The 139,215-nt window shown below is 42.1% G+C and overlaps 13 protein-coding genes across 23 annotated transcripts in view; 4 read left to right on the forward strand and 9 right to left on the reverse strand.

The window, feature by feature from the left end:
* Positions 1–525: 525 nt before the first annotated feature.
* On the forward strand, positions 526–7,676 carry LOC133954975 (kelch domain-containing protein 10-like). The gene is made up of 10 exons (XM_062389598.1): positions 526–885; positions 2,284–2,376; positions 2,619–2,840; positions 3,960–4,114; positions 4,220–4,368; positions 4,456–4,540; positions 4,629–4,695; positions 4,795–4,842; positions 4,935–5,074; positions 5,441–7,676. Exons 1-10 carry the CDS (start codon positions 801–803, stop codon positions 5,648–5,650), a joined length of 1,254 nt encoding a protein of 417 aa, XP_062245582.1. The 5' UTR covers positions 526–800; the 3' UTR covers positions 5,651–7,676.
* On the reverse strand, positions 7,661–17,302 carry LOC133954962 (uncharacterized). 2 transcript variants are annotated; one of them, XM_062389576.1, is made up of 20 exons: positions 17,144–17,302; positions 14,333–14,488; positions 14,135–14,241; positions 13,932–14,040; positions 13,114–13,230; positions 12,962–13,023; positions 12,544–12,696; positions 12,253–12,444; positions 12,063–12,162; positions 11,813–11,954; positions 11,510–11,693; positions 11,194–11,293; positions 10,201–10,328; positions 10,057–10,088; positions 9,651–9,763; positions 9,408–9,553; positions 9,224–9,318; positions 9,064–9,142; positions 8,857–8,965; positions 7,661–8,358 (listed from the first exon to the last, which is right to left on the reverse strand). In XM_062389576.1, exons 1-20 carry the CDS (start codon positions 17,211–17,213, stop codon positions 8,285–8,287), a joined length of 2,268 nt encoding a protein of 755 aa, XP_062245560.1. In that variant the 5' UTR covers positions 17,214–17,302; the 3' UTR covers positions 7,661–8,284. The 2 variants fall into 2 exon arrangements, with proteins under 2 accessions (XP_062245560.1, XP_062245559.1); XM_062389575.1 differs by having other exon boundaries at positions 13,926–14,040.
* A 295-nt stretch (positions 17,303–17,597) lies between these two features.
* Positions 17,598–24,219, forward strand: LOC133955046 (zona pellucida sperm-binding protein 4-like). Its single transcript, XM_062389688.1, has 7 exons — positions 17,598–17,691; positions 18,490–18,493; positions 22,993–23,153; positions 23,235–23,427; positions 23,601–23,748; positions 23,831–23,906; positions 23,986–24,219. Exons 1-7 carry the CDS (start codon positions 17,598–17,600, stop codon positions 24,087–24,089), a joined length of 780 nt encoding a protein of 259 aa, XP_062245672.1. The 3' UTR covers positions 24,090–24,219.
* A 117-nt stretch (positions 24,220–24,336) lies between these two features.
* LOC133954963 (uncharacterized protein K02A2.6-like) lies at positions 24,337–32,505 on the forward strand. Its single transcript, XM_062389577.1, has 2 exons — positions 24,337–24,830; positions 25,520–32,505. The coding sequence occupies exon 2, from the start codon at positions 29,221–29,223 to the stop codon at positions 31,135–31,137; it is 1,917 nt and encodes a 638-aa protein (XP_062245561.1). The 5' UTR covers positions 24,337–24,830; positions 25,520–29,220; the 3' UTR covers positions 31,138–32,505.
* Positions 32,506–32,755: 250 nt separating this feature from the next.
* tmem263 (transmembrane protein 263) lies at positions 32,756–37,313 on the reverse strand. Of its 3 annotated transcripts, none has more exons than XM_062389612.1 (3): positions 37,154–37,313; positions 34,793–34,863; positions 32,756–33,919 (listed from the first exon to the last, which is right to left on the reverse strand). In XM_062389612.1, exons 2-3 carry the CDS (start codon positions 34,857–34,859, stop codon positions 33,621–33,623), a joined length of 366 nt encoding a protein of 121 aa, XP_062245596.1. In that variant the 5' UTR covers positions 34,860–34,863; positions 37,154–37,313; the 3' UTR covers positions 32,756–33,620. The 3 variants fall into 3 exon arrangements, with proteins under 3 accessions (XP_062245596.1, XP_062245598.1, XP_062245597.1); XM_062389614.1 differs by lacking the exon at positions 37,154–37,313 and adding an exon at positions 37,036–37,146; XM_062389613.1 differs by lacking the exon at positions 37,154–37,313 and adding an exon at positions 36,996–37,143.
* Positions 37,314–38,985: 1,672 nt separating this feature from the next.
* si:dkey-103i16.6 (uncharacterized protein LOC557125 homolog) lies at positions 38,986–48,269 on the forward strand. The gene is made up of 8 exons (XM_062389593.1): positions 38,986–39,237; positions 44,941–45,172; positions 45,957–46,166; positions 46,670–46,902; positions 47,035–47,135; positions 47,224–47,385; positions 47,477–47,689; positions 47,776–48,269. Exons 2-8 carry the CDS (start codon positions 44,949–44,951, stop codon positions 47,929–47,931), a joined length of 1,299 nt encoding a protein of 432 aa, XP_062245577.1. The 5' UTR covers positions 38,986–39,237; positions 44,941–44,948; the 3' UTR covers positions 47,932–48,269.
* A 44-nt stretch (positions 48,270–48,313) lies between these two features.
* Positions 48,314–58,582, reverse strand: ric8b (RIC8 guanine nucleotide exchange factor B). Of its 2 annotated transcripts, none has more exons than XM_062389585.1 (10): positions 58,393–58,582; positions 57,877–57,924; positions 57,166–57,789; positions 55,731–55,825; positions 54,209–54,359; positions 53,538–53,633; positions 53,151–53,295; positions 52,865–53,009; positions 52,649–52,768; positions 48,314–50,612 (listed from the first exon to the last, which is right to left on the reverse strand). In XM_062389585.1, exons 1-10 carry the CDS (start codon positions 58,474–58,476, stop codon positions 50,504–50,506), a joined length of 1,617 nt encoding a protein of 538 aa, XP_062245569.1. In that variant the 5' UTR covers positions 58,477–58,582; the 3' UTR covers positions 48,314–50,503. The 2 variants fall into 2 exon arrangements, with proteins under 2 accessions (XP_062245569.1, XP_062245568.1); XM_062389584.1 differs by having other exon boundaries at positions 53,538–53,636.
* A 2,126-nt stretch (positions 58,583–60,708) lies between these two features.
* rfx4 (regulatory factor X, 4) lies at positions 60,709–76,093 on the reverse strand. Its single transcript, XM_062389615.1, has 18 exons — positions 75,927–76,093; positions 73,666–73,752; positions 73,463–73,523; positions 71,124–71,247; positions 69,882–69,943; positions 69,337–69,550; positions 68,792–68,869; positions 68,508–68,671; positions 67,924–68,024; positions 67,747–67,805; positions 67,478–67,622; positions 67,071–67,165; positions 66,441–66,558; positions 65,162–65,281; positions 64,345–64,506; positions 64,061–64,226; positions 63,806–63,944; positions 60,709–62,276 (listed from the first exon to the last, which is right to left on the reverse strand). The coding sequence occupies exons 1-18, from the start codon at positions 75,967–75,969 to the stop codon at positions 62,004–62,006; spliced, it is 2,211 nt and encodes a 736-aa protein (XP_062245599.1). The 5' UTR covers positions 75,970–76,093; the 3' UTR covers positions 60,709–62,003.
* Positions 76,094–78,778: 2,685 nt separating this feature from the next.
* polr3b (polymerase (RNA) III (DNA directed) polypeptide B) lies at positions 78,779–100,102 on the reverse strand. Its single transcript, XM_062389564.1, has 28 exons — positions 99,951–100,102; positions 99,678–99,710; positions 99,046–99,102; positions 98,884–98,948; positions 98,682–98,757; positions 98,326–98,426; positions 98,023–98,114; positions 97,771–97,888; positions 96,951–97,059; positions 96,018–96,140; positions 93,300–93,416; positions 93,078–93,215; positions 91,700–91,861; positions 91,072–91,272; positions 90,073–90,235; positions 88,896–89,049; positions 88,680–88,754; positions 88,469–88,567; positions 88,235–88,362; positions 86,944–87,153; positions 86,670–86,828; positions 86,033–86,150; positions 85,257–85,399; positions 82,805–82,908; positions 80,578–80,744; positions 79,911–80,024; positions 79,606–79,779; positions 78,779–79,133 (listed from the first exon to the last, which is right to left on the reverse strand). Exons 1-28 carry the CDS (start codon positions 100,020–100,022, stop codon positions 79,004–79,006), a joined length of 3,402 nt encoding a protein of 1,133 aa, XP_062245548.1. The 5' UTR covers positions 100,023–100,102; the 3' UTR covers positions 78,779–79,003.
* A 620-nt stretch (positions 100,103–100,722) lies between these two features.
* On the reverse strand, positions 100,723–103,525 carry endouc (endonuclease, polyU-specific C). Its single transcript, XM_062389605.1, has 8 exons — positions 103,400–103,525; positions 103,190–103,243; positions 102,995–103,094; positions 102,803–102,914; positions 102,601–102,722; positions 101,653–101,765; positions 101,387–101,537; positions 100,723–101,303 (listed from the first exon to the last, which is right to left on the reverse strand). The coding sequence occupies exons 1-8, from the start codon at positions 103,408–103,410 to the stop codon at positions 101,040–101,042; spliced, it is 927 nt and encodes a 308-aa protein (XP_062245589.1). The 5' UTR covers positions 103,411–103,525; the 3' UTR covers positions 100,723–101,039.
* Positions 103,526–107,097: 3,572 nt separating this feature from the next.
* ppfibp1b (PPFIA binding protein 1b) lies at positions 107,098–128,075 on the reverse strand. 7 transcript variants are annotated; one of them, XM_062389565.1, is made up of 27 exons: positions 127,627–128,075; positions 121,630–121,711; positions 120,860–121,065; positions 119,820–119,909; positions 119,578–119,691; positions 118,989–119,129; positions 118,364–118,456; positions 116,787–116,904; positions 116,565–116,597; positions 115,104–115,165; positions 114,917–115,001; positions 113,680–113,807; positions 113,079–113,176; positions 112,567–112,636; positions 112,192–112,366; positions 111,753–111,785; positions 111,037–111,178; positions 110,659–110,790; positions 110,366–110,516; positions 110,121–110,232; positions 109,826–109,914; positions 109,511–109,633; positions 109,295–109,420; positions 109,020–109,208; positions 108,539–108,703; positions 108,296–108,361; positions 107,098–108,198 (listed from the first exon to the last, which is right to left on the reverse strand). In XM_062389565.1, the coding sequence occupies exons 2-27, from the start codon at positions 121,691–121,693 to the stop codon at positions 108,115–108,117; spliced, it is 2,889 nt and encodes a 962-aa protein (XP_062245549.1). In that variant the 5' UTR covers positions 121,694–121,711; positions 127,627–128,075; the 3' UTR covers positions 107,098–108,114. The 7 variants fall into 7 exon arrangements, with proteins under 7 accessions (XP_062245549.1, XP_062245551.1, XP_062245550.1 ...); XM_062389567.1 differs by having other exon boundaries at positions 118,998–119,129; positions 127,627–128,072; XM_062389566.1 differs by lacking the exon at positions 127,627–128,075 and adding an exon at positions 124,226–124,331.
* A 726-nt stretch (positions 128,076–128,801) lies between these two features.
* Positions 128,802–131,692, reverse strand: si:ch211-245j22.3 (uncharacterized protein LOC563798 homolog). Its single transcript, XM_062389608.1, has 5 exons — positions 131,425–131,692; positions 130,733–130,865; positions 130,190–130,339; positions 129,978–130,083; positions 128,802–129,227 (listed from the first exon to the last, which is right to left on the reverse strand). The coding sequence occupies exons 1-5, from the start codon at positions 131,493–131,495 to the stop codon at positions 129,091–129,093; spliced, it is 597 nt and encodes a 198-aa protein (XP_062245592.1). The 5' UTR covers positions 131,496–131,692; the 3' UTR covers positions 128,802–129,090.
* Positions 131,693–131,789: 97 nt separating this feature from the next.
* Positions 131,790–139,215, reverse strand: part of bmal2 (basic helix-loop-helix ARNT like 2) — a 14,623-nt gene continuing 7,197 nt past the window's right edge. Inside the window, exons 9-17 of the mRNA XM_062389578.1 lie at positions 137,421–137,570; positions 137,005–137,248; positions 136,678–136,784; positions 136,212–136,362; positions 136,043–136,095; positions 135,824–135,935; positions 135,645–135,735; positions 135,140–135,239; positions 131,790–135,029 (exon numbers count right to left, since the gene is read on the reverse strand). Of these exons, the coding sequence (XP_062245562.1) occupies positions 134,872–135,029; positions 135,140–135,239; positions 135,645–135,735; positions 135,824–135,935; positions 136,043–136,095; positions 136,212–136,362; positions 136,678–136,784; positions 137,005–137,248; positions 137,421–137,570 (1,166 nt within the window). The 3' untranslated portion in view covers positions 131,790–134,871. The remainder of the gene's footprint in view (positions 135,030–135,139; positions 135,240–135,644; positions 135,736–135,823; positions 135,936–136,042; positions 136,096–136,211; positions 136,363–136,677; positions 136,785–137,004; positions 137,249–137,420; positions 137,571–139,215) is intronic.

A 139,215-nucleotide genomic window follows, 5' to 3' on the forward strand; every position in this document is an offset into this window, starting at 1 on the left:
ACCAAACTCTAAAGAAGTCATGAAGTCACTGATGAACTTCAGTAGTAATCAATCAGTCAATCAAATCTTATTTGTGTAGCCCATATTAACAAATCACAGTTTGTCTCCCTCATCAGGAAAATATCACATTTTCCCCAAATAATGAAAATTCCTGAAAAATATAATCCATAATAAACCTACAGAGGTCCTTCCAGAGTTTCCTGTTGTGATAGCAATGCCAAAAAAGGTGCAGGATGGTTTCTTGATGCTCACGACTCGGCTGTTCTCGTTTATGACCAACAGCACATTCCTGTATAGAAGTAATTGGATATGCTGCACTTAGCCAAAGCTAATCAGCCTTTTATTTTATTTCCTCTCTACTAAACTCTTTTTAACTCAATATTTGTAATTGCCTTTTCACATTATCTTTGGTTGCTTCTACATTGAGCCTTTAACATTCTGTGTGAAGCACTTCGAATGACCCTGTTGTGGAAGTGGACTTTATGAATAGTAACTTGTCTTGTATTACTGCTGAACTTTAGGTGGATGGAATTAAAAACCTGTATAAACTATAAACAACACCACGTGACTCGTTGACGGGACGTGCAGGCTCCCCCCCTCCCGCGATTGGTCGGTAAAGGCCAGCTGTCTGTGACGTGGCAGCAGGTGTGGGAGGAAGCTGTGTGTGTTTTCTTCTTCTTCTCCTCGCTCTGCTTGTCGGAGCCTGAGATCGGATGTGGCGGCGCTCGGTTCCTGATCAGCTGTGACCCTCCCCTCTCTCTGCCTCTCTCTCTCCGTGTGTGTGTGGAGCTGCTGAGAAGATGTCGTCGGCCCAACACAACGGGACCTGCAGTCAGCTCAATAAGTTTGAGAAGCTGTCGTGGAGGCCCCCCTCCCGAGACTCTGGTCAGTATACACAGCGGCTCCACTCCGCTGCCTCCTCGGCCGCAGTCTCTGCAGAGTAAACAGGGACTCTGTTTGTATCGCCGGCTCCAGGATGCTCTTCACGCTGCGAGTTAGCAACGCTAGCTGCCGAGCATCCAGCCGCCACAGCACACAGGCCAGAGCTAGCTTCAGCTGCTACGGAAGCTAGCAGAAACGAGAACGTCCTCCAGGAGGCACCTGCTAGGGCTTTGTTATTGTTCGTGTCTTTAAATGGGGATTTAACACGTGAGAGTGAAAGCAGTGATGAGGGTCAGTTTGCAGGAGGAGGAGTTGGTGGAGGAGACGCAGCAGGGCACACATGGCCTTAGCTTGACTGAGACTGAGGAGAAAACATCTCTGTTCACCTGCAAAGCTGAGTTTGATAAGTCAAACTATATGTTTTAATGAGCATCAACACCACTAGATGCTAGATTTAAAAAAAAAAAAAAACTATTTGCCTGATTGACCTGGTTCCCTGTTACATTCCGCATTGAGTTAAAGATTCAACTTGCCCTGAAATGCTCTCAACTCAAACTACATCAAGGATTTAACCTGATTGTGCCTGGGTGCTCACATAGATCAATGGAGCTCTACTGGTTATTCCTTGACTCAAGACCAGTGAGTCTGGGTGACAGGGCCTTTGCTGTTAAAGCCCCAAACAGTTCTCAATCCATCTGTATCAGACAGGAAACATGTGTCTTTTAAAACGTGAACGGTTTAATGAATATTTACCATATGTAGTGGTTTAGTTTTCTTGTCTCACTCTGTTTTCCCCACGGATATATGAGCTGCTTCTCTTTCTCATGTTTTTTTTTTTGTTAATTATTTCTCATTCTGTCTCAGTTAAGCGCCTTGTAACTTTTTAGGGAAAATGGTGTATGAATAAAGCTTGTTTTATTATTATCCTTAGCAATATGCAAACTGACTTTGCCATGGTTTTTCTCAATGTTATCACCCAATTTTGGTGATAAACCTTAAAACCAGTTCTTAAAGAAAAGGTAAAATCCGACAGTTTTTAGTAGTTGGGAGTTGGGAGTAGAACCTGAAATACCCATAGTACACAGCCATTATTAACTAAATTGCTGCACAATCCTACAAATACAAGAAGACTACAAGTAAAGGCAAAGTAAGAAAAGAAAGAAAATTGATATGAATTCTTACAGATCAACCACAGCTAAAGTTCAGTCCTGCTTCACATCCAAGGTGTCATGTATACAAGACTAGGCTTCTCACACCGCTCCTCACACACTGCAGAATGTGTTGTGTCCTCACCTCCGTTCAGCGAGCTGAGGAGAGAAAGACACGGTTCATAAACTTAACATGTTTCATTCGGCTTCTATGTCACTCTTCTTTCTTTTTTTTTTGATGAATGATTAACAGGCTCTAAGAAGCGGGCTCGATGGCTCCAGGCTCGGCGCATCTTCTCCCCTTCCTGCCCCAACCTGCGGATCCCCAACAGGTTTCTGAGAGAAGGTGAAGCTGACACTGTATGATCTCCCTCTCCTATTTTTACTTTCACATCGAAGAAGGATAACAAACGTGGATGTAAACTGACTGGGATCCCCTTCTTGTAAAATATAAACTGTAACTAATGTTGTAAAAACTCATCATTCACCTTGTCTTTTATGCCTTGTGTTTTTGTAAAATAAATAAACTACAGGTCTTTTCCATTCACATCAGTGACTCAAAAAGTCTTCACCTTATTCCTCCCACAGGACACTGTATACCTCCCGCCCGCAGCGGTCACCGCTGTGTGGCCGACAGCACAAACCTTTACGTGTTCGGAGGCTACAACCCAGACTTTGATGAGGCCGGTGGGTCAGAGAATGAAGACTACCCGCTTTTCAGGGAGCTTTGGCGGTTTCATTTTGCCACAGCCACATGGCAACAAGTCCGCACAGAGGGCTTCATGCCCACAGAGCTGGCCTCTATGTCAGGTAAGGACAGTTGGGTTGTCCTTATTTCATTAGAAGACATGCACTGAACGTCCAAACATTGTCCTGAAATTGTCCAGAGTGTCTGGATGTGAGAGGGCAAATGTCTGAGTCAGCTGTTACAATATCCTGCTGCGTTCTTTATACTCAAAAGGCAATTTTCCATTCACTTCATGTCTGAATAGCTTTAGAGGAAACTCATGGACTCTACGATGATCTGTACTTGATTGTTTCACAAAGGAATCATTGTGCACACAGGTGACAAAGCTACAGCTAGCTGTGCAACACCAAGAAATGCAACATTGGGGCCATGAGGTCTGCAATCAAATAGACTTGGATGTAAACAACCTAGCTGTTAAAGTATTAACGAATAAAATGTCAACGCATATGTGAGGAAGAACGTGTTTGTCAGACCTCAGGAGTGAGTTAGTGAGTAATGTTGAATGTAAACAGTAACTTTGTTTTCAACGAAACTCCTCAGGACACTCGGTCGACTGTGTAAACTGACACTGTAAACAATCAGTGCAGTGACTTCACCTGGAGTAACCAGATTACAGTTTACTGTAGTGGATCAGAGGACGTCCCAGGATGCATCTGTGATCACAATGCTGAAAGAATGTGTCGCAGACCACCTCTCCCCTCTCACACAGAGACACACACTCTCATCCACTACGGACCGATCTTTATCATCACACTGCTTTAAAAAAAAAACATAATTTGGAGTTTGTAAACAGAAATGACGTAAATGATTATTTGCATGTAGAGACGTCAGATCAGATCAAAAGCGGTCATCAGTGCCAGGTGTACACTGACTGTTTGTTCTGATGGGTGTGACTGATAAAAGGAAAACACCTCATATTGTTTTGAATGGACCAGTCTGAAGAATTAATCTAAATAATAATGAACTTGCATTACCGCTTTGTGAAGTATCCAATTCACTGGAGCTGATATTCTTGGATAAAGATAAAATGTGTCACAACAAACCAGTATGAACAAAGCTTTTAGACCTACAAATTGTAATCTGTAGACTTAATGGAACATGCTTGTTTGGTACCGACACCAGTAAAAATCTGTTATTAGAAATATATAACCAGATACTAAACTGAGGCTTGAACCTTTCAGCTGTTTTACATGGCAACAACCTGCTTGTGTTCGGTGGCACTGGGATTCCATTTGGTGAAAACAATGGCAACGACATCCATGTCTGCAACGTTCAGTACAGGCGCTGGAACCTGCTCAGCTGCAGTGGGAGGAAGCCCAACAAGATCTATGGGCAGGTAATGGTTCCTCTGTCAAGCTGTTGAGTGTAAAGTCAAAAACGTTCTCGTATGTACCAGATTATTCCCCCGGAAAAAATACCTGATATATTTCCCACTCTCCAGGCCATGGCCATCATAAATGGCTACCTCTATGTGTTTGGAGGGACAACGGGCTACCTCTACAGCACCGACCTTCACAGGCTGGACCTGACCACCAGAGATTGGACCCACCTCAAGCCCAACAACACGCCGTCGGATCTGCCTGAGGAGAGGTCGGTTAGCAGAGCTCATGTCTGTGCTGTTGTCCGTTCCCATCGTGGTCATTACAGCGTTCAGAAAGTCAAGGCTTTGTTTTTCAGGTACAGACACGAGCTTGCTCATGACGGACAGAGAATATACATTTTAGGGGGTGGAACTTCCTGGACGTCGTATCCCCTGGACAAGGTGAGAGGAACCAGCACTGACCAAAACTGTAGATAAACAAAGCTTTGGTTGTTTATTTCATTTATAAATAACTGTTTGCCTTCATCAGATTCACGCATACAACCTGGAGACAAATTACTGGGAGGAAATCATCACCAAACCTCATGAAAAACTAGGTTTGTGATCAAGTTGTTTTTTTATGAAATTGTTTTTTTGTGCTGAATGGAAAACTTCACAATAATTTCCTTTTGTTTTGTTTGTAATTTTCCCGACAGGTTATCCTGCTGCCCGCCGCTGTCACAGCTGTGTGCAGGTCAAACAGGGTGAGGAGTTTTCTACACAGCATCACCGTGAACACACTTATCATGACACAATATTGTGTTTTAACCACGTCTCACTCTGTTCTATACCACAGAGGTGTTTATATGTGGGGGTTATAATGGAGAGCTGATACTGGCGGACCTGTGGAAGATCAACCTGCAGACTTTTCAGTGGACCAAGCTGCCCGCTATAATGCCAGAACCAGCCTACTTCCACTGTGCTGCAGTCACTCCGGTGAGTACAACTATATATGGCACAGGATCTCATTGTCTAACCTGGTCTGTGATTATTTGCTGAGGGGCTGCAAATAATATAATGAAAAAAATTAAGGCGGTATTGAGAATCACATGCAGATTAGGCACCCTATGTATTTAGGCAATTAAAGGCTTGATGCCCAAAATATCTAACAAAAGAAGGAAAGAATGCATCACAACTTAAGATGAACAAAGATTTTTTTTAAACAGAATTGCAGCAAACCCAACCCGAGATAAAACAGAAAGCAGAGAATTTGAGTTAAAATGATGAATTGACTGTCAGTTGCTGATTTAATGAACTAAATGTTGCAGCGTCTCATCCTTCTGATCCGTTCCTCTCCTCCAGGCCGGCTGCATGTACATCCACGGCGGTGTCGTCAACATGTCTGGGAACCGGAGGACGGGCTCTTTGTACAAAGTGTGGTTGGTGGTGCCCAGCCTGCTGGAACTGACCTGGGAAAAGCTGTTGAAATCCTCCCCGCACTTGGCCAAGCTGTCCACCCTCCAGCTGCTCGGCCTCGGACTGACACACGCGCTAATCCAGCGGCTCAAGTAGAGCGAGCACAAAGACTGACGGAAGCGGCCGGCATTGGGTGAACGCTGATGACTTGACAAAAACAATTCTTGAAACAAAGTCTGATGTCAGATGGTGGGAGAAAAATACTCTGAATGCCTTCTTTTTTTAACTGAAGTCTTATCTGAATGTGTGTTTTTTTTTTAATTCAAAGTGCAATGATTTATTTTTCTCTTTATGTGAACGTGTCAGATTTGAGTTTGCAGGTGTCCGTAAGAAGCCGCATGCCAGTGTGGAAACCAAGTTCACTGTCGATGACTGCTTGTTGCTCAGAGGTATCTTGTGCTATGCTCATAACTTGCGTTGTGCACCTTTTTTCTTTTACCACTCATCACTGTTGCAGACACTTGTGGAGTGTGAGCAGGAATAGTTGAATGTTCCTAAGACCACTTCCTGAAAGGCTCAATGAATGTTGCTATTGCTCAGAGGCTGAGATACTGTCTGCTTGTTTTCTCTGTCGCGACACGTTGCCTCCGATCAGCTGCGGCTGGGTCCACTGTGATGTAGTGAAGCTTTAGAAACTGACCGAGGTTTCAAACAGGAGAAAACTGCGACCGGTTTCCTGAGAGACGGGAACGTGTGAGATGCGTGTGAGATTCCCTGAAAAGTGTCACACAGCTGGTGATGCATAACCATGATACCTCTTTAACAGTCAATATTTTTCAAAGCATCATGTTTTAGCCTGGAGGACTTTCTGACTGCATGCTGATTTCGAGCTGGGATTATAACTCCACTCTTCCGATTTGAAAGCATTCACGTCACTGGTCACATTTCTGAGAGCTTGTGATCAGACAAACAAAACACCCAAAGACTCTTTTAAACATCTGGGATGTTGCATCACTGTGAAGCTTCTTGTGCCTCTTGGATATTTCCTGTTTTGTGGAAATTGAAGTTAAAGTTTAAAGTTAGAGATGAATTTTACACACTTGTAGCTCCACAGCGATTCTCAAGCCTTTTTTGATTTCTCCATTCGGTGCCTTCTGAATTTCCAAAATGTCACACATGCTTTGTCTTTTATAACATTGTAAATGAGTTTTTTAAAGGCTGGTTTCTTTACAATCCTGCACTGTTTCTTTCCCCATGTAATTGACCTGGTGCTCTCCACATGAGGCTTTTGTTGCTGAACTTTTCTGCTCATGATTAATCAGACATGACGGCAGCTAAAGGTTTCATCATCAACTCATCTCCACACAGACATAAGATCTATTTATTTTTATCGCTGTGATGTTTTAACCTTTTTATTTACAAACTTCAAACTGAACCAGGTCATGTAGCTGCACTTTCTCTTTTCACCCGATTGGCTGTCATTTCAGTTCTCTCTTCAAAACAAAACTCCATTTTGATTTTGAACTTTTTTTGATACCGTAACATTTACTCTATTATTGTTTTTTTTTTAATTTTGGTCTGTTCTCCCTTGACGATGTTCGGCTGTAGTGTTGTGATACAAACTGTAATATGGGACCATTCTTTTTTCTTTTTTTTAAAACAAGGACCAAGATCAGAGTGGTATGTGAAGAGTATGTCGGTCGTACTCAGGATGTAAAATACTGTGATCAGACTCTCACTCTGTTAAATGTCAGCAGGCTCGGTAATTTCCTGTGAAATCAGATGTCGTCACACTCCCGATGGTTTCACAAACAGATCTTTAGCTGTGACTGTAAATGTTGAATACTGTAGAAATACTCAGTCACTCGCGTTCACTTTCAAAATCCCCGTTTTTCCCCTGAGCTCTGGTTTTATTTATATCTGCCTCACTGCACGTTGACACCTGGTAAATGTCCCACGTTGCTTAAAGAGTGATGTGTTTATACTTGCATCGTTTTGGATGTTGATGTAAGTTAAATGATCTTATGCATGTCTGTATGGTGTGCATGTCACTTCTCGTAAACTCCTGGGAGAAAAAGGGGTGAATCCCTCCTCGCGTGCAGTTATGGTTGTAATGTACATTTGTTTTGTAATTTCTGTCTGTTACAACAATAAAGACACAGGCAGTCGGTTTTTCATAATATTATGTTGTCAGATGTTATTTCTTTACACTGTGCAGCCATGACACACTGCAGTGCTGACAGAGCACACACGGAGAAGTGGGCAGGGATCTTATCACTGTGAACTCATTGTCACTTTAGCAGAGACCTGCCTGGGTGAGCGTCCTGCCATTTCAGCCATATTAAAATTGATGGATAAAAAGTCACTTCATAGACATATTCCATATTTACATTTTGGAGTTAAAAAGTATACAAAGTTATTACAGTAACCTAACAACAAAATAACATTAGTGCAGATTCTTTTCATCATAATATCCATTTGTGTTTAAAATAAAAACTCCTCTCCTTCACCACAGTTCACTAAGAGGTCTGTCAGCTTACAAATTTACAGTAGTAGGAGTTCCATGTTTGAGCAGGGCAAAAAAAAAAAGTAACATGCTCACATTAAAACGTTCAGTTTCATCACCTTCGTAACTGAGGAAAGCATTAAAAAAAAACAACGCAAAAAAACATATTAAAAGTCCCAAACGATCAGTAAATATAAACCAACATGGAGTGGTGCTGAATTTGTACTTTGAGTTTCTTTCAGGCTTAAAAAGTGAAACTTTGGGTGAAAATCAAAGATCTACACTCAGCATGCAGCTGGAGACGGAGCAAAGTAATACAGAGCCAGAAGAATAAGGTAGACAACCACCAGAGCTGCGCCTGAGAAAAACAAGATGGCAAACAAAAGGGAAAATTTAGACCCTATTGTTCTTACATGTCATTCTATTAAAACACCAAATTATATAAACCATCCTTAAGTATTGTATAGAAAATCAACCGGCAGCGATTAAAATCATTTTTTGGATGGAACTGTGCTTAGGCCCTTGCCTATCCTTTCATCAAGTTAGGTGGAAATCTATCAAGTAGTTTTTGCATGATCTTTGTGACAAACCAGGAGAGAGGTAATAACGTTCAGATAGACACCACGAGACCAGTGTCACTTCTCCTACTGAGGCATGATGGGAAGATCTGCTGAGTTATCAACATGACCTGATCATATCCTCTGGATCATTGACTGGTGAAAACAGTGTGTTCATGACTAGAAACAATTGGGAGACCAACTTAAGAATCTTCGATTCATCAGTGGAATGAAAAGTCAGGTGATCAATTGTTTATATTTTATCGCAATGTTGACACTTTTAAACACTCGAAACTCACCCTGAAAATAATCCGACTTTCCGTCCATGAAGATGTAGTTGACGACGATCACACTGAACATGCTGGCCCACAAGTGCAGGTCACTGAATAACAGCACAAAGCCCACGTCCTACAAGAAGCAGAGATGGTGTTTTTATCATTACTATAAAAAGATTGCAGACTTGGGATATTTATATGAATGAATCAATAAAGCGAAGAGTGTCTTACATAGAAAGCATTAAAAAAGACCAGTATTGGAATCTGCAGCATGCAGACCTGCACAGCAATACAGCTTCCCACCTCCAAACTGAAACACAAACATCATTTTTAGACAGGTAACACTGTAAAGAAGCTGTGTGGGTACTTGATTCAGTGAGACATGATTTACCTGAGACTGATGTTGTTTTGGAGAGCAAACTGGATCCCGTTAACAATCTCAGGGATCTCTGGAACCATAGCGAGAACCGTCACCCCGATGAAATACTTGAGAAAGAAAGAAAGAAAGAGAGGAAATGTCAGTACAGAGAGTCGACAAGCCCGTCTCCGAGTATGATCTGATCTCTCGTTCCCACCTGAGAGATGTTGGGCTGGTTTAAAATCGGCTGGATGTGCTCGGTGGCAAGATCGGCACAGGCAGACGTGAGCACGGTGGCCATGATGAGTATGATCAGAGACCTCCAGCGAGACCAGTGGACCACTGCTCCATGTTGGCGGGTCACTGAACAGACAAACACAGAGATATGATGGTGTGTGAGCGGGAGATGAATAAAACCCTCACTGATCACTGCACTGTGCACACTGAGATCGGTTCGTACCCTGTCCCTCTCCAACCTGGATGTTGTAAATGTGAGAGTGAGTCTTCAGTGTGAAGATCAGACCAATGATGTAGGCGATCGGCAGGAGGGTACACACAGTGAACACCAGCGGTCTGCAGATAAAAACACACCATTAATGAGATGGAGGAAATATAGAGAGGGTTTTACAGCTCACTGAATTATTTTAAAACCCATAGGACCATAATTGAACAGGTTTTAGCTCATTTACTTTTATTTCACTTTACATCTTTGCAAACCACTGGGAAAACCACTGACTTTTGAGAAAACTTGGGATTTTTGTCCACATTACCAATTGATGGTAAAACACAGCTAAAACACACAAAACTACCATTATGCTCCTATACTATCCATACGTAATAAAACAAAATTAAATGTAATTTCTTACTCAACGTGGTTGTGGAACAGTGTACCGTTGCTCTGTTGAATAGAAAAATAAAAGCACATTATACACAGAACAGTGCCTGTAAGTCTGTGTATGATAAGTTGTGTTACGAAGCTTTGTGAGCTCTTCCTGGCTCCTGATGCTGACCAGATCGTAGTGACAGTTGTGGCAGACGAACGGTGCGCTGCTGTTGGGGTTTGGTCCACTGGAGTTGGTGCAGCCTTCGCACACCAGGTTCCCATAAGCCTTGGAGAACAACGTGGGGGCAAATACACCTGCCATCCACAGGAGGGATGATTATGTGTAAGACACTGTGGTAAAATGATTACACTGCAGTTGATTCTAGACCTGCTCAGCTGGTTCTGTCGCTGCTGTCAACCCGTGAACAACATTCAGTTATTTTGTGTGCGAATGGATTTATGTTTGAACTCCTGCTGATTGTGTGATCTTATGATCTCATGACACGCACTATGACAAGTTTTTTCAAAAAGGAAAGGAACATTAATTGTTAATTTAATTAGCAAATTCTTGGGATCGGTGCCCCGGACCCAGGGGACAGGTGATTTGTTTTTCTTTAAATTTATTTATTTTATCATTTGTATATTTTGTGAATGTATATTTGTTTGTATTTATGTGTTTCTTTGGTAAATCATGAATAAAATTTGATCAGAAAAAGTATTTACATCCCATTACCATCTATTCTATATATCGATTATCTAATATTCACTGTAGTTCAGTGCGATTCAATTATTTCGGTTAAAAAAAAATTATCCAAAAGTTGGTGCAAGAGATAAATGTAAACAAACAAACAAGGTCAGTACGGCAGCTCAAAAAAGGAAAAATGTAACATGAAATGCCTGTAGGTGGCGCAATTGTTCAACATTTTGGCATACTTGTTATTTTTTTAGGAGGCAGAACCATGTTGACATAGGGAGGAAGAGACTGCTGCTGTTTACTTTCCTGTAGATCATGGGAAGTACCAGTGAGTGTGATGAGATGATTGGCATAAAAAAAACACCCGGCTGCAGAAGAAAATCTGCCCCTCCCTCATAAAATGTTTTATACAGTGACCTTTAATATTATGACCTTCTGCGTCCGACCTTTCCAAAAATGTGAGCTTGAGTATTCTTGGAAACTTACCACCGACAGAGATGAAAAGCAAAGCAGAGCTCACTCCTGTGGAGCGACTGTTGAATCTTTGTTCGCTGTGTCTGAGTCCACCGATTATCATGCAGATGCCCTGAGGACAAAGCATGGAGGATAAGAGTGTGTGTGCGTGGGAACATGATTTGTGTGACTTTTTGTGTTAATACCGATTTAGTCGTCTCTGTATTCGAGTCTACAGGTTGAAATTATCCTCGTAAGTGAACTAACATGCAACCTAAAAAATAATCTAAATCCATGACCTTGTTTTATTTTGAAATGTAAACAGTGAGGTGAATGTGGCTGGGCTTACAGGAATGAAGAGGATGCATCCGAGCAGCGTCCCAGTCAGCGCCGCTTTAACAACCTCCTGCAGACACGGGTTGGCGGCCTGGTGACCTCTGATCAGGGCGGTGATGTAGAAGGTCAACTCTGTGATGGAGCCGAAGCTGGCGTTCACCACTGCACCCACAGCAAAGTTACTCTGAGCCGAGATGCTGCAAATGCAAAAAACGATCTTCAATCTACACCTACATTTACGTGTTTCATACACTTAAGGTGACGTCAAAACTCAATTTCTCTCATTGGGTGTTTGGAGGTGATGGGAACAGCTCACCTGGCGATGCCCATTCCAATGTAATACGACAGAGGTATCATGGAGCCAAGCGCTATGGCGAACTTGACGTCAGAGCTGGCGTAATCGTTTTGTTTGTCGATGTATCCAATTACAATAGCAACGATTACCAGAGGGAGGAGGTCTGAGGTGGGGTCAAAGATGATAACAGCTCCTCATGTGACAAAAACTGTCACTCACACACACACACACACACTGGCATACACACAAACACACATAAGTGTAAGGATACTGACAGCGAACACATTGATCCCATCAACAGTGTACTTGTAGTAGTACCAGTTTGTAGCATGGTAGCAGCACAGAAGCGCTCTGGTCTCGTAGCATTGATGCTGCAGGTCAGGTAGAGCAAAAATTAAGAAACATGTGCATTTGTATGATTTATGTGCTTTGGCTGATGTGTTCCAATCCTCTACCCTTACCTTTCTTTGTGAGGTGGAGGAAAAAGAAACATCCTCAGGAGGCAGGAGGAGAATGACGGCCAGCGTCCGTGCATTCATCTTGGACACGGGGATGGTGAAGATCAGGATCCAGGAGAAGAAGCAGGCCAGGGAGTGGACGACCACCAGTGGCGGGTATCCCAGCAGCAGCCACACGTAGGTGGAGAAACGACGCTAGAGGCGAGAGCAGAGTAACTATAGGGTATACTTGATCTCTATGTGGCGGAATGTGCACAGTGGTTTTCATACATTTCTTTAAGTGTGTAAATTTACCCAGAAGGGAGTGCAATGAGGTCGTCTCGGGCTCTCTGGGACCGTCACCTCTGTGGTTGAGGGCAGCAGGACAGGGGAGTTCTCGTCCACCCCGTCTGTGTTGCACTCACAGTCTGGGGCTTGCTCACAACATCTCCTCAGTGTATTTCCAATCTGGAGAAACACAACCGCAGGACAGTGATTTATGACTCATATAAGAGCTATTTAACTTGATATGGGGTAATCACAATCATTTGTACGGGTGTTTGTTCAACTGTGTTCAACTGTCACAAATGTGTTGCAATGACAAGTTGCTGCAAATGGCACGTGTTGCGGTCTTGTGGCGTGTGTCAGAAACACAAAGGTTCTGCTTTCATGACCAAGGTGAGGAAACCGCAGGTGGAAAAGAGGCAGGAGGAACGTCAGATCCAAACCGTACCTCGTGGATTGACTTGCCGAAAGGCCACAAGAAGAAACAGGACAACTTCAAGCAAAGCTTCCCTGAAGACAGAGAGAGAAAAAAGACTGAGAGGAATGGTTGATGATCGATAATGAACCCCATCACTATTCTTTATTGGTAAGATCACCTACCATATGGTACACCAATGATAGTGATGAACATCAATATGCTGACCAGGAAATATGCCAGGGAGACCCACCAGCCAAAGAGAAACACATACAGTATATTTCCACATGTGATGAAGTGACCTGACACCAGGAAGAAAAAAAACAATAAAACATGAAAACATTTCTTCCATGTCAATTTAATTAAGTGCACACGAGAACTCTCTTCTAGTTTAGCCACCTTTTCTATCAGTTATAATAAAATATTATAACTGGTCTGGTGAATTGTTGAGATCCTGGAACATAGTGTTGTGGTTTGATGATCAGACCGATTTTAAACAAACACACTTCTCTCCTGGAGAGGGATCTCAGTCACGAGACTGACCCAGAGCTCTACGGCCTGGAGGCAGCATGTGTTTGCTTGAACTAGAGCACAAGGGGACGAGTCAGTGGTCCAGAAATGTATTTTCTGATTTAAGACAAATCTCAAATGTGTCCATGCCTTTGTTAAGTCCAGATTATTATCAGGCTCCACCAGAAAGTGTTTAAAGACTCTGCAGCTCACTTGTCCTTTGCAGAACTTTTACAATTGTAAAAAACATATAATACATCAGGGGAAAGAAAAACTGAAAAGCCGTAGTGTATCACCTTTAAGGATTTACCACCAATGACTTGTTTACAACCTGTACGATCGTCTCACCACTCTGATCCCAGCAGTTCTTTTGGTGAGTTCAATGTTAGCATAACAAAAGCAAACACAATGACCACGAAAAACAATCACATATAATAATGTTATAAACTGTAATTATTCATCAGCATAAAGGACAATAACCCTATACCTGAACCTGAATAGGGTTTGATGGCGTTCAGTTCGGAGTAGAGCTCTTTCACGACCTCCGACCTGTCTTCAAAAGGACGCTCTGTCACATGGCTCTTCCACTTCCGAAAACCAAACTGACACACACACACGCACACACACAGATTGAGGATTAATTTACAATCTCTGCTGAACTCAATCCACGTTCATTAGCAGTAGAAAACTTCTCACCCTGTAGTTGTTGACCAGTTTGTTGGCTTCCACTTCGTTCTCTGCCCTGATTGTTCTCGTGCTTTGAATTTCCTCCCAACTGTCGTCACATGTGTTGTGGTTTGAACCTGAAATGACGAGCGACAACATGACAACTCAACATCTGTAAAATCGAGAGAGAGAGAAACAAATACAAATCAGGTGGCGCTCATTACTCACGTGTGTGTGCAGATATGCACTTTGTGGTGCATATTCGTTGTTGTGGACAAACGGACGGATGTGTGGGTGGAGTGCCTGCTAGAAGTAGGGGTTGACCTGGGTCGTGGATCTGTTCATGATTGTAACTTGCCTGGAGATCATGATCCCACGAAGGATCTGCAGTAACAAACAAGAGACTGATTACCATCCATCCATCATACCCCTTACCTTTAAAGGTTGCGGAGAGAGCTGGAGTCAATACCAGCTGACAGTGAGCGAGAACACCTAGCGGATCACGCAGCCAACATCCAGAGACACACAACCCTTCATACTCCGATCACACCTAGAGTCACCTAACACCTAACCCCGATTTGCATGTTTCTGTACTGTAGGAGGAAGCAGTGAACCCCAAGAGAATACAGACAGACTTTTGTCTTTGTGTGGACAACAATGTCCTCATGCTCTGACTTGTCGCAGCTCCATCATCAGTTACCCAATTCATTTAGATTTATCTCCATTGTCTACAGTGCAGAGTCGGACGGGCTGAGTCAAATAACTGGAACGGCACAACCCAGAGCCCCTCCTCCTGTCGCTCATGTGGTGACACAGCTCGCACGAATGTTCAGACGTCTTGGAGTCACACTGGAATCAAACTCAAATCACACACACTGGTTTAAAAATAACCCAAAACCTCTGAGAGCTCAAACAGAGACATGCATGACCCTTATTGTGGAACATCACCTCAATCGACTCTTAGTATTTAAATCAAATCAAATCAAATATGATTTATTGTCCCCATGGGGACATTTGTCTGGGCCCAGAGTGCTACAGCAACTGCAGAAGAGTACAACAAACAAACAGTGCACAAGGACACGTCATGTAAGACCCAGAATAATAATCCAGAATACAAGTGAGTTGACCATTATACCTGCCCTAAAATCACATAAAATGATAAAACACTAAAAGGATATAACTCATAAAAGATGAAAGACAAAAACTGTCATTTAAGCTTAAAAACCAAAGTTCAAAGGTTATTGATATCCATGGCCAAAGCAAGATGTCTCCTTGTTGAGAAGTGTGATAGACGATGGGATAGACGTCTTTCACTTATAGGCTCTGTAACGTCTCCCTGAAGGTAACCGGTCAAATTCAGAAGACGTTATGTGTGATCCTGTGAGCCCTGAATGCATCACCCCACTGACGGCATGAACAGTATTTATGTCTACACACATTCATCACATATCACTGTAGATGCATCTACATGTGTCTTCCACCAGTTGCACTGTGCACATGTGTGTCTGTCCTGTCGTGTCTCTATATCAACTAGCTTCGCTTCAGGGCAGCTACATATTTGAGCATATTATTGCCTTTGACAATCCGACAATAGCTGCATCTGTTCTGCAGGCAAACCAATGGCATGACTGTAATTAAATCAAAGGGTAAAACATTTTGCTTGGCTCTTACAGTCAGTCATTCATTCATTACCAGGATTTGATCTTTCTCAGATGCAGCCTTGGCAAATGCTGACAAACCACTGGCATCATGAGACAAGCGACCACCAAAGTCAGGACTTCTCCTTTTTGTTTCAGTGAAGAGCAGTTTGCACAGCTTTAGGTAGAGTCTGATTTTGTTTCCTCTTTTTGTTTCTGTGTTTGTCTCCTGAAATAAACTGGGGTACAAAAGATGGCCCAGAGAGACAGACAGACAGAGAGAGAGAGAGAGAGAGAGAGAGAGAGAGAGAGAAAGTGGTGGTGATTGTGTTAGTGACTGTGCAAAGATAGAGGATCAAGCAGTATTTTGTTGATTCACTCAGCTTCACCCCTCCGTGCAAAAGGGGAGGAAGACCTTCAGCTTCATTTAAAAATATAAAAGCTTACAACGGACAGTCCTTGTTTATGTGACGAACATGTGAATACATTTAAGTCAAGTTGATTCAATTCAATTTGGCTACTTACCTACATAATGTTGACTCTTCCTCATTTGGCATTTTTTTAAACTTCAAAACCAGAAATGTGCACACACATAGTGAAGGGGAAAATATGAGCAAGGACTTTGTCATTCATTACATTAATTGATCAATTAAACAATGAACTATTCTGATACTTGATAATTCATTTATGTAATCTATCAAGCAAAAATATCTTTCAAAAACATTCCCGATAGTTTCAGCTTCTCCAGTCAGAGCAGTTGCTGTTTTTCTTTGTTTTATATGACAATAAATTTGATAGACCTCTGCGATTTGGCCAAATATTATAAAAAGATACAAATTCTTATGTCAGTTGATATGGTAATTAGCATTATAAATGTCCCATTGTTATTTTTATCAAGTTTAAACTCTGTATTATGGGCTGAGAACGGCAAAGAATGAATAAACAACAAAACATTTTACGAATCTGAAGTAGATAAATTATTAGATATCCAGTTATACCTCCTCATTGTCATATTACAATAACTACTGCATCTATATTCTATAACAAAGCCCTATAATCCAATATATTTTGGATGTTTGGAAACCACTGGAATAGATCACTATTTTGTAGCATAATGACATACAAACACACTCCCACGCGCGCACACGCACGCACCCGCACACACACACACACGTGCACACACTCGTAATGAGCACAACGTGACAGCACCATATGTGACAGCTCTCTGAATAACAACCGTCCTGACTCTTTCTATCCGCGCAATGAAATCCCGCTTAACAGCAGCCGCTGACACATAAACATGGAGACCGGTACCCACGCAGCTGTTAAAGACGCTTCTCGTGTGGCTGCACATAAAGTTTTTCTTTCCAGAGAATCCGGATTTCTAGCCACAGCCTCTCACCTGCTGGGAGCTCCGCCGGCCTCCTCCTCCGGCTGCCGGTGTCCGGACTGTGAGCGTCGGGCATAGACATGTCTGTCTCCGCTTGAACTCTAATATTAAGCCACTTCAGTGCGATCCTCAGTGGAACGTACGCCGCGGACGCACTGAATAACAGAGGCTGTCGCAGTGGCTTCTGGGGAATGTAGGCCCCTGCGGTTGAGCCCCTTAAAGGGATAGTTCACCAAAATAATGAAAATTCACTCGTTATCTAATCACCGTTATGCTGACTGAGGGGTGGGAAAACACGTATGGAGTTTCAGGGGGTAAAAACATGGTTGCAGACGAATCCAATACAATTGCAATGGTGGCCACTTCTTCTAACATAAAAGAAGTGGCCACTAGCAAAAAACTAACAGTTCCCACATGCTACCAGATCACATCATTCTAATCTTGTAATGCTTATTTTACTATCAAAATGTCCCTCAATGGCTTCAATACCTCCACCAACGCTCAACAATCCCCTATGAAACACATTTTAATCTGCATTTGTATTAGCCTGGATGCCAGACGTACTTAGCCTCTCCCACAACATTTGAGGTCGTGAAGTTCGGTCTGGAGTCGCTCCGTTGGGGAGAAATTATGCCCGACCGGGCCAATCAGATTGTCAGGGCGGGCTTTATACGATGATGGACAGATGATCAACGGTAACGTAATCAACCACGTCATCAAAGTGCCCTTGGGTTGAATTTGTTTACAACAAACATGCCTGGGGCTGGAGAGCTGAGATGTGTAGATGCTGCCATTGAGTCTGTTTCAGAAGACATCGACAGCGCATTCATTTTGAAAGAGGAACAGAGAACCTGGAGGATACGCCAAAGCACCGCGCTAATCCCTATCGCGCCAGCTCTTGGCTGTTCACACCGGACACTGAAACGACGCTGAACCGCCGGGCAGCGCTAATAATATCACCCGTTGATCCAGTAGTATTCAAGCATATACTTACTTGTTGCTCCTACATTAACCAACAGCGTCCCAACATTTGTCTTTCTTGGTGTTGTCTTTATACAACATGTTCCGAGGATTCTACAACTCACTGTACTTCTCCACTTCAATTATTAATTTAATGTCATCCATGTTGAAGAACTTCGCTGTTTGCTCCGTTAAATGTCGGGTGTCGGGGGTTAATTACGTATTCTCCACTCAAGCCTATGTGGAGAATACGTAGCCCCCCCCCCTCTCTCTCTTTTTATCTGTATCACTGCTTGTGTGGCTGTAGTGGATGGGCAGAGGGGGACATTTAATAATGTCATTGGTCAAATTAAAACTCCAGGACAACAGAAGGGGACTTCAAAGTATGGGATGCATATTTGATCATTTATATCATACAAAATATGTCATCAATATAGTTTAAGATCGTTTTTCAGTGTGTTTCCTGGTGCGATACACTCGCGTCAAGCGCAAAAAATAGACTCAACGCCGAAACGATCTCCGCACGGCGCGAGGCAACCTTGGCGCAGCGCGCGTTTCAGCCTGCGGTGTGACCCGCACAAAGTTTTAACATGGGAGTGGATGGGAGCCAGCTGTTATTTAAGGCTTGGCGCTGACCTGAAGCGTCGCTTCGGCATCGCTTCAGCGTCCGGTGTGAACCCGGCGTTAGTAAATAACTCACAATGCGTTGCTTAACATACGTCACATACTACGTTGCTCTGATTGGTTGTAGGTCTATCCAATTGAGCGAAGAGGAATTTTATTTCCTGGTCAGTTGAAACACGCCCCATAATCACAGCCCAATGGAGATCTCAGACTCACATTCTGACTAGAATTGTGAGTCTGACAACGTCAGGCTACATTTGTATTTGAATCTGCATTAAATTGCACACAACGTTATTATGACAGATCTTTTCTTTTAAGTTCCCTGAATTATCACCTTTAAATAAACCAAAAATTCTAATAATAATTCACAAAATAATAAAAGTGAAGTAGTTTTGGCATGAGGCCTCGTTTGTGGTTTCCCACCATGGTGTTGTTGCTGTTTCCTGTACATAAGCCATCAAGGAATTTAAGGAGGCTCTCCAAAAATTGTGATTGCTGTGGAGTAATGTAATCAGAGGTTGTACATTGATTTAATTTAAACAACTTTCCAGAGCAGCAAATGGTCAACACTTTTACTTGACATAATTTAACATAAGTTGATCAAGTTAAATGTATATAAAATCCAAATAACCAATCCACTGGCTTTCAAATACATGTATTGGCATACAAATTACATTTCCTTCTGTAATGAATTAAAATGGAAATACTCAACTAATGTAAGAGGTGACAAATAAAGCTCGAAGCCACAAAGACCTTTGATAAGGTTTCTGTGACCCGAATGGTGGACTTGCAAATAAATACTGTGATGTCAAACTGTCCGTGACCTGATTTGTGAGATCAACACGTTTCAGTAGCAATGTGTTTGCTCCACATTGCAAATATATTCCAGATAACAGCTAAACTAAATTAGAAAATGTAACTGTAAGAACTGCATCAGTGATGTCTTCTCTTCCGAAAAAAGTCAAAACATGATTTTCATGTACCCTAACAACTAGATTGAATGCCAGTTATCTGAAACAGTTGAAATTTCTTTGCTAATTTTGGATGTAAGATAATATATCCAAAATTATAACTATAATAATAATAACAATAATCAATATCTGCGATTTCATCCAATTTTGGGATCCGTTTAGAATTTTTTGGTTTTCGGGCATCTGATGACTAGCTAGGGTTAATATTAAAGCCCACGGAGCTAGGAATTTGAAAAAGGGCATATGAGTTAAACTTAGTAGGTGAAATTATTATTCGGAACATGTAAAATATTAACTAAATAATAAAATAACATCCCCTCTATCGTCACTTTCACAACTTACTACTGTACAATTCTTAGCTCTTAGAACAGATAGAAAGATAACTTCTATAACATTTTTTATCTGTTACCTTAACAGCTAAAATTACTATCCGATACTGTACAGAGTCCTGTTTAGCAGCACGTTTTTCCTCAGTTAGTCAGTTTTTTTAAGAATAAACAGCTTATGATTAGATAAAAGCATTGTGAGTGAATATGTTACAAACTGGTAACACAGCAGTAACATAAAAACTCATTTGGACTGAAGAGCAAACAATGACACAGGTTTTACAGTTTTGAAGAAAATATAAAGGCCACAAAGACCTTAAAAAAGGTTTTTGTGACCCAAAATTAGGATTTGTCAATAGATAGTGCACACACACTGATAGGACACGCTTTATCTCCTTATTTCAGCCATACAAACTGTAAAGTTGCCCAACCGCTTATCAAACATTACATAATGCACCCCCCACATGCTTTTAGGTGACTTTAGAAAGCGCAGAAGACTTGATTGGTGGTAGTTTGGACTTGGAGGTGGGGTTTAAACACAAATCTGATCACTTATAAATGTGGCAGCACACATAAGTAGTGCATTTGAGGACTGTCCTTGAGCTGCGGTGAAACAATGGCAAAGCGTTGGAGTGCCAACTCTTTGGTGGGACAAGTATTGCTAATCTGCTTAGTTGGGACAAATGTAGAGGTTTTGGGCCAGATGGCAAAGAATGCTCAATCCTCTCACGGAACACCACCAATCAGACGTCCGTCCCAACCAGGTTTGCAACCAACCTATACTCAACAGAATCCCCAGATCCAACCGGCTGTCCAGGAAGGCTATCCTGGACAGAATCCACAGACAAATGTCCAACCAGGATCACAGCAAACCTCACCTAATTACGAACCAAAGGTCCAACCAGGTGGATGGCCAAGCTATACTCAACAGAATCCACAGACAAATGTCCAACCAGATTTCAAGCCAAGCTATCCTGGACAGAATCCACAGACAAATGTCCAACCAGGTTCACAGCAAACCTCAACTAATTACGCACCAAAGGTCCAACCGGGTGGAAGGCCAAGCTATACTCAACAGAATCCACAGACACATTTCCAACCGGCTGCCAAGCCAAGCTATCCTGGACAGAATCCACAGACAAATTTTCAACCAGGTTCACAGCAAACCTCAATTAATTACGTACCAAAGGTCCAACCGGGTGGGTGGCCAAGCAATACTCAACAGAATCCACAGACACATTTCCAACCAGCTGTCCAGCCAAGCTATCCTGGACAGAATCCACAGACAAATGTCCAACCAGGTTCACAGCAAACCTCAACTAATTACGCACCAAAGGTCCAACCGGGCGGGTGGCCAAGCAATACTCAACAGAATCCACAGACAAATTTCCAACCAGCTGTCCAGCCAAGCTATCCTGGACAGAATCCACAGACAAATGTCCAACCAGGTTCACAGCAAACCTCAACTAATTACGCACCAAAGGTCCAACCGGGCGGGTGGCCAAGCAATACTCAACAGAATCCACAGACAAATTTCCAACCGTCTGTCCAGCCAAGCTATCCTGGACAGAATCCACAGACAAATGTCCAACCAGGTTCACAGCAAACCTCAACTAATTACGGACCAAAGGTCCAACCGGCTGTCCAGCCAAGCTATCCTGGACAGAGTCCACAGACAAATGTCCAACCAGGTTCACAGCAAACCTCAACTAATAACGCACCAAAGTTCCAACCGGGTGGATGGCCAAGCTCTACTCAACAGAAGCCACAGACAAATGTCCAACCAGGCTCACAACAGACCTCAACTTATTACGCACCAAATGTCCAACCGGGTGGAAGACCAAGCAATACTCAACAGAATCCACAGACAAATGTCCAACCAGGTTCACAGTCAAGCTATACTCAGAATCGTCGACCAACAACCTTCCAACCGCCTTCAATGCAAAAATTATATCAGGATAGCCCTCCCCAGAATCCAGGACCACATAAACCTCAACAACCACATCCACAGCCTCCACAGATACCAAAGTATCCAATGCAGCCACAGCCTCCACAGGTACCAAAGTATCCAATGCATCCACAAACTCCACAGGAACCACAGAATCCACAGCCTCAGGAACCACTTAAACAAAAGCTCACTAAGGTGCCAGACGCACCTGGGGTGCAGTTTTGTGAAGTGGAACACCATGTGAGAATCCAATGTGGCGGTCATGATATCTCTGCTGCTGAATGTGAAGCAATAGACTGTTGCTTTGTTGACCACCAGTGCTTCTACGGAAAAGCAGGTGAGTTTTTGAGAAGGACATAATACTCTTTATTGAGAAGAAAGTGATGGTTTACTTGTATTGATTGAATAGTGTACTTCTAATAGCAATGGGGATGTAAAAATGTAAATGCATGATTATTTCCAAAGAACAATCTGGTAAAAAGATGTTCTACATTATTCAGTTGTTTATACACAGTCAATATTATGTAATCACTTAACTTATCAATTCCTGTTTTTGTGCCACCAGTGACTGTCCAGTGCACAAAGGATGCCCAGTTCGTTGTTGTAGTGGCCAAAGATGCAACTCTGCCCAACTTGGACATCGACACAATTTCACTGATTGGGAAGGGTCAAAGCTGTACAGCTGTTGACTCTAATTCAGAATTTGCTATATTCCAATTCGCTGTCACTGATTGTGGCTCTGTTGTTACGGTAAGTATTTGATTTTCCATATCTATTCCCTACTTATTTCCCCCCCCAAAAAAAACGAAATAAGGCCATTGCATATTTTCCCTCTACTTATTTTGCCTTTTGCAGGAGGAGCCTGGTGTTATAACCTATACGAACTGGATGACATCCTCATATGAAGTAGGATTTGGGCCTAATGGAATCATTACCAGGGACAGCATCTTTGAGTAGGTGATCATCTTTGAGTAATTCAGTGTTAATATTAAATGTCTAAACAGCAAATTCATCCCATTTTTTTCTTGTCAGATTGCTCTTCCAGTGTAGGTACACGGGGATCTCCATACAAACTGTGGTTATAGAAGTATTTGCCATACAAGATCCTCCTCTACCAGTTGCTGCTCTGGGACCCATTAGAGTACAACTGAGGTTGGCTAATGGAGAATGCTCATCAAAGGGCTGTAATGAAGGTAAGTGTAGGTCAGCCTGGCAGTGTAGCTTTGGTAGATTATTTCATAACATTGGCTGTCATACTAACTCTGCTCTTATAGTTGAAGCAGCCTATACCTCTTTCTATACGGAGGCCGACTACCCTGTGACCAAAGTACTGCGGGACCCAGTGTTCGTGGAGGTTCAGCTCATTGAAAAGACGGATCCAAACCTTGTCCTGACTCTTGGTCGCTGTTGGGTAACTAATTCCCCCAATCCTCACCAGCTGCCTCAGTGGGACATTCTGATAGATGGGTAAATAAAGCATCAACTTACACTGTCGAGTTAACGATGACATGTTGGATATTTGTGAGAGTTTGCACTCCTTTCAGGTCTGGTCACAAGAAACATTGAACAGGGAAATTGCTGCTTACCTCAGACTTCTTCGTTCAGCTGCGTTAACTTCACATATTTTGGTCTTCATCCAGGTGTCCCTACAGCGATGATCGCTACCTTTCCACACTGGTTCCAGTCGGTGCCTCCTCTGGTCTGCCCTTCCCAACTCACTACCGGCGTTTCATTTTCAAAATGTTTGCCTTTGTGAACAGCGACTCACTAGAGCCCCTGAAGGAGGAGGTAATGATGACACAGGCTGATGAGAAACTTTGGCAAAAAAAGATTTTGGTTTTGCCCTGCTGACACTATTGTCCTTGTTTAGGTGTACATTCACTGTAGTACAGCTGTGTGCACTCGTGATGAAGGCCGCATCTGTGAGCCCTCATGCCACAGGACAAGTAAGGGATGATTTATAATGTGCAGTGTCTAGGAGCAATATGAGCTTGGATCTGACTGTGTTTGTATGTCTGTTTACAGAGAGAGAGGCCGAAGCAACACACCAGACAAGGACTGAGCCAAAATTGGTGGTTACTGTTGGACCTGTGACCATGGTTGACCACTCACATTCGGACACCAGTTAATGTTTCACCTGGAGCATTAAGATGGTTCAGTTATGCTAAAAACTAAAATACAAAGTCTGCAACAGGAAGAATGAAATGAATCACCAAAGTCTTGTAACAAAAATATGTATTAAAAATATTGGCTTTGAAACGCTATGAGTATTTCCTGATTATTTTTGTGCATAACATACTTTTTCTCAATTAATTGTCAACGATATTCTAACAAACATGATCCCCTGGGACCGTCTGGATTGAAAATGAGTTTAAATCAAAATAAATAATTCTATAGATGTTGGCTGTAAATAGCAAAGAGTAGCAATTCTATTTATACCTTACTGTCCTGATTCGATCTAAGCATTATTTCATTATAAATGTAAAGGTGATAAAAGATAAACTTCATGTAATCTGGTCAGGACTCGACCAATATTGACAGGATTTAGTGTGTGAACTCAATCCAAACATTTATAGATATAGACTAATTTTATCACAGGTGGAGCACAATGCAGTGCATATGTAATAGGTTGAAAATGCCATGCATCCAGTTTTTAGTTTAACAGATACCCCCCCTATTTTTGAAATATAACTGAACCATTCTCACAGTTGTCATGACAGTTGTGCTCCACGCCAGTGGGTGGCGCTGTGGTGCAGCAGTTGATCTGAGGGACAACTGTTTGCGCAGGCTCAGTTAGTAGGCATTTCATATTAAATCTGAGGTCCTGCTGAACAAGACATGTCTAACAGATGTCATCTTAAATTCCACAGGTAAAACAATGGTCCGTTTCATAATTAGTTTGTCAAGTGTGGATGTTGTGTTAGATGAGTGTGGATGATAATAAAACGTGTGGTTGAAGTACAAAAAATGTATAGTTTAGTGACTCGTCTTCCTGACGGGCTCCGTCAGCGGTTGCACATACTTTTTCTTTTTTTGAACTTAAGTTTTAACCACTTTTGTAATAATTCTGTAAGGTAACATTGTTCTTAAAGGTGTAAAAGTATTTGTAGCCAGCACTTGGCGCATGTTTACCATTCATATGTTATATGTTCACAAGCTTTATCGGCCACAGCCGGTTCGCGCCATTTTGTGAGAGGCCGCTGAGTAGTTGGAGTGTGTGCGTGCTGAGTGTAAAATGGCGATATGTATGATGGAAGAGTGTTAAAAACAGGAATTGGTTTATGTTACGTGTGTATGAGAAATATTCAGGGTGTATGTGTCTGTGTGTAATCAGAGTAGCGTGTGGATGAGTCAGTGTAGTAATTTATGTCCAGAAAATGTGTTTGTCTTGTTAATTACTATTTATGTATATGCAATTTCATGTTTGTATTTATTTTTTAGGTTAATAGAATTGAGATGAATGATGTGTGAGATTTGTAAGTTGTGATATAATTGACACATTAAATCGGAGGTCCTGCTGAACAAGACGTGTCTAACAGGTGTCTTCTTAAATCGACAGATTTGTATGTCTATCGGTTACAGATAGACATGAAGCCTGTGAAACCCGTGCTGCTGGCCCAGATTCCCCTAGATCTGGTGCCGGTAACAATTGGGGGCTAGCGACAACGCCTGGTGAAGTGGGTGCCAAGACAGCGTGAACCTTTGTCCAGTGCTTCAGGGAAGGCTGCAGTTAAGTGCGTCATCCAGAGAGCAGAGGCCACCTGTGTAATGTCATCATGGCCACTGTCACCCCTTGGAGGACGCTGGTCTTCTTTGAGTATAAGCCAGCTACGGAGAGTTGTAAATAACATCAATACATCTAGGAGAGTTGATGAGCTGAGTGAACTAGAACTGTATGACCTAATAGTTGATTACATAACAGGTGAAGGACTGACCGCCCTGAAGGATGAAGGCATGGCCCAACTCCTTTCCTTCAACAACATGTTGAGTGACCTGCTGGCCACGGACCCCGGTGTGGATGAAGTTGAGATCGGAGATTCAACAAGCCATCAGCAGGGGAGCTCCACTCCCCCTCATCCTGGGATCAACCATCTAGACGGTTATCCATCTCCACCGACCACAGACAGTTCCACACATCCACCACACATGGAAAGAGACATTCACCCAGATGCATTGGCCACGAGAAGAGACACTGGTCCAAGAGTTTAGTAATACTAATCAGCAAGACAGGGAGAGTCCACAGCAGTTTTTGTACAAAATAATGGGTTTAAAGCAACATGTTCTATTTGAGTCACAACAGCCTGGTGCAGAATTTAGCTATGACAAACATTTGGTTCAAGGTACCTTTCTGCACACCCTATATCCGGGGTTAAATGAGAAAAACAGTCATGTCCGACAAGACCTCAAACCCTTTCTCGCGAACTTACAGGTTAGTGACGACTTCCTTTTAGATCAAATCACTAAGTCTACGAGTGAAGAGGCAGAAAGACTAAAGCGCCTGGGCACAGTAGCAAAACCTCGACCAGTGACTGTGAGTACAGCCCAGCTTGACAGTAGTAACAGGAAAGCGAAAGTTGACACGGAGTAACAGGCTAACTGTGCTGCTATTAGAGAACTGACAGCACAAGTGTCCTCCCTGACAAAAGATTGCAAAACCTCCTGGCAGCTCTGTGACCCCATGCGGACCCCTAACCACCAGCAGCCCATCCTCAGCTTCCATCATCTGAGACCAGGGGAAAATGCAGTAACTGTATACAGCAGAGTAAGGTGAGCTGCCCTCACGGTTTTGTCTGTGGCCAAGCCGGTCATCTTGCCATTGGTTGTCTGCAGAGAAAGGTGTCGGGAAACGGGGTGAGGTCACTAGAGAGGGGCAACCAGTGACTGTGACAGCTGAGGAGCCCACAGCACAAGCCAGTTATTCTAAAACAGCGAGCCGTAGGGAAGTGTCAGCACCGTCCCAACCACCACTAAGAAAGCGATGTATGGTCTCATATGCTATCAATAGAGTCCCTCTGGAAATGTTGCTTGACTCAGGGTCCCAAGTTACTATGGTAGAGAGAGCATGGATAGACAAAGCACTTCCACATGTTCGTATCCAGCCACTCGAATCCCTCTTTTCTGAGCAGCCTTTGGAGATCACTGCAGCTAATGGTACAGCCGTTCATTCTGATGGCTGGGTAGCTGATGCCACTGTTAATCAGCAACCACATCCTGAACTGTCCTCTGTTAGGCAGTAATGTTACTGCTGAAACAAATCAAAACAAATCAAGATGAGACAGATATTTCCTCTTTGCTTAAAGAAGCCTTAAGCATCAGTGATAGTGCAGTGGAAGCGCAAGTTTCTAACCTCCAGGTTCTTATTCCTGATGCAATAGCTTATTAATACGGCGTGAGAACACGGAAAGAGAGATCTAAACATTCCTGCGGGGCAGATTTTTGAGCTGAAGTGTAGAGTCAGAGAGTGGCCAAGTGCGGGACTATGTTCTTTCAACCTAACCTAGTGAGTGACTATCCTGAAGGGTTAGAGCTGTTGCCAGCTTTGGTAGATATTTAAAGTGGGTACACAAAAGCTGTTAAAATCTTCATTCAGAACCCCACTAAACATGATATTGACCTCGCAAAGAGAACAGTTTTAGGCACATTGGAGGAATTTACAGCAGTGACACCAGTTAACAGTTTTTTATTCGGTTCAAAGCCACATCCAACAGTTAATGTCTACTCAGCTTAGCGCAAAACAGATGAGCCGCGAGAAGCGAGTGAGAGACATGAAACGCCAGACAGGACAGAACAGAGATGGCACCCTCCGGTAGATGTGTCACATCTGGAAGAGGATGAGCAAAGGATAGTCAGAGACATGTTGTATGAAGAGTCAGATGTGTTTGCTAAAGAGGACTCCGACATTGGTTGCATCCCAAACTTATGACTGAAAATTCACCTGCAGGATGAAACACCAGTCCAAGCGTCTTACAATTCAGTTCCCAACCCCCTGTACTAAGAGGTACAAAGAGACAATATCCATAACCTGCTCGACCATGGCTGGATCAGAAAGTCCACCTCCCCCTACTCCCGCAAAACTGTCGCAGACCGCCACCCTCTTCCACGCATCCAAGATCTGTTAGATAACTTGGGAGGCTACTCCTGGTTCTCAATACTCGACCAAGGCAGTGCTTACCACCAAGGTTTTGTTGATGAGAGCTGCAGACATCTGACTGCTTTCAGCACGCCTTGGGGACTATATGAGTGGATCCGCCTCCCATTTGGCCTTACTAACGCCCCAGCCGCATTTCAAAGGTGCATGGAGGGAGTGCTTGATGGTTTAAGAGATGAGTGCTGCTCTCCATACTTGGATGACGTTCTTGTTTTTCTAAGACCTTTCGTAGCCACGTTGATGACCTGAAGCAGGTACTTTGCCGCCTGCGAGAGCATGGTTTTAAACTACGCCCAAACAAATGTGAGCTGTTTAAAAGTCAAGTTAGATATGAAGGGCGGCTAGTGACCAGTGAAGGTATCCAGATAGACCCTAATGATCTTGAAGCAGTTCAACATTTTAGGGATAGAGAGCCAAAGAATATAGGTGAGGTCAGAGCTCCTCTATTCCTAGGATATTATCGAACCTTCATACAGGATTTTTCCCGGATAGGCAGACCACTGTTTAAACTCATCGACAGTACAAGTGAGTCAAGCCAAACACCCAGCTCAGGAAGTTCTAGCAAAGCCATGCCAAAGGTTTAAGAAGTGGTCAGTTATCATCCAAGACCCCGGTCCAGTGGACACCAGAACATAGTGCTATGGTGTCGCGCCTTGTTGACAGTCCACCCATATTGGCCTACCCAGACTTTAATTTGCCCTTTGTTCTCCACACTGACGTATCAAATGAAGGCCTGGGAGCTGTGCTCTATCAACAACAGGGAGAGAAACTCCATGTCATTGCTTACGGGTCCAGGACCCTCACGCCGGCTGAAAAGAACTATAACTTTCACTCAGGAAAGCTTGAGTTTCTGGCGCTGAAGTGGGCAATTTATGATAATTTAAAGATTATCTTTATTATGCCCCCACCTTCACCGTAGATACGGATAATAACCCCCTTACTTACATCCTGAGCACCGCCAAGTTGAACGCTGTAGGACACCGCTGGGTGGGTGAGTTACCGACTTCCATTTCACCATTAAATATCGGCCAGGCAAGGCAAACGCAGACGCTGACACCCTGTCAAGATATCCAGTGCCACTTCACGACCACCTTAACGAGTTTTTAGAGACAATGCCCCCAGATGTGATCTCTGCCATCTGGCAGGGGAACAAAGCTGCCGAAGACGGTGATGTATCCTGGGTGGCCGCACTGCAGATGAAGCCAGTTGAGGATGAACCACCTCCACCTGAAGGGATTCCAGTTATCACCCCTGGAAGCATCAAAGCTGCTCAGAAGGAAGATGCTCCCATCTGTGAGGTGATAAACCTGAAAAAAAGAGGATGCAATCCTAATGACAAAGATAAACGTCAGATGTGTAGAGAGACACGCAGGCTACTCCACGAGTGGAACAGACTTACACTTGACCAGGAAATATTATACAGGCAGATAGGACAAAGGAAACAGTTGGTTCTCCCCAATAAGCTTAAATCTACTGTACTAAAACATCTTCATGATGATATGGGACATGTTGGTGCAGATAAAGTCATCCACTTGGTTAGGGAGAGGTATTATTGGCCTTTTATGCAGCGTGAAATTGAAGATAACGTCATTCGCCAGTGCCAGTGTATTAAACAGAAGCAGCCAGGCATTCCAAAGATAGCACCTATGGGTTCAATAACATCCATTGCGCCCTTTGAGCTCATCTCTGTTGAATACCTCCGTCTTGCAAAGAGTAAAGGTGGTTATGAGTACATTTTAGTCGTTGTAGATCATTTTACTCGCTTTGCACAAGCCTATCCAACCAAGAACAAATCAGGCAGGACAGCAGCTGAGAAAATCTTCATTGACTTTATCCCACGCTTCGGGTATCCTGAAAAGTTGCATCATGATCAAGGTCGGGAGTTTGAGAATAGTGTTTTCCAGAGACTCCAACAACTAGCAGAAATATCTCATTCTCGAACCACGCCTTATCATCCACAGGGGAATCCTGTCGAGCGTCTAAATAGGACACTACTACAGATGCTTCACACTCTGCAGGAAGAGAAAAAGGCTGAGTGGAAAGACCATCTACCTCATATAGAACATGCGTATAACTGTACCAGACATGAGGGAACGGGCTATTCACCATTCTTTCTATTGTATGGCAGAACCCCACGCTTGCCTGTTGATTTACTCTTTGATTTAAAACCTGAATCAGAGTCCCAGTCTAGACAAGAGTATGCACAGAAATGGGCATCTTGCATGCAAGAGGCATATAAGATATTTTCAGAGAACAGTGGTAAGAGCTCAGCTAAAGGGAAGAAGTACTATGATCGGCATGTGAAAGGCATTGTGCTGCAGCCGGGAGACCGGGTGCTTGTCAGAAATCTGTCAGAGAGGGGTTGGCCAGGTAAACTTCGCTCTTACTGGGAAAAGAGAATTCATCAGGTTATTGAAAAGATTGGAAATGGACCGGTGTATAAAGTTCAACCAGAAACAGGAGAGCGAAAGCTTTGTGTCCTACATCGCAACCTTCTGTTACTTGTTAATGACTTACCCTTGGAACAGAGTGTACATGCTCCCGAGAAAAGACGGAAACAGAGAAACAGTCGGGTTTATCCTAGTCAAACAGTTGACAGGGAGTCTGAACATTCAGATGATGAGGAAGAGTATACTTATTGTCTAAGGTCAATACTTGTCTATGAAAGGAGAAAAATCAGTGCCCGGTCAGAACTAGGAAATGAACTCAGATCCGTAGCTCCTGAATTTCAGCCAGTGAGACTAGTGACTGAGACAGCTCAAATGCAACAGCCACATGAACTTGATCCGGATCTAGTTCCAAGGCCAGTACAGATGGTAATACCGGCAACAACACCACCAGCTGAGGGACAAGTGAGGGATGATATAATGGAGGCAGTGGTGGAGGAGCAGGGAGACGGTGAATCTGTCACAGAGCTGCCAGAGGAGGACATGCAAACGTTAAGGAGGTCAACCAGAGCAATGAAACCTCGAGAGATGCTCACAACCATTTTGGACAGCCTTCATACCAGCCATGGAGGCCAGGAGTAAATATGATGGTTGCCTGCGTTCCTTACCCCATGTCGTGTTTCCCAGCTATCCCTGGACCCTGCTACTACACTGTACCAATATGGACATACTAGTCAGGTGACGGTATACTGTGATTTAATTGACATTTTGACAATGCGACAAACTGACCATTGACATTCAGACTTGCTAGACTTTTGACAGGTACACTTTACTTTTGTTAGTTTGGTTCTAGATGCCCGGAGACATCTCTTAAAGCAGGGGAGAGTGTTATAGGTTGAAAATGCCATGCATCCAGTTTTTCGTTTAACAGATTAAAAACAGGAATTGGTTTATGTTACGTGTGTATGAGAAATATTCAGGGTGTATGTGTCTGTGTGTAATCAGAGTAGCGTGTGGATGAGTCAGTGTAGTAATTTATGTCCAGAAAATGTGTTTGTCTTGTTAATAACTATTTATGTATATGTAATTTCATGTTTGTATTTATTTTTTAGGTTAATAGAATTGACCTAAATCAGAATTTGTAAGTTGTGATATAATTGACACATTAAATCTGAGGTCCTGCTGAACAAGACGTGTCTAACAGGTGTCTTCTTAAATGTCTATCGGTTACACAGTGCTCTCTAGCCTGTGAAAACCGTGCTGCTGGCCCAGATTCCCCTAGATCTGGTGCCGGTAACACAAACGAACCTTCAGCATATTTTATTTCAAATTTATTATTCTAACTGTTCAGCCAACATTCTGCCAAACTGATAAAACAGGTATTTGAAAGCTTAAGTTCTGCATCATCCACCAAGGCTTGAATAGCATTTTATAAATAAAGGCAAATTTAGAAAAAAGGTGTAAGGGAAATGTAAAATGTGACATACTTTGATTGATCATGATGAATCATCTAACAAATGTAACTTTGATAATGCTGTTTTCCTGTTGAACTGAATGAGTGTGGGCCTGAGTACTTCAGTCACAGTAATTGAATTAGTCTGGACACAGTGTGATAGTAATTAACTATTCAGGCAAATGATTGATGTAAAGAACCACTCTGATGTATAGAAAGATGAGCCAAAGTATCCCTGAGAACTCAGGATGTTGCTCCACCAACTGATCTCCTATAATTTTCTCACCTACAAATTCACCTAACAAAGACTTTACAGCACGAGGGATTTATTGTGGGTGTAAACATAAAGAAGGGATCTAGGAAATATATGTTACACTCCAGGGGTCTGAGAGCAGATTGACAGTAAGATGTTTGAATTGCTGCCTTTCTTGCATGTCATTAACTGTTTAACCACCCCCTCCCAAATGTATAAATACCAACCACTGTCTTCTGTCTGGGTGCATATGACAAACTCAACTCTGTTGTATGTATCATGCTCGAGCATTAAATGTGTGACAATACTGTAAGAGAATTGTGTCTCGTTTCCTCCTTGCTAAAGGTGGGATTGTAGAAATTGCCATGACAAAGGTGTTTTACAGGTTTGTCATTTTAAAACGTACTTGATATTTGAAATTCAAAGTGTAGTGCCAAGAAAACCAGCCGTCAGATTGTGACAACAGTAAACACAGTGACCTGAAGCAATATGGAGGCAACTACGTGAACACTTGGGTAGAAAACTTAGCTTCTTTGGTGCAATCAACAGATAAATGCCATTATCCATCTTTTATTTTTTTTCAAGGAATTTATGAGAGCAAAATAAACCGACAGGTCGCAGTAACTGTCAAAATAACCAGTCAAAAGAAGAGCAGAATGTAAAACAAGATTCAATGAACTTGGACTCTACTGGTACAGTCACAGTAAATCAATTAATGCTTTGACTGGAGATAAAGATAAAGATAAACCAAAATGTAAATATTCTTATTTTTTATTTTATTTTTAGATTGCGACACATTTTATTGTAATATGTTAGATTATGAAACAAAAATACAAGTTGCCTTCCACTGAGCTGACAATATAATCATCACAAGTATTTCAAATATTCAGGTGATTAAGTGTAGATATGAAACTGGACTGTTGTATAAAATCACATCTTCAGACTGTTTTGTTTATTTGTGAACAAAGGTGAATACATGTCTATTATTTGTGAGTGAAATATTTCCATTTCCAGACAGTTTTAGATCATCACAGATCATTGATTGTCTTGCAGGTGAAATGAAGCATTTACACCCTGAGCTGTTCTCCTGCTGCAAAAGTGACTGTAGGGAAAACACAGACGTGACTTTTCTTATAAAAAATTTAACTCATTCAAGCAATTTCAGCCACTGTTGAGAATGGTTTGATGTATTTTCCTTTAACAGTCGGAGAGTCTTTGTAAGTTCTTGCTTTGCGGGTCCATACCACATAATAACAGAAGCTAAAGAAATGAAAAAAAAAAACAGACCCCTTCACCCAAACATGTTCACTGAACTTTTTTTGTCCTCTTTTGGTCTTTACTTGCTGATAAATCCGAACAGTGCGTGCTCACACAACTTGGCTGAGTGGGCTCACTCTCCTCCTCCTCCTCTTCTCCCCGTCAGTCAGACTTGTCCTTCTTTTTACCTCCTCCTATGGGAACTCTGCTGACCACTGCAGAGCCGACAGAACACACTCCTCCAGCTACAGCGCACACGCCGCCTTTAACCAGCCCCACTCCCATGCCAGGCACAGCCACTGCAGTGCTGACGGCGCTCTTGGTGAGGTCCAGACTCTTTCCTCCAATCCACGCCACGCCGCCCACCGTTGCGCCTATAGCTCCCCTGGTGGCACCATACAGGCCGCCCGCCAACCTGCCAAACATGCCCGGCTGTGCCTGTGGGTGGTCCTTGTTGCCCTCTGAAACGACAAAAGCAACAGTTTAAGATTCAACATGTCACCGCCACCTTGCTCATGTTTCTCCTGTCAAGTCAAATCATATTTGGACAACACATTTAAAAACAACCAACGTAGACCACAATGCTGAACAGGCTTATAATGATAATAAAATAATACATATAAATAACAGAGAATAAATAGAAAATAAAAAAGCTATAAAAGGGTAAACATCTTAAATAATTGAGAATTAATATATTGCACATAACAGATGAAATCAAGGTCTCTAAAGTCAAGAAGGCAGAGGGACTACACATAACGTAAGAGAACAGACAATAGACCAACCAGGCAGATGTTAGCACGACACATTCTGAAATAAGGGAAACTTTTGTTAAACTGTTTAAATATTTAGAATAAAAAGTTTATTATAATTTTAAACATTTCATTTTTGCTTTTGAAAATGGGTTAACGGGGCCTCCTGGTGGCCTCAGGGTCTAAAGCGGTGGACATATCATCTCAACGACCCGGATTTCCTGTCATCTCTAAACCGTCTCCCTCACATAAAAGCAAAAGTGCCAGAAAAATACACTTCAAGGGTAACTCTGCCGTTATATTTTGTTTTTTTTGTATGATTGACTGTATCTGACTAAGGTGGCTGAGTTAATGAAAAAGACGGATCATGTCATCCAGAGCAACATGCAGCTTATCAGTGTTTTCTGCCTGTTACACCTGTATTTTGAGTCCTTAAAAACAGCCAATCACTATGCAGAAGCAGTGAATGATCTCTCTGATAATTGGCTGAAAACTGTTGTATGACATGACTATGAACTTTTGAGCACACAGGCGTGAATAAGCAGAAGTTTCCCCTCCTCAAAAGAACTGTGGGACCAAACTTACCTGTAATATCTGGCTCATTATCGAGGTATGCAGGCTTGTCCTCAGGTGCCTGCTCAGCCTGACTCATCTCGCTGGGTATAGAGAGTAAATTACATAATTACAGAGAGAAACTCAGACCCATTATGAACACACGTGCTGTAAAGTACAGGTTTCCTACAGCCAACAGTGATGTTTTTACTCAAAATAGTTTTCACCCTTATGATGTAAACCCTGCAGAGTCCAGTGCCTGTTGCATATTTTGTCTGTTTTTTTTCTTCCAGTCTTGTTTGTCGAAAGGGAAACAGCAGCCACAGGTATCTGCTATTCCATGTTCTTCCAGTCTCTTATATTTGATCCACACGTGGGATTTGTCTTCCCCCTCTTGATACTCTTGTGTAAAAAGGGCATTAGAACTAAACTGGTGGCGATTTCACCCTTCAAGACCAAGTCAGTGGTTGGAAATTGAAGAGGAAATTCAAACAGATGGAACAAATTTAAGGAAAAACTACATTAAATGTCTTAGTTAGGTACTAGGCTTTTGTACAACTTTCCTCGAGGGATGGAGCATGATTCTTTTAAATGTATTTCCCAACTTGCTGTTTAGAAGGTGGTGGTGAAGAGCACTGTCGGACATCAATATCGTCTGATATGAGCATTTTTTTCTTGGTACAATTTTTGACATATTCCCCGCCCCAAGTATATTCTATTAACCATTCTTTAACAAATACACCACTTATTACGTATTATTCCTTGAGATATATAATGAAAAGCTTGACATCAGCAACCTGCAATGCTGACTTAAGTGATAAATAAAATTCTTAGATCCCTTAATCCTGACTTGCAGCACAATAAGTGGATTCTTCCTCTACCCGTGTTCCATCCATCAAACGAGTTTCATGGAAATAAGTTCAGTGTATCGAGCTCACAAACAAACTAACTAACCAACTAATGGACGGGGGTGAAGACATGGAACTCCTTGGCAAAGGTTTTGGCTAAAGCACTGATTCTGAAGACAGGAGATGACTGTTTGGTTGAGTTCACTGTGAAAGTAGAGACTGAAAAACAAATGAACATGAAGTGGACTATGGTGACGACAACTAGACTCAGCTTGACATACAATTCCCCCGACTCACATATTCTACCATAACTGACAGTAACTCTTCAATTCCTTTGTCATTGCTGCTCCCTTCATCTCTATCGGACACTTTTCTTGTTCACAAACATTGACACACTTGATTCCATTATGTAAAAAACTCTTTCTTCTTATCCATTTTTGTAATACTGTTGTTTTGCTGATGTTCTGTTACATGCAGCATCTGTTTGTTTGGGTAGTTGTGCCTTACTCTTGTTGACGGCTAAGAACATAGGATTTCACACCCTGTTAAAGCCCTATAGACACATTTAATAGATTTATATGTCCTTACCTTACACTTAAGTACTGATTATTAGTTACCAATGCCTATTTAGATATCTTGCTGCTGTAAAATCGCATCTTATCTGATCTCAGAGGACTGATGGGGCTGCAGGTGTACCCTGTGCTGAGGTGTTTCTCCATGTGTCAAACAGCCTTATCACAAGTGTGCTCGTAATGGGGCTGTAATAGCCACAGTGTGTTACAGTAATAAAGGAGCCTGCTCTTGGGTGTTGCTGCTGATCCCCAAACAAGGCAGACCTGTTCCCAGCCGGTCCCGGAGCTACACAACTGGTTACAACACACAGCAGCAGCACGGACACACGACTGCAAACACTGCTGATGCTGAATAACAACAGAGCTACTGACCACCCTGAACTTCTGTGACAGTTGTGGCTTGTGGTGATGACACGCTGCTCCTCTCCGGGAGTCGTGTCTCATCCGGGTGGTGTTATAAGAAGTGACGAAACACGGGACACTGTTGTTTGTGTTGACGGTCGTGATGTGGCTACACAACGTGTGATCACTGGCTTTCGAGTCAGATTCAAAGCAGCAGGTAGTTGGATGGAGGCCTAACTCCCGAGCTAGGTAGCTAACGCACAGCATCTGTTCACATGGACCTTACGTTAAACTTAAGCTAACGTAAAAAAGCAGCCGTGGACTCTTGCTGAGAAAGTTCCCGTACGAATGGAAACTTAGCAGCAACTTGTTGTTGTTTTAAAGCTACGTGTTGTTTTCGTCTCGTCTCCAACCAGGAGCAGATTGTGTGATGAATCTTTTACGTGCGAACAGAACAGACACGTCAACACTCACAAAACACCACTAACGGTTTCCACCGCAACACCCCACACACTTGTATCCGTGTTTCGGCAGCTTGTGTCCGGGGCAGTGTGCTGCGGCGAGGCTGGTTCCTCAAGACAACGCGGGTTCAAGTCCCTCCACACAAAGTGCACACAACGAGCAGATCGTACCTGGTCAGTGACGCAGAGATCCGCGGTAGTGTGGGCTGTGTGTGTGGAGCTGAGCGGGGGCACCTCTCTGGTTCCTCGGTCTTGGGACAGTGGAGCTGCTGTTGCTGCTGCTGGTGTGTGACTAGGTTGTGTGTGTGTGTGTTTGTTTTTTTTTTTAGGAGGATCTCAGTCTCCACCCAGGAAAAAAACACATACACACTCTGTACTGATGACTTCACACATGTAAAACAAAAACAAGCTGGTGTTGTCCGTGTTTACAACCTGTTTGGTTAGGACTGTGCAGCGTGTATTGTTCACAATCAATAAATCAATCACATTTTACTTGTACAGCCCATATGCACAATTAGTCTCACAGGAGTGAGAAAAAACTTTTTAACTGGTGGAGGAATATGTATATAGAAACCTCAGAGAGAGTCGGAGTTTGGGGGGCAGGTGCTCAAACCAAAAAAGGGCACCCATCGCCAAAATAGTTTATGAAATTAAAAATAATAATAATAAATAAATAAAAAACATAGTAGGATATTTTCAACTTATATAATTATTTTTGTTAACAAACTAACTCAAATTATCAATTTGAATAAATAAATGAATAACAGGCAAAAACAGACAAAACAAGGCCATATTGAATAACCAAATTATATGTTAATGTTAGGGTTGGTGATGTGATGGGCTCCTCTGGACCAGGTACTGATTCTCCCTCATCTGTTTTACAAGTTGATGGCCTGATCCAAGATTAAAGAGAACTGCTACCCTGAGCCGCTTGCTGCAGTTCCCTGTCCTTCTGCTCTTGGAGTCTCTCTTTTCTTGGCATTATGCTGCAAATTTTGTAAATGAGATAAATCAATGTTGCGCATAATTATCAAGAGTGACTAACATAATCTCTATAAAGCTGACAACACAGTACACACACATTTTTTTTACTGTTATCTGACAGAGTGGAAGCTGCAGCATTACACTAGTAATATACCACAATTTACCTCTCCAGACCTCCATGCTGGTTCAGGGGTACATGATACCCCCCCACACAGGAGATTATGTGCTTGTGTGTTTGGGGCCAGCCATACCTGCAACACAACAGCTCTCGGTCTCATCTACAGATGGCAAGAGAAAGCAGAGACGCAGACTCAGCAACTACATCCGAGATCCGATGCACCTTATTATTATCTGAGGTATTTTTACACACTGTCTGATAAACATTCCGACAGTAAAGGCAAGGGGTAGTGATGGATAAGGTTTTCTTTAACAAGTCTTTCATTCTCACTTTCCACCTTAAAACCATGAAATGAAATGAACTATGAACTACTTCAGAATTTAGATGGTGAACTATGAACGTGAACTATTCATGTTTACGTATGAACTGAACTTTGAACTTGTTCATGAGAGATGTGAACTTCCACAACACTGGATACAGTCAATCCATTCTTTGAAATGCATGACCTCTTCTTCCTTCCTTCTTTGTGCTGGCTACATACACTGTAATTGTGTAGGAGTTATCTAATAAAAATAATTGAAAAAAAGGGGCTCCTAGAACACAGACACACATGCACAGGCACACGCAAACGCACACACCCACACACACACACACACACACACACACACACATTTTTGCTGTCTAATGTGTTTTCAAATTACTTGTATGTAATTTTTGCACTCCACTTCAGTCCAAAGACAGAAAACAGGAATTTGCCTTCTTTGTTTTTGTTTGCATATTTTAGATAGTAATACGAAAAAAAACAGCAACACTACCGGAATAGGAAAGCGGAAGTGCAGCACCACGTGACTCCAACACTGGTTCCCGCCCGTATTCGTAATGGCCTATTATGCAGCCGGAAACAGCCGCAGAGTGACAGCTCTCTTCTCTAAAAACTCCCCGCTCGTCTGCCCGCACATCAACAAAGTGAGTTTGAGAAGGAGACATCTGAACGTCGAGTGAAGCCGAGGCTGTTGTTGTTGTTGTTGTTGATCTTACTGTGAACAACACAAGCACCGGGGGAGTTCAGAGAAGCTCGGTGCGTTTCCTGCTGGATGTGAGTGAAACAACAGAGTCTGCAGACTGCTCCTCATCCTCCGGCTGCACAGGACAGGTAGCTATCACGAATCATGTCCTTATTCTGACGTTAAATACCCCCTTATTAATATTATTATTATTATTATTATTATTATTATTATTATTATTATTATTATTATTATTATTAGGAGGTCTTGGGATGTGGACTTCCACCTTGCAATAACATGTGTCTATGATTTTCTGGAGAGTGGAGTCAATGCTTATGCTGTGATTCTAGGTAAATATACTCATGTCACTAAATATTCACAAACGTTTGTTTCCAGACTCTTGCAGCTCTACAGAGTTGTTTATCACACGTGACACTGCTCATTGTTATTTCTCTTTAAAGAAATACTCTTATTGATCATATTTACTTAAAGTTTGTTGACCACTGAGGGTCAATATGCACCTGACACCGGTGTAATGTGGAAACCTCCAGTGCAGACACAGTGAGATTGTCACGTCCAGCAGTTCAACTGTTTGAAATGTATTCTTAAATCCACAGATTCTGGATTTCACTCCCAGGTCATTCCCTAAGTCTTAAAACCTTTCCGGATGGGATATACGTGCTGATGCTTGCAACTAATGCATGATCCAAATGCAAATAGACATTTTCTTAATCTAAAAACATATTTTAGAAACAAATCAATGATTCCTGAGTCTAATCCTCAAGCATAATAACATCGCTTTATAAAGAAAATTAACAGAGCAAACTATAATGACTTTCAGCCACAGGAGGCATAATCATCGTCTCCACATGTAACTGAAACCGTCCACGCTTTGTGCCGTATGTTATTTATTTTGTCACAACGACGAATGGCTGCATATTCACTATATTTGCTGGGTAAACTGGTTTGATGGTTTGAAGACTAAACTGTGGATCTTTGTTGAACAGTAAACCCTCATATAGAAGTTATTCACACACCACAGTGTTGTGTGGCCATGGTTGTTTTTCTTTTTTTACATGTAATGAGACAGAGGCTCCAGCAGGTGGCAGTGTAGCCTTACTGCTGCAAAACCTCAGCTTGGTTGTGAACTTTGTCTTTTCTATGTGTCAGAACCATAGATGAAGGGTCAGAACTCAGTCAGCGGTTGCACAGCGATGGGAGAGTTGTGCTGTTCAAGAGATATTTCCTCTCAGGATTTGCACACACACAGTGACTCGAGCTGCTTGATGCAAAGTGACCTCAATGGTTAAATGTCTTGGGTTTTCCAAAAGTCGATTCTGTGGGGTAACTGACCCTTTGAAAGAAACATTTCAAATAAACAATAAACAAATAAATATTAACTGTACAACTCAAACTATTCGTCAACGCGCAAAAAAATCAAACCTTTATGTTGCTCCTACTTCTCAAATGTGAAAATTTGCTTTTTTTGGGTCAGTTTTCATGAAATTAAAATGTAGAGAAAAGTGTGTATAGTCAAATATTGATGTGTTTAAATTTAAAATAAAAAATTGGGAGAACAGGTGATATTGACTTTCCTGTTTTGTTGGAGCGTTATATTGCTTGTATTAGTGGACCGTCTTTATTTTGTAGAATGTCAAATTTCTTCGTTACTTGACTGGAGGCTAAACACATTGGTGCAAACTGTGAGTGGACGTGTGTTTTCAGCGTCTGAATCTGTTGGTTGAATTAACACCACGTCTCATTATTGGTTGAGTGGTGTTTGATTCAGGGCCGGTGCTTCGTCAGAGGAGTCACAGGGCGAGTCGTTAGTCAGTCATCGACCCACTGGACACAACTGTCTCTCCACCAGTCGCCTCCTCACCCTGTTAGCACAAACAATACACCAAAACAAATTAGGACTTGCTGCTTTGTGTCATCGGAGAGTCCGACAAAGATGCAACACAGAGTGAAATGTCATTAGTGAGCAGGTGGGGAAGGAGAACATAGAGCTGTCCCCTCTCCAAATAAGTAATGAAGAGGTTTCCATGGTTACCTGGTGCCCTTCCTGCATTTTCTTTTTTCTTTTTTTTTGGGGGGGGGGCCTATAGGTCAAAGCTGGCGGTTGTCAATCTGCTGTAAGTGGAGGGTTAAATGGTGGGTTGAAGGGGGAAAGAGCCTCATTAAAATTGACCAAATCCCCTTTAACACACTGCTGACATGTTACTAACAGGTTGATGTTGACGTCCATTATGAATATGATTATAGATAAACAATTTAAATCAGGCAAAGTATTTTTACTGGAATCAAAAGAAAAAAAACATTATTAAAAAAAAAAAAAATACCCAGGGGGAAATGGCAGTTTTTTATACGGTATATAATCAGAAACAAAACAATAATAAATGCAAACTCATAACAGCTTGATGAAGTGAGTCGTTGTATTTTATATTGAAGTTTTTATATGAGTAAATTAAGAGAAAAGTTTATTTTAATTTCTTAGAAGCAGACCTGTTAATGCATTGTTGAAATGCTCAGTGCTGTAATTAATAATTAATCATTGGGCTAAAACAATATTTATTCATCATCTTTATTAATCACAGCTAAAAATGTCAAACATCTTCTGATTCCAGCTTCTCAAAATTCTATTGTTCCCCCCCCTCCCGTTTTTTGTTTTATTGTAAACAATCCCTATAATAGTCATTGAGCTGAGTTGGTTACTAATCAGCTTTTCATGTGGTTTTTAAGAGAATCAGTAACAAAGACATGTGACATTTGACAGGACAGATACATGAAAGAATTATCAGTGCAAATGAAGGTCCTGATGAAAAAAGAAGTCTAACAGGTCAGAGTGGGCAGATGGTGAATTCAGTGCAATGAGCTCTGGTACCGGCGACCCTGAGACTGGCAAATAGAAGCATGTGAGCTGCATCTTGACTTCTAGCTAACTTTGGATGTGAGAAGCTGCAATGAGGCCAACAGGTGGCGCTATCACAAGAGACACTGGGTGGAAAAAATTGGTTCAGTGGGATTTTTTGTATTCTCTATAGTGGTGGACCAGTGGGGGAGCTAGAGGATGGATCATACCCTGTGATGATTATAAGGTGATGTACTGAGATTGAAGAGGAGTTGATGTGTAATTCTCAGTAAAGTGTAACTTCAGCTGACCTCAGTGTGACCACAGCTCCGATGGACCACTGTCTGGGAATGACTGCATAGGTGCAGGCTCCTTTAAATAACTGGAGGACAATGTGTTGGTGTATAGTTATGGTTCATGTGTATAATGGCTTTTAGCATTTAATGTCATAGTTTCTTCTCAGGAGCATTTGTTTTTGGTGTGTGCTGCTTTTTTTTTGCTCACTAGACATAAAACCATTTTATAACAACGTTTTCCGAATTATGAAAACATATAAATGAATGATAAAGGAAAAAATATCTTTTAAAATATCTATTAAAAATAAAATAAACCTTTGCATGTAGGTCATAAAATACAATTTTTTACATCTGCTCTGTGTGAAAAACATATGACTTATTAAGAATAAGCAGAGTCAGAATACATTAATGCTCAAATACTATTCACGCCTGCTTTCAATTAGTGATTTTTAAGAGGAGAAATAATCCGGATCGATTATTGAAAACAGGAAGTTGAGCAGCAAATGTTTTTGTTGATTCGACACAAACTCCTGTTGCTCCTCGCTGCTGTCCCATCGTTTTGTCTCAGCCTCTGGTGCTGTAAACGGATTACTGTTCGGGGGTGTAATGGTGAACACTGGGGTGTGCCCAGTGTTGTGGGACTGTCCTAATTAGATGACTGTAACCCTCATATGAGCAGCCACACTCCTGGTGGTCCGGGCCTGGGACACGCTGAGCTCAGCTTGTCGACTGGGGAGAGTGATGCAGTGTGAAAGGCCAAAGAAGAGGGTGGGAGGTGGAGGGGCTCTCAAATCCTTTTAACGCCTTTTGTCATTTATACACAGATTTATTTGTCATTAAAGAATAATGACAGCATGCGTGGTGGAATTGAACCTGACCAAATCTGCCCTAGAATAAAATGATAAAGAAAATGTTGAAAAACAAGTTAATTGAGATTTTTTTTCTTTTGCGTGGAATCACACCAAAATGTAAAAGTTCCTTCCCCCGGGTCGTGTTCCGTTCATCAATAAAACTTGAGCTGAGTTGTGTTTGTATGATCCTGCAAACAAACGACTGCAGAACTGTGCACGGGCTCCGTCTGCACTTGTTTCAGGTTTTTGCTGAAGTGTCCTTCATTAGTTAACCTTGTCCTCTGCTGCTCTCTTTTCAATTGTTCTCACCTTTAGTCGGCTCATCAGAGTTTCCTCCAGTCAACAGATGAGCTCTCATGTTTAAGTTCTCTCTCTCTTTAAAGTTTTCCCCCCATCAGTCCAGTTTAATTGAGTAAATATCATAATATAGAATGGAGGGACTACAGCCAACATGTGTGTGCGTTCAGATCGGGACTGGGTCTGCTGCTGCTGCTGCTCCGCACCATCTGTGTGAGACCTTAATAACTGGGCTGCTGATTTATTGCCTGTACTCAGCAGTGTCTTTTTGAGAGGAGCCCAGACAAAAGGCGAGACCCTCACCCCCCCACTGTTTTTAATAGTCCTTTAGGATGTGCAGGGGGAGAGAAAAGACTTCAGTAATGTGCGGGCAAAGTGAGAGAAGATTGAGTGCCTCAAATGAAAGTAGCTGGATGTGTAAGATGGCTTAAAGGACTTTTTGTTAGCCAACTTTTACATTGATCTCTTTGTTAATAACTAAGTCTCCTTATTTGTTAACGTAGCAATTGAAGAAATGCTTTGTTGTTACCATCGCTTCTAATGCCAGACGCTGTTATTTTTATTTGCTGGCCATGTTTCTGCCGCGTAAACCTCCGGTGACCCCAGCCGCCCCCCCCCAGAGGACGAGAGGTTGCTGCTGGAGTGAAAACTCGTCTTATCTCTCTTGCGCCCTCTGAAGCAGTCGTGTTTTATGGGTTGTAGCTCTTTTGTGTCCTTGTTCGCGGCCTCTCCCTGATCGCTCACACTCATTCCTCGTGGGAGTTGTTTGAAGGCCTAGAATAGTTTTGGAAAAGAAGCCCCCCCCCCCCACCACCACCTCCTTTCCTCCTTCTCTTCGTCTTCATCTCCTTCTCCTATGTTCCCTCTTTACTGAATCCCGCCTCCGTATCATTTATCTCTGCATCCCCTCTCTCCCCCTCTTTCCTCAGTTTAAGGGGGCCGTTAGGGGGCATCCTCTTTTCTCTCCCAGCTGGGTTTGTTGACACACAGTCAATCTATGGTTCTCTTTCACCTCTGCCACCCCTCTTTTTAACTCTCACCCCCCACCCTACACCCCACAGTTCGACCCTCCGCTTTCCCTGAACAGTAAAGCTGCCACAGCTGTGGACTGTATTAGCATAGCTGCTGAGGAGCGCAGGGAGGCGGGGGGGGGGGGGGGGGGGGGGGTGCTAAATATATTGCAGCAGTTACCTTTTGTTCAACAGTTGACAGGTTTAAAACATGTCAGCTCCTCTCTGTGCACGGAGCAGAAAAGGACACCCCCGTGATTTCTGTGTAACAGCTTTTTAAATATGGGACACGGAAGACAGAGGGAGAGCAAATAAAAAAGCAACTAGCTGGAAACTGGTTAATATCTAATTAGTGCATTTAAAAACAATCCAAACAAAGAGAAAAGGCATTGAAAGGAAAACAAACAAGCAGCCCCTTTTCGTTTAGATTTTATGTCTGACAATTCAAATCTCATTGGACAAATCAGAAAAACAGAAACATCACAGCCAGGAACAATGATTTCATGTTTCACTTGAATCATTTTTGTTTCTATCTCGCCGTCAACAGGTGTCGGAATGAACAGATCCAGGTCCAGCTGCCATAAAAAAGGCCCCCAGCCTCCTGCAGTCCCCAGGATAACCCGCAGCTCCACCCCCCAGGTCCGACACACCGACCCAGCAGAGAGCCAGGACTCTGGGCCGGGCCCGTATGGAAAACTACGAAAGAAGCAGGCGGACTCGGCTCTGGCCCAGGACCTCAGCAAGATGAGCGTGAGCGGACAGAACGTTCTCCCCACCAGGTGAGGACGCAGGGACTTTAAAAGCTCTACGGACATTAGAAGGGAAATGAGAAGGAGATGTAATGCTGTCGTTGATATAAAACGATGGAGGAGAGAATTTAAAGATATCGTCAAGATCAGAGAAGAAGGAAAGTCATGTCTTTTATGTTATTAATTAAACATTAACCTTATATACACTTAAATATCCAAATTCATAGAGTTGTAAATGAAACCACACAAATGAAGCCTGTGTTCACTCTCCCTGCTCTGTGAGGCCGTACCGGAGCCAAATTCTCACTTTGGTTTACTGACATGCTGATATTAAGAAGTTAACATTTGCCAAATGACACTAAGTATATAGGAGACTGATATAAATATAAGGAGTCTATGCAGGTTTTTGAGGATTCTGCCTCTGAGGAACATAGTCAAGTACAGAATTCATTTCTCTAACAATAACACCCAAGATCAACTTCCTTGTGTGATTTTTTTTCTCTTTACGCGGTTCACCTCTACTTTCCATGTAGGAGAGATGAAGAGGGGGAGTCTGACTGAAACTTGAGGCCTGAGAAATATTTAGATTTGCATGAACATGGACCATGCAAACGATTTCAGACCCGTTCAGGCGACCCCCCCCCCCCCCCCCCCCTCTTGTTATTTGGACAGGAGAGAGATTGAACAACTAACATGATATATTGTATTGTAACTATTTTTATGTTGGTGGCGGTTCCACACAGGGTTTATTTAAAGGAATAAATGAAAAGGTCTCAGGATCTGTTTGTGCGTCTTTTCTCATCCCACTCTCCAGTAAGGAAAAGACGTCCAATGACCCCATGCAGGATGGACAGTCCTCTGGGTCCCGATCTCCTCAGGGCCTCCCACCTACCTCTGCTGCCAAGCCCTCGCCCCGGGGCGGTCTGGCATCTGTGGCTCGGCTGGTGAAGCTGGGACGCTGTAAGAATGTGGTGGTGGTGGCTGGAGCAGGAATCAGCACGGCCAGCGGCATCCCAGACTTCAGGTAGGTGTGTCTGGGTTGACTCCCTCTGCACCCGCATGCTGTTCTTTCTCTGTTATTACTTTGATTGTGCTTCACTCTTCACCCTGAAGTGTAAGCCTGTGTCTCGTTTATAGAAACTGTCCGGTGTTTCAAAAAGAGGAATAAAGGACCAGTGTGTAGGATTTATTAGGATGTATTGTTAGAAATGGAATATATAATATTGATAAGTGTGTCTCCATCACCTTTGAGCCTTTTATATCTACATCAGCTCCTGCTGGTCCTCCTCTATGTTTCTACAGTAGCTCAGAACGGACTAATCAAATGTCACCTGAAGGCTTCTGTAGATTTTCTGTCATGCTTGGTGGAAGAGGCAGAGCTTACGATTATTATCATTGGTTGCAATCAACACCTTCACCACTAGATGTCACTAAATCTCCCACAATGAACCTTTTTTGCCCTGTGAAAAAACACTTTGCATCAAAACGGAAATGTAACAATGTCTGGTCGTCCATGTTTGTTTTCAGAACTCCAGGCACAGGTCTGTACGCCAACTTGGAGAAGTACAACATCCCGTACCCAGAGGCCATCTTCAACATCGACTACTTCTCCGATGACCCGCAGCCTTTCTTCTCCCTGGCCAGAGCTCTGTATCCTGGTAGCCATCGACCCAACTACATCCACTATTTCATCCGCATGCTTCATCACAAAGGCCTGCTGCTCCGCCTGTACACACAGAACATCGACGGACTGGAGAAATGTGAGTGAGCAGAAAAACAGCCAGAACTAGATGTTCAAAAAACGTACACACACATCAACATGTTTAGTCTAGATGCATAATGTGTATTATTGAATGGAGGACCTTTATAATATTTGATAACCTTCTTCACAGTATGTGGCATCCCAGACGACAAACTCGTGGAAGCTCACGGTAGCTTTGCCACAGCTTCCTGTCACCTGTGCTACACTCCTTATCCAGCTGTGGAGGCCAAGGTATGTCGGCCTCTCGGCTCCAACACCAGCAATAGTAGTAGTAAGAGTATGGATGCAGTAATATTTCCTGTATTTCTTGGTTTCCCAGCATGCTATTATGAATGGCAACGTTCCCATCTGCACATTCTGCGCCGCGACAGTCAAACCTGACGTTGTGTTTTTTGGAGAGGACCTGCCGCAAAATTATTTCCTCCACACAAAAGACTTCCCCAAAGCAGACCTGCTGATCATCATGGGCACGTCTTTGCAGGTAAACGCCAAAGTTTCTACCTATAATAGATTTCCGGAACATTAAAGTAGGTAAATGTTAAGCTCTTTTATTTATGAACACGTTGTTTCAGATCGAGCCATTTGCCAGCCTCGTGAACACGGTGCGCTCCACTGTTCCACGTCTCCTGCTGAACCGACACGCCGTGGGTCCCTTTCTGAAGGTCCCACTGCGGCGGGGAGACCACCTTGAGCTGGGCGACTTGGAGGACACAGTCCGGAGGTTTGCTGAAATGCTCGGCTGGAACGATGAGATCACAGAGCTGATGAGGAGTCAGGAAACGTCGGTGGGTTTCACCTTGAGCTCGAGCAAAACAAGTCGTAACACTTAGGTACTTGACTCTAAAGGCGTAATCTCCCTCTTCCCGTACAGACGTCTTGTGAAGGCAGAGTAATATCCGAGCATCCAGGTCAGATGGAAACGTCCGGGCCCACACCAGGGGGTCAGGGAGCAGCCAGCAGCGGCAGCGAGGAGACCGACTCGGAGACGGACAGCAAGAGCTCTGCATCATCCAACATGAGCCACTGACTTTTCAGGTTTCAGACTGATACAGGAACGTTTTGCGACAGTTTCCTCTCTGTTAAGTTCACACTAAGACTGTTCTTCAGTTTAATTTATGCATTTAAATTCATTTGTTATTTTATTAAGAGTTTGATGTTCATATGTACAAATGAAAAGGTTTTATCTACTTCAACACATTTAAAGCACTTATTATGATGTGGGTGAGTCTCAGTTAAAGCCTGATCCCTGTAAAAATAAATAAAATGTTTCTCCAAGTTTTTTTTATTCAAAAGCATCAACTTGTTTACGTCTTATATCCGCACAACATTGTATTTTAAATGAAATTTAATAAACGCATTGTGTCATTTGCATCTTTTCTGTTGCATGATTCCAAAAAACCACAAACATGAACTTATTCTCCAATTTATTAACTTTTCAGTGGACGACTGACTACATCAAATAAAAGTGGTGCTATTTACAGTTTGTAAGTGTTCAAAAACAAAAATGGATTCTAGTAACATAGTCTTTGCAGAATGTGATCAACATGCAGTTTAAATGTATCCCACAATGATTGTGCAGAAAAAACGAGGCATTTACATGTGTGAGAAAAGAATCTGATCCACAAGTGACAAATTAAAGGGAAACAACAAAACAAATGGCCACTGGATGGTTTGATAACAATCGAAATTGTGCGACTTTTATGCCTTTGCAGACATAGTGCATTGAAGCTGTTCAGCTCAAAACCTTCCTACGACACTTATAGTTGGTTTTCCCTTTAATCCGTCACAGTATCCACATTATTTCTATGTGAGGAGACAGTAGTGGTGATTCACAGGTCAAGTGAAAAGTGTGCTCATGATTTAACAACTGAGCCGTCACCACATTCTGTGATCATGAAACATGTTCTCTGGTTTAAGCAACATTCAGTTTCTTTGGATTGAAATCAGAGATTCATTTTTATTCCTTTAGCCACAAAGAACCAAAGATATTAGTTCTGAGGCCAAATCTGTTGAGTATCCTATCATGCGGCTGACTTCAGAGGCGGCACTTTATTCTTTTTAATCAAAAAGTGTACCAACAAAAAGAAATTATATATAAATATATAGACTTGGCTGGATTTTTTTATAAAATTAGCAAATATTTCAATATAGAAAACAAATTACATTACTCAAACGGATTTAACATCATGCAGATTTGGCAAGAGAAATGTAGAATTGAAAACAATTTGTTTACTAGTGTTGTACCATCCATTTAAAACAATTTGAATTCACTTCTTGCACCCAACACCTTCCAGTGACAAAACAGCGAGCCGACAAGCCCCTAATTCAGAAAGTTTCCTTGGCTACTAACTGATGTGCAGCATTCATGACAATAACACAAACTAATAAAGACTCACTGTGAGCTGCGAGTTCAAACTATCCACACCGGCTCTGCCTGATCTCTAAATATACATCAATCCTCAGGTCCATTCCGAACAGGCCCCGTGATTTTAAACCCAGGAGAAAATTCATTGTCATAAGTTCATGTTTAATATGTGTTGAATTATGTGCACTTGAATTATCTCGATATACAAACAGCAGACAGAACATGTAGCAGAAAAAAAATGAAGAAACCGAGTGAGAAACAAGAAGCACACGTGGAGGAATGTTAATTTAGATCCAACTACACTTAATAAACCAGGACAACAGTGTTTTCAATGAGAAACACAAGATCCTGCAAAATATATGATATTACCTTTATCCTCAACTCAGGGAGCCAGAACACAAGTGATGAAGGTGCAACAGTAACCACGGAGGCCTCCGATGCTTTATGGTGCATCACGCATCAAGTCGGCTTTAAAGAAGTGCTTACGGCAGCAACACAGCCCCTCAAGTCTCCTGTGAAATGAGCTGTGTCCCACTTCAGGGCTCCATCATCAGGAGTTGTTTTTCTGAACTGAAAAAGTCGCGAAAGGCTGAAAATTTGAGTATTCCATTAGATTCTCTTTGAATTAGGTTGAGAAAAGGATGATGTTTGTGCAGGCCTCTGTTTTCCACAATCCACTGCAGGTTGGTCAATTGTTTGATGTTATAAGTTTAACCATGTTGCCTCAACAGATTAGCAGAATATGACTTGACCCCATCACATTTACCTGAACATCAGAACCTGTAGTGTTAACCCTTCTCCGCTAATTTGGGGCAACTTCCTGGTGATGAACTGAACTCAAAGTGTTGAAAAGAGAAGCCGCTGTTAGTTTGGGTTTCTGTGAGTAGAAGTCAGATAAATCCTCCACAAAACTGATGGCTGTCAATTTAAATAGACTTAATTTATAGGGAGCTATCAGAACAGTATAGTGAGTGTTTTATCTGACTACAACTTAAAATGAAATGTTTTCTGATCCAGCACCTGTCCTTTTTATTTTTTGTGACTGCTCTATACTCTGTTTCTGTGACGTTTAGACTTTCTCTTTTTGAGGTTCAGCTTATAGGTTCTCTGAAGGACCCCCCTTCCTGGGTACAACCCTTCAAAAGATCCAAGCCCTTAAAATGGGACACAGCTTTAGATGTGTTGGGGCCTGCTGGGCTTATTCTGGAAAATGTGGCCTCGGATGTGCAGAGCACTAGTCAGAGTCTGATCCTGAGTTGTCTTCTGATGGGTCACAGAGCGTTTCTTCAAGAGGTGCTAACGTCCCGTCCGGCCTGACGCCCATTGGCCGAATCAGGTTCTGCCTGCAGACACACAAAATCAAAAACATCAGGCAAACACATCTGCAGCTGGATGAACAGTTGTTTGATAAGATCGCCTCAAATATAAAACTGATCCTCATCGAATTCTTGTATATTTTAATAGTAAACTAAATTTGAACTAAAATTCTATGCCGGGACCTTTTGTGTCTGGACAGTCTTAAAGAGAGATTTCACTTGTACATCTTTACTCTCTTACATCCACAACTCGAGGACCCTCACTCAACAAACCCCTCCCCCCTTCTTTATGGACACTGGCCCCTGTCGGGCCATCCTCTTTCTCCCTCTCGGTCCTCGCCCCCTCCTCTCCTGTGGCAGTTTAATAACAGGATCAGCGCTCAGCCTAATCTCCTCAAAGCCACGGCTGCCCCTTCATACTAATCCAATTATACCTGCACTTTGTGTCACCACTGCCTCCCTGATGATTTATCATCAAAGATTTAAAGAGGACCCCGTTTTCATTCATTCCAAAGATTCAAACACGAGCGGCCATGTAATTCCTCCAATTAAATTTAACTTATCCTGGGAAAAAAACGCAGGTTAAGGAGAACGTAAGGCGGTTGAATCTGAGAATATTGTAGCATCGAGTTGGTGTATTTCCAATGATGAAATCTGCAGAGGCATCACCTGTCTCCAGCCTCAGATCATTGGTCAAAGTCAGGAGAATGAGAACTAACAAGACCTAACAAACAAAAACATGAACCATTCATCTCTACCAATAATAGCAAAAGAAACCTCTGATCTGCTCCTCATCAGTGGCAGAGGGGCTGAGGGGCTGGCAGATGTGAGGGGCTGTTGGTTGTGGTTGGGTGGGGGGTGTAAAATATGTGCTAATTGGAGGATCAGTTAAGCAGTTAGGGGAGCACATTCTTGTCAGGCTTTGACCGATCTCCCCAGAGCGGCAAGTGTAGTGAGGAAGCACCTCTCGGTCTTCACCACCTCTCCTTAAAACTCCTTCACTGAGGAGGAGAAGAAAGAGGACGCAGCCTCAGAAAGGAATCTTCCTCTTCTGGCCACACGTGCCTCATTATAGCTCAACCCCCTCTTTGGCTCTACAATGACGAGGTCAGCTTTCTTATGTCTGCACATTTGTTCACCCGTGTCTCTTCCTCTTCGTCCACGTTCCATCTAAATTGCTTTGTCTAGCTGTACCTGTGTCTCAGTCCACTCCCTGTCTGGCTTTTCAGAATGAGAAGAATAAAGTCAGGCCACGTGTTATTATTAAAACCCTGAATGCGACATATAAAGGAGCCGGGACCAACAGGCCGACTGTGTACCAATTAGGTGATAATTAATGGAGAGGTGGTAATGATGTTGCAATGGCGTCCTGGCAGCTTCCATTTCCTCCAGCTGAATGCTGCTGCGTGCTGGAAGTCCAGGCCTAATTGAAGCTGCAGCTAATGGCAAGAGATTCTTCCTATGATGAATCAGTTGGCAGGGAGCGAGCTCACTGTTACTTTTGTGCAGGCATCATGCTCGACTAACGTTAGCTTCTGTTCACTAAGGAAAGGTCAACATAAATGTAGAAGGGCCCTTTGCAGAGGGAACAATAACGAATATGAATAATTTGAGCAGGGGGAGCAGCAACAGGAAAAGTTAATCATGTTACTCTTTGCCTTTGCAAAGGAAAAATAATTGTTTGTTCAAAAATTACGTCCTGTTTTTCTGTTTGTTTCTTACAATACCTGAAAAAACTTTTTTAAACCAGTCTATTCTATTTTTCATTGCACACAGATGCTCTCCACCATCACAAATCAACAAATTCCTTCAGAGCAGACATGGCAACACACACACTGTGATTTCCCTCATACTGTGGCCTCCTGTTATATACAGTATACAGTAGCATAAACCTGCCCAAACAAATCTGTGAGGACACATGAACAGGATTTCTTAAACTGATCCTCAGTGCCGTTTCTGGCCTGAATGCTAATGTCCACTTCAATATAGATGACCCAGTACATTTAGCTGATGATCTAAGTGTTGATTGAGATTCTGCAGCCTCGAGCAGAAGCTTTCTTTACCTTGACAGCTTGTCAAACATATTGACCAGTTTCTGGGCCTCGTACTCCTTCTGCTCCTCCGTCATCTCCTCGATGGGGTTCGGCATAGGCTCCTCCACGTGACCCGTGATGGGGTTGATGCTGCAGACAGGGAGGAGAGCGGGCTTGATGTGCAGCTGTGAACTAATTCACACATCATCAAGGCATAAGCACTCATAACATCAGACTGTTACTCACAAGGGTTTGGCAGTCTTGTATTCTTCTGTGTCCGAGTCTTCATCTTCGGAGTACTGAGTCTCTCCTCTCCCTCCTGCAAGAAGTCCTCGAGCCACCAGGAGTCCTGCTGCATTTCCATATCCTGTGTATTTCAGCAGGTTGTCCACTGGAAGAGGAAACCATGAAGACACAAGGGTTTGATATTATATATAATGTTCAGTTAAATAAATACAGCAGTCTAAACTAAACTACAGGCATATTATCCCCTGTTCCTCCCTTGATTTGACGACCACTTGCCCCTGCTTACCGCTCTCTTTGCAGAGAACGAAGAGAAACTCTGCAGCCATCTGCTTCACACCCATGTCCACATGAGTCATAAGGCGAACCAACTTGTTTCTGACCGTGGTGCCAATCTCTGGCCGGACTTTCACTTCTTTCAGTGGGGGGAGCACCTGAAAATACAGAGATTTCCAACAGTTCAGAATCAAGTTTTTCTGCCATTTTAACCAAGCTGTTAAACCCAGTCACAGCTAAATGCACACACACTTTACCACACTATTACAATCTATAACAGATCAATATCTCGTTATCATACCGGTGAGTTTTTAATGTGTTGCTCAGACACTAAAGCAACTCATATGACCATTTTCCACATTCAAGAAGCAACTCAAATAGCTCAGGTCTGTGACTGTACCTGAGTTTTGATATATCTGCGGAATTCTCTGTGTTGTCTGGATCCTTCAGTCATAAGGCTGAGCACCGGAGTGAGCCCCTCTTTGTAGTTGGAGCCCTGCTTGTAGTGACACAGACAAAAAAGACTTCACACGCGGCACGAGCTGAAACGCTGGATTAATGTCCACCAGTAATACACATGGTTTAAATGAGGGAGATGGAGGGAAAGACAGAGGACAGGTGAGAAGAAGAATATACATGAAGTAAGAAAGACGAGAGAACACCAGATACATCGTGTCACATTGGTGTGACAGCTGTTTAGGATAATTTAACTGTATGTGTCCAATTAAGAGATCAACCAGGGACTTAAACTATGTTTCCTATTTTTCCTTTGATAAAATATAAAAACCTGCTGCATGTGAGAGTCCTGAAATGCATTATAGTTTACATGCAAAATGTTTCTGTAATGTTCTATACTGTCAATTTCAATTGGTGTAAATATCCTTGCACTGTAATGAAGTATATTCCACAAACCATACAATTATTTAGGATGCATCACAGTTTTGGATTAACTATCGACGACACATTAACACAAATAATGTAACAAGTAATGCGCACATGTTCAGACTGTGAGCTACAGTCAGACTCTGAGCTACAGTCCTCCCTATGTTCACTGCAGAGGAGGAACTTTACCTTGTCGATCCTTTTCTCCATGAAATCCAGTAACATCTGGACTGCATCCATGTTTTTCCCACCATATTTCTCATGTCCACCCTGGACAGGCACTTCGATTAAGACATCCAGGCAGGACACGGGCAGGTTGTTAAGTAAGTTGACAGCATGGCTGGTAATAAAAAAAAAAAAACTTTTAATACTTTAACATTCTTCCACAGGATAGAATCAAAAAGGTTTGAGAAGTTAATAGAATCAATAGTTTAAAGCTGCGGATCAGTTTGCTTGAGAAGAGTCAAAGACCCTGATGCCAAAGGACCATGAGCGCATATTGTTTTAAATCTACATTTTAGAAGAGCTGGTCAGGATCTGCCTGATGACTTAACAATGTGATCTCCTCACTTCTCATGATAACTTCTCTAACACACATTTGTACCACATTGTTTAATCCGACAAAATGCAATGTTGTGCAGACGGCTACAGAGGGGTAGAGAGATACTAGGTTTCAAATAGTTTTCCATTCAGTACTGTGCTGCTGTGTTTGGTACAAAGGGGAATATGTGAGTAAAGCTGAAAGTAAAATATGCTGTGTTAATTAAAACCCAGAGTTTGAGACCAATTTGTTAAGCATTGATTTGATTATCTCAGTATACTTAGACATGATATGAAATGGAAATGTGTGTGGTTAAAAGCTGACTTATAAACTGAGATTTTCATTTTTCTGGTCTAAAATAAATGTTCCTCCTGTGAAAGAAGTCCCACATTAGCCAATAAGAGATAATTGGTGAAACTGTGGTGCAAGAGTGGTGCAAACGGATTTAAATAACAAAAAGACTAAAATAAACGACAGACTAAATTTGGAAGTTGAATTTGACAAAATAAATCCTAATTAACTCAACGCATTGTAACTACATAAAAACGACTTGTCCTCCCCACAGCCCCAATTTCGACGTAGACAAGATCTGTTACTTATTCACATTTACACAAACCACCACTATGTTAATTGTGGTCATTGGGCCAAAATCCCATGAGCAGTTCAGCCGCCAGTCTGACAGGTAATGAGGAACATCAGTCACTTTTACGTGACACTGTTTGAGTTTGAATCCGGGGCCATAGATTCTTTGCATTCCTGCATTAAATTACCTTTAGAATAAGATACTGCTGCCGTATAACGACCGCTAAAAGCATTTAGAAGATGAAACACCCAATAAGGCTCCAGAGAAACATCTTTGCTGTGGTGTTTTTCCCACGATACTGAAGTCTACCAGAAATCAGTCTTCATTTGTAGTGAGCTGCTAATTCACAGCTGCTCAGTGGAAACTCAGTGCTTGTGGAGAGTGGGTGCTTACATGCGAGTCACAGCAGGGGATGTTCCAGTCAGTACACAGATCAGGTTATTTCCCTGTCCTTTGTCTGTCTGTGTGCGTTTCTATGCAAATCAGTTTCAAATGACGTTTGCCAAATATCTTGGCTGTTGGTCTTGTGTCTCTTTCACAGGTCATAAAGTGCAGAGTGCCTCCATTCAACGTTGCAGCTCTCCTACCTGTGGGCCTCCTCTGTTTTCTCTTCCGTCTCAGTCCTCAGCATCAACAGATGACGAAGGATGGCAGTGATTAGCCGCAACTGGTGATCGTCCTCCTGACAAATAAAGGAGTTTTAAAAACAATAATATCAAGAACGCTGTTTTATTGTGAAGAAAATAAAAAAGAGTTAAGCAATAAAGTAGAACATGTTCAAACTACAAGGATAGGACCCTAAAAGCAAATGCCCAGCTTTAAAAATAGGAACTTTAATATTTTAAGAGGTGGTCTAAAGAAAGGTAGGACCAGAGGAAAGCATCGTTCTAGGGTGAAAGCTTTTTCTTGGGATCTTTTAATTAGTAAAAGATGACCGAGGAGAGCAGGGTCCTACATGAGTCTCAGAGGTTAAATCATATAAAGCCATTAGGACTTACACTGTGTTAGCGGCTGCCTTTGTAGTCGTGTGGGCCTTTCAGTGCCAGTTGCATGAAATGTAGCAAGTTTGAAATATCTTCTTAGACAAGAGTTCCAAGTTTAATTCTCATAATCTTACATCTACTGTAACTACAGACTATTACTACAATACTGACATATGGTCTAACAGTGTATTTTTCATATCTCCTTTAATCTTATTCACAGGAAAAGAAGATAACATTTCTGACCTGTTTATTAAAGAGAGAGCGAGTGTGTCAAGTGTAAGGTGCTGGATCCATTTCAGGGAGTGGCACCAGTCTAACCATATCTGTGCTTTCAAATGTTACATTATGATTGAGTGGAACTTTTGTAGGACAAGTTTAATATGGAGACATATAAATGGCTTGTATTTCACCCTGTATTTTGTTTTAGGGTTAGGGTTAGTAACATTTATCAGGTTACTGCATCATTTTAGGGCTCCCTAACTGAACCTCAAATTTTCTTTGGGGACACTTTGAGTTATTGTAGGTAGAAAAGCACAAGTGTGATTAATAACATTAAAGGTGGTTGTGGACCATTTATACAAATCTGTTCATGAAGTCTCTCCCGAACGTCTCATAATTATGTCTCACGGACTGACGCGACTGCCCTGGCCTTTTAGGTGACACACTGCTCACAGCTTCATTAAAGGGATTGTGTGTAAACTGAATGATGAGGTTAGGTTTTAAGTGTGTTTAATGTCATACGTACATTTCAGAGATTCATCTGACCAAGCCTTACTGACTGTGAGTGAATTAACAGTGAGCAGTGCCTTCCTCAGAAGGATGCTACAAGAAACTAATGGTTGGTGAGACATAAATGGCGTTTGTGGGGAATCGAATATATGATCTTTGTGGTCCTAGAAAGTCTAATCCATAATTGAGCAAATGACAGAGCCAGAAAAACATATATTCTCTGCTCCGTCAGTGTAAACCCTGATTGGTGATGAGCAATGGGAGCTCTTACTGTAACATTACACAGCTTTACAACCCGCGACACACTCACCTCACCAGCGTCACACAAAGTGAGGTTGAACAAGGCCTTCAGTGCCTCCATTGCTCGCTCGTTGTCCTCTGCAGGCATGGGCAGGGCCTGCGGATCTGGAGGAGCAGCCTCATAGGGGCCGACCCAGCGCACATGCAGGGTGTGCTCCAGGACCTCGGTCAGTAGCTTCACTGCGTGCCTTTCTATCCTCAGAACCCCTCTGATGTCAGGACGCAGGGCAGAGAGCAGGAAGAGAAGGCGCAGCGTGAACAGGCCCACCTCGTGGTGCCATGTGCGGGCCGTGCGCAGGCTGGCACAGAGGCCGTTGACCAGCTGCACGTCCACACTGACCTGCTGAGCTGCCGGACTGTTGAGAATCACGTTGCTGAGGCACTTCAGGGCCTCCACCACCACCCGCTCCTCCTCCTCTGAAGTGTCTCCCTGCAAGCTCGTCTGGTCATCACCTCCTTCCTCTGCCGCACACAGCCTCGCCAGCCCCCCCAGAGTCAGCATGCCTTCCCTGGTGGCTACGGGTGCGAGGACACGCTTGTCTCTGGACAGGATGCGGAGGGACTCCAGGCATGTCTTCTGACAGCCGGGCTGCACCTGCCTCCCCAGCACTGACAGCAAACTCTGACACAGCTTCTGTAGAGGAAGCAAGTGGAGAAACACTCATCACAACGAGACAGGACCAGATCTGGGTCATTTAGAAAGGAGATTAACGGGGCTTACACTCCGCAGGGCTTCTTCCTGTGGGTCAAACGTGAAGATGTGTGTGTTCTGAAACAGAAACGATGCACATTGGTGAAACAGACACACATACACATATGAAACACGTCTTATCAAACATGTGTGGTTTTCATATGTCATACAACACAACACACATGACACACTAGTCCTAAAGGGCCTCAGCCTCTTCCAACTACACATACATGTCAATAAGAACATGAGAGAACCAGCTGAGATTTGCTAACACTGCTGATCCTCTGACAGGCAACATTAGCATCACCAGCTCTCCATGGCTGCTGTGAACCACATGCTACAGACACTTCGGGCTCATTCATAGTTTTATCTGCTGATGTATCGAGGACGCAATCATCACATGTCGCTTGCTTTCATTTGGTTGAGTTTTGCCAACAAAGTGTTTAGCTACCTCACGGCTAGCCTAGCTGCCCGGCTAGCTGGCTAGCGTTAGCGCTGCGGTTTGTTTTGGTTGATGTAAAAGGAAAAAGCGGAGCCGCTCCTCACCTCTCGGTTGTACTGACGCATAAGCTCCTCGGTTTCCTGCTCGTTGTTCGATTCCAGTTGCGACAGGATGGCGTTTAAATCCATGGTGAACACAAACGATGGACAAGTAGAGCAGGCAGCTGGTTATTGGCGTTACCGGCGAGTGTTGTGAAGCTAGCGAGCTAGCTGCCTGGCTAGCCTGGAGAGGGAGGGAGGGAGGGCGTGTGTGTGTGTGTGTGTGCGTGTGTGTCACCATCAGCTGCTCTCCTCTGAGTTTATTCAATGTAGTACAGTTATACAATATACATAAATATCTCATATTCCACACACCAGTGTACTTACTATATACTATTTACTATACTTTATACTACTGCACAAAATACAGCATATCTCATCTTTGATACTCCCATTACTGTATCTTGAGGTGAGGTTACTTTATTTGTACCTGAAGGTAGATTTGTTTTGCAGCCAACAAAAGAGGAGGCATCCACCCAAACACAATTCAAAATGATAATACACAGAAAACAAGATCACAAAAACAAAAAGTGCTAACATGCTTCACTAACAATAGAAAAACTATTTCTGTAGCGTTTGGTTTTATCCCTTGGGACGTGAACCTGACTCAGTCTGTTTCTACCCATCACCAAACCATAACAACAAAGAAAATGATAAAACAGACTCAATACAAGCCTAACAAAGTAATGTCAGCATGGTTTTGTCCATATGAAAAGACAAAACCTGTCTCATACCACATCCTTCCACCAAGTTTCATTGTTATCTGTCAAGTAGTTTTTGCGAACAGACCAACACACAGATGATAACATAATCTCCTTGGAGTAGATGTGTAGGCAATACAACGCGTCAGAGGTTTCAGTTCTCTGGGTCACTTTTGTTGCTTATGTTTCTTGCTGTGAGTCAGATCAGTTCCTTACCCTTCAGTGAGGAATAAACACCGCTCTCCATCACTCTGCCCTTTTCTCAGGCCCCTGCTTGAAAATGACAGGCCCTAAAATGTATAGTGTACAACTCTGACACTACAAGGTCTTTATGAATAACCCTGCTTTCTTTATAAAGGTAAGTTTTGACTCAATATAAAAAGTGACTCCTCGATAAAACATATATATTTGCAGAATCTGAATGAGAAGAATTTACCAATGAAGCCATATTGTCAGCATTAAGGTTTGATAATATATGTGAGATGTTGCCTATACTTTATTATTTCATCTTAAATCTAAAAAAAAGTCTTATTTTTGTTTTTTTAATACGACAGTGAGTAGGGCAGTGGTGCTGCAGATATTTAGACTTCTGTGGATCTAGAGATCTATGGCCCAACATCATTGAATTGGATCAGGATGTGTCGGCCACAATGACCTCACACTTCTGGGTTTGAACCTCAGAGTTTGAATCTTCCTCCAGCAGCTCAAAGACGTGCACAGTGAAGTGGGGAACAACAGTGTGAGCTTGTGTATTCCTTCTAATAGATATTGCTACAGGCTGCAGCCTAGCCCTGAATATAGGAGTTCATTGTTGTCAATGCACTGTTGCATGTGACTGATACAGATGATGCACATTATCCATTTATAAATCCTGCGAGTTCAAACTAAAAAAATCCAGTTAATTTCTTGTTTATAGTATAAAAAGAAAGAAAATCTATTTTAGAATATGCATTTAACCATTACGCTGCAAATTTATGATAAAGTATTTGTTAAGCACAGGACTAGTTTCTTGGAAGGAGGAACATGTGCATGTGTTTCTCACAGCTGACAGCCTCCTCCTGGTGCTCACCCACACCCAACAATCTTCCTCTGAAATCCTCAGCGGATATTGATACTGACACTCAGGTCAGGTGATTAAATCACAATGAAGGCGGCCCCCTTTTTTTTGTCCATTGCTGTAAACACGTTCTCGCTTTTGGAAAGTATCCGTTGTGAATCCCGCAGAATGAAACAGAACACAGGGGATCTATGTTCATATAAATACAAACCTCGGCAGGGGTCAGAGGTCAAAGGTTACGGGACTGAGGTACAATGACCTCGGCACAGCGGGACATTCTCTCTATTCAAATGTGATTCTTTCTGCAGTGTGGCCTCTGTGGTACTGCCCCCCCCCCCCCATTGTCAATGGGATGCACGGAGATAGAAGTAAAAATCACCTCCCTTTCAACATCTAAACGTGTGTGGGGATTGTGAGAGAAGGCTGAAATCAATTCATGAATTTAAGTACAACACATATCTGAAGTTACCAAAATCCACATATTTGACAAATAAGTAGGCTGTGCTTTAAATAATTGTATTAGCCATTCTATATTAAACATAGAAAGCAAACAGATCAGTGGAATTCAAGACTTTTCCCCAGTGCTGAAATGGATTTGGAAAATTATCAAGATACAATAACAGGTTTTTGCGCATCATCTCTTGCATTTCTCAACAGACGGTATAAAGAAATAGAGAACAGAGTAGACAGACTATATTAAGAGGACATTTTGACAAAGACGACTCACTGCTTTAGATTGTGAAATTATTTATGTGGCAACATCTTTCCGACATACACATCAGTTTCGACTGTGATAGTTTAACAGTCACCACAAATGGTTTCCAGTGCTTTTATTTACAGAAGAAAGTGACTAGAATTCATGTTACTGTACACTTTGATATTTTCCCTTTTTATAAATACCCATAGGGTAATAGGTCCTCAGTTGCTTTGAGTGCATTATAAAAACACACAACCCTAATTAATGGTTAATGCGTCCTCTACTAACCATACAAAACAGAGAACAAAGTACCAGTTGTAACATAGAAAATAAAGAACAAACCATGTTACAAAGTTACAGAAAATACATACTCAAATATATATATACATATATATGTACATATATGTATATGTATATATGTGGTCACAGGGAAACAGCAGAAAAGCTTGCGACAAAACAAACTCACACAGTTGTTTCTGAGTCACAGCATTCAATCATTAAAAACACTATCCAAGATGAAGACACCTTCACACGCCGATCAAGGTCTCATGAGTTTCTATCTGTCACTCGTTAAGTTGTAGCTTTGTGCCACTGTTTGATACCGGTGTCCCAGGAGAACGTTAAGGCAGTGCAGTTCATCATTTATCGGCTGCAGTGAGTTCACGACACGACGCTGCACAGGGCTGAGAAACCAGAGACAGGGCTGTCACTGAGATTGTACTGGTGTCAGTAACAGGTTACAACACACTGGTCCATCAGCCAGAGACGTGACTGACCGACGGCTGGTGGGAGGATGTGCGCGGTGACTTGTGAGACTGACGAGGGCAGAGGTGTACATTCCTAAAAACAAAGGCACAGCTTGGCAGCAGCATTGCACTGTCAAAATGATTTTGCTGCAAGTTTTGACAATCTGTATGATTTAATAGTTTTCTTCCATCGCCTGCCGAAGAAACTTTTGACAAACACCGAGATCATCAGCGTGATTGACGGAATGAGTCTTTTCAAATTGTCTGTACGTCGACACCATGATTCCTTTTACCTTGCATCGGTACTCTCCGCTCTCTGCTCCGCCTTCATGTACTTGATTGGAAGTGTCCAGAGACTTTGCATCCACCTGTGTGGCAGGTCTGGAGCTTGCACATAGCAAATCAGTGCTTGAAGGCTATTTAGCCCAGCCTGTGGTGGCCTCTCCATTGATATAGGCGAAGCCGGGGAAATGCTGCGAGTGTTCGTACTCTGAGTTCCTGCGTGGGCCCAGGGGGGAGTACATGTCCCCCGAGGTGGCATAGCGGGATGAATGCATAGGTGGGCTGGTGTAACAGCTGTTGGTCGGTGACACATCCGGCCAGCGAGAGGCCACAGGTGTGGGGTGCAACCGAGGAGTGCTGCCCATCAAGCAAGGCTCCATCCGAGCCATCTGACCGTTGAGTTGGTACTGTTGAGGAGAACAAGAGGAGGAGAGACATGAGTGGATGACAAGTCGACACACTAAAACGTTTTAATGTATAAACTGAAACGCTCATTTTCTCAGATCACTTAGAGAAGATATAAGTCCCGTGTCCTCCAAGCTACAGTCCTGTTCATTTGAAGCTGTGATAACCATGTAACCATGTCGGGTGTGAACTGACCCTGCCACCAATCATTTCCTCTCAGGATAATTGCTTACAAGTTTCAGCAGACTGGACAAAATAGAAAATTAGGCCACTTAAGAAAATTAGACATCAGCTGGAAAACTGGTCTTCCTGTGTTATTGTTGTTGCCCTTGGTGCCTGACCACAAACACCAGCTGAGGAAATCTGCGTGTTGACTGAAATATTTTCGGACAGATGTGGATCCGACAAAGTTTTCTATTGGTGTCAGCTCCATCTCCAACCTCTCGTACGCACAAAGCTCCGGCATTGTGCCCGATTTAAGCTCAGACGGTCTTTAAAAAAAAAAAAAAGGAAGTTAGACCCTTTTCCCTTTTCTCACTAAATATAAACACGACAGTCGAATCCATTATGGGCGACCACGGCATGGAAAAAGACAGTCACTGCAGGTCAGAGAGCAGGACAGACGCCTCAGCTGCCTCTTGTTCACAGGCAGAAAAGAAACCATTGAATAACAATATTTTAATAAACGCCCCCTTGCCCCGCTCTTTGGCGACTGGCTCAAACAGATGAAGAGACTATTGAGAGCTGGAGAGAGGAGTGACAGAGCAGGGCCCCTCTCTGCCCCGGCAGGGCCACCTTTCACTTCTCTGCTTCCGCTGTGTGGAGAGGCTGATTCTGGGACTTTAAGAAACACGCTGAGTGCTGAGGCCCCTGTCGGATCCCCGCAATGTACAAGCAGTTGAGGCTTGAGGACCCTTAACAGGAAATTACCAGCAAAAGAGTAAACTCTCAGCAGCGGGGACTTTAGCTGGAACACCACCGACTCGTCACAACAACACCTCACTCAAGTGTAGGTCTGCCTTCACAGGACAGTTCAGAGACAGTCTGATGATATTCTCATTCAAAAATCCACTGCACATGAGCTGATAGTGTTAAAATAAGGAGTACATTATTATATATGAAACAAATGTATTACAGGGCAATGTTATGCTCTCAGGCTTCTTCTTATCAACTAAATAACTAATTAAACCATCCCATAATTGTATATATATAACATAGTATTCTGAAAAAATGCATGATTTTGCATAATGTGTACTTCAGTTTTTAATTTAGCTGATTTGCTAACTTAATATCTTCAATTTGGGTATTCTCTTATCAATGATGAGTAACTTATAAAACTTGTCATTTAACTTAATAGAGCGAATATTTATTCTATGATATATAAACAGTTTAGTTGCCTGAATTGTTTCATCTATATTTGTGATTTTTACGTTTTAAAAACTTGGGCCTACATTAATGGGTTAATTAATTTCAATTAGCAAATTCATTGACTGATTGTTATTGGATGGTCTTTGTGGTGACGGACACTGACCTGTGCAGATGAGCGGTGGTAGGCGGAGTAGTGGAGGGGGGCGGGGAGCGCCGGCTCATGGGCCAGACTCGGGTACTGGCTCTGGATAGAGTGAGGATGCTGGTTGGCATAGCTGCCGTAGTTGTAGCTGCCAGTATACCTAGAATGCAGTAAAGCAATGCGTTGAAAGAAAGTATTCAACAAAATGTACTAGTTAAGTTACTAGTTTACTAAGCGTACGGCGACTTAACATAATTGTGAAAATCATGTAATTACCCATGCTCCTCTCTGTGGGTGTACACTGGCAACCGGTGTGCGGAGGAGGGAGGAGGGACGGGAGCGCTGTTCCTCATACAGGACAGCTGCTGTCCGGCCTCTGGAGCGGAGCCGCCGGCTGTTGTCACTGTGTATGTAAGGGACCAGGTATATGACTGAACAGCGCCTGGTAGACATATATAGACACAGAGACAAATGTGTTGGCGCAGAGAACCTATGCTCAGTGAACCCTGTTACACCCTGCGTGTGTGTGAGAGTGTGTGTGTGACTGATGCCTGCCTCACCTGTGGTGGTAGGGACTCCGGGGTACTCTGGAGACACGGCCGCTGTGGGGGAGCTGGTGGAGGAGACGCCCACAGAGTGGACGGAGCGGGCAGGGGAGAAGGATCCTGGGGACGGGGAGGTGGGAGTGGTTTCTGTCACCGGGAACTCCTCCTCTCTCTCTGCTGAAGGTGAGAAAAGACGACATTTTAATACAAGAGGCGGTGTTTGTTGTTATAGAGCCAAACTAAATCTACAGTTACTCTGAGAGGTTCAAACTCTTTGTGTTCATTAGTGAAACATGTTTGGATTGTAACTCAATGACATGAGAAAGAACGAATAATTCAAGTTTCCTATTTTTCTATTCTTGTTCTTCTTGTTGAAGGTATATTACATTCAACTTATTAAACTATTCTATATCTATTAGAGTCAACAAACCCATAATTACAGAAATAGGCCCATGTCACAGTCCCTCAGCACTTATGGATTAATGAGAAGATTCTGGGAGGGGTCTTTCTAATCTGCAATTACGCAGTTGAAGCTGTAAAGATTTTATTATATATTATTTTACTTTTATTATTTAATATATTGTTGATAACGTTGAATATAAACAAGTAAAAATGTTAACCAACAATTATTTCAGTTAGTTTCTCAATTAGTTGTTTGCCTTGTGAAATGAAACATCTAAAAGAAAAAGGGGAAAATATACATCACTCTTTTCTAAGCCCAAGCTGATGGCTTCACACTAAACAAGTGTATATAATTCAAACAACATAAACCCAACAAACTAGTACATAGCACATTTTTGCAGACAACCTGTTGTGCGTGCAGCGGCCTCACCTGTGCTGCCCTCGCTCTTCATGGCCCTCATGAGGTCGTTGGCTCTCTCCTGGCAGTGCAGCGACTCCAGCAGGTAAAGAACATAATCATCGAACATGAGGTGGATCAGGTGGAAGGAGCCTGGACACAAACACACAGGACAAGTGTTATTCATCAGAAACAGCTTTGACCTCATCAGGTTAAAGAAGTGACTCGGTGACAGGGAGTGAGGCTCAGTTGAAAAAGTGGAAGACATTAATCAGGACGACCATAAAGATGTTTCTAAAAGCATCTGTTTGATGACTTCACATCCTGCACACTGACAGCACGGCCCCTGTTATTAGAAGGAAGCAAGTGCGCTGGTTTCCATGTACCGACCCAGTGCCAGAAATGTGTCAGCTGACCCCGGGGTCGCACGGAAGACGAGACCCTGGCCTGTGAGGGAGTGTCACAATTGTGTCATTGTGCCGGTCGCGGCCGCCACCACCGTGCGCATAATAAACACTTGTGGCTATTTAGGGGGGAGCAGGGTATAATACTGACCGGTCGTAAAATGGAAAAGACAGGCAAACACATCGGGTGCACGGTGGCGGGGGGTCGGCTTTTGTTAATTAGCTGTTTGTGCACGGAGACCTGCTCTATCAAAACACTGCAACCAGCTGTTTCTTTGATATTCACAGACACGGCCAAAGACACAAGTACAGGAAAGAGCAGCCATTTGCTTTTCTTTCATTTTCACTGCTTTTCACTTGGTGCAAACCTCGGCCGCGCACTACAAGCACCGGCAATTTCCAGCGTGATTTACTTGTTCGTCCTATTTGAGAAACTTGAAATGTTTATATGATGGTGCCGAAAGTTTAAACCAGTTTCACTCATCAGTGGTGATACATGACAAACTCCAGACATCGTTGGAAAACAATTTGTGCTTGGGCTTTGAAAGTGCTTTATAAATAAAATGTATTATCATTACTTTAGAAATATGAGAAGAATCCACTCGCTCTTTTCATGGACATCCCTGGTTAAGGGTTATTAAATTTATTTAAAGTGTAAAATGCTCAGTGTTCATTGATCCTTATTTGGAGCAGAACTAACTACAAATCAAAGATCTGTGTATAAACAGCTACATTCAGGTACAGACTTAGTTTAATATGGGATTCAGATGGGATTGAAATCCATTTCAGGCTTTGATGCTCATCTTACAACGTGCATGTAATAATAAGTAATTATTCCCTGGACATGCTGTCAAACCCGCGTATTTCCCGCCTGCTGCAGGGATGATGACAAAGCATTAGCCGCTCACCGAAGCTGGGCGCGCTGTGGAGGGTCATATCCCGGATCACTCTGGTACCGAAACACGACCACATCAGCAGGAACTGCTGGGCCACCTTCTTCAGGCAGCCGGGCCTCTTCCCTGCCACCTAGAGAGAAGATTTCCATGAGAAAAGAGGGGGAAGGGTCGGGACGCCGGGGTAGAATTAACCCCCGGGTCCGTATTGGGGCTTAACCCTTAGGAACGAAAAACATGTCAACAAGTCAACTATTTAATTTGCCCCCGGGGACACGCCTTCCCATTGAACTATTGTCTGGGCAGTCCAAGACGTTGCCAGGGCGACCCTTTTTTACAAGCCCATATCTGGCCATAATGGACGCAAATGGGAAGCTTGAAGACATCATTAACTGGGAGGATTGCAGGCTAAGTGCCTGTGTGTAAAAAGACACGCAGCAACGAGTGGCTTTGAGCCGCAGGTGTCTTTTTAAGGGCAAAGTGATCTGCTGTGCAAATACTTTAAACATTTAGTTGAAGTCACTTCTCAGAATCTGTCTAAATCTGCGGGACTTGACCTTAACACATTTACTTTTTACAAAAATGTGCTGAGTCACTGCACGTTTAAAGAGCAGTTCCCCTGGATAGAAGTATTTTCTGTCTGACCTTGACGACACAGCGGTCCACCATGGTGTCCAGCCACTCGATGTACGCCTCGATCGGGGACTGCTCCTCCAGCAGGCGGTCGAACTCCTGATACACTGTGACAGGAGGCAGAACGTCAGGTTACGATGGATTCAACATCACCCGAGACTAAAACAAACGTGTCCCTGCAACGGCTTCTGCGTATCTGTGACCCCTGATCCCATCAGGACCGAGGACTGGAGATGCTCCGCAGGGTGTTTCAGGGCACAGGGAACCTTTTTAACCTTTAGCTCTCCATCATTACAGCTTTGACTCTGCCGGTCGTGGGAATGATTGTTGCTCGGTGTGTTGTTTGCGTGAAGGTAAAGTGTAACTCTGTGTGCGGCTGGACGTGTTAGAGTGGAGTCAGTTTAGCTGCATAGACTTACAATGGATAATGAGCTGCCTGTGCTCCTCTTGTGAGTCCTCCATGGTGTAAAGTGTCTGCTTGGTGATGCTGTTCAGGTCCACATTCCTCCAGTCCTCCAGCATTTGAAAGGTGATGTCGGCGCTGTTTATCACAGTCCGCGACGCCTTGGGGAAAGATGCATCAACAATATTACTCACACGAGCAGACACCCATTTCACTTATCAGCCGAGATCAGCCCTTCATATGGATTTTATTAAAAGAAAAAAACATTCAGGGCCCGACACGTACCTGACAGAGATGGTTTAACGATGTTTGTCGCTTTAGAATCTGAGAAAATCTCCTCGATACTGGCAACAAAAAAATTAGAGAGTGGTTACTCCTGTGAATAATCATTTATTACATCATGCATTTATTTTTTTGTAGAATGCGTGTTTTTAAGATGTTACCAGTGGATTTGTTACTTACATTCAAATTTGATGTTTCTCAGGTTTTCAGGAAGGTCATGAAGTGCTATTTTAAGCCACTCATCGAGCTGTTTGGCAAATTTTCGAATAACCTGAGTCAAACTGTGAATGAGAGAAAACAGAGACATTGAAATCTATTAAAAATGCAGTAAGTGGAAAAGAAAAAGGACAAATCCTCACGTTTGGGAGACTGGAAAAATGGCAGAATATTATTTATGACTAATAAAGGTTTTATTGAAAAATCATTTGAACAATTGAGTTTTTCCACTGGTTAATTGTTTTATTCACTCCTTATTTCAAACTCAAATATAATAATCGTGCTTTAAAATCCAGAACTGAATTAAAAGCTGACAAGTTTTTTTAAGTTTTGCTTTCTCCAAATTTTCCAGAGTCGATTCAAAATGTTTCTGCAATTCTTAAATATTTTTTCTTGAAAAGTGGAACTTTCCTGTGAAATAATTAAAAGCCCTACTCCAGACAGACGGGCATTTAATACAATTTTAAAATGTATAAAGATCATTAGACGAACTGCAGTTTTGCAAAAATAAAGGTCTGTAGTCAAGTGGAGGCTCCAGCCCGACTCACCTGTCAGGCAGTGCTTGCAGGACCGTGGGCATCAGCACCCCAGAGATGGCCTTATAGAGGATTGAGTCACAAACACCGACTATGTTCACCACCGTGGCGGAGCCGAGGACAGGGAGCATGTGGGGGGGCATGCCCTGCCAGAAGTGCAGCAGGAAGCTTTGGACCTGCACGCAACAAACAAACACACACACCATGACGTTACACACAAAGAGTTACATAAAGTCAAACTTTCTGCAAAACAGAATTTGATTTAAAATAAACAAGGGTTAGAAGAGACGCCTTGCCTCGTCGAAGTTGGCTCGGATCACAGTGTCCAGTATCCTCTGACAGTGCGTTCTGTACATCATGATGAAGGTTGACACCTGTGGGCAACAACACAACATTCATCTAATTGCCTCACACACTTAATAGCCTTTTTCTCTCTCTTTTGGTGGAAAAACCGGGGTACAACAACAAGAGAATAAATCTTAAACAAAGCATGTGAACCAATAAATACACGTAACAGGTCTAGGCTGGAGCGGAGTAATATAAAACGAGCTTTAGAGATCAGCAAAACACAAACCATTTAAAATCATGGCCCCTCTTTAAAAGCTGGACAGCTAGTGCCTGTCCTTTGTCATTGCTAGATCTTATTATCTCCCCCAAAAGATTAAGAGTTAGTGAGGAGCCAGCATATAAATCCTCGGGGTCCTTCTCTAAACGCAGACCAAGTGGAAATCCAGATAAAAGAGCCAGAGGGGGCGCAGAGATGGCAGGGAGAGGTGGGATGAGAGGGGCGAGTGGGTAGGGGGGGGGGCTGTAAGGATGGACTTTTAAAACTCCTGTTTACCCTCTCTTCTGGCAGGCTGGCGGGCAAATTTAGGTCTTTGACATTTGGAAACTCTGGCAGGAGCGTCCCCAGTTTGGAGCGCGGTGAATACGCCACTGTCTGCTTGGTGACCTCTTTCTTCCCCGTCTCGTTCACCCACGCCGCTCCCTTCTTGGAGTACATCACGTCGTAGTACTGAGAGGACTCCTTCACCGCAATGCCGTAGTAGTGGTACCTGCGGAGAGGAAGAGACGTGGGTTATTCTTCCCCAGTCGAGTACGAGTAACACTACTATCGCCAACTGTGAAAGAAAAAATCTGCTTTTTGTATAAATGTACAAGTGTTTCATCAAATGTCTTCCATCAGATCATTCTCATGAATCTATTCTCACCTTTGCTACAATTTTATATCTTTACTAGTATCAAACTAAACATTAATCTGCTTTGTACCAGATAGATTAGTATAGATTTTCTGTAAATTGGACAAATACATTTTCCTTTATGCTTTTATCTTGTATTTTTGTGTTTAGATATCTTAAAGACAAAAGTAAATCTAGACCAACTTACTTGGACTGCCCTCTCGTCCCCAGTCTTCTTGTAGTTAACGCTGGAAACTGTTGCCTTATGATCTGTGGATTGTGGAAGAGAAACAATTAATTTATATCAGATTAATCCAAGCCTTTTACATTTATTGTGTATTTTTCACTTGGATAGTAGAAATCTATGCGTCAGTAACAGTATGTATTAATGAACAAAAAATATGTACACATAAGGTATATCTGTAATACTCTGTACTTGTTCATTCAGTTCCTTATGATAAAGTGTTTAATACAGTTTGTCAGCAGAACAACATGAACTGTGTCCACTGGGAGGTCTGACAGGAAAATAAAAGCTTTGAGAACCATCCATTTATGACATCCAGGGGTATTACTATTTTTTTTTTCTATATCAACAGTCTCCCCTCATCCATCCCCTCTCCCTCGCGCTCTCTTTCTCTCCCCCACTCCCTCCTTCTTCCTCTCCTCTCTTTTTGTCCAAAGAGATTGGATCCTTGGTCCAGCTCCTGGTGCAGAAACTTTAGCAAACAGTGTAGCTCTCCATTGTGTGGGATGAAAAAAGAGGCCAAGCTGTGAAGTTTCTGTCAGGCCCCGCTTGATAAATGAGCAGACAGGGAGGCAGTCCGGGCCCTCTCTCGTTTTTTTGTCCTGAATCAATGAAGCCTTCCTAAAGGACACCCCACACTGCTCCAGCCACTGATCTAACATTCCGCAACATCTCACCCTTCCAAATTTCCTTTAATTACACATTAATCCAGGCCCCTTCTCTTTTTCAATATCTTCCGACAGGAGCTGCAAAGGGGCGGGGGTGGGCCTGGGGTTGGGGGTTGGGGCCGGAGTCCAGGGTACAGGGGATGGCTGGGGGTAGGACGCCTGAGGAACTTGTTGGGGTTGTGGGAACAGACGAAAGCACATCTCCTTTGGCTCTAGATTATGTGTTCAGTGAGCGGCCACAGAGCTTTGCTTCACACTGAGCTGCAGACGATATTACTCCACCACAGCAGCCAGAGCCCGGGCGAAACCAAGCCAGGCATGAAATGGTCCGACTGAGGCTCATTGACGGGATGTGATTATTGCTTTTCATAGAGGCTCTAACATCTGACTGCCGCCTCGGCTCTTCTTCTGTTGGAGTCCTTAATGACTTTCAATGACTTCTAATACATTTCAGGAGGATGGGTTTGAGTTAAACTGGATGAAGGTGTGAATGAGGACGTGTCAAGACTGTTTGACTTTCAGAAGAATTTAGTCTTACCTTTCCAAAACTGGCTGCGTTCACAGGCTGCGTGTCCTGCTTCTCACTGAAGTCTAGGTAATGCATGTACAGGGCACTTCGGGGGATGCACACACCTTCGGCTATCTCATAGTTCTCCTCTAGCCTGTGAGTAATGAGATTCATCAGAATTAAAACAACTCTGGTATTTGTTAATACAACATGTCAACATAAATTAGATGAACTGAGAAAACGTTGACATTTCTGGTAGATATAGTGGAAAATGTTGAGGGATTTTACAGCAGAGCAATAAAAGCATTTAATGAGGTGACCACAATGTAAATGTTTTTATTTGTTTATATAGGAGGGTGATTTTGTGGAAAAATCCTGATAAATTCAAGACATTTCTGCATTTTGGTTTAAATTCTCCAACATTTGCAGACCTATTTTATCAGACTGTTTGGATATTTCTCTGGTTCCTGTTCCTGCTTATAAAGCGCTGTGTTGGTTCAAGAGTCTTCCTGAATGTCACGGTCCAGACAGTTAGAGTAATTAATGTGTAAATAAATCCTCTCTACGTGATGCACATCATACTGTAACATTTATTTTCATTGGCACACTTGCTAAGAATGTGAAAGAATGTCCAGTATTGCAGATCCCAAAGAAAAGCACAAGACAACACTCTGTTCTTTTAGTTGTCTGTGTCTGTAAGGTCGACAATGTCTGAAGAACTTTGTTGCCGTCACTGATGTGGCTCTGATTTGTTATATTTTTTGTATAGGTCTAATGTTCTTTGTTATTCTTCTGGGTTCCTTTTATTCACCATCTACATTCTGCCGCTGACGCAAACTTTGCCAAGACGTAATATTGACTTTGATCGTAGATGATGCGTTACTGTATGTACCGCCCCCTAATGGTCCCCAAAAGAAACCACTCACTGCAGCTTTAAAGCGTTAGCTTGAGAATAGAAAAAATGTCATCCCAAACTTTACAAGTAATAACAAAATATCAAATTACCACATTAGCAAAGGCCCATTATTGAGCCTTGAGGGACACATCATCACCAGTAACTGCTGACGTTGCATTGAACCGCACATATTTGTGGAAATTTGATATTAAGTTGATTTATTGTATATGATTTATCATATTTAAAAGGTACCGACAGATACTGTATCTGGAAGAATAGCTCTCACTGTGCTGTAGTTGGTGATGATGATCATATGGCCACCAGATTTGGAAATTATTCCGGTTTCTGCAGTTTTCAATATGTTTGTAACAACAACCACTTCAAAATTATAAGATAATATATGATAATATAAACCGCATTTTCACTTCTAACAATATATCGATTGGCATTTCTTACCTTATTTCTACATCTTAAATAAATACCTCTATAATGCACTTGTTTTCTAATGGACTATCCTGCTAGAAGAGCCTCACGCTGCTGCTCAATGAGACATAACTTTTGCGAGTTATTGAAGTAAAAGTCCTTGACCTGACTTTTTATGCCCCTCAAAAAGCTTTGAACTCTTCTGAACAAAAATAGAAAAGGCAATTTTCTTTTAAAGTTTTCACATTTTCAAAACATATTAAATCAGTAATGTGTTTTTTTTGTCCTGGTGTAAACATAGATCTTAGTTTTCCGAATATTTAGATGTAAATTAGGGTACAACAGTCCTGTGACAACATGTTTTGCTTCTGGATTATTTCTCAATAAAAAAAATAGTTTATAAAATAAAAAAATACAATGTTTACATTTAATCCTTCTATAAAAACATTATAAATATATTAAAGGGGGCAGTTAAAATATTATTTGAGTCGATAATGCGTCCCTTTAAGAATAAAATAACTGGTAAGTGACTCCACTCATCCTCCTCACCCTGGGTTTAAGCCCCCCCACAGTGCAGCTTAAATCAGTATTAATATTCATTTAAGCCCATGTGTGTTTTAATGCTGTTAAGTAACAGGTGTTATTGGTCATGGGGCTCGGCCACAGGCCACAAGTATGAGCTTTGTATTTTGTACATGTGGAGGATGTGAAGTCAAATATACAATCTCATTAGATTATTTAGATCAATGTTATTTAGTTAAATACAAAGCAATAAACCACACAAGGGCTTAAATTAATATAAACACTGATTTAAGTGTTTGTTTTATAAATTTATGATATTAACATGAAAATGATGAACTAGTCCAAACATGCTCTCATGTGTGTATTATCAAAGTCAGAAAAAAATCAACTAATTATAACGGTGATATTTAGTATTTTCTGTATGTTACACAAAATTAGGGACAGCTTAACTGAAAATATTTTTTTTGAATTTGCTTTAGTTTTACAGAGGAATAAAGAATAAACCATTCAGATTTGTTGTTAAACTCACCATTCCAGAGTAGCTGGTGTCGAATGTGGTTTAGAGGCTCTGTTATTTTCTTTTTCTTCATCTGTAACAAACAACACACGCAGAGTTTAACACGTAACCGGACACAATGTGCAAAACGTGACATGATATTAACTAACACAGCAGTTTGTGAGAATCCTCAGTGAATTCAGTAGATTAGGTGTAACAGCATTGGTCTTGCTTACGTTCATCGTTGGACATGTTCCCCAGAGACGTGTGACTCGAGTATCGCTTGCTCTCGCTCTCGTTGAGGCATCTTTCAATCCAACTCTCTAAGGAAAGACACCAAGGACCAAAGATCTCCTCTTATTACTCAGCAGAAACTTTGCATAATGTCATTTAGACAAGCGAATAAAGAATTTAACACTGAACACTTATTTATTGTCATTTGGGTAAAAACATCATGTGCAGCTGTTTTCTACTAACTTGAGCTTTTTACTTTAAACTGAAAACCTGACCATTTAAAAACTGAATTGAACTCGCAGCTAAAGCCATATTTACACAAACATGAAAATCGCTGCGTGCACAGACACTATAAATGTCACTAATGTGACAGGCTGAGCTGACAACAGTGGATTGTATGGGCAGCGCAGCAGCCATGGCTCTATTTGAGATGTTTTCACCGAGACGGCAGGAATCCAGCATTGTTCCCAGGAGACTACGAGCGTACACACTTGCTTAAAAGAGCCTGTGCACATTACTGAGGCAGTCTGCTGGAATAGAGGCCATTGTCCCGTTTTAATTTCTACTTAGAAATAGCACGACTGGTGAGCTTTCTGTGACCGAGCTGCAGCAAAACACCAGAGCTTTCATGTGGAACCTGCCTGGCCGAGTGGAAATCCATTTAAAATGTCTTTGATTTCTTCAAAGAAAGGATTTAGTATTTGATAAATGTCATTAAGAAATGTAATGTTTGGAATTGTGTCTATATTCTTTTTTGGGGTTTATTTCAATGCAAGGGTTAGGGTTAAATTTTTCTATTACGCTAAGTCACAGCTTCTTCTTGATCAGCCAGTTGTATTAAACTTAATATTATGAAGGGATAGCCAAATAAAAAGCAGAATATTTTTCATTGAACTGGAAAATAAAAACTACTATGTATCCCAAAATGGAAATGATCAGAACTTTACGCTCCTCATGCAAATCTAAAGTATAAACTGTTCACAATAGATTTATTTAATTGAGTAAATCTTCTTTTTTTCAGTTTGTGACCTGGCGACAGTCACCATTACATCTGTTGCTAGGGCAGCCTGTTGGCAGCAGGACCTGTTGGTGCAGCCCATTCACAGAAGGTCAGGGACACTGAGAAGTTTGAGAAGTTTACACACGAATCAGTGTTCGGCGTGAGCTGACAGAAAAAAAAGATGCGCCTGCGTAAAGAGTCCTATTGCACAGAGCTCAAAGACGTGCATAGGGATTTGATTTTTTTGTTGTTTTAATAATTAGAAGCTTATTTTTGACTGTATTACAGATGCTGTGAATATCATCAGATTTAATATAAGGGTTAGTAGTGTTACACAATAAAAGAACCAACAGCCTGAGAATTTGCATATAAACATTGAATAAAACACTACATGTTGTCGCTGACATTTCTTAACATTTACTGACAGTGTTTGTTTCTGTTTGATGGAAGAAAAAAAACAAAGAAAAACTAATGAAACCAAATGAAAAAGTGAAACCAGTGAAGTGAAGCTAATTCTCCACAGAGGCTCAGATCTCAAGCTTCATTTGCCACAGGAGCAGATAAGTTGGGGATGGAAATAATTGGATTAAATTCGATCAACAAGTGAAACAGATGTTCTCTCATTTATTAACACACATTCAAGACTTCACTGCTTTAAACTGCAGCAGCAAAATGTGCTTTTCCATGACTGAGGCTTAATGAGAATGCATTAATCAAACATGTTTTAATTTGAAGAAATAACTCCACCTCTGCATCACTTGTTTTTCCTTTTTCTTTAAATCAAATTATTCAGTTTGCAGCTGAATAAATTCTTAAGTGTTCCAGCTTTAGACTAGAAGCAGAAAAAGAAACTTAAAACAGGTGCATGACGCTGCTCATTGACGTGCACTTGTTTTTATTCCCCCTCAACTACTGATCAGTGCAATTTCTAAAACTACTTCTACTCAACAGACAAGAAACCACCTGTTGCAGGCTTTAAAGACTACTCCATGTTTTCTGTGACTTCTCTTCAATCCACCGAAGTCACACTTCTCGTTACTGCATGTGGCCAAAAACACTGTCTTACAGATACTGAGTAACTGAAACGTTAAAAAAAAAAGATGAAAAAAGTTGAAAATCAACAGCCAGGCAGCCGAACGCCCCCACAGAGCGAGTTTGAGACGTCCAGAGGAGCAGCGGCAGAAACACTCAACGCACAACGTCTCTGAACAGAAGCAGATTTCCTTCACACATCCACACAAGCAGAGGTTGAAGGGGACTGACCTGTGGAATCCATATCAGGCTCCTCCAGCAGCCCGCAATGCATCCTCTTCCCATCAACGGCGCTCGGCTCCTCCAAGAAAATGGCTTAGTGCGCGCTTCCCCCTCCTCGGCGGCTCTCCCCTGGTCTCGCTCAGTGTTTCCGTGACCACTGCCCGTCACAGGAGATGTTGAGGATCTGAGGTTCGCCCAGAGAGGGGTGGTGTTGGCGGAGGAGAGGGGGGAGGTGGGAAGAAGGGAGGAAAGAGGGTGGTGGGGTGGGGGGGGGGCTGGGGGGGTAAGAGACTCCAGAAAATCCAGCGGGGGGAAAGCCAGACCCGTCAAAATGTTTGCTGATGTTTCATGGGAAAGGGGCTGATTTTATAGGAGCCCTGATGGGGACATGTCATTGATAGGCTTGGAAGGCTGATGAATGGCCCCAAGTCAGATGGGGATGTGGCAAGGCTCACTGGAAGTCTTTTGTGGGGCTGTTTTGAATAAGAAAAGCTCCCTCCCGACGGAAAAAAAGAGGCTTAGATCTACACAGTCCCAACACTGTGGCCTCCCCATCTTCCATTATGGCATTTAATTTAAGTTTTATACACCTCCCAGCTCCAGACAAACATACACAACCTCTGCTGCTGATCCTAACTGCGGCTTCACGTCCCTCAGAAACTTGTTGCCACATTCCCTCATCACCTCATTCCACCATTAAACGGTGTTTGTGACAACTCCGCCGCACGGCCGACGCGTCATAGGCTCAAACATGTATCCAAACATGCTACAAACGGCACAAGTGTGGATTTATTAATGGGCGTTTTCACCTCTTTTCGCTCACTCTTTTGCTTAGTTTTGGTGTGCCTGGGAGAGGAGGGAACGGTCACAAAAGGGGGGAAGTAAAAGTGCAAAGCCCGAGGCTGGGAGGGCTCTGATGGAGTGCCTGAGAGCTGGAGAAGGGAAAGCTGTGATTAGAATATGAATGGAACCACAGGAGAGGGGGAGAGGAGAAGGGGAAAGAAGAGGGGAGAGGAGAAAGGCGGATTATGGCTGAATTACTCACCACACCATGGATAGCAAAGGGAGGACTCTCTCCTGCACTGCGCAGGCGCTGATGCTGCTGCTCGCCGACACACACCGTGCAGCCACCTGGGAGCACGGGTGGGACAGGGCGGCAGCAACATGCCACGAGACAACATGCACAGTCACAGTTTGTTAAAACGGGGATGTGCTATTGTTCAGGGTCCGACGGGAAGGAGAAAGCTACTGGAACGGGGGGGAAAAGGACAAGATGACTCCAAAAAAACTAAAGAAATTCATTTTGAATTCATTTTAAACTGAACAAATCACAAGTAAAACCCTGTAACGACCCTTAAATAAATGAATGTTCAATAGAGGCCTAAATGGTCGTTAGTGCAAAACCGTGACCTCAACATAGGATCTAATTAATGTCTGTCAAATAAGGAGGAGGTGGAGTTGCCGGACGCTCTTTTTTTTTTTTCCATCCTGTTATCTGCTTATTAGAGCCTGATAAAATAGGACAGGTGCAGCCTCCAGAGCCTCTTCCACTCGTCCTATTCTCACACACACAAACGGATGTGTGCTGCTTTTGTTCAGTGAAAAGGCCCCAGTTGAGTCATGTGTGTATGTGCGAGTGGGGGGTATGGTTACGCTACATACGACACGTTGCTGGTGTTAAGGCTTCGGTTTGAAAAGAGGAAACTGTACGGCTCAAAGAAACTTTCTCTTCCTCCTGCTGACGTGAAAGAGGCTGCTGCTCTGTTTGTTTCTGTACGTTGTCACTCAGCCTCGTTGTGTTTGTCCTCCAGCCGAGTCCTCGTCCACTTTTCATTGACAAGCATAAAACATCTTTTAATAAAAAATAAACACAAATAAAACTAATTTTAACCGTGTTCTAAGCAGATGGTTAGTTTCTGATTAACGTTGTTACATCAAGCAGAAAATATGTTTCAACAATACATCAGTCCATCTTGGACTTAGAAATAATTACAATTTTCATGAATGATTATTTATTTAATAAATTAATTTGCAACATAATTTCATTGTTTGAGTTGTTTTGAGAAGAAATATCGAATGTGATCACTGACAATATTTTAAATGATCAGAAAAAAAAGACATTTGATGAAATCTAATTATAAAAGGTCATTGTTTCAGATTCTTTTGACATTTTTATGGACCAAATAAATGAATCAATTAATCAAGGCGATAATAAAAGACTAATTTAAGGCTTTAAAAAAGAAGAAAACATTTGCAACTTGAGTTTTTGTTCTGAGCATTTGAATGATTTGGTCTAAACTTGACTGTGTTTACTCACCACTGTCGGGTTTGTAAACATTAAGTGAAGTTGATTTATATTATAAAATAAAGTTCACATTATTGTTTTCGCCAATGTTTGCTCCTCGTTTGTTTTCTGGGGTTGAAATTATAATACAATCACAGCTGAGTGTCGGGTCTCACATGTTGGATCTTTGTAAATGTGACGTTATCACCTCAGCAGAAATCAAACCTGGACATTCGCACAAACCATCAGGAAGCAGCCAGGAAATAAAACTAGATACAACCACTGTGATAAAAAATATAAAGTTTCAGGTCTCTGATATGAACACTGGGAGCTTTCTGAAGTTTAAAAACGTATTCAACAATCCGAACACTCGTTGGTTTGTTAATCTTTCAACAGACTTATAAAGAATGCAGCCCATATTTTTTGGAGCTTAAGGTTGCAAAAGAAACATCTGCAGTTTTTCCATTAAGTTATTATCCATGTTTAATAACTCCATTAAAATGTCCTATTTACCTATTTATGACTAAAGAGAGTATTATTGAGTTGAAAATAATTAGAATGTACGAGACACAGTGGCTGATTTGAAATATTATCTGTGTTTATTACTTCCATATACAAAGAGTAGGTATCAACAGAAATGAGTCACAGGTCCAACATTTTGTAAAAAAACAAAAATCGTCAGCCTGTTTCTTGCTGCTCCTTCAAAAAAAAGCTTTTTACAAATAAACCATGTTTCAGACGTTGCCAATAACAAATCTGACTCTTTCACTCACATACACCGTGTTTCTGTCCCTGCGCCCGTTCACTCGTTGTAACGGGACAGTTTGAGTCGAGGGATGATGTTCATGGACTGCATCTCCTGGAACAGCAGCTTGCAGGCGTACGGGATCCGCAGGGAGGAAACGTGGCAGGACGACTTACAGTAGTGACACCTGGGAACAGAGACTGAGAATCAGACTGGACACAGACCAGAAGATTTGTGTATTAACCATCCAGGCTACTCAACAGTTTCTGGGCTGCCCTGTGAAATGTGCTAAAAGATGACGTTATATCATATTTAACACACGTTTAACCATTCAAATGTTAATAAAAGCACTTGGTAGGCTGCCTGCCACTCAAGGTAGAGGAAGCAAAAGCATGTGACCTGAAAACCTGAAAATAACATGTTTTTTTATTTTAAAAAGAAGAGAGGTCGTCAGAACACATCGGGAAAGCTTTTCGCTGATGAATCTGAATCCACAAGATTAGATCCTTAAGTTTAAATGTTAAAAAGAGCAGATTCAGTAGCCAATGAGAACACCTGGATCAGGTGAGTTGTCATGAGTAAATGACAAAAGCTATAACGTTCATTGTTGAGATTTGTAGTTTCCATTATAAGATGACCAGTGTACGTGGGCTGCTTACCAGCCAGAGTATCCCAACAGGCCGCACTGTCCGCACACATCCACCTCGAAGGCGTCACTGGAGATCATGAGCCGCTCCAGCAGTAGCATGCTCGCTCCGTAGCCGATCAAACAGTCACGCTCCATCTCGCCCAGACGCAGACCTCCGTCTCTGGAGCGGCCCTCTGTCGGCTGCCTGTCGGTGAGAAGGACGGAGGAAACAGACAGAGGAATGTAGTTTGTTATTCCACCTGCTCTGATAAGATCATTTTATTTCTATCAGTAGTCACTGAAATGTGGGTTAAATTCCCGAATGGTTGACTCTACCTGGTGAGGACGGCTCTGGGGCCTCGGGCCCTGGCATGCATCTTGTCTAAGACCATGTGCTTCAGTTTCTGATAATACACCGGTCCATAGTAGATGTAAGCCTCCAGTGGTTCTCTGGGGAAAATACAGCAACACACAGATCATTAATATCTAACTAACACTGTAATACAGAATACATTTCACTAGGATGCAGTTTAGTGTCAGATCAAAGATCAAATGTAAAATCCACATGTTTACAGGTTACATACATGTATGAAATACAAGGGATGACTGCTTCTGTTTTTCTTTTAAAATGAACATTGATGGATATGTTGTTGTTGATTGTTTTTTTTTACAGACAAAGGAATAACTCATTAATCACAGATGTTGTAGTGGCTTGTGAGAGCAGGGGATGCTTTAAAAACAATATATGTACACTATGAATATTCATGAAGGTGAAAACCGGGAAGAAAAACATGAAATCATGAGATTGCCCAGAGAAACTGGTTTGTTATGTTGGATATGAGCATTTCTTAATCACAACCAAGTTTCCTTTCTGCGTCACGTGCTGAAGTAAATACAAATCAGCCAAAGAGAAACAACACACAATCTAAAAGGGGTCATTCTTAAGAGAATGTTGAGCAGTAACGTGACATGTTTTTGTTAATGAGACAAAACTGTTTATTACCCAGTGATTCCTGAGGTGACGTAGTCTTTGCCCTGGTAGTTGTATCCGTAACGGACGAGATCCTCACACACGTCCTTCACCTTGCTGCCGCCGAAGGCCGTGCCGTAGTGGAACCGTCCGTCTAAGACTCCGGCCTTCCCAGCCAACAGTTCGATCAACTTCCCCACCTGACACCATCAGAGAGACTCTTAGACGCCCAGGAATCCAACAAACAGACACTTTGCAGTGATACTTGAAACTTGGCTCATGTGTCTCCCATGGGGTTTCTACACATTGGTTTTCTACCGGCTGTGTGAATTGATGATTTTGGAAAAGAACACAGTTGTCTATGTAAAAGATTTCCCAGCTGAAAATAAATACCAGAGGAAAAACCAAGTCATGAGGAAGCAGGGCTCAAAGACGGGATTGTGATGAGACAAACATTTTCTGCTTTCTTCTGTGTCCCCGATAGAACAGTGTCCTCTATGATTTAATAAAAATATTTATTTATTCATTTTCGGTTTGAGGACAGAGCCTGAGAGATTCCCTGACTCCTGAGAGATTCCCTGAATCCTGATTAGAGGCACGTGCAGCATGAAAAAATAAAATAATCAAGAAGTTAGTTCAGCCAAAGAGCCCAAAATACGTTTTGTCCGTACTCATCAGGTCCCAACGGGCTCGGGTCGGGTATCCACTCTCTTATTTGGTCAACCAGGACTTTACATTGCTGGCCACATTCAGGATATTGGTAAGAGAGGTGACCAAGAACCTGATGGTGACCTTACAGGACTATAATGACCACTCGACCACTCAACATTTCCTATCACTGCAACACTCCACTGATCCTTGGTGAAAACCTGGTCCAGAGCTCAGGACCTGAGACTGAAGGTTCAGCACAAGACAATGTCTTAGAATTCACTGAATCTCTCTGAATATAAATATAACATCTCTGCAGAGACCTGAAAATATCCAACCTGACAGAGCTTCAGAGGATCTGCAGAGAGGAAATCCCCAAATCCAAGAGAGCAAAACTGTCCCAAGAAAGACTCAAGACTGTAATCACAGCCAAAGGACACAAGCAAGTGTTCCTTCACAATAAATGTCTGAAAGTTTTTTTTTAATTAGTTTTTTCATGATGTAACATTGAGTGATAACCTGGACTTTAACATGAGATTGCAACATAACAGAATGTGAAAAAGATAGAGGGGTCTTACTGAATGTACTGTACAGTCTCCAGTCTGAATCCGCTTTCACCTAATTTACGTCCTCCCTGTCACAGCATATTGATATAGATGGTGAGCTTAGAATACACATGTACCCATCGGGGTGGGACCAGCAGTCCAAGGATGACTGATTTCAACAATTCCTCTGGGGTCGCGCCCGGTGGACCCCTGACCCCGTCACATAAAAGGAAACACCTACTCTCATTTCACTCTCAGGCCACAGAAACATCCTCCCGAGCCAAACATTTCTGAGCCCTAGCCATGACAACCGCTGCCTGCAAACACACTGGCACTGACAACTTCAGCAGTAAAGATCCTGCACGTTTTTTTATAGTGTAAAAGGACAAAAAGCCGCCAGATACACGGGCCAAGTTCCATGTCATTCATATTCAGCACCATCATGTACTTTGCGTGTTTGATAAAACATCCACACGCTGCGATGGGAGCCAGCTTCCCTGGCAGCAACAAATATCTGTTTGTGACCGGTAAGATTGCTGCTTAATGGCGTCAATGGACGTGTGCTCTGGAAGCCAATGATAACCCAGAGGAGACAAGTGGGATAATGAGGGTTTTGTCTCAGAAGAGCCGACACAAACTTATGAAGAGCGACGGTCAACACAGGAGACCGAGGTGGTTTCAGTCTGAGCTGCAGCCAAAAAGCATTCACAATAACAACTGTGAATAAGTTCATGGTTAAATGTCAAATTAAAACCTTTATACTAAAAACAATAGTTTTGGATTTCTTGATAAATGTCACACAGAATTTCAGAGATTAAATGATTATGGGAAACTGAAAATGTATCTGCAATTATTTTGATAATTGTTTCTGTTTAAAGCCAAAATGCCAAAGTTGGAAAACTGCTCACATTTTATTCATATTATATATGACAGTAATCTGGATTCATTTGGTTTTTAAATAATTGAACATTGTTAAGTTTTTTTTTTATCTATTTAGTGGAAATTAATTAGTAATAACAGATTGTTGATTCCTATAACATATGTCTTTCAGCTGAGAGGAATCGTACCGTCATCCTGGAGGGATACCCATGAGGGTTCATGATGATATCTGGACAGATGCCAGTGTCACAGAACGGCATGTCCTCCTGTGGGACGATGAGACCGCAAACACCTGAATACACAAACACACACACACACAGACAAACAGATTGCTGTTAATGCACTGCCTCTTCACAGAAATTGCAGATGAAGCACAACAAGCCATTTAAATAGATTTTTTTACTAATAATGTTAAAATAAATGTCCATTTATTAATCAGGGAATCAACAGTAAATAAAACAACAACAAAAGTAGTACAATATTTAACTGTTTAAGTTGTTTCAGGGTTTGTTTGTTAGGTAAAATGTCCAAACATATCCTCTTGGTTGTAGCTTCTTATGTGTGATAATTCGATTTTGGAGGTGATGGGCATTTTCATTACACTTCACAGATAAATAAAATAATCAAGGGATTAAAGAAAAGAAAAATATTTTAGCTGCAGCCATATCAAACCATTTAAACCAGATTAATTTCCTAATTTAAGTGTCCTCCCACTTCTGACTAAAAAAACTCTCACACTTCTGGTAACACTGTTGTTGTGTATTGCTGCTGGAAGCAGAGGACCTCTGGCGGAGCATCACATTTCCATACTCCTGTGGACAGACAGGGTCTTCTGTTGATTCACATGACGTGGGGGACAGGCGCCCTGGTAGCCAGGAGTTTAAGTGTGAGTGCAAATGTTTGCCGAGGGGCCGAAGCACTCTTCCCAGGCCAGGGTAAACAGATTGTAGGCCCATTTGCAAATGAAAAAAGAGAAAGAGGGGAGAAAAGAAGGAGAGCAGGAAGTGGAGAAAGGTGCTTAGTGCGACAGGGAGACCGGGATTACACATCCATGACTTTCAGTTCAACTCAGAGGAAGTCGAGGGGATCAACTGGAGAGGAGAAATTGAATTCGAGCACGTGGATAAAATTCACTATTAGTCCACAAGTCAGCGACACAACACGGTGCGGACTGCTGATGCCTTTAAAGGACGCTGCAACAGGATGTTGACTGGGAACAAGTGCAACGACTTGCTGGAAAGTCATCCAACAGCAGGAAGAAGGTGGAAAGAAAAGAGAAAAAGGCGAGTGCAACAGGGCCAGAGGAGAAGGAGAAAGGCGCAAAAGAAAAGGAAAGAAAAAGCAGTTGAGAAAAAAGTTTGAAGATCGGGCTAAAAGTGAAGTGAAAGAGGAGGAAATAAAGTGAAAAACAGAGGAGGAGAAGGTGAACGGAACGATTGAGAGGGAGGGAGAGAGAGAGAGAGGGAGAGAGGGAGAGAGAGACACTAGTTCCCATAGCAGACATCCTTGGTGTTGTTTGTTTTGTGTGAAAGTGAATGATAAAAGAGGCATGAAATCAGCAGAGAAAGGCAAGACAACAGCGAGGGTTCAGAGCCCTCCATCACAGCTCATACAGCTCCACGCTGGAGGCTCGCACAATGGGCCCCTACTACTGACAACCTCTCCACCTCCTCCCCCACCTCCACAGCTGTGTGTGTGTGTGTGTGTGTGTGTGTGTGTGTGTGTGTGTGTGTGTGTGTGTGTGTGGGGGGGGGGGGGGGGGGGGGGGGGGGGACCAGTAAATAATTAACTTATTCTGCTCTGCTGACCAGGACTTATGAGACTGGTCATGAGTTGCTACAAGATCTATCGCTAAATTCACTTCCAATTAAATAATTAAACCCTGATTTAGGATCAGTTCCAGATTCAGTTTAAAACATTTGACAAGAAAGAAAATATTGTTTTTGATGTAGAATAAAAAAAACACTGGAATAAAAATGCAGGATTTTACAAATTGTCTGTTTTCTAAAGTTGCTGTGAACGCATGTGCAGTTAAATCTGATTAAAAAGTGGCCATACATCATTTACACATCTGGGCCTCTCCATCCAGTTCTCCTGCTAACCCAGCGGCGACCCCTCTCCCGCCGTCATTATCTCAGACAGAAGACATTGTCCCATCCCGAGCTGACCGCCCAGCGGCCATGGCGTTAATGAAGAGAGTAAATTATGCATGGCGCCAGTTAGCTTTTTGATTAAAACATCATACAAGCCCTCTATAGGGGAGGTGCAGCAAAACAATGGAGGTTGTAAACACTTTTTTCGCCCCAGCAGCAGCAGAATACTGCTGTGGTGTAATAAATTTACATAGTCTGGCACAGGACAAAGAGCCAATTAATTGAAAAGACCTCTTGAGAGATGAGGACAGGGGGGCAGTGACAGAGCAACAGCCACTGGGACTTGACTCAACAAATGCTCCGACAGAGAGACGGCCGAGGAGTCTTTTCTTGGTCGGGTCATTTACAATCTTTTTTTACAAGACTATTTCAAATTTGGCCTTGAAATGAATTAAAAGTTTAGTATTTTGTGCAAATTCAGGTTTGAGTTCAAGACACTGGATGTTGTTTAAGAGAGGAGGCAGAGTGACCGTGCTGAGGGTGGCACCTTTCTGTCCGTGACGACTGCTGAATTTGTCTCCTATCTCCGGTCTCCGGGTCTGCCTCAGCAGGATCTTGATGAGGAAAGCATCTTCGGCGTTGGACGAGATCATGACCTTCTCGATGTACGAGTCTGTTGAGCCCTTATAGCTGCAAACAAATAGGACGCCAAACTAGTGTTATTCCTAATGTCGGCAAACACTTAAGCCTGAAACATGCTTCTGCGACTGCGTCTGCGTCTTTTCACGCCGCTGTGGCGCAAGACTCGTTTTCATTCATGCTTCCCCGGAAGCGCTTGGCAGAAGATATCCATATTCGTTCTTCTAAATCTTCCGTGATTTCTGCCGGTATTATGGGGCATGAAACCGGAAATGCAGCTCCAGAAGGGATGTAGAGCAGACCAATCACAGCCTTGCGGGCTGAGTGAGCTTGCGGAGCTTTGCCGTAAATTTTAGAAAAGGGGGTCGACACCCGTCAGCACGTAAGGAGGGATACATAAGCACGTAAGGGACCCGGAAGGGCTCTTGCGCTTACGGGTCCGTGAAAACGCAGAAGCATGTTTCAGGCTTTAGGTGTCGGCAGGTGTAACAGGTGTAATAACAGGTGTAGTAACATGTGTAGTAACATGTGTAATAACAGGTATAATAACAGGCGTAGTAACATGTGTAGTAACAGGTGTGTCAACAGCTGACGCAGGCTGAGATCACAGTCAACTTGTAGGGAGGGGGGGGTCTGTGGGTGAGGCGGTTGTGTGGGTGGTGGTGAGAGCCGACGTGCACTCACCCGACGGGCACGTCTCTGTACTGGGGCTGGCCTGGCTGGTTACTGCCCTCCAGTGGTGTCTGAGTGACAGTTGGCATTGACTTGTTTACCAACACCTGCTTGTTCTCCACTTTCTCACCTGTGGCAAACAGAAGGGCGATCACAGATTAGAGAAACAACGTTAGTACGGCAGCCCACTTGGACTAACGGTTGTGGTTGTGTGCTCTTTTAGATGAACTGAGACCCGCGCGGTTCGGGCAGGTGCGGATTCTGTCCTCCTCTGTCCCCCTAAGTGCAGAGCTCTGAAATCTGGATCAAGCTCTACTGTCTGCAGCCTGAGTGTCTTTACTGGGTCGTGGTATGTCAACACAAAATGAAGCTGCGATTTAAAAAGCAGCTAATACTAGTGCTGTAAGTGAGGACTTCAGTCTATTTATAATTATGTCCAACTCTCAATTATTACATCACATAATAATAAGTAAATACCGTTACACTGCTCATAACATGAAACAGTCAAAAGCCAAAGTAAAACACAGCACATTAAACTATCCCTCATATCTGAAGATATTAATGATTCAGCTCATTTACTGGAGCAGTGGTGTCTGACGAGAGGAGCAGCAAAGCATGCTGGTCCTCTCCTGGTCCTGTTGCTACTCACCAGGGGAGCAGATGCCATCAGCATCCAGGATGTTGTGCCTCCAGATGGGCTTTCGTGTGGCAGCATCCAGCATGGGGCCCATCACCTTGTCGAAGGTCTGGTTGGTGTAACGCCGCAGCGTACACTTTGCGTTTTTATAGACGAGGCAGCGGCCAAACCCTGGAAGCAAAACACACACATGAATATTACATAGGTTGTAATAGCCTTTTTTACTGCACTCAAATTTAGGCCGAGTCTTATTAGGCCGAGTCTTGTTAACTCCGGTGGGACTCACCTCTGTCGAGTGAAGCTTTGTTAAGGATCAGAGCGTCTTCAATGTCGTAGCCGCTGTAGCTCATCACAGCCACGGTGGCGTTCTGACCAGCAGGAAGCTTCTCAAAGTTGATGAGCTCAATGGTTTTTGTTTTGACCATCGGCTTCTGAGGATACGCCAGCAGGTACATCAGAGTGTCAATACGGTTCCTCTGATTATAGCCAATAGTGCCTGGAGAGAGGAGACACAGATGGATATATAATTGGCAATATTCTGTGAAAAGTTATATTCAAAACAAGTGTTTCACTGCACTTTTTAAACTGATTGTCTATGGATCAGTTATTAGAGGTGATTAATCCTCCTGTTGTTCAGGGCCGAGCCTGGTTATCAGCATCACAGAGCGACACAGGAGGAGGAACGAGGCCTGTTATGACATAAAGGCCGGGCTCCATGGAAGCCTTGACATTTGTCAGATGCTATTACTTCACAATCAGGCTACAAGCACAGAGTCTGTGATAATAGGCCCGGGCCACACAACCGGATTTGCACATGTATAGGGCCGTCCACACAAAAAAGACAAGGCAGAGGATATTGTGCCAAATATAGTTCCAGTCTGTGTTTTTGTAAGGACGGGGGGAGGGGAGGAAGGGCCGGACTGAGGTAAAGCAGTGGGATGGGGGGTGACAGAGGTTCTTACGAATGTTAGCGGGGCCGTTTGGGGAAGTTTTGGTTACCAAGGAGCTGCGGGTGCGCACTCTGTGGTCTTTCGCAGCTGAGCACACTGACCCCCCGAGCACAGCCAAAGCAGACACAATGAATTGCTAATGACACTCTGGGTGACTGGCAGGGAAAGGGCCTCCGCACACACACGCACAATAGAGAACCTACGCAAGCGCCCCATGTTTGATGTCCAAACACGCACGCACACACACACAGACACACACACATACACAGACACACATATACACACATGAAAAACACTCAATCACACATACAAATGTATTGTGACAAGAGGTAGATCAGGAGCAGAGTTTTGGGGGAGACGAATCAGCAGGCTGCTTGTATCTATGTTGTTTGTTATTCTAATGTCCTTTTGTACGATTTTAACTTGTGCAAATAAAAATGCTAAACTCCGAACCGGCAGATTTAAAAGGCTTAAGAACGGTGTTCATGTGAGATTAAATTACTGTAAGTGTTTGTGTGTGAGTGCATGCAAAGAGGTGCAGCTGTGTGGAGGATGTTTGAGGAGGGATTGGAGATCTTCACATTTCAATGACCTGCCCGCTCACTGAAGCTACCTGCTCAGTCTTACCCATTGCCTGTTTGCCCATAGCGCACTGGTATGTGTTCCTGGGTGACTGGTTGTGGTGGGGGTAGGGAATGAGGCCGGCACACACCCCGAGCAACGTGAAGGGCTCAATCTCCAAGTGTGTTGTGAGTCTGCAGACAAAATAAGAAACAAATACGAGATGAAATAAACACATCATGTTGACCAAAAGGATCCTTTTCCACAATTTTTATATCAGCAACATCGTGCGTCACTCACTTGTTGATCATGTGTTCATAAAGGGCGATCTGACAGTCGTTCTCCTCGTTCACATCCAGGTACTCCACAAGACCCTCGTGCAGGAAATCCTCAAAGGTTCTGGAAGAAAGAAAAGTGTGTTTTTTTTACTGTTTGCTATTTCAATATACACAATTATCGGGAAACATATATATACACTCAAAACCTTGTAGCTCCTGACTGCTGGTCTCACCTGTAGCCCTGCGACAGGTCCTCAATGTGTTTGTTCTTCACCATCGGCTGCCCCCTCTTCACTATGATGTACGGCCTGAAGGGGAATCATAGAAAAACGAAATAATTCATTGTATCAGTTATTCATTGTAAAGTCTGTTCTATTTATTGCATATCAACATAATCTATTTTTATGCTTTTTAAAGCCTTAAGTTTGGAGGCATACTGTCATCCTCACCTGCAGAGGCGTCCTCCGTCAGACGAGATGTAGACGCAGCGGTCGGTCAAGTTGGTGGAGATGGACACAAACTCATTGATGAAACCTGCTCTACGCATCAGCCTGAAGGTGTTGACCAGTTTATGATGGTCTCTGATGACACCCAGAATGTTGCCTGTGGACCAGATACAGACACAAGCACAGATTTAAAGAAGAACGACAAAAAAAATGTATCGATCATCTATCACAACAAATAATTTAGCTTTGATTAAAGGTATAATCCAACGTTCTTCTCAGGTGAGACAAACATGAAGTGAGTAACTTCTTGTTTGCTGCTTGTCTCTAAACAGTCAGAGTGAAAAACACGCGTCATCATTTCCTGCAGTGCAATTTAACAGCATCAAATTTCCTAAATGGTTTGAGCAGCAGTCGGAAAAACAAAGATATTCATATAAAACATATAATATCAGCAAATTCTGAGATTTGGCATTTTAGCTTGCAGCTGATTCATTTTCTAGTCAATTGTTTCATCTAATGACAGATCGACAATGAACCAACAAGCTATAGCAGGTATTTATGGGAACTTCAAATGGTGAACAGATTCAACGTTGGGGTTAAATTCTGTGAGAAAAACTCACATCCACAAACTTAAAGCTGAAAGAAAGAGGGACACAGCGTGCATATACAGTGGGGCACTGAACCTCCACTGCCGCTGAAAGCAAAGCTCCAACTGCCTTCAGGGGTTTGTTCATATCAAGTCCGACAGACAAACGAGCAGAGAACAGAGGAGACACTGTGCTCTGCCTCTGTGTGAGGGCACATTTGCACTGAACACACTCTGAAGGGCTTTGACACCTGCTGCTACCAACTAATTAAATGGTATGGCAGCTAATATAATTTGACAGTTATCAGCGGTGAGACAAACATATACAGTAATTAAGGGGCCAAGTTCTGACTCAAGAATAATACCTACTGCTGCCATGAAATTAATGACTTATCAGCCTCCCTGCAAAATACAAAATTACCGTCGGTAAACTAAAGAGAATATTTTCCCTCGTTCATGTTCATAAGCAACGCGTTCCAAACAGGGAGGATTAGAATTTCTTTTCAAGTGATCTGAGGCAAAAGCATCCAGTGTTAATGTTCTCGTTGTTTGTTTATTCAGTTATTATGAGGCGCAGCTGCGGAGGAGTTTTACCGTTGAGGAAGACGAGGAAGACGCTCGGGTAGGAGAGCTCCTCGCCGCACAGCAGGTTGACGTCCTCCACCCCCAGGTTGAAGGCCAATTTGACGATCGGGCCGTCCTCCATGTCCGTGGTGATGTGGGTCATCAGAGCCAAGTTCTTCACCAGACCACAGGCCTACACAACCCGCACAACGATGTTTGAAAGCGTTTCGTCTCTGTGCCTTTACTCAAAATAATACTGCACACGACACAATAAGAGCATCACAGCTATTTGTGAAAATGCAAATCAAAATCTACATTCAAAGTCTACATTCAAAGTACGATTTTGGCTGTTTGGGCTCTCTCTATCAAAACAATAAAAAAAGATGATGTCACGAAGCAGCAGGGAATCATGGGAGCTTTTGTCTTTCACCACCACTGCTTATGAAAGTCTCCCTGACGTGACTCAGATACAGTACATGTCCACGGATGAGGCAAGGTACAAAACTTCTATTCACATTATGCAGCAAAACCAACAGTGGAAGGAGAATCCAGCTAACTGGCTGACAGAGTGTTTTTAGTTCCTCTTATGTTGTTTGCCCTTGACGTTTTAGCGGAGACGAACAAAGCCATGGGTAAAAACAGATATGGTCCAATTAGAAGGCAAGAACAATACAATGTCCTGCTACCTTAAATTAAAGATTTTCTGGGTTTCTATCTATAAATATATAATTTAATATATAAAGCTGAAAATATGGCAACATTTTTAAACTCACAATATTCAACTTCATAACATAATCTCAATTTGTTCCTTTACTTCTGAAACTATCTAACATTGCTGAAGTATGTCTTTGGTTAACAAACCTCTCAATCCGCACCCAGTGAGATTTACAACCCCTGTTCTGGATTAAAGACCAAAGGTTTTACTATTTCTCTCTCCCAAACGTCTCAAACTGCACAGTGTTGAGGGACCTCTACTGCCCCCACTTCATTGGGTCGGCAGGAACTGGTCAGGTGGGCAGCGACACTCACCTCTCCTTCAGGCGTGTCAGACGGACACAGCATGCCCCACTGTGACGGCTGCAGGGAGCGCGGGCCGCTGACCTTCCTGGTTTTCTCAAACTGGGAGGAGATCCTGGTCATCATGCCCAGAGCCGAGATGAAGGAGAGACGAGACAGGACCTGAGTGACGCCCTGACGGTCCATCTTGAATCTCTTCAGAGACCAGTTTCCCTGTGGAGGAAATCCAACATCTGTTTTCACTTTATGACTCATTAACACATTGTTATGAAGAAAATGAATCAATGAATCAGAAAATATAGGTTTTCTATATCAATTAGGTTAAAAGGAGCTGCTGGTGATTTTAACGCTTTTTAAATTTCATTATTTGATCACAGCTGACTTTTGAAAATCTGTTAACATCCTGCTGCTGTGATGACAGTGCTGTTGTCTCAGGTCAAATAATGTTTTAAATTCTGACATGTGTATAGTACATAGTAAAGAGTATATAAAGTAAAGTATGAGTAAAGCAATATGCGAATATTCTTCAGAATGACAGATGTTTTGTGGCAGAAGGATTTGAACATCTTCCTCCGGGGGAACAGTAAATAAATCCTCTCTGTTTAATGATTTCATTACATCCAGGGGGTCGCACACTCACCGTGGATATGGCATTGACCATGCCGTTGGTGATCTGGTCCTGCCGCATGTGCTTCACCACGTCGAACTGAGCTGCTCTCTGCTTGGGAATGATCTGGTCAGCGATTTTCTTCAGCTCGGAGTTGAACTTCTTGAAGAGATCTTCAAACAGCAGAGACAGCAGCTGGAAAAGGCAGAGAGAGAGAAAGGGAGAGCGTTGTTGATAAAAAACACGTTTGACAGATATTAGTCAGTCGTCAAGTCTCCAAACTGAACACAGAGGGAGACAATCCTCACAGAGTTCGAGATGTCATTGTTTCTTCACACAGTCTGACAGATCCCAGATCTCCTGGCGCCCTGCATCTGCTCACAACTCTAATCAGCGCTGAGGTGCGTTTACAGTCAGATTTAATAACCAGGTGTGCCGGCTCACTGATAAGCCTGACCTGGCCTCCGTCCCAGGTCCATGTCCTCCTCTGCCAGGCCTACAGGAGGCAACCTCTCCCACAACCCCCACCCACCCTGTGCATTAGCATACATCACAACAAACAGGCAGCTCTGCTTGAAATTAATAAAGAAATTAAGCTTCCGTCGCGCAGCCAGGCCAATTAGTTGAATGTCAGGGAACCATAATTGGAGAGTGAGGAGATTGCTGGCGTTGTTAGTGTGTAAGCCCCCTATTGAAAGAGGGCTCTGGGCCCCCCCCTCCTCCCATCTCCTGCTCCTTCTACAGAGCAGGTTGGGGGGGGAAATTAAAGGCCTTAAGACAGCAGTAATTACATTATCAGAGCCGGGCCTGCGGATTAGCTCAATCGCTCCAGTCAAGGCAGCAATTCTATTGTCACGTGGATGAAAAATCCCCATGCTTCCACAGCCTCCGGATTTCGGTGCCACTGCATATCTCTCTCCTGACAAAGCCATGCTGAAATACAGGGGGAGGGGGGACGAAAACAAAACAGGGAAAAACAAAGCTGAGGGAAAATAATGAGAGTCTTATTAAAAGACGGAGGCTGGAACAAAGATGCAGGTGAGAGATCAGGGCTGGAACAGCTTTCTGTCCTCTGGTCTGCTCCTGTGATCCATTTGCACTAAAGCGTGTGAGCATTATTGGTACATTTCTATACGTATATTATTAATGAGCGTCAAGCGTGTGTTGTGCTCTACGGGCTCCATGGGTGAAGAAAAGGTAGTTGCAGGGATATGAATAAACAACACAACAACGGGGGGGGGGCTTTAATATCAGATCTGAAGTCCGACTCATTTACAGAATCCCATTGATCAGTTCACAATTGAACAAATAAACGGAACCTAAAGGGACTGATGCTTTGGTGGAGACTAAGTAGAAAAGTGAAATTGGGTCGTGTACGTGCTGTAAATGAGACGGATGCATGAAGACGTACCTGTCCCGCCAACTCAAGACGTTTGTTGCCATAATAATCTCTGTCGTCCACCTTGTTTTTGTTGCCCTGGGCCAGAATCACCCTCCTCACCATCACAGCCAGGTAAATACACTTAGCCCGAAAGTTGAACTCTTTGACCTGCAGAGAAAACACACAGTGATTACAGTTTGTGTCATGTACGGAGTGTGATTACCCATGATTCCTGTCTGTGTGTTTACGTACGGGCACATGTGTGAGGATAAGAGCTGCAAGGAGCTCTCTGGCCTCCTCCATCTTGGTTTTCTTGGGGCCTCCCCACATTCGCTGTCTCCGCACTTTATTCCCGAGGTACCTCAGAGCCTGAGATGATGGGGCAGACACAGAAGAGGTCAGAGAGCAGTGAACAAGTCAATCTGGAAAACAGATGTTTATGTTTTTTTTCAAAAATCCAACATAAAATGGAATGTGCCCAACCAACTCAACCTGCTGCGTATAAAACATTTTCAAATATATACAAAAATAAATTATTAAGTAGCTGATACAAGCGAATTGATTGAATTACTAATTAAACACTGTGGAGGTTGTTGCTGTTGGTGATCATGGTCGTCCTCAGCATCGAGCAAAACAGTGTCAAGGTTTCACTCATCCGTGACCATTTGAAATGTGCAAGTAAGGTTGACAAGTTTTTACAAAATATGTGTTATGCAGTGTTTCATACATTATACAGTATTACTTTGAAGTAAAAAGTGTCCTTAATTTGTTTTTAAACACCAGACAAAAGAGAAGTGACAGGAGCAAGAGCTGGAGGAGCACATATAGGCCTCAAAGCTCCTCAGTTCCATTCAAACCAGGAGATGTTGAAGTTATATGGGCAGCGGTTCGGACTCCAGGCCACTGTTTGTCAACTTTGACCATTTTGAGACACATTTTGACTTAAAAGGCATCAATAGTCAAGTTGGCAGCTTGACAGTCAAGAGTTGCGTTTCAAGACGTGTGTTTCAAGTCTGGAATTCTTTTTATTTTCTAGAGGAAGAGAACAGAAAACCGCGTGTATGAGGACTGTGGTAGGTCAAGCTAATCACAAAGGAAATAATGCCCATTGCATGGACGCACACACACCCACACTAACACCTGAGTCAGTGCGCCTTTAGATCCCTCTACACAGCTATAGAAAAGGTCAAAGGTTAATGAGGCTGAAGACTTTCTGAAAGACCACCCACCCTGCCCTCCATGATCCAAAGAGCATAAAGAAAATAGAAATAATAATATGTTAATACACAACTCTAAAAAAATGTATAATATATGAACGCACATATAAATATATCTACAATTATCAAAATGTTTTTTTGGTGTCTATGTATACATCAATAGAAAAAAAGATGACTTTCAAATGTGGTTTAGGCAGATTACTTACCATCTGATAATCTGATAATGTTTTTTCAGCCTTATCTGCCTTTAATTATATAGATTTAGGCCTCATTGTGCAGAGTACAATGACCCAATGAATACCATGAAAAGACATCATGGCTGCTCCCAGACAGACGAACACGAGAGCTACAGCGACTGGTTGCTAGGAGGCAAACATGGCCTCATCAATGCATCACTGGTTCCTCCTCTAACGACATAATCTTTATTTGGCCGCTCGCATTCACCTGAAGACGTCAAAGAGAACGCGTGGGCCTCCTCAGTGACCGAGAGGAGTGAGAGCCATCACTTAAGTTCATGAGACAAAGCCTGAGTCATCCGATCTCAGGGGGACAAAGAAAATACCCTCTGTGGACAGCAGTTAGTGGGCATCAAAGTTAATAGGCACACGTCAGGGCTGGGTTCGATACCGTTGTTTATTTATATAGAAGGCTGAATAATACTGTAAATACTATGTAATACTAAATACTATTGTTCAACAGATTTTGTGTTGCAAATGAATTCATCTGAACAGGCTTTGATTTATAAACAATTAACAAATTTACAATTGAACTTTGAATTCAGTTTAATCAGCTTGAAGTATTTTTTTATTTTTAACGACTTAACATCATCATAATAAAACATGTTTAAAAAAAATGTCATTAGTTTTAGGAAATAAGTTTATGAGCACTGAGCGAGTCACTTACACATCCTTACGCCAAATACAACGCTGCTTAGCTTAGCATAAAGACAGCTCCCTGATTAACATGTAACATCTTGTTTGTTTGATCTGAACAGAAACCAGAGGAAACACACAAGTTGTGGTTCGACACAAAGTCATGTGACTTTCTGACTCATGTTGTCAGGGTGAGGTTGCCAGGCAACCAGCTACAACCCAACTCAATGTGCTGATTTCACTGTTGGACAAAGCTAAGCTAACGATTAGCCTGTTAACGGTCTCTGTGGTTAATGGTTGCATGTTGTGCTGCTATTGTACACTAATGAACAGGCGTCATAAAGTAAAAAAAAAAAGCAAATGAGTGCATTTGCCAAAATGTTGAATTAGTCCTTTAGTGACTATTTTCTGTTAAAGGAAGAAAACTCAAGCAGCAGAGGACGAGATGTCCTGATACTTCTTAACCAATACTCGTCAATTTCCCAAAAGTTTTGATCAATGTATTTAAACCTCTCTCCCTGTTAAACGCTAAGACATCATTTAAACTTCACAGCTCAGGTTGTGAAAAATATGTCAAAATGTTGCTTCAAAAACTTTAAAAGCTCCTTCCTCAGTGGTTAGATATTATAGCAACACATTAAAACTAAATTAAGTCGTGGTTCTATTCACTAGGACTTTTAAACATGTCATTTTCAGTTTTTTTGCCATTGTGTTTGAATTTTTCTCTTTTTGTCCTCGAAATATTATATGTAAATAGTGTTCGTGTTATTTGCTTGATTTGCATTCTGTAATGTTCATTATTTAAAAACACAAAAACTGAAGCGTCTTTGTAAATCCAAATTAGAAGAGAACGCTGAGGCCCAGTAGGATCACTGATGTACCTGCGTCTGCGTGAAGATCTGAGCTTTCTGACACTCCTCCAGACTGGCGCCGAAGCTGGCCATGACGTGCTCCTCTGTACCGATCATCTGCACTATCTCCTGGTCGCTCTCCACACCCATACCCTGTGTGGGGGACATGGAAACAGAGTGTGAGCACTGAAACTGGATAGAAAGCAAGATGAGAGACAAGATGGTGGACAAATGCGAAACTGTTTTAACATTCAATATGTGGGGCCAGATAAGAGCTCGCTGCGGAGGTGAAACGCTCAGACATTTTGCACCTGGAGCAGGAGGTGAGCAAGGAGACGTGAGATGAGTGTGTATGTGTGTGTGTGTACAGGGAAAGAGGGGTGAACTGGGAGTCATATGGTTCACTGACATTTGCTTATGGAAATGGGAGGCTCTGGGAACTTATCCGTGTCCCACACTGGATCTGGAAGAAGTCACCCAGGATATACAAGTACACAGCAAACAGAGCGAGCAAACTGTGTCCTGTGGATAATGACTTCAGCTCCCAACACTCGGCGCTCACAGGCTGACATGTTTGAAGAGATTTGTCCTCACATGGACAGTAGTTAATGATGCCAGCTGGCTCAGTGACATTTTCACAAGAGAGCAAAGACCAACACGCGAAAATTAATCTGATGTTAAACAACTGAAATTACCGATCTCCAACTGCTCAGTGATGAAAACCAGACAAATACATGTTTTACTTAAACTGTGTGAAATAATCTAGATGTTCAGTAAAGCAAATTTAAATAAAAATTGAATCGGATAAAGTTACTTTGCAAACAAACATAGATCTTTGTTCTACAGCCTGTGGAACGTCATCATGACAAACAGCTTCATCTAACATCATCTAGCTGCCCTGTAGCCCCCTCTACTGGACGCATCAGCTCTGCCAGGGACCATCAAGTCTAAAATCCCTTCTACCTTGAATATGATGGCGATGGGAGCGTCCTCTGACAGCGTGTTGTGTCTAAGGTAGAACCGGCCTTGTTTAACGATCATATTTGTCCTGCTTTTCTTCTCGTGAGTGGAACTGGAATTATAAGAACAAGATACAGTGAAACACACGTTAGAGGAGATGAAGAAAATGTTGAGAAAGAACGAGCAGCTTCACAAAACTCACGAAATCTTTTTGTCTAAGGAGGTAAATATGTGCAACTGAGATAAATGTGACTAGAGAAATTAAATGTATACATTTCTCTGTAATAATGTCTCTTAATGAAGCACAATTAAATAATCAAATGTCAAATGATCAAGATGTGTTCATATCGAGAAATTAACAAACAAATGTGAATTTGTGGTTTATATGTTTATGAGTAGCTGCCTGTTTTGTTTGTGTTGTGAACATGTGTGAAGGTGATGTGATGCACAGTCCTGCTAATGGTGTCCTACTTTTTCAACGAGTCAAAGGCAAATTTACATAAATAGGAAGAGGAAGCAACTAAACCTGGATGTAAACAAAGCAGGTTTCCAAATTTTGAAAATCAACACACAGGAAGGAGATGTTACTCGTTTGTTATGTTTCTATGTGCAACACTAAAATTAATCAGACACCTGGTTTGTTTGCAGGAAGATTCTTTAACTTAACAATAATTTAACTTTTGGAGCACAAAGTATTAAGAATGTAAATAATGAAAAAAAGTTTGGACTTTTAAGAGATTGTTGGTAGTTGTTGTGTGTTTCATTATTGGCTGTACACACTCTTTAATAAATGTAAGTGTAAGATGATATGTGATTACGGTACCTGGTGACTGAAGCTCCCACTGTTCCCTTTCTGTCCTGATCCACGATGATTCGATTCTTCGACAGCTGCTCCTGAATCAGAATGACCTTCTCTTGACCTTTTACAATGAAGTAACCTCCTGTGAAGAGACAGTGTACTAGGTGAATAAACACTTCAAAAAATAAAAGTGCTCTTGCTACTTTTCTTTTTTATTCTTTCTTTCATGTTTTTGTGGGCTGGATGTTTTTTATAGTGTGTATTCATACTGTGTACCTGGATCCAGAGGACATTCGTTGAGTTTTGCATATTCCATGGGCGTCTTTCCTGTGAGGACACAGTTGGAACTCCGCAGCATGATCGGCATTCTGAGAACAACACACAGTTAGTTTAACATTAACACAAACCTGTGAGGAGATGATTATTGTTTGTTGCATTTAGGAAAAAACGGAAATCACTGAATGTGAACGTGATTTCTTTCCAGTGAGGTCAGAGGTGAAGTTGCTGTGGCAGGAAATGACACTCTGGAACAAAACAAAGACAACAAACAAACAAACAAACAAACAAAAGCTCTGCTACCTTCCAATGGGCAGGGCATTGCGGATGATTCTCTGACTGCCGCGGGTGTACTCTATGTCCACTGTGATGGGAGCGGAGTACGTCATGTCCCTGAGACGACACTGTGGAAACATAGAGGACGATGAGCTGCATCACAACAGAGTCCGATGCTCTGACAATTGACATTAACAAGAGTTATTTTAATGTTTTATGACAACCAAACGTCTTAATTAGGGATATGACAATCCTTTAATCACAGTACAAATTAGCATCACAAGAACTGTTAACCTACAGGGATGTCTTCAATTTGCTTTTTATGTCTGATTAACTGTGCAAAGATATTTCATTTAACATGAAAACTTTAATAGTAAACTGACCTCGTGAGGAGACACTGGTCGAGTTACGTTGAAGCTTTCCTCTACATCAGGCATCCCGACATAGATATTGAGGTATCTAGAAGAGAAACGTTTATATATTTAGATTTGATGTTTAAGTGGACTCGTGTATGTCTGCAGGTTGACCGTGTTGAATGAGAAACAGTGAGTTAGATCAGACAAAGAGGTTTCACGTGTGTCTTACTTCAGGTACCACATCGGATCAGCATCACTTGTGATTTTCTCATTTGCTTTCATTATTTTCTTGATCTGCAAAAAAAGACACTCAAGATGAACTGAAATCAAGACGATACTGAGGCAGCTCTGACTGACACACACACACACACACACACAGAGGTGTTTTTACCTCCACATTGATGAAATAGTTGAATGAGTCAATGTGCTGCTTCACCAGACCTTTCACCTGGAAAACACACAGTGAAATAAAATACAGTTTTTAGTTAGTGCTGAATGTGCAACAGTAATGTAATTCCCTTTAAGCAACTAGAGATAAAACAATCGAAATAAAACAATTATATACAATATATATAAATATATATATTAGTTATGCACTGTGTAAGCGCAGTGAGGAGGTTTAACCATTAAGTGTTCTGCTACAGACTTGAAAATGTTTAGCTTTTTTTGTTTGTCAATCTTTGTTTGTTAGTCCATAAAGAAGAGTAGAAAACCCACAACCAGGAGCAAAAATCTGTCTTTAAACTTACTACAACTACTTTTACTACTACAACTACTACTACTCATAATAATAATAATATAAATAGATTGTGGTACTTATCAGTAACAACTGATATGATATTATTTCATTTTGATATAATTTCAGCCATATCACATTGTACGTTTTCCTATTTCACATATCAATATGAATATAACTGCTTATGTCTTCACAGAGGTTATACATTTATTTTATAGACGTGGGATAGAGTTTAGTAAAAAGCAGGTAAGTTCAGGTGTTTGTGTGTGTGTGTGTGTGTGCTTTACCTTCAGGAAGGCTGGTAACAGTTTCCATTTTTCCTGTCAAAAGGAAAAACACAATAAATCAGTTGTTGTCAAACAGTTAAAGTTTTTGTTTGACACATTTTATTCTGAAGCTCGTTTCAGGATAAGTGACTCCTGACATCTGCACCGACTAAGTTTAATTATACAAACACACACACTGTACTGAACGTGTGTCCATGTTGTGTTGCTCTCTGTTTCCTCCACGTTAGCTTGTGTGTGTCTCAGCTTGTGAGTCTGTGTCTGGTCTGAACTCACCTCCACCGTGTTGACAGGAGCCGCCAGCTCCTGAGGAGTCATCTCACAGAACTCTCCTCCTAACACCTCCATGTTGCTTTCTCCTGTTCAGCGGACACACACAGAAACTCCGCTCACACAGACTCTGTTGATGGACGCTGCCGGAAGTCGCTGCAGCATGCGTCCATGTCATGTGCTACGCTGTAAAACGTCCGTGCGGGCGGAACCGAAGAAATGGTTCCGCCTTTTGCTAAATCTCCGAAACTGAGAAGATAACGATATAAACACTGGAGCTGTTTTATTGTCACATAATGTTTGTAAGTGAGGTTAAAGTCCATGAAAATACACATCAGTAAAAATGCATCACAAACAGAGGTGGTAAATAAAACTGTTTTTTGATTACTGGTAGATTATAGTTTGTAGGAAATTCAACATTTACTGAGTTTATTTCAGTGCTGAAGTCACCAGTCAGGTTCACTTTGAAGTATTTGATACAAATTTAAATTTGATGTTTAACTGCAGATTTAAATAATGAATAACAAATAATAAAATAGTCTAAAATAACCGATTTGGAAAGCTCATAATGCAAAAATGCAAGACTAAGATCAAATAAATTACCAGATGTTTTCTCACTCACCTCTGCTGGTATAATAACGTGCAAATGGTTTGATTTGTCGAGGTTTTGAGATATTAATAATGTCAGAACTCATTAATCAAAATAAAGAAAATAACTGAAGATCTCACAGCATTGACATCTGCAAATATGTTGACATGACAATATTGTGACACACTATAATACCAATGTATGTTTTATTACTGCCAGCATGTGCAACAACAACAACAAAAACGTCAACACTGGTAATGTAGGTTTTATTTAGCTGAAAGTTTTTTTCAAGGTTTAACTGATACATCAACTACATGGTTGCAAAGAAGTGATTTAAAGTAGCCGTGTGTAGGATAAAAAGTATAATTTTCATGATTATGTTTTTATTTGTGTATTATCGTCTCAAACTAACAGTTATTGGGATACAGGGATCCTGTATAGGTAGACTTTAGATGCTGGACACCATTAAATGCCGGTTGTTATCAGACATTCCTTCAGTGTGAGTGCTACTGCACATGTCTGTTGTTGCTGCTGAGCAGTTTGGGGTACGCTGTGTCGAGGGAGCGTCCTCGTCTGTAGACCACCAGCTCCAACTGACACTGGTCGATGGTGACCAGCACCTTGGTGCTCCTCTCTGTGCTCATGAGGAAGACAACGGTGAAGATGGCCATCTCAAACTCGGGGCTTGTCCCGATGAAGGCGCTGCCAACAGGCTTCACCAAGCTGTGCCAGCTGAACTGGAGGTTGAGGACATGGTCGTCTTGATCGGGCTGTGGACAGAAACAGTCATTTTAAAGACAACAGGTTGTGTTATCAGGTCAAACATGTCCCCCTGATGAACTGTTGCACTTACTAAGTCACGGGCGCTGGCTTTGTATCCTTTGTAGTCCAAGTTGCTGTTCTTTTCTTGAAGGTAGAACTGGATCCAGTTGTGGAACCCAATGATGTCTGTTCCAAATTTAGTTTCTCCAACAAACACATGCTCGAATCCACAGGAGTCCATGCTGATGAAGGTTTCAATTTTAATATACCATTATTACTGTGCTTTCTGTGCACACACTCATTTAATGATGAATCAAATGAATGGACAGTATTTTATGGGCTGTTTTAGTATCTCACCCTGCGTTTCTCTGTCTGTGGTAAAGGTTGAACCAGATCAATTTCAGTTGATCCTTAAACTGACTCAAGTTAGACCTGGACTGTCCTTTACTCACCAGGTACTGATGAGCTCGCTGTGGACAAATCACAACACGTCAATAGCAACAGAACTCAGAAGATAGAAGCAATCACATATGCAAAATGAGAGAAAACGGTTTGGGTTCAAAACCAACAGTCATTTTAACTTTGCCTCTTTTAACGGCAGGAAAAAAGGATGTAAGGTTTCTGGATACAGTCATCTCAATGTTAAAGGATGCCTCACCTTTGTTGAACAAGTTACTCCATGCATGAGAAATACACATATACTCAAACTCATTAAGAAAATATAGATGGTAACAAATGTTTGATTGTGCGTCAAAATTAAAAAAATATTATTGTTATTACTTTTAAAAGATTTTTAAAAAGAAAGAAAAATGAGGTGCCTCTATTCATATATCTTAAAGCTTGACTAAGAGAAATCTAAACCTGTCTTGTGGAGAAAGAGTAAAAAAAGCTTTTGTCCTCATGCAAACAACAGTCATCTGCTCCCTCTTATCTAAGCCTTTCTTACAAAATACTACATGTCCATATTTTTCCTGGGATTCCTCTTTGGGGAGACTGTTGAGGCCAAAGCAACATTCCACAGCTGCACACAGATGTTTTAGATGTTGTTCTCTCTCTAACATGTGTTCAGTGTCGCTCTGAGGCAGGAAGAGACAAAACTCTCACTGTAGTCCAGCTCCCATTAAATGTGGGGAAACAAAAAAACTAGAAACAGCTGTTGGGAAACAAAACAACTTTGTATATATGTGTTGTGTGTGAGAGGCCTGAGACTGGGAAAACAAATGGGGAGTAGAGGAGAGTGAGTGAATGGTGGTAAAAAGCTGTGTTACTTGTTAGATGCAACTAGTTGTAACATGTCAAATGCACCTTCATGACTTCTGTCTGTAAGACGGCATCCAGGAAGAGATCAGTCTCTCGCTGCTCATCTGCTGTGACTCGCTCGGCCACGCCTGTGGACCGCTCGTAGTTGTCCAGCAGTGTCATGAGACCTGCCGGTACAGAAATCACATTTACATCAGTGAGGTCTGCTGATGAATGAGACCAGGTCCGTCTGTTCTGCTGCACTTACGGGAGGTGGTGGTGATGTTATTCAATTTGATCTCATCTACGTTGGAAAACAAGGGCTGGGAGGCACGGTCCTGAACAACATGGGTGCCCGGGCTCACATAATTGGCTCTGCCCTGTACAGTTGAAACACACAACGCAACACTTAGTAACAACAACAGTGGGAGTGTTGTGTGCATGAGAGTGTGCACTGTACCTGGACAGATACTGTGTAGTCGATCCCAGGCGTCAACCGATTCACATCCAACCTCCACAGCTCATTGAAAAGGGTGGATAGCTCCTGATTGACAGCTGGTCTGTTACAGACAGAGGTTCAGTACAGACAACTGACAAACACATATAAGCGTGACCAGCACAGACACTGAAGAGACTAAGAGTTAGTTCACTGTACCTTGCTGCATCCAGACCACTGAGAATCACTGCAAGGACCAGGACTCCACAAAACCTTCACAGACATTTGACCCAAGTTAGACACAGATAGTAAAAGTAAAGACATAAAAACAACTTTTTAAGATTGTAACAATTGAGCTAAATTGAACTTGTGTAGAGGGAATAAATTCACTTCCAAGCTAATATGAGAATCAAAAATGAAAATACATACATTTTAGCCATGATACTTGTTGCACACGTCGTCTCCCTCAGCTCGAACTGGCTCAGGCAACTCAGTGTGTTCCTCTATGGTTCTGCCTCCAGCAAACACTGGAACCATTTGCATTCACTGCGCATGGGCGAAACTGGACAAGCTGAGGTTCACTCATTTCAATTTAAGACAGCAGAGGGCGCTTCGTCACAAGGCAACAGTTCTTCTCAAATGATTCCAGGCATTTCTCCAAATTCTAAAAGGTAGTGTTCATAACTTGGACTGCTTTCATAAACATAAACATACATTTGTTTTTATATTATTTACACTTTATCATCCAAGACATTTGTTTGGAGGATGTGGATAACTTATCATTGTTGATCTCTGGTAGTGTTGTGCAAGTTCACACCTCTCATGAACTAGTTCAAAGGTCAGTTCATAGAAGTAAACATGAATAGTTCACGTTCATAGTTCACCATTTAAATTCTGAACTAGTTCATAGTTCACTTCATTTCATAGTTTTTAGGTGGAAACTGAGAATGAAAGACTTAACTTGTTAAAGAAAACCTTATCCATCACTACCCCTTGCCTTTACTGTCGGAATGTTTATCAGACAGTGTGTAAAAATCCCTCAGATAATAATAAGGTGCATCGGATCTCGAATGTAGTTGCTGAGTCTGCGTCTCTGCTTTCTCTTGCCCTCTGTATATGAGACCGAGAGCTGTTGTGTTGCAGGTATGGCCTGCCCCTTTAAGGAAAGTTTGTAGTGTGTGACGTAGTGCACCGGGGTATTGTGGGAAAATACGCTAAAAGTGTGTTTATAAAGAGAAGTGACGGACCACCTAGATGGGATGCGAGTGTTGCTCCTGCTGTATATCCGAGAAGTGGCCGCAATCCAAGTAAAGAAACATCTCCTCCTCTTTCTTCACGGAGCGGTCCGGACGGCTGGTTACCGGCCAGACAGGGAGCCAAGATAACCAGTGACTGGTGACCGGCTCCTGGTACAGGCGACACAGGAGACTGATTTATCATGACGTGACACATGCAATGAAAAACAATACATTAACGTCACACCATCTTCCTCTAACCCCGGGGAAGCACCGGAGGTAGAAGCCCTGCGAAAAGCGGTCCGCCTCCTTTCCTCGCCCATGTTAAATACTTGAGCTGTTCGCACCGGCAGCGTAGTGCCGGGAAGAACCAGGAAGCGCCGACCACACACACAGGCACATTATCTCCTGTGGGGGGGTGACGTTTTTATATTATTTACACCTGTGAAGACCAGCATCATGTATACCCCTAAACCAGCGCGGAGAAATAATGATGATGAAATGTAATATAAAAAATTTCAATATAAAATTAAATATAAAAAATTTAATTAAATGAAATATATAATTTTTTTAATTAAATAAAATGGGGAAAAAAAAAAAAAAAAAAAAAAAAAACTGCGCGCGCACATTCTGCGCAGAAGCCCATTGCGCAGATCCTGCGCAGAAGGCCACTGCGCACATTCTGCGCAGAAGCCTACTGCGCACATTCTGCGCAGAAGGCCACTGCGCACATTCTGCGCAGAAGGCCACCGCGCACATTCTGCGCAGAAGCCCATTGCGCAGATCCTGCGCAGAAGGCCACTGCGCACATTCTGCGCAGAGGCCTACTGCGCACATTCTGCGCAGAAGGCCACTGCGCACATTCTGCGCAGAAGCCCATTGCGCAGATCCTGCGCAGAAGCCTACTGCGCACATTCTGCGCAGAAAGCCACTGCGCACATTCTGCGCAGAAGCCCATTGCGCAGATCCTGCGCAGAAGCCTACTGTGCACATTCTGCGCAGAAGGCCATTGCGCACATTCTGCGCGCGCAGTTTTTTTTTTTTTTTTTTTTTTTTTAATTAAATTTTTCCCTGTTTTTATATTTAATTAACTGAAATTAACATAGTGTAAGATATTTGCAATTAATAGGAGAAGTCCTGCCAATATTAAGAGTTTAACATATTGCCAGCTTGAAAATGGGAAAGAACGGGGTTTGAACCCAGGTCCTCCTGTTTAGAGACGAACGCTCTACCGACTAGGCCACGTCGGCTGATAGTTTTTAAGTCGAACTAAGGACATCAAGTCGATGGACAAATGATCGTGTGTGTGTGTCGGTGTCATTTTATGCTGCTTTTGATAAACACTTCAGAGAAAATATTTTCTACTTTACTACATATATTTGACAGCCTTACTTAAAAGTTACTTTTATATTTTTGGCTTTTAGATACTGGATGAAACCTATTGTTAGAGAATAGCCCAGTGGGGGGGGGGGGGGGGATATTTTTTGAGAGAAGATTCGAGATTCATTCACTATACGGCTCAACAGATCTCTGATCCATGAAGCTTCTTTCTACCAAGTTGTGTGGTTCGGAGCCGAGACACTGGCATGAGAAGAAAACACTTGGAATACGTTGCTTGTTTGGTCTGCATATGTGTGCCATGAGTGATGGGTAACGTAGTGCGAAGTCGAGGTAGTTGATTTAGGTTAGGCTACATCGCGGACATTTTACGGGCACTGAGCAACGACATGGTGAAAGCATTCGATTTAGACAGCGTCTCTCCTGAGGAGAAAGTATTGAAATGTCCCGAAGGTCAGTGAATAGGTAGGGGGTGGGGCACGTGACAGTTCTAGGCCAATGGCTATAGGGTTTTGTGGGATGCCAGGCTCTCATTGGATGATGAGTTGGCGTGTCAAGCGTGAATGAGGAAGGGGAGTGAAGAATACAGTGGTGGATGATAGGAGGGTCGGAGTTACGAACAAGAACTGTGTCGTGTTCGCTGGACTTTAATAAAGTTACACTTAAAGAGAGGTTTCCTGTTGTCTATACGCGAGGACGCTACGATATGAACGTGTTCACCGTTCAAATTCATTATTTGTCATTGAGTTGCGTTCAGTTCATCGTTCTCATAAAGGTGGACGCGTTCAATGAACGGGTTAGGGTTAGCGTTCTTTTGCGTTCGTTCATGCACAACACTGATCTCTAGCATGGCCATGTGCGTGTTTCTTATATAATCCAGTATATGGGACTTTAATCTATATTGAACACATCTATAATTAGTATTTAATTTAGCACAGATAGGAATCATCTTATTTTGATTAATATGATTTAATTGTGTTCACAAGCTCCATGTTCCTGGACAACTGGGAACTTGAAGGCTTGGAATATGTTTTCCCCTTGAACAGCCTTCATACACAACCACCCTCATAAAGAATAGTCCATATAATGACTGGACACACACTTTTTATAGTGCACAGGAAGGAGGAGTCAACATTGTGTTTGATCTGTTTTGTCTACACATCGTCACGTTGACTCGATGAAACCCTCCAGGTGAGATGAGTCAGAACAGACGTGGTTTCCATCGTTTACACCTGATCGACATTTACATTTTTTGAAAATCTGACATATCGAAGTGGATGGTGTCACCACGTGTAGGTTTATATGTCTGTCTAGGTGGGAAGACACTAAAACAACTGAACACTCTAACCCTAACCCCAACCCTCTAAAAAGGTAAATATAAACTCATGTTTCTGTAAAAAAGTTATTTATTATTCTGCCCTCCCCCTTGACCTGGAGGTTGTTGTATACAGATTTCTCAACATGAGGAAAACAGAGCAATGATTTAAATACAGGCATTAGACCTGATAATTATGTCGTATATAGTGTGTGTAGTAAAGAATCCAGACATGTACGGGCTGCTTTATTCTTTAATGGCCTTGTTTTGTAGAACAAACAAACATTTTTCCCACATCTCCCACTGTGCTCATTCATAACTTGATAATGAGGAAACGCCCAGTTGACTTAAATAACTTTATTGGTCCTAATCTTGATCTAAACGTACAAAAAACTAAAACAACCCCACACAATTTACGTTCTTAGGTATGACCTTTACAAAATTATTACTTTGAGACATTATCTAACGTCATGATTAAACTCTTTCCAAAAATAACTGTGAGCCAACAGGTTTCCTTTAAAAATCAGTTTGCGGTTCTAATAGAAGAAACAACAAACCTGTGTATAAATGTGATGGATTTTAATACCATGCCATGATATTCATTTGTACAATATGATATGTATCGGTGCAAATGCATGCAGAGTATTACTGTTGAGTGAAAACCTGTCAAGTCTCCACAGGAGGAAACGTTATAAGACAGTTATTAATTAGCAGGTTTTAGTTCGGTAGAAAACATAGCAGCTGTTTCAGAATCATTTCTAGTGTCAAAAAACAGGGGAAAATTTACTCAGCATATTGCTTCTATTAAGTTCACCTCTTTTTCCCAAAAGTTCTACAGTCAGAAGTTTAGAAGACATATATTAAATCTATATGTGCATATTCTAGAAGTCATCTTTCTGCTGGTTGACACTTTAGTTCCTCCATAAAATCAAAGAAGCCAGCACATAACCAAGTACAAAATATCTCCAGAAACCAGCTGGCAGGCGAGCAGTGGTGTGGCCCCAAATGTTCCCTCCATCATCACACAACAGTAAAGGAGACAAAGTTCAGGAGTCATAGTGGGCGACTGGTCTCTACGTTTAACAAATCCATTATCTAAAAACTGAGAAAAATAGAAATACACTAATACTTTTGGCTCATCTCTGAATGTAACACTAAAATGAAACGTGGGAGCGTTGCTGGGTCTTTGTGTGGCTGGAGAGGGTTGGCACAGAGTTTCATTCACAGCAGGACCAGGTCTCACGGGGCCGACGGTCTCATGCGTTCGAGTCCTCGTCTGTTACACTGAGGCTCGGTGAATTCGAAACCACTTTGAAGAATTCATCGTCTTTCAGCATGCTCTGGTAAAACACAGGACAAACAAAATGTTTAGATTTCGAAGCCACAATATAAAAAAAATATATAAAAAAGGTGTCAACGAGAACTGTAGATTCTCACCGTCAGGTTTTGAATTTCCTCGGAGAAAGCTCCAATCTGTCTCACAGTTCCCTCGGAGTCCTCCATCTGAGAAAGAAGAGAAGCAGCTTTAAAACAAAACCAAAAAACCTGACACTCACAGTAGATAATAAAAAACAGATACTTCCAAGGAAACACTGGTGAAAACACACAGAACAAAGAACAATTGTGTTTTAAGTTTATGTGTTTTTTTTATAATATGAGAACATGATTGAGTCTACTCGCCTGTTCGAGCCTGTCGAGGTCGTCCTCGTAGATTTGGAGCTCGTAGCCTTTCTGGAAGCTTCTTCCCTTTGGCATCTCCACGTCCATCGGACACACGTACTCCTCACTGTCCTCCTGCTTCTTCTTCCTCAGACTGCCAAAGCTACCAAACGACAGCTTCTTCGGCTGGTATGAGAAAAAAAGAGAGAGAAGACAAATACACATCTTATTTAGCTACTTTTACTGTAGTTTTTTTAAGCGAAGAGTACATGTTCCTTTCAAATATTTTACATTCCTCACGGTGCTTTCGTAGTACACTGGTAATGTTACCCATTTCTTTCGTTCATTATTATGTCCTGTTTTCTCTTATTGTGAATGAAAATATAAAATGCCTATAGTTTTCTTGGAGGTTTTACTGATTTTTAAACTTTTTTCTTTCTGTGTACTCCAGGTACAAGCAGGACTGGAGGATGAGCAGTATCCTCAGTAACACATGTAGTACCTTGACCTTGGTGGTGGCAGTAAGCAGAGTGTAGTCTGGGTTTTCGAGACACTCCTGTTTGAGCTGCTGAGCCTCGGAGCCAATGAGCAGGTTGAAATGTGTGGCGAGGTGGCGCCGCAGCAGAGTCTTGTTTGGGGGGATGTTCAGCAGCAGCGCCATGGTCTCCACGTTGTACCGCGGCTCCAGAACCTGAGGAGAGGGGCAATGTGTGAGGAGTTGTGGATATTTGAGGAGAGTCTGTAATCTCAGGAAAACAGAACAACCGACTCCCTTACCATCAGGCCACCGTGCACACCACTGCCTCTCAGGTTGGGAGCGTATTCAGCGAGATCCACAGAGCGCAGCCACTCCATCACCCTGTGGTTGGTCCACTGTGAAATCTCTGCTGGAGAGATGTTGTTCTACAGGCAGAAAGTGGAGCAAAGAGATGAGTACATCGAAATGAACGGTATATTTGAAAGTAGCCATTATTAGAGGCACGCTGCTAAAACCTCATCAGACGGACGGCGACGCAAGCAGTTGGGCTCGTAGTTGTTGAGTCGGAGAACTTGAATAGCTCTCTTGATGCTGAGGTGATGCAGGACGCTTCCCACCTTCAGAGAAAGCAGGTCATCCTGAGGAACAAGGTTAGACGTCAGTGATACAGTGAGTGTATCATTAAATAACCAGAGGCTATCACAGAGGGTGAGACTGTCTCCACTGCAGCTCAGACTCCGTGTTATAAATCTAATGAGAAGTGGCATTAGAGTTGTCAGAGCCACTTATCTCCGGGGTCTGTGGAGGAAGCGTCTCTTGCCAACACTCACCACTGTCATGTAGTGCAGCATGCGGCCGTCCACTCTCCCCTCATCAAACTGGGTCTTATACTGAGGCAGACCAATGTCATCCAGCCATCCTGAGAGAAGGAGCAATGGAGAAAGCTTCGTCAGACAGAAGTCAGTACAGTCTAATCCCTCGACTACACGAGTGCACCCATGTTCCCCTCCGTTGAAAAAATAAATCCCATCCAGACAAGATCACAAACAAACAAGAAACATTCAAACAAGCATGTCGGGCCAGTAGGTGCTGATAGAATCTACATCAAAAGCAGTGATTCCTCACTTGTCACCCAGTTGTAGTCCAGCTTTCCCTTATTGTCCTCCTCCTCTGAGCCGAGGGCCTGCAGAGCCAGCTGCAGCTTCTTTCTGTGCAGCGGGTGTTTGATGCCCAGCTCCTGAAACAGCCACAAGTAGACAAGTGAGGACTATGCACCCCAGGGTGCTTCTACACAGAACAGTCCAACACCAACAAGAATGCTTTGCCTGCCAGCTTTGGGAAACTTATTAAATTATTCTGCCTGGTCTCACCCTCTCCAGGTCCTGTTGTGAGGCCTGTAGCAGTGTCTGTCCAGAGGAGATCCAAACACGAGCCATGTTCACGTAAAGACCCAGACCCTGGCCCTGCAGCCAGTTACACACCTGATCCTTTGACCAGCGTGCAAAGGGAGCATCAACCTCACTGAGAAAAAACACAGAATTAAACAAGTATAAATTGTGAGATATTACTTTGTCCATCGTCCCTGTATGAGCTCTATATTTCATTGTACAGCAGATTGAAAACAAAAATTCCGAGTCTTTTCAGGCTGAATGCACAGACTCACTTGTTGACTTGCTGGAGATCACGTGACCAACCCAGTCTGGGTCCTGCTGTGGCTCGCACACCACCCCGCTTGAACTCACCCTCTGATAAGTTGTCATCCAGGGTAAATGTGGTAGACTGACTTCTTTTTAACCTTAAAAATATGTCAGTGTTAATATTAAAAGCATAAATTAAACTAAATCCATAGTCCGACAGCAGTAGGACTAATAAAGGATTTCTTTAATCTCTAGCTGATATTAAAGAAATACATCTTCATCCATTTTTCTAACGCATTTAAATTGTTAAAAAATTAAAGAAATACATCTTCATCCATTTTTCTAACGCATTTAAATTGTTAAAAAATTAAGAGGTTGAGATCCTCACATCATTTTCTACTCACTTTCCAAATAGTTTCATTATTCCTTTGGATTTTTTTTTGCCTTCTGGGGTGGTAGAGAGCGTGTTGGTACTGTCACTGTTAGCAGACCGCTGTGGCAGCCCGGCCAGATCCAGGTGGTCGGTGCCCTGCTGCTCTGTTTCAGCTACACAAACAAATTCCAACAGAACACCATCAGCATCAGTGTGGGAAACATACACAGATCAGTGGAGACAGAGTCGCTGCACTGGGCCAGAAAACACTCCTAAAACAGACTGAGAGGTCAGAGCGGCGGGCATTAAAGAAATGTCCCGTATAGTAAACAGCACATGCATTATGTTATGTCTGACTGAGTCTGGAATAATAACCTTTTATTTCATTGGGTATAAAAGAAATTAGTTGTTTTGTTTTAGATTTTTAGTTTGGGTATTCTCTGGGTTCGCAACTTGAATTTGCATCTAGGAAGACAACAGGGTGTAAACAAATACATGCAGGCAAACCAACATACACAATAGACTGGCTGAATGTTGGAGAGTCAACATGTGTGCAGCAGAGAGTAGTGACAGGGGTGTGGTTGTTAAAGTACTGCAGCTACTGAAACGTGATATGATAAATAGATGTCAGTTGATGAATGATTTTAGAAAAAGGCAAAGACGTACAACCACGCAGGATATACTTAGTAGTTTCCTTTACTTGGAAAACTACTGCAACGCTACAACGACCCAAGGTCAATACTGTACCTAGCATAGGCGCACTCGCACTCCGGCTGCGGTCTTCACGTGTTACAAAGCACACGCAACACACGACAGGGTCCAACAGAGAAACAACAAGACAAGAGGGCAGATATAATTGAAATGACAACAGGATAGGTGGAAAAAAACAGACATGTACGGTTCACACACAAACACAGAAAAAACAAATGCACAGGACGAAGGGCACACGACAGCACAGAAACAGCCTTCCATAATTAAATGGGGACCACAGGTTGTGTGGGCTGCAAATTATGGTCCATAAAGTGTACACCATGGGTGTGGCTTGAGAAAATAAAAAGTGGTCATGGGTAAAAATGAAAAATCTTCAAGAAAATCTCACTGTGTCATTAACATTCAGTCAGCGCCACAGCTCACTTCACCTAACACACAGTAAACTAAGTTGCTATGTTATATGCAATGATCTTACCAAGGTTGGGAGTGCTGCCGGACTTTTTGCCACCGCGGATCTTGAAGAAACCTTTTCCAAAAGATGTTCTAGCTTTTCTCGAGCCAAAGCTGTCGTACTCTGTGTTTGCGGGCAAAGTGGCCGAGGGACTCAAAGGTGGCTTTTCACTCATCTTACCGTTTTCCTCACTTGGGCTCTGAAAGAAGGAAAAAACATACTCACATACAGCATCAGTGTTTACACATATTTTGCTGGACGCTCTGGTTAAGTGGAAAACTCTAAGAGTTTGCTAATTTGATTTAATTATAATATATGAACATTTGTCTGATATACAATTATATATATATATATATATATATATATATATATATTATTTTTTTCATAAAAAGGTCTTACCTTTTCATTATTGCCCTTATCGCTCTTATCCAGCTGTTCCTGGCTGCTCGTCTTTGTGGTATCTTGGTTACTGAAATGAGAAACCACACCAATAAACACTTCATACATGGCAGAGAGGTTGAGATAGTAAACGTGTGTCACATGGTCATTAGAACCGGCAGTGTGGTGATACAGGACATGAACTGCTGTTCCACACATAATTCTCATGTGTTAAGTACAGAGGGAGACTGTTGCCTATAAACAGAGAACACTACTGTGTGCAATGTGCTGCTCTCAGGACAAAATATTGGGATATTATTAACACTGTAAAAAAGTTAAATCCCTGTTTCTTTTATTAGTTTATAAACCAATAAAGACCCTCAAATGACACATCAGATACACATGGGGCATTTACATTTTTCATATAGGATTATGAGTAGTGTTAAAGTTATGATGTTCAGCTTCTACTGGAAAAACTCTGCCAAAGAGTATAGCATAGAATTGGAGTGGGTGTAGGGAGTTTCAGGTTGTACCTCTCCATCTCTGTTGGTGAAGACTCAGACACTGGTTCTGGGTCGGAGGGGCTCGGTGCAGGTGAAGACTCTTCACTCAATCCATTCAGACTTTCCAGCTGAGCACAGAGCAGAATGAGAGAAGAGGACGGGCAAAATTAGACTACTTAGAGCTCAAAGTCTTAAAACATGGTGGTAGAAATCAACACACACCACTGCTGGACTGACAGGAGATGTTATTTCATTAATTGGACCTCGTGCCCTTCAACACTCGTACCCCAAGTGTGAAATTTACCAGAGTTAATGATGTTTTTCTGACCACTTTAGAGTTTTATGCAATGTGAAGCAGCTCGAGGGCAAGAAAGGTACAGAGCGAGAACCAATTAACAACAAGCACTAAAGCAGAAAGGAAATACCACTATAATAGTTTAAGGTTTCCAATAACAGTTTGTTAAATATATCAAATCTCATTCTACATTTTGAGAATCTAAATTAAAAATAAATTATATTTTTCAAAACAAACCAACAGTATATTGTATAAACGTTGTGCTGTAAACCATTAGAGTTTGGTTTAGTCCCTGACTTGTGATGGTCACACTAATTCATATGATTCTGTACAAACCTCATCCGGACTCATCCTTTTCAGTTGCTGAACATCTGTAGCTTCATTCCTTTCTGGTTCAAAGGACATGGGGATGTTTAAGAACGCAAGTGAAGCATCACCAACATACTCGTTCTCTTTGGTTTTGTCTGGAGAGGAGAACAAATAAGAGACTGAAATTACTGTAGGCTTTGACTTGTAAAATAAGAAATCTGCCATTTTATTTGACAATCATCAACCAATCCCAGAACTCAGAGCAACAGAAACAGGTTAAACAGTCTCTGACAGAGAGATCCCTGTCTTTTGGATTGGGTAAAGTGAAAAATGTATCATAGACAAATGAGATTAAATATTCAAGACAACTCTATGTAGTAGTAATAAATAAATACATTTTCTTCATTTCTTCATTAACAGGAGCCCAACTGATAATGTCAGCGCTCATAAGATGGTCTTACATAATTTAGCTCTAGGACCTGTTTAATACTGGGTTTATGTAATCATCCCAACATAAAGTAGAGTTGTATAAACCAGTGTAACAGCAAACAGCCAGCTCAGAGAAATACAAATACGCCCATATGAAAACATGGAAATAGATAAAAGGGGTTGCTGTTTGACAGCTCATGCAAGAGGATTCTATAACAATGGCAGTTTTCAAATTGTAAACCACACAGATTTGTCATAAATTTTATAAATTTAAAGGGCACTAAATCCCTGAGGGAAATCAATGATGGCTTTCACATTATGAAAAATAAGGCCACTTGTTGTCTTAAAATTTGAAAGTAGTCTAAGACCTATGATATACTTTATAAACTTGCTGAGATAATTTAACTTACATTCGATCTGTGGTAAAAAGTAAACTTGTCAAAATTAAACATATTGCTTGTGCAGCTGACCTACTTTAGCCGACAACAATCTAGTGGTAAGGTTACATGTTGCAGCTGAAGACACCTCACACTCCAAACATGAAGGAGGACCAAATGTTGTAGTAGTTATCACAAAAGTAGTTTAGTTTGTCCATACTGGGCTACTGTAATAGACATTGTGGCCTCCTCGGAGAGGACCTGCTCCTGATGATGATATAAAGTATTTAAATATAAAAAGGCCCATTCTGGGGTAAGGAAAACATTTCGTACAATTTTGGTGAATCTAACAAGTGAAAACATCACTAGGATTATTTTATATTAAATTTCTGAATCCCTTTCACGTAAATCTTACAAACCGAACCTTTAAAAGTCATCATTCATCTACCGAGTCTCACCTTTCTTCCCCTGCACGGACATCACCATGTCTTGAACTTTCTTGTACCGTAACAGCGACTGTTTTAGTTCCTCAATCTTACGATCCTGCAAAGATGAAAACAATTAAAAAACGCACAATGAGGACAAGTGTTCAGGGGGAGTTGAATCAATTGATTTGTTAGCAAGTGACAAACTTCTCAAATCTACCTTCTCTTCATTGGCTGCCATCAATGATTCAACTGCCTTTTTCATTCTCTGCACTTCCACATCTATTCAGGGGGAAACAGTGATTACAGACGAAGAACTGTTGAGCTCACAGTGTTTGAGGAGGGTGAGAAGTGGAGATGCACAAAAAGCCTGAACACACAGGGTGAAACTGCAAGATTCAGACCAACTGGCTGGAATATTCCTGACCGTGATTCCAGTATCATCACAGCCACTTTCTTTGTATTTCCAAAAATCTTTAAAAAATCCTTGTGTGAGCAGGTGGACATATATCAAGCCTGTAGAGCATTTTCACTTTTCAGAACGCACACTTTGCCACAAAGCTGAATCAGCAGTAGACCCTCCACATTCAGTGAGTTGGGAATGAAAGTTTCATTTACAACCAGATAAACAGAAACCAATGTTCTGTATACAACCTCCTCTTCTAAGATTCTACCTATACTTGGAACGATAATGGACCAAATTAAATTTCAGTTAAATTTGATGCTTCTAATACAAATAAATTATAACATAATAATAAACATTTTAACACATTTATTGGGAAAATTGGTCGAGCTATGTTTTTTATTCCTCCTAGTATTTGCCGTAGTATTCTGAGCATATTATATTTGCCTAAAAATTAGATATAACACACAATGTGGAATTCTAAACGTTTTAATTGACAGACTATTATCATTATATTATTAATCATTTCTCAAAGATGAAAGACAAGATGTTTTGATAATATTGATGTTGTGAATTATTTTGCTCGTGACAATTATTAACAGAAAATGGACATATGTGGCCACATTCTTTTAGCAGTGTGAACTTAAATGTGTCCCGAGTTTCATATTCCCAAATACTGATGAATGACATCTATCTGTTGATGCAGGTTACTATCAGGGCCGTTCTGAGGGAAAAATAAAATTGCTCTACTTAGGCCAAGGATCACTGACGGGTCATGGTGCAGACATGAAGACAACACTGATTAACAAAGATCCTGTCACACAGCACTGCACATGACAACATCAAAGGTTAGCAGAGCACACACTGGTCGTTGGTGTGAGCAGTACAGAGGAGGATGGTGCAGATGATTATTATTGGAGGACATGAAGAGGGAGGATGAGTGAGCAGCCTGAATAGTTATGACAAACAGTTCATTCCTCATTCCTGTTGAAAACAGAGAAGCAGACATTCCTTGTTGCTGTTCCAGGCTGGACACTAAAAACACACCGATAACACACACAGGCTTTTGGATGACCTTGGATTCGTTCAGCTCAAAATGGGAAAAATAAAAGTGTCACAGAGGTGTGGTGCTCTGTGGTCGGGTATTAGCACTCTGATGGGTTATAACGGACAAGCAGAGTTCACATGGCTCATGCTCGTTCATGCAAACATGGGTTGAGAGTAATGGGGTGCAGTAATTAAGTGCAATGATAAACGCAAACATAAAACCCCCCTTACGTTTCTCTTTCAGCCTCTTTCTAAGAGTTTCATCTGGATGAGACATTAAACAGGACAAAGAATTATGAAACAAACACTGGTTGGTGGCAGATTCTGTCGTCTGCTTTGCTATGTATACACAGAAATGACCACTCAATCATATTAACATCAAGTTGAATATGTGAGGTTATTCATCATGCATGTTGTTTTCAGACAGGCTTATGATTCAATGGACACTCCCACCTCTCTCTGAGGGATCTCCACTGCTGAAGGCTATGGCATTGAAGCCCGTCTCATCCTGCAGTCTCCTCATCTCTCCGTCTCTGCCCTCCAGCTGCCTTCTCAGTATGGCGAGCTCCTCCTGTTCAACAGAAGACAACAGTTAGGACATCTCCTCCACCACTGCACCGCAACACTACAAACAAACCACAACACAAGGATTCACAGATGATGACGTGGTGTACAAACACGCAGGCCACACCTGCTCTGCTGTGTGTGGGGTGCAGGGAAAGCACTTATGTCTGGGAGGGCTGAGGGAATGGCAAATACAGGAACAATTATATAAATTAAAAAAAGTACAAGGTTAATTAACCGGAACAGGAATCAAGCATGGAGACTAATTCGATTGTAAGGAGATTTGAATGACCGAAATTGGTAGGATGAGGTAAAAGAGGGATTCAAATATAAGTTTTGGAGGAAAAGCTAAATTAAGATATAGCTCTCATCTTGAAATCATAAATATGATTAAACTGGTGTTTTGTTAAAGAAGAATCAAAAAAAAGAATGAAGTAACTTCATTCTTTGCCAAAAAATTTCTATGAAATTCCTATAGAGCTTTTCTAGTCGTGACCACTCAAAGCGCTGTCCACTAAAAGTTACATTCACACACTCACTCATACAGTGCTTCTATATGCAGCACTTTTTCGACCACACACTGACAGTTCAGCCGTTAAGGGTTCAGGTTCTTGCCCGAGGACACTTTGGCATGCAACATGACATCATTCTGCCTAAAAGGGTGAAAAGAAAACTACTGCAAAGCGGATTTCAGGATTTGCTTCCTCAAAAATAAAAAGAGAACAGAAGCCAAAGGGAGAGGTCAAAACCATAATCATATGGCAAGCACGACAGTAATCCTGAGAAAAGCCAACCTTCATAGCCTGGAGTGTGTGCTCCTTCCTCTGTTTCTCATACTGCATCTGGCCCATTTTTATTTTCAGGCTAGAAAGCTTTGCCATTAGCAACTAAGCAGTAGAGAGACAAACCAGGGAAGAAGGTAGAGATAGAGATGCAGGAAGTGAAAGATATAAGAGGTCAAGAAGTTAGAATACCTGAGTTTCAAACCAAGATATTTAGAGTAAAAACTACATTTAAAAATGGGACATTTGTGATCGACAGTCATAAGCAAATGGCTATTGCAAAAGTCTTCCCCTTTAGGTTTCATTCAAGATAAGACATGGAAATAATAACAACCAATATCAAGTGAACAAGGGATCCTACAGATCAAATGGAGTCATCTCAATCATATACAACTTAATACAGAGTCACTGGATTCTGTGAACAGGAACACTTCATTAATAAAATCATACTGGGAGCAGTTATCAGAACCAAACAATGATGTTGATAAGATGTTTTTGAATGAACACATAATAGATACATTAATTCAGGGGGGACAACATGGTGGTAGGAATGATTTTCTCTTAACTGGCCTAACCACAACACAGAGGAAGTTTGTTAAGCTTGAGACGACAGCTACGGGAGAAAAATAAACAACCAGGAAAGAATACAACGTTAGCCTTGAATAGTTTTTATATGAAACTCACCTTTGTTGATTTAAGTTTCTTTTCGAAAAGTAGTTTCTCACTCTCCATGTCTGTCAACCTGTACCGCAGTTCGTTAATTTCAAGAATCAAATCCTGAAAGAAGAGAAAGTGCATATCACAGAAATATGGTGAAATAGGTTAACTACTAGATACACCTTAAGTTATATTTATACCTGTATAATCCAATGTACATCTGTAAATAAATATATATATATATATACATACATGTTCTGTGTAATATAATCTGGACATGAATTATTTGTTCCTGCTTAACAATATGATCTGTTTGAAAGTGTTCCAAGTTTTCTGCATGGATCGGGAGCAGTACCCCCCCCCCCCACACACACACATCTTATCACATTAAATGCTGTAAAGCTTTAGACCTGACTCCAAATAAGGTGCAGCAACATCTATAATGATTCATCTTTAATAGCAACTAGCACAGCAGGCGGATTTCTCCTGGTTAGTCGGGTGAATGTTAAAGTTTATTTTTCTAATGGTTTGCAGCTGCTTTGAGGCAGACAGTAAAAATCAGATGTCTCTTTCCCACACAGGTCTAAGACAACGTGAATGAGTGTTTGGTGTGTGTGTGTGTGTGTGTGTGTGTACTTAGACTTCAAATTACCTCACATACCTCACTGTCCCTAAATCTGTCATCAAAGTTCACTCTGTCCTTGTCAATGTTATTGAGCTTCAGCTTCAGGTTGGACACTTCAGAGATCAGCTCATGCTTCTGGGTCTCCAGAGAACTTCTGCACTGAAGCTCCTACAATGATACATAAAAGACTATTACATAAAAAAACAACTTTTTGAAGTAGATTAAAACCCAACTCCTCCGGTTGTGGACGACCCGCTCTTCCTCCTGAGCCACAGCCGACCACAAAGCTTCCATGTTCACATTATTTATTAGCACTATGGGTGAAGGTGATGATAACATGACCAAAGGTCACTAAAGCATTGTGTGTAGTCTTGTTGACAATAAAATGATGAACAAAAATACAATGGCTCAGTGCTTTGAGCTAAAGGAAGACATGGACAGTTGCCAACATGATATAAATAGCCGACAGCAAACACAATCAAGTGATAAGAGGAAAATAACTCACATCTTCAAGCTTAAAGTCACTGTCCAGTCCGAACCAGTGCAAAGCTTTCCCAACTGGGTGACTCCTGAACTGCATTATATATGAAATACATGAATGCACACACACACGCACCTGTTGCAGCATCTCCTCAGTGGCGTTGAGTTTCTCCCTGTGCTCCTCCAAACACAAGTCCAGATCCCTAATCTTCTCTCCCTGAGCTTCCACCTGGTCTGTCAACACACTCACCTGCAGGGAACCATATCATTACTCTTTTTAGTTTTGATATTAAATAGGTCTGTGTTGTAAAAGTAGAAGCGTAAGATTTGAGTTCCTTTGACATTTTTTAAAACTGGTTAATATTGCTCGATGGGTACCTGAAGCACCAGAGACTCCTTATCGCTTTCAAGTCGGGAAAGTCTTTCCTGGTAGTGGTCACCATTACCCAGAGAGACATGTCCATTGGACTGCAGGGACAGAGGGAAACATGGATTAAATTTAAAACTATAAGAGATGATTTTAACTTCAGACATGGGGAAATTGCACCGATGAATTAATTCATTCTGCTGTTTTTAAAAAGGTTTCAGTGAAATGATCTCAGATGAACTGTTTCATATCAAAGTGTAACACTTTACTCTGCTCAAACAAAACCTTACATGGCTGAGAAGAAAGCTCACATTCACTCTGCTTTACACAGAGTGAGTTACAGCATTACACAAAAACTCAGTCATTTATCTGGCCTACAGCCCATCACTCTCCAAAACAACACTCTGGTTCCCAAGAGGCTGGCGTCCTTGGGGCAGACTGGATGTGACATTGACTACCTCAGCATTTAATGAGGCATTCCCACGAAACCGTGTAGAAAGGGACAGTCTTGTTTTCGATTAGCAAACAAGTCGTTTTTTTTTTTCTTAGACACAGGTTTGTTTGCCCACGTTTGTCTGTTTTAATGAAACACACAGTGAGCTTATCAAGCAGCAATCCAGATGTGCTAAAAGCTTGTTTGGAGAACATCCTGTTCCATTATCTCATACAAACCTTCCTCCCCCGATAACAACCTTTTCTTACATCAATTGTTTCTTCATTCAAATCATATAAAATGTGTATTAAGAGAAAATCTCAAAATATCTCAGCTTTAAAAATAGCTAATATTATCAGCACATAGACGATGGAGTTTCAAGATGTACAAGGCAACTCCAGTCCCATCTTTTACACCTTTTAAGTCTAGATTAATCAGTTATGTGAAATCTGCCCTGAGGCTACACAGAGGAAAACAGAAGAAATATTGATGTTATATGCAAAATGTGCTTTTTCCTGGGGCCAGTTTCATTACTTAATAGAGTCAATGACACTAGCACTGTTATTTTACAAATGTTATGAGTCACATGTAAATATCTTTGACATGTGAGCTCCTCACCAGTTGACCATGGAGCCACTCGACCAGACTGTCAGCTGTGGAGTCAGGGATCTGGCAGCGCAGATTCTCCCTTTCCTCTGTGTCCATCATCTCCAGGACGCTTCTCAGGTCTTCCAGAAGGTGAAGCGCCCGCAGGCTGCCCATGAAGGGGGAGGTGGGCGACTGGCAGTCGAACATCCCGTTGGAGTAGTCCAGAGCCTTTGAACCTGAGGTGGAGCACAACAAAACAACATATCATATTAGGAAGAGCTAGAATTCAAATAAAGACAGACGTAACGTCTCATACTTCACTGTGTTCTTATCTAAAAAGAAGAGAATAGACAATTATGTAGCTCAGGATCTCATAGTGATAAAGGCACATTGTAAATATTAATTGTGTCAAACAAGGGTCGTGGTTTGATACCTGATCCTCGGAAGCCACATGTTTTTAAGGCCCTTGTGGCAAATTATGTTAAGCCACTCCATTGTATATAAGTTGGTGTAACAAATGTAACAATGCAACATGGGAGAACATGGCTTAGAGCTACATATTCTAAATGTGGACACAGAGACTGCTGCACTCACATATCCAGGTCACATGACTACTATCTAAATGTCAAACCATGACAAAACAGCAAAGTATCTTTTATCACCATTTACTCAGCCTCAGAGTTACACATCATAAGCATTACTGTTTTCAGGTTTAAATGAACGATATAAATAAACTGATTTACATATAACTGCCTGAATGAAATGTTATGCGGATGCTTGGAGCTGTCAGAGAACGTTACCTGCTATAATGCCATCCATCTGCTCCAGGGCCGCTGCCAACATGTCGCTGGCATCAGCCATCATCTTCAATCACTGATCAATCTGGAAGGAGACAATTAAACTTAATTAATAACAAAAACAAGCAGTCTGTGTTTTAGTCATTATGAAAACTTCATTGATATGAATGTCAAAAATGCCCTTCAATTAAAAACCAGCTTAAGCAGTGCATTGAAGTTTGATTTATAAAAAAACTTGATTAAAAGGCTTTGCACTTTAAAACGTGTACAGGGACATGAAGGATTTTAAAATCAAAACATTCTTCTTTATTGTGACTACAAACCCAGTAGTGTGATGCACGGATTATAGTTTAGTCTATTGAACAACAAGTCCCTGTGTGCCTGGGATGTAACTATCAACAGTGTAGGAAGAGGACTAATCCGGCAAACCTGTGACCACAGTGTTTAGCTTTCTAGACTTCAAAGTGCTGTGATGTTGGCGTTAAGCGTGTCATTACAAAAAGGTCCCCACCCAGGAATTAGACTACAAATGCAGTACGTCCTAAGCAACCCTCCATGTCTAAAAAGAACTGCGCCCGGTATAACAGCACGTTTGTGAGACGGTTTTGTCTTCTTAAAGAAGGATAAGCTGAGTGATATGAAGAAAAGGCCATCCATCTAAATGGTTACATGATAACCAGGGTACGTGCGCTGCTGAGTTGTTCTGTCTTATGTAAATTCTGTCCCGGTAAGACCGATGAATAATGTATTTCAGAATATCAATCAGGCCATTTACGTTTAATATTGGCACAATGAATGTCCTGCCTATGGGACACTGGACTTTTGTTTGGAGCTCAGTGGAGACACATTTTAGTGTCCCAGTGTTGGACATCTGCCAAAACAGCACAGCAGTTCCTTTCTCTGTGGGTGTTGAATCAAAAGACACAACACACACACGCACATGAACACACAGTTCTCCACGCTGCTTTTAAAAGGATAAAGATCCAGCTTTATTATCATTAAGATGACTCCTCATTATATCTGTTTCTTTTTTACACTGAACCCAACAGGCTGGCATATTGGCGCCATGGTGTGCGACTTTACACATCATGGCATTTCAGAATCAGAGGTGTGAGGTGTAACACAATGGTTGTCCCTTTATCCCTGATGTTGATTCAGCTCTGTGACTAACTCCACAGCCTGCAAAATGGCAGAACATCAACAGCCCCCCCCATACCATGTTTGTACCATTTGCTCAGGACTCCAGCTTGAACTGCAACAACTTACCCTAACCCCTGTGGTAACCGTTATGCAAACCTAACCTTACCCTCAACTTAAAACATTTCTTCACCTTAATATTTAATGACTTACATAATAGGAACTTGTGTTTCGTCCATAAATAAAACCTAGAACACACACACCTTTTCCTTTAATCAGCTGCCTCCCATCCTGGGAGTGGCCAACACTGGGACATAGGACCATTTTCAAATTGTAGAAACCACCCACAGACCATACACTGTTATTTCAGCATTCCTGTGGCCACATTTTCCGTTTTGTGTAAAATAAGCATGCACTAAAACATAAGAATCGTCACAACACGCAGAAGGCCATGGAGAGATGAGAGGAATCAGCAGGCCACCAGTCAGCTCCGTAATAAACTGCTCAGTGGTTTCTGAATGTGGGTAAAAATACTTCTCCGGCTGCCTAAAGTAAATGTCTGTCCTATTTCTCAAACAAATGGGAAAAGCAGATTTATACCATGGCATTTAAAAAGGCTAAAAAGTATACAGAACAATTATTTCCAACTTGGGTAGAACGTACAAAATCAAGTGAGTCATTTCAAAAGGTGACATTTAAAGAAAATGTCATGCCCACTGAATTGTGAAATACCTACAATCAGCAGTAGCACATCAGGGCCATGTTGTAAGAAAGACATGTAACGTTAGACAGAGGCAGAAGGAGATCAAGAAAAATATGAACTAAATTTCTCCAAACACACTATTGCAATTTGTTAAGCACACACATTCTATGAAGAGAAAATTAGGACTGAGATGTGCAGTCATTTTCATTGTTTAATAACATGTATTTTTCTCACTGAAATGGCAAGACTGTGAAAACTAACAATCACCGTCTTGAGAACAAATACACGATTGAGAAGAATCATTAAATTCAGAAATAATAAGCAACTTGCTTGAAGACTTACTTTAACAAATGAATGGCAGCTTTTTCTTTTTCTGTTAACCGATTAGTCAACAAAATAATGTAACAGACTCCAGTGAAACCTGGATTGGTTTTACTATTCCAACAGACTAACAATTTAAGTCATACACGAACAGCAGATTAAAAACAGATTTTCATTAATGTAACATCTTGGACAATTTATCCATAGCAGTGGTGGATCATTGGAAAAAGAGAAGGGAAGAGGCCCAACTTCATCCAACTCACTCCTCTCTAGAGTCAACAGCAGAACTCCAGTCTTTACAGAGCCTGGATTGTGATGACTCAAATTGGAGCATAAGGCTGGAGGGCATCCCCCTTAAAAAGAACCTGAGTCAGATTTTCTCTTACACGAGACGGGCAAATATGGGTACGGTTAACACATGGCTTTTAGAAAGCATACCTCAAACACAACGGCCAAGACCAGACACACTGCTTGGAAAACCTGCTGTCCATGTGTCAGTCGGTGTTAAGACCATGTCTGGGCCCTGGATGAAGCAGTAGAAGTGCTCACAGAGTCCAGCACAAAGGACACCCAATTACAGAGGAGTGCACCGTGTCAGGAGCTGGGATGCCTCCATGGATGGGGAATCAAAGGTTAACAAAAGAGAGGTGTAGAGCCAGGAGAGAAGGTGATTTCACCTGCATGGCCTTTACTAAAAAAAAAGTTTTCAATGTCTGTTCAAATAATGGTAGAAAACGTACTTATCTGTTATATTTCAAAGAAGAGCTACTAATGATCACCTATACCAGAAGAACATTTTCAGCTCTATTGTGTTTTGGAGAATCGATGATGACGAGACCTGTACCTGTGTTGGCTCGGCCCTGAAGTATCCATCTGTACAAGCCCACTCTCAAAAGAGACATCTCAAAGATCCCAACAAGCGAGCATCACGCTCAAAAACAAAGTGTCACTGTCTGCCCATCTAGAAGAACCACTTACAGCAACCAGAGGACGCATACAGAGGCCTATTGTTCATGGTATCAGGGTATTTTGACTGTAGGACAAGGGGCAGACAAAAGATGGGGGGAAAAAATACACAAAGCAAAGCTACAGTCTGCACAACACTACAGCACCTGCCTGCCTGCAGCCTGTCTCCAGACCCGAAGAGCCACACAACAAAACATTCAGAAAGCAATCTTGCCCTTTGGTGAAAACAGGCATATAATTCATGGAGACATGCAGAGAATAATGAGCACAAGGGGGAGAGTGGACCGCTTTAATGGCTTTTCAGATCCATCAGCTTCGGTCCCTTCAGGCGGAGAGATCCTACGTAACCCATCCTCGCTGGACACTGCACAGAGAGGGCTCTCGCGCGCGCAAACACACACACACGAAATGGAAAACAGGATAGAAGACTCAGAGGCACTTGTCTCCGAGTGGAAAAAAGTGTTTACAGCAGTCATGCATCTGGCTTTAACAACCTGCATTGAGACTGGTTACACTGGTGGTAAAATGGCCTGGGGAGACAGGAATTTACAATTCAGACATAACTCATACAGCACTTTCCTTTAGCTATTTTTATCCAGATGACAAAGATAAATCCGTGACAGTTTCTGTGGATATGAGGAGATGGTCCAAGCCCCACCGCATAATGACACTTTCAGTGTCTTGAGTCATGCAGGCCTGGACTAAGTGTTTACCTTCACGCAGAGTTTCCATGAACGAAAAAGTCTAATTCTGGCTTGCATACCTCATCCTGTTTTACCTCACACAGTGAACGCTCTATTCTCACTGAAAACCCCAGGGAACGCCTAAGAGTAGCTTCTGTGGGTGTATTCTGGCTCTGACCACAGTGGTGTGTCCGACACAGGATGCATATGATAATTGTATTAGGGACACAATGACTGCTACGGTTTAATCTCGTGACAGAGCTAATGTTATTGTCTCCCAGTTTCAGGGTGCATGAAATGAAGCCAGGGGGCTGCGTGTCCAGTGATTCACGGACACAGTGGAGGCATTCATCAGCCGCCTGCAGGTCACCGCTCTGGAATAACCTGCAGCTATTTCCAACCTGGGAAAGCAGGCAGAATACACCATCACTAATTTTAAAAAAGGTACACAAGAATGAACAAGAATACGATTGTGAATCTCCACATTTTTCTCAATCTTAAGACAAACTAGAACTATAAATAAAGAAGCACATGTGGGTGATGCAATGTAAACACACTGATCAAGATAGAAATTGAGTTTCTGAGTTAAAGAGCCTCCGTGTGATAAGATCTTCCAAGAATCTTTTTCTGCCTGTACACGTGCAAAAGATCAAATAAAAATTGTTTACGTTGGACAGCAGCAAACATTCTTTTCACATTACTCACAACTGCACTGCATGTTCCTTTACGTGATGTTGAGCTTTAATTCACTGAATAGTGCACCTGTGTTGCAGCAGGTTGGGTAATGTTAACAGCTGAAGGTTTGCACAGTTGTTTTGCTGTGTATAACACTGAGTCTACTTGATGCAGGTTTGCAGTTCAGCTTCAACCTTTATTATTACACCACTTCTATAAATTCCTTGCATTTTCTTTGCTGCAGACTAAGGAACAGGGGCTTCCCCTCATTTCTGAAGATTAATTAACCTTGTTGAGGAATTCCCCCCCCCCAGTTAAATCAGACAGGGAGACATCTTTAAATTCCACACCTCAAGATCTTGTCAAGTCTCAACTGCACAAAACAAACTGAAAAATAGTGAGTACTTCTACAGGGTCTGGCCCCTGGAGTGCAGACAACACTGTTGTTCTGGAAACCATTTGGAGAAAGGGGAGAGTAAACTTTTAAGAGGTCAACAGGAGGACAATACAACAGCTGATCAAATTTCACACGTGGAAAAAGGAAATAAAATCTCCAGGCACTAAAGCACTAAACTAGCTCACTTAGTTTTACGGTGTGTTTCTACTCGAGTTGGGAGAACAGCACCGAAACGCAAAATCAAACCAAGACAACATGTCCAAATATTACAATCTCGTATTGGTCGATTACACCAACTTTCCTATTGAATGTCACAGGGATATTGCCTGAAGACAGATTTCTGCTCCTGGGTGGATGTGGAGGTTTTAAACTCTTATTACAGAGAAAGAAAGAAAGAAAAACACTTACAAACTGTAATTACATTGCTGTTGATTCATGTTATTTGTACAGCACCCACACCCACCATCTCACTTAAGTTTACATAGTTAGATTGAGAGCTAACAGTATTATAGAAAAACCCAAACGTCCAACAACAAGCGAGGACTTGTAGCAGAACCAGAACCAGGGTGGGCAGACATGTGCCTCGACCGGTAGCTAGGGTGGAGGAAAATGGGGGGAGAGGAGGAAAAATCTGTGAATAAGTTTCCTTGTCCAGCTCAGATCAAACCGGATGAAGTGTATAAAGAAGTAGCCTCGGGCTGTGGGAAGAACGAACCTCAGTGGAGCTGACGTTTCACTGACTTCTGCCGTCATACGAGGTTTTTCACAATTCACTATTACATTAAACTTTTATAACGAAGTTAAGTCTAAATGCAAGTTGACAGCAGCTTTTCTTACCGTGCAAAGTGTTATAAAAAAGTGACTCCCACGCGGGGATTTAACTACCGGTAACTTGTTGGAGGAGATGATGGCAGCCCCCCCTGGTCCCTGAAGGCATCCAGTTAGGACACAGCACCGGGGGCAGGACCGACAACAAAACACAACACACCTCAAGAAATAAAAACTTTTTAAAAAAGTGGACAAACGTTCCCTCCACGTCCCCGAGGAGCCGCCGCAGCTTTGTTCGCTTCGACTCCCGAACCCGAGTTAGTGGAAACAATCACGACAGAGTCACTCACCGCAGCTCCGCTCGGAGAAACCTGGGATCTTTCCCGTTAGTTTGCCTCGTTTTCCTGGTTATTAAAAACCAACTCCGCGGTGTCCGGTTCGTCTACTGCTCGGTGCCCGCCAGTGCTACGCTTCCCCCCGGGCCGTGCACATCGCTACGCCATGATGTCGGGAGTGACGGGGGCTTGCTGGGAAAAACTTCGGGACGTCACCGCTGGAAAATCCCGCCCTGCCGTCTCCTGGACTGGGCCCGGATCCCAGAGCGGCTGGTTTTATATGACCTGGAGTCGTGGCGCGTTCACCGGAGCACGAGCACGATGGGACACGAGAGTCTTTCCACCGGATGGAAAAAACTAAATCGCCGTTAATCTCAACAACGAGCGAGACACGGTGTACTACTTTAAAAACAACAACAACAACACTCTGTTTGTCTGTAACACAACCACAATAAGCAAGACACATAATTCGCTTCCGATGCACAACGCCCGTGTTGAAAGAAAACGCAGGAGATTTATCACGTTTTTCCTGAAACTCGAAAGCACCAAAATTCCTCAAAGTCTGGGAGGTGCCAGCGTGTCAGTCTCCAGCGAGCACAAGCGCCCCCTGGTGGTCTGTAGGTGTCAGGGCTGGAACAAGTACAGTACTTGCACTGAAATGCAAAAACAGTAAAATATAGGTTAACTTAGTTGTAATGTTTTGTTTAAGTAAAAGGACAATTCTTTCTTGCACACATAACTTTAGGGTAGGTAAGTAGGGTTTCAAAGTGTATATAATACTTCCCGTCTCAGACCATAGTCACCACAAAGTGCCTCACATAAATAAGATAACACCAGAAAACAGAGAGACAATGAAAATATATGAATACAAAGGCCCAGTTTGAATTTGCTGGTTTTCAGTCGTTTTTCTAAAGGCTTCAAAATAAGTAGGTCTGATGGGTCACATAAATATCATGTAGTGAAAAGGACAATAATTCCAGCTGAACTAAAGTAAAAGTTAAAAAAAAGCATACAATTAAAATACCCAAGAAAAGTAATTCTTCGTTATAAGGATAAAGCATCTACCACTGAGGCCCAGAACTTCTCAGCAGTCAAGGTATTTATGTTTTCTCTAAATTTATTCTGGATTTGTCACATAGTGTAAAATAATCTGGCCACAATTGCAGAAGGACAAATAGAGTTTCATTGTCTTATGTTATGTGTTATTTATTTTATAATGAGATGCATTCAGGCAAAGAAAACAAGAACAAATATCAACAAACACAACACAATGCAGCCAAATAAAACAATAATAATGAATACTGTGACAAAATAACTGTATGTCCATTTTCTGGTGCTCCCCAGTGTCTTCCGTGAAGTCACCCAAATGACATCGATATCATTTGTCACACCAAATAGAAGCTTTGTGCTGCAACGATTCTTGGGCATTTCAGTTTGATAATTTCTCTGCACTGAGTGAATAGACTATCCCACCACGGGTCAATCGTGGGTCCCCAAAGAGCAGTTGCTCCTCACAGGCCTCTCCACCTTCACGGTGCTGGGGTCACATTCCAGCATCTCTCTGATCCAATCATCGTCCAGTGCTCCCTCTATGAACTCCTCCAGACTGATGTTGGCTACAGACATAACAAGGAGAGAGACAAAGAGCACAGGACAGACTCTATTAAAATCACCGGCTTCTGTTTCTTCCCAAATCTATGTCTGCAAGTGTTTGAATCATTGAGTGGGACTTTAATATGCTCTAATGCTTTAATTTTGTTGTTTAAATTAAAGCAATTTAAATTAGTTATGTGCCCACTTCCTCTCTTGAACTAATGTTAAAGGTTTGCAATACCTCACTTGAAGGTTGTTGGAAATAATAATTCTTTAAGATTAGCATCACTTCCATACATTTTTAAACACTAATTTCTGTTTGTATTTATATAACTTATTAACTTAAATTGAACAAACTTTATTAATTTGTGTGTTACCAATTGAAGTCATATCTAAATGCTGGTATAAGCGATTACATTTTTTATTTTCCTTGCATTCCCAGAGAATACTTCATGGATCTTGTTGAAAGTAATCAGGAATATTAAGGGGACCCATATTTATCAGTGTGTAAATAAAAATCTGGATCTAGTGAATTTAAATGTGCTTTCATAACCGGAATGCTGGGCATTGCAGGAGGTGCTCCCTGAGTGCCCTTCTCCTTCTACATAGATCTTAAGTCCTTTACAAAAACATAACCTGAGGACATGGGGTCGGTCTACTGAAAGGGAAAAGGCACAGAATGCTCGACAGAGTATGAGTGTGACATCCATTGTTTCAAGCTGAAATAACACTGCCCCACGATTTCAAGCAGAAAGAGGAAACTATTTCCTCACCGTTATTGTCTTTATCTAATCTCACAAATATCCTGTTGGTACATTCTTCAGCTGTGAGTGGGTTGGGCTTGGCCATAGCAGCAGCTACGCTCATCTTATTAACTGCCTGTGAACAGAGAGAACAACACAGAGGATGAGCTTCAAACATGTGACCTGAATTTGTATGTGTGACACAGAAAACTGCACACACATGCACACACACAAACACACACCTGCATGATCTCCAGCATTTCCTCCTTTGTTATGGCTCCGTCTCGGTCTTTGTCATAAAGCTTGAATGACCAGCCCAGTTTGTCCACAGCTGAACCGTCAATCAGCAAACTGATGGCCATGACGTACTCCCTGAAGTCAACCACCCCGTCCTACAGGACACAACAGCTTTGTTTATGGCATTAAAAAAAGAACAAGTCAATATATATTTAGATGCCGCACTAAGACATTGTTATTTGTTACAGGGCCAATAACAATAAAAACAATAACAATTACTGAAATACAATTTTAATCAATGGTTGAATAACATTTCAATAAATATTGATGTATTTCCTATGTATAGTGAAGGCACAGTGAGGAGGTTTTTACATAATTGATCTCAGATTTGAACAATCATTTGCTTTTTATCATTTTCATAAAGAAGTGTTTCCAACCACAACATTTATTCAGGATTTCAAATCTGTCTTCAAATCTAGAAGAAGAAATGATTCCAATTAAATAAAATAAAAATATGCCGATATGTCCTTCAGAGTAGTTTTTCTCACCCCATTATTGTCCAGCGTGCGGAATACCTGCTCTGCATACTCAGCTGACTCACTGCCCACTGTCCCATTGCAGAAATGCCTCTGAAACTCATGAAGAGTGATCTGCCCGCTGGGACATTCATGCATAAACTTCCTGTGACAAAAAAAGAGGAAGACCTTTATTTAGCTGTAAACCCTGGAGGGTCAGTTTGAATGAAGAGTCACATTTGCAGCAGGAGAAACCGGAGGGAAAAATGAAGAGTTTAGAGAATTGAGGTCAACCTGTTCCCGTCCTGTGTGTGTGCAGATTACCTGAGTTTGAAAGCTTGTTTACACCTTAGGACTCGACTGCTAAGATAAGTAGACTGAATCATTTTGAACCAATTTACCACAGGGTGACAAGGGCGAGCCATTCAGCAGCGCGTAGTCATGGAAAAATAATGTGGGGATGAACATGCTCCGGTTTATACGACTGCTCACGTTCAAAGAAATACAGAATAAGGAAAAAGGTAAAAGATATTTGTAGATAAGAGACATTTTGTAGATTTATCAGGGAAACATCAAATTATATAAAGGACACATAAGGGGACACCTCTTAGGTGCAGTTTAACTCAAGGTGTTCCTCTCACTCGCCCCCGTACATCTCCTACCTAAATACACACGGCACTGAACCTCTGTAGATCAACTCTAAAAAAACAAATAAGAAATCTTACCTGAACCACTCGTACAGCTCAGTAACATAGGCCTCTCCTCTCCTGCAGGGCAGGTTTGCAGTTTGGCCCATTCTGTTCAGGAGAAGCTACAGCTCTGCATCCACCACTGCCTTTATATACACTACAAATCCCAGGCTTATGCCACGCTTTCTTAATTTGCGCCAACCACCTCATCACATATCACTTAAATCTCTCCTCAGAGGGAGGAACGGTGACGGAGGGAGAGAGGGTGCAACAGAAGGCAAATGTAATTAGTTAAAATGGAGGAGGCTGCTTCTTAATCCGCTTCACACTAAGGACGGAAAAATGCAGAATGAAAAGCTCAAATGTTCTTCTGGTGGTTGAAAATATTCCCAAAGTTCCTGTTGAGGGTTTAGTCAACTTATATTTATTAACATGACATCCTGAGAAGACAGCCCAGGCATAAGTAGCAGCAATAATGTACAGATAAAGTGAGTGCTTCCTCTGGGGCCCACGAATCAAACAAGAGTGAACTTATAAAAATGGCAGGAAGTGATACAATGGAGGCAGCAGCCCCAGACTGCCTGATACAAGCCCAAAGGTTGTTAAGTTCCTTAACAAGTCTAACAGTGCAAAAAAAAATACTTACAAAAAACAAAACAATAAATGATAGAGTAACAGCATGCAACTAGAAACAAAGCAGGGCGTGAAAATCAAAACGGGAGGTTCCCTAGCTCATATACAAAGTCTATAGTGTTTTATTTCAAATGGAGACAGAAGGAACATTTGTGTGACCCTCTTTGCAAAGTTCATCACTGAGGGTCAAATGCTGAAGTGAGAGCCTTCTGGGTTATTGTAGTGCAATGATTGAAGAACGAGACAAACAAAAAATAAGAAAAATTTACATTTTGCTTAAAAAACAAACAGCATGTGTCTATGGCACAGCTCCGTAGCTCCGGGTGTTTGGTTAGTGTTGTTGAGTGTTGAAGCCAACGTGTACAGCTCCCCTTTACTCTGTGAATGAGCTCACACTTCATTCCTGATGTGCACAGTACGCTATGTAGCATCGAGTGAATCCAATCAGCCCTCCTTTAAGTCCACGAAGGGGCCACGTGGGAGGCAATCCCCAGAAGCAACAGGTCCATTGGTTGACAGAGCAGAAATGTCCAAAGGCATGTTGGACACAGGCGGGAGACTCCTTGTGAGCTCAGCTGCTCCGTCCACCGGGTCCTCGTACTTTCAAGCATTTAGAGGTAGAAGTCAGTTTTCTCCATGATTCACAACCAACATTTCTATCCTCATAGCTCAGGTTCTTATTGGACAAATCCTCAGCAGATGAGTATACATTGTGGCCCCGAGTTACCGACGAGAACAAGGTCATGGCATTCAAGCAACACAGTTCCATGTAATCTATCTTTGTGGACAGAAATAACGGCTATTATCGGACTGACTGGTTCAGGTACGAATAACAAAGAGTTAAGATGCAGATTTACAGCTTAAAAGGAAATAAGATCACAGGTTCTGACTCGATAAGGGTAACTGACACAACAGTCTTGTTTTTCTAAGTCCCCGAATAAACAATGTCCCAAAGAGCTCATTGAACGACTTTCAGTAGTTTTTCTTCTTAATTTCTTTATTATAATGTGTAGACTTTGTTTATTTTCACAACTTGGTGTTTATCCTCAAAATAACTTTTTTGGCATCGGCAAGGCATAAACAACCAATATTTTCAAATTCCACCGACAATAATTTGAGTCAATTCTAATTTTTCCATCTCACTTCCACATGATCGCTAACATATAGCTCGTAACACGATGGCTATGAGTGTTGAAAAAAGACGTGCAATTGTAAGCAGGGGCCAAACAGAGCTCTGGATTAGCTAAATGGAAACAGGAACCATACGCGACTTCTTCACGTTCTCACCAAAAGTCATCAGTATGTCTAACGTCTTCTGAAGTTGAGTCATGCATGATACGAGAGTGACAATAACAAGGAAAGATAAAGAGACGTATCCTGAAATTTTGAATTTATGGAATGAACGGTCTGCATAGCATAATCCCTTGAATGAATGCAGGGTCACGACGGGCACATGAAACATAAACACGTCTTCTGAAAGACCGTCAGTGCATTAAAGTACATGAGGAAAAAAACAAAAACCCACCTAAAGCTATGGCTTAGCTGCCAGATTACAAAGCAGACAATCAGTGTGAGAGGAGAGGAACAGATGAACAGGTACAGACTGGGGACTCCGACCCCACATACCAACGCACAGCATGCGGGAGAGAATGTGAGGCGTAAACTGAAGGACAAAACACTGCTACACTTACACTGAACTGTCGTTTTCTGATTGCATGGGGCGGCTCTGCTTCCATCGCTTCCTGAGTTATGACTTCCACCATGAGACTGAACCTGAAACGGGTCTGCTGTTCAGCCACTGCTACCAGACCTCCATTCCAGCACCTCTAAAGTGCTGTTCCACTTTGCATGAAGCAATACTGTTGTGCTCCTATTGAACCCATAGGAGAACATGACTGGTTATTAGTTGCTAATCTCCTACAAACGCATGAAGGTGATGGCTTCTGTCAAACGAAATTAACTGCTTAGAGCTAAAAGCAAAACGTATCCAGGGCAGCTTGAAAGTGAACGCACTAAAATTTTAAATATTCTTCCAATGCAAACTATCCCTTTAAGACAGATATGGCCTGAAGACATGGTGTTTGCAATCATACCAAATGAACATATATACAGTAAAGTTCAAGTCAGTGTACAAAAGAGGTTATTGGAGCCTTTCCGAGGAAAATGTTCAGATACTGACAAGAGGAAATCTCTGAGCAGCACATCATTAGGGTGACTGTCAAAGTTAGAGGTTTATGGAAGTGTGGTCTTCCGTGGTACAATGCCTACCTACGGTTTGGATCCTGAGGGTGGGGGGGGGGTCACAGAGATGGGCCACGTTGTCACGGTGTCTTCCTTGCATTTTAATTAAACATACAGTACCAACTCAAATTACAACCTTTTTAAAAAACATGAAGTTGATTCAGTGCATTATTTTGCTTTGTCAATCCCAACCTTTTATCACGTTTGTGGAGAGAAATTCAAGCAGGAATCCGGAGCTGTCATGATGTGCGTCTTGTCACCGTTATTCGTGATCGGTGGTTCTTAACCCTCCTGAGGTCTCCTCAGTTCGACAGACAGGAGACATGAGGAGAGCATTAAGGAAACAGCGCCTCAGGGCAGGCGGAGCCCTGTAAGGCCTCGGGGCGAATCCTCCGCCCGAAAAAGGGGAAATAAGAATATCCCTCATTGACGTCGATCCTGCTCATGCCACATGGAGACTACACAGCTTATGTGGAAAAAGGTAGCTAATAAATAAAGGTTTTTAAAAACCGAATGTGGCATCATGAAGTAAGCAGTTCTTGTCATCAAAAAAACTGATGGTCCAAGTGTTTGTCAGTGTGCCTCAGATTCACACTGTGAGAGCAGATTCTATAAAGACCAGCGTATGTCTTCAAAGTCAACAGCATCGCCCAAGTTTGTGTCCGACTCCAGGAGGCTCATGATCACGGCCATGGCGGCTTCGTCATTGCTAAGGCTACTAAGGCCTGGTCCAACTACACTTTCCAAATCCATCTGAGAATTCTCCCCTGAGGAGAGATGAAGAGGCAGAGGAACAAAAGGAGATAAGATGAGATAATCAAACATAATCATAAACCCAGTCTAGAAATAAGCTATAAAACAGAATCAGAAATCAAACCCATGAGTGTCTCTCCTCCAGAGAAGGCAGCTCCCTGGGGCTCATCCTCGGAGCTGGACTTTCCTGCTAACTCCATATCGGCTGCCTCTCCATTTGGCACCTAGAGACCGAAAGAGGAGAAAATTACAGTCCCAGCAGCAACATGGGAGGAGTTTGGTCCTGAAGGAAAAACAGGACGGAATCAAATCTGTGCTGGTTAAACGATGGCTTTCAACCAATCAAGTAACTGTGATCACTTCACATTGCGGTCGAGTTTACCTCTGAAAATTCTTTCTGCAGAGATTACAAGTGAAGCATCACATTGAGATTGGAGTCAAATCGAAAATGTCTTCATAAAAAATATAAGATATCTCAAAGGTCATAATGACATATCAGTGTAAATCAGTGAAGAGATATCCACATTTTGTACAATTTTACAAATGGGAAAATATTTGCATTGTGGAGTTCACCTCATGAATGACTGAGACAGATGTATCAATACAAATATGCATGTATAGAAACTTACATGGTTGCTGGTTTGATTGTGAGTTGGTGGGGACTTGTCCTGTTGTAAACTGAAGGGGCTGACGTTTCCACTGGAAGGGGATGAGTTCATCCTAAAGAGGCACGGACATTAAATTAAAAGCTACAACAACCGTGGCAGTAAAAACAGTGAAACCAACTTCTGCTGTTTCGAGAACCCACCTGTTGAAATCCAGCAGCTCGTTGGCAATCTGTGTCCCTATGCTTCCTGCATAAATCATACCCCCAGGGGTGGCGGAGATGCCTGGGATAATGGGAAGGGACTTCTTGCCATCTTCCAACAGAAACAAGATGTTAGGCAGGAGGGAACAGAAATGGTGCAGCAAAGACATTGGATTACAGCTCCTTATTTTTCTTTTTCCATAATCCATTTCAACTGACCGTCAGAAGTCTTGCTCGACTGTTCAGACTTGTTTCCCGACCGACTGGCTTGACTGTGATGGTGCGATGTCATTGGATGAGAAACCAGATAAAGCAGCAATGAATACGATTCTTTGTCAGGTACGGAGCTATTCAGGTAAGAAAGAATCCGATGGAAGCATATACTCACGATATGACTGTATTAGTTGACACTATGTATTCTACTTCTTTGGTCCAGGGATTTACAAAACTAAACCACTGACTTTGCAGAGTGACAAAAGAGCCACATTTCGTTTTAAACTTGTAACAGTTTGTGTCGATTTTCTCTTTACTCCGCAGCACTATGGTGGAAAAACAGACAAATTAAAAAGTCTTAACAGAGGAAACAGCATCAGTATCACCTGCTTAGAGCAGAGAACAGAGGACATCAAATACAGGGAAGTTTGGCCACAGAGAGTCCTACTTAAATGAACTTTGTTTCAGCGAGGACAGAAACTTAACAGGTGATGTACCTCAACACTGCTGCTGAACTGTAAATAAACATCTGATCTGAATTGGTCCAAATAACTAAAAAAGTGTCGCTGTCATCTTAGCAGAGACTGAAATCAACAGAAACAAAGACGAACACTATGAGGGGACTGAAGAATGTATTTTACCTTTTCGATGTCTATCAGCTAAATGTGGTAAGTCATCTTGGTGGAAGAACTCGTAGCATGATGTCCCAAGCAGTTCTTGGGGAAGATACCCAAGAAAGGTCGTAGCTCTGCAGAAAAAAAGCTAAGTTATCCCGGTATCATGAGTTGTATACACGTAATATGTTATTTAGAATACGGTGTGGGCTCTCTTTGTTTCCCCTTTGACACCCACAGTCTATTATGTTAATAAGCATCAAAGAAATTTGAAATGTCACTGAAATATATATGTGAAATGTGCACTGTAATCAAAGCTATGCACCAAACACCCCCTTGTTGAATTGACTCTACCTTTGATCGACAAAGGTGAATTTGCCATCCATGGCGTAGCGGGTGATGAACTCTGTGGGTTTTACTCTCACTTCTCCGTTAACCTGGGGAGATGAGTGAGAGTGGATGCGTCCCACTGCCACCAGGCAGCTGAAGTGGGAGCTTTCCTGCTTGTCCGCCTCGCCCTCCCCCTCTGCTCCCAGCTGACTGGTGGGCCAGCTGCGCATGTAGCCTGTACAGTGGACTGTGCAGTACTTCTGCGACTCTGGAGAAGTATTAAGACACAAATCACATACATCAAACAAGACCAACACACAAAGACAAGCTATAAGTACATTTATTCCTTAACACTGAAACTATGTAACTGTGAAAACTATACAGGCTGTTGTCCATTTTACAAATGATAAAACCCCGACTGTAGAGAAGGATTTCCTTGCCTTTCTTTTTGGAGGAGCTGGCCTGGAATTCCTTCTCCTCCACTTTGATAGAAACCTTGTTGTACTTCATGCGACAGAAGAAGGAGCGCCTTGCGCCGGAACACAACCGTGCGCCGCCGACTGGGAGGTAGGCCTGGACCTGCAGACCGGCTGGGGATAGGATAGAAGTGTTAATGTGCTCCCTCTCACACACTCACTTATCATAGGTCACTTATGGGGACTTATAATTGAGTTATTAATTCTCTTGAGACTAACTTTAACCACAACTACTACTTACCAAATCCTAACAGGAATCACTGACCCAGGAATCAGCTTTTTCCGCATTTGGGGACACAGTTGTTGACAAGTTTTATTTTACTAACTGTTTTTTGGCCTGGAATTGGTCCCCAAAGGTAGCCTATGACAAACCTTCAAACTTCTAGCTTTGTGAAGACCCTCAGATGAATCACAGTATTCCATAACCCCTTAACCTGACCTTAAGCTACATTACTAAATACCAGAGGTGGGACCAAGTCATTTTTTTGCAAGTCCCAAGTAAGTCTCAAGTCTTTGCCCTCAAGTCCCGAGTCAAGTCCCAAGTCAAGACAGGCAAGTCCCGAGTCAAGTCCAAAGTCAAGACTGACAAGTCTCAAGTCAAGTCCAAGTCCTGCAGTTTGAGTTTCGAGTCTTTTCGAGTCCTTTTGATCACTGAGTAATAATATATTTACACAGATCATGTATGCTTTTAAAATCTGTATTTATTTATTTATTAAAACAAGTGCAATTGAAATTACAGAAAAAAATTGTGCCAACATTGCACTTCCCTATTGCACTATTAACCAGTCATTTTTAACATTTAACTCATATTTTGCAAGAATATTCTTCATTTTAAACCACTCCTACAGAATGAACACATTTGAACAAACAAGTGCAACTGTAATTATTTGTACAAAAATGCTAACATTGTATTTTGCATTTTAACTAGTTCCACAGCAGTTTCTGTCCTGTCCTGTGTTTATCTCATCTCATTTATCTCACCTCATATTGTCTGTGTGTGTGTGTACATGTGAGAAACATAACAAATACATGAACATGAACATTTCTGTCTTGTCCTGTGTTTATCTCATCTCATTTATCTTACCTCATATTGTCTGTGTGTGTGTGTACATGTGAGAAACATAACAAATACTTGAACATAACAATGAACAGGGTTGTGCTTTTTATATGTCAGGGCCCTATGCTGAATTGCATTTGCAAAAGACCAAATTGGCCAAAAGTCTGTCAGTCATTTGTGCACGATGTGGACGTAGTATGATTCCACCAAGTGCCGCTGCGAGCCATTTTGGTGCCCTAAGCATAACTCCTCTATGATTACATTAAATTATCATCAATAAGTACAAACAAGAATAGTCAATCTTCTTTAACTTTTTTTGAGCAATTTAATATATCTCTTGTTCTGCCTTTTTTGTGATATACATGGCTAAAAGGTACCTAATATTTCTATACTGAAATAATATCGGCATTATAATTGTAAGCTAATTTATTTAATGACGTTATTGTTGAGGGTTGATTTGTATTTCCGGTTTTAAGTGGGTTGTTGGTAGTGACTCTTATTTTGAAACAGGGTTTTAAAGGAAGTGGGTGCTGTGATGAGTGAAGTTGTAAAATGAACGGAGAATAAACGGGTGTGCTGTCCCGAACGCATGACCTGCTCTCGTGTCCTTTGTCGGCTGAAGCCGGACTTATGATACAACCAAACGCTCGGCTACATAATTATAATAACTATGATGATTTTTCGCACAGCGCGTAGTGCACG

The sequence above is a fragment of the Platichthys flesus genome, chromosome 6 (assembly GCF_949316205.1).
Source record: "Platichthys flesus chromosome 6, fPlaFle2.1, whole genome shotgun sequence".
Taxonomy (NCBI): domain Eukaryota; kingdom Metazoa; phylum Chordata; class Actinopteri; order Pleuronectiformes; family Pleuronectidae; genus Platichthys; species Platichthys flesus.

Coding starts and splice junctions, on each gene's coding strand:
- si:ch211-245j22.3 (XM_062389608.1), bottom strand. CDS start 131,495: ATGGGCCAAACTGCAAACCTGCCCTGCAGGAGAGGAGAGGCCTATGTT. Junction 130,866..131,424: donor GAGCTGTACGAGTGGTTCAG/GTAAGATTTCTT, acceptor TTTTTGTCACAG/GAAGTTTATGCATGAATGTC. Junction 130,340..130,732: donor GCACGCTGGACAATAATGGG/GTGAGAAAAACT, acceptor TGTGTCCTGTAG/GACGGGGTGGTTGACTTCAG.
- si:dkey-103i16.6 (XM_062389593.1), top strand. CDS start 44,949: ATGAACAGATCCAGGTCCAGCTGCCATAAAAAAGGCCCCCAGCCTCCT. Junction 45,173..45,956: donor CAGAACGTTCTCCCCACCAG/GTGAGGACGCAG, acceptor CCCACTCTCCAG/TAAGGAAAAGACGTCCAATG. Junction 46,167..46,669: donor AGCGGCATCCCAGACTTCAG/GTAGGTGTGTCT, acceptor GTTTGTTTTCAG/AACTCCAGGCACAGGTCTGT.
- polr3b (XM_062389564.1), bottom strand. CDS start 100,022: ATGGAGGTGTTAGGAGGAGAGTTCTGTGAGATGACTCCTCAGGAGCTG. Junction 99,103..99,677: donor TGTTACCAGCCTTCCTGAAG/GTAAAGCACACA, acceptor TGTGTTTTCCAG/GTGAAAGGTCTGGTGAAGCA. Junction 98,427..98,681: donor GACCAGTGTCTCCTCACGAG/GTCAGTTTACTA, acceptor ATGTTTCCACAG/TGTCGTCTCAGGGACATGAC.
- rfx4 (XM_062389615.1), bottom strand. CDS start 75,969: ATGCATTGCGGGCTGCTGGAGGAGCCTGATATGGATTCCACAG. Junction 68,025..68,507: donor CTGCAAGCACTGCCTGACAG/GTGAGTCGGGCT, acceptor TCTCATTCACAG/TTTGACTCAGGTTATTCGAA. Junction 64,227..64,344: donor CGGAGTCCCTACCACCACAG/GTGAGGCAGGCA, acceptor TATGTCTACCAG/GCGCTGTTCAGTCATATACC.
- ric8b (XM_062389584.1), bottom strand. CDS start 58,476: ATGGATTTAAACGCCATCCTGTCGCAACTGGAATCGAACAACGAGCAG. Junction 57,925..58,392: donor TGCGTCAGTACAACCGAGAG/GTGAGGAGCGGC, acceptor TTTCTGTTTCAG/AACACACACATCTTCACGTT. Junction 57,790..57,876: donor AGGAAGAAGCCCTGCGGAGT/GTAAGCCCCGTT, acceptor CTTCCTCTACAG/AAGCTGTGTCAGAGTTTGCT.
- LOC133954962 (XM_062389575.1), bottom strand. CDS start 17,213: ATGTCTATGCCCGACGCTCACAGTCCGGACACCGGCAGCCGGAGGAGG. Junction 13,024..13,113: donor TATCATTGGTGTACCATATG/GTAGGTGATCTT, acceptor CTCTGTCTTCAG/GGAAGCTTTGCTTGAAGTTG. Junction 12,163..12,252: donor CCTCCACCTCACAAAGAAAG/GTAAGGGTAGAG, acceptor CCTGACCTGCAG/CATCAATGCTACGAGACCAG.
- tmem263 (XM_062389612.1), bottom strand. CDS start 34,859: ATGAGTCAGGCTGAGCAGGCACCTGAGGACAAGCCTGCATACCTCGAT. Junction 33,920..34,792: donor TAATGAGCCAGATATTACAG/GTAAGTTTGGTC, acceptor TTGTCGTTTCAG/AGGGCAACAAGGACCACCCA.
- LOC133954963 (XM_062389577.1), top strand. CDS start 29,221: ATGCCCCCAGATGTGATCTCTGCCATCTGGCAGGGGAACAAAGCTGCC.
- LOC133954975 (XM_062389598.1), top strand. CDS start 801: ATGTCGTCGGCCCAACACAACGGGACCTGCAGTCAGCTCAATAAGTTT. Junction 4,541..4,628: donor CGTCGTATCCCCTGGACAAG/GTGAGAGGAACC, acceptor TGCCTTCATCAG/ATTCACGCATACAACCTGGA. Junction 4,696..4,794: donor CAAACCTCATGAAAAACTAG/GTTTGTGATCAA, acceptor TTTTCCCGACAG/GTTATCCTGCTGCCCGCCGC.
- endouc (XM_062389605.1), bottom strand. Junction 103,095..103,189: donor AGTGGTCTGGATGCAGCAAG/GTACAGTGAACT, acceptor TGTCTGTAACAG/ACCAGCTGTCAATCAGGAGC. Junction 102,915..102,994: donor ACTACACAGTATCTGTCCAG/GTACAGTGCACA, acceptor TCAACTGTACAG/GGCAGAGCCAATTATGTGAG.
- LOC133955046 (XM_062389688.1), top strand. CDS start 17,598: ATGTCCCTCAATGGCTTCAATACCTCCACCAACGCTCAACAATCCCCT. Junction 23,154..23,234: donor ATCAAAGGGCTGTAATGAAG/GTAAGTGTAGGT, acceptor CTGCTCTTATAG/TTGAAGCAGCCTATACCTCT. Junction 23,428..23,600: donor TGGGACATTCTGATAGATGG/GTAAATAAAGCA, acceptor GTCTTCATCCAG/GTGTCCCTACAGCGATGATC.
- ppfibp1b (XM_062389565.1), bottom strand. CDS start 121,693: ATGATGGCTGATGCCAGCGACATGTTGGCAGCGGCCCTGGAGCAGATG. Junction 118,457..118,988: donor GGGACAGTGAGGTATGTGAG/GTAATTTGAAGT, acceptor CTCTTCTTTCAG/GATTTGATTCTTGAAATTAA. Junction 112,637..113,078: donor TCACCAACAGAGATGGAGAG/GTACAACCTGAA, acceptor TTCTCATTTCAG/TAACCAAGATACCACAAAGA.